Source organism: Passer domesticus, chromosome 16, assembly GCF_036417665.1.
Source record: "Passer domesticus isolate bPasDom1 chromosome 16, bPasDom1.hap1, whole genome shotgun sequence".
Lineage (NCBI taxonomy): Eukaryota > Metazoa > Chordata > Aves > Passeriformes > Passeridae > Passer > Passer domesticus.
Window position 1 is genome coordinate 10,737,668 of NC_087489.1, and position 129,971 is coordinate 10,867,638.

Consider the following 129,971-nt stretch of genomic DNA (forward strand, 5'->3'; position numbering starts at 1 on the left):
GACCCGAAGTTTTATCAAGTCTGATGGGGTGCAGAGGAGCCCACTGTGCCACAGCTTGCACCACAGCCCAGAGAAACCCAGCTCATTTCTCTACAGCTGCTCTGTTTTCCACCTGCCTGGGAACAGAACCGGCTTTGATTAGCAATGTTTTAGTCCTTCCCAAATCTCTTTTTGTCGCTTCTAACCCACACTGCTTGCTGCCATTAAGAGTATTAGAAACATAGGCCAGCCTTGCCTCTTAAACCACTGCCTGATGGAGTACCAAATTTAATGGATACCTTTTCAACAGAGCTTTAACATTCACTCCTCCATGTGGCAAAATGCTTCCAGCATGGTTGGTAGCAGCTGCACACGGATTTCACATCTTCATATTCAGACCCTGCTGTCTCTCTCTGCAAACATCTATCGGTCTGAGCAGCAGATGCCAGCTCAGTCCAGGCTGACAGATGTAGGATGACTTCTGGTTTCATTCCCCACTGTGCTCTGAAATTCTCATTTTGAAATGCAACACTGAACTGGCCTTGACACGAGTCAGGTGTTAACTCTGATCAGACAGTTACTTCATTACTAATGGCATTACTCATCCTGCTCTGCATTGTTTTCCTCCCCCAGAGTCGTTAAACTCAGCATTTCCCTGCTCACAAAAGTGCTGCTAGATTGAACAAGGATAAAAATGTGACTTTTTGTGGTGACAAGGTGATTTGTAATTTTAAGGAGCTCGTTCCCAAGTAGCCAAAAGCAGTCATGGCAGTTTGAGACAGGTCCAACTATGGAAAGTCTCCCTGTAGTAAAGGATGCATTTTTTAACACTTTGGGAGTTTGGATTTGCAGGTTACAGCTGGGAATGGAGAGAAAGAGCAAAGGAAGGAGAGGAAAGAAGGAAGGAAAATAAAGAAGTGAAAAGGTACAGGACATGTTTTGAGTGCAGATGGGACAATTCCCCTCCAGAATCTGTGATCCTTCTCAGGGACATGGTGGCTTTGTGCCATTTGCAGCTCTCAGCACTTTTTGCTTTGGGAGTGGAGATGTCAGCTCCTCCCACCTTTCTGAAAGCTGGCTCACAGGTTATTTGCTAACATTTTCAAGGATTATTCTGGTCATCATTGTCTTTGTTTGACATCAAACTCACTCAATTTTGTCCCTTGCAGAATGGTAAGGAAGAGACCTCCTGCCAGCAGCAGAAGCTGTTTTGACACCTGTCTGAGCTGGATGAAGCACAGCCACTGACTGATTTCATCGTGTCCCAGCCAGGTCTGGATGGCCACGCTGGTTTTCAGTCCTAATAGCTCCCCAAGCTTTGACAGACAAGTTGTCGTTGGGTTTGTTTTTAAGAGAAATGTATATCAGAGTGGCATTTCGCTGCAAAGGCATCTCCAGCATGAGAAATGTTCCTCTGGCATTTTCTGTGTCCTACTCATTGGTGCTACATGTGAAATATTTATACTGAGGGTTTGTGCTGTATCTTGGGGGTCTGGCAAAGCAGGAGCTGAAGGGCTCCTTGAAGATTCTGCCTTCAGCCAATCTGGAATCTCTTTTCTCTGCCACACTGCCCTTCTCTTCACCCATGTGTGCTGGTAACTTGTGAGGGGATCTCAAAAAAGGGAATTTTCCAAACAGAATAAACATGTCCCACGATGAAAGGCAGAAGAAAAGGAAATAAAACAAAGGTTTCATAGTGACAGATACTTGTGTGAATGCCAGAGGACTTTCAACCCTCATCAGTAAAGACATGAACACAAAGAGATTTCTTAATAATCTATTTCTTTAAAGTTTGTTTCAGAGACAAACTGGCTCCATGGGACAGAAGTAAGCAATGGAAAAACTACAACTTGTGCATATCCTGCTAGTCCTAGGTTTATAGAGAGCTATCTGTGGGCAAGATGGTGCAGACAAGAGAAGATTTTTGACTGTGAGGGCTGTCTGGAGGGCAGCTGGAACAGGTTGTCTGGAGGGGTTTTGGAGTCTTCATTCCTGGAGATATTCAAACCCCAACCAGAAAAAGCCCTGGGCAACCTGCTGTATCTGACCCTGCTTCAGCAGAGGAGCTGGCCTAGAAAATCTCAAGGGGTCTCTTCCAGCCTGAGCCACCCTGTGATCTGCCACCCCCAGCTCCTGCTGCTCAGGAACAACCTCAGAACAAGCAGGAATGAGGCTCAGGAGAGCTTGGAGCTGAGCTGCAGCTCAGAGCATCCAGAAAGGCTCCACTGTGCAGATCCACAGGGACGGAGCAGTGCTCAGGAGATGTCCCTGCCCATGGCCTGATGCAGGGTGGTCAGAACACCCTATGTGAACTTATGTAAGCACCTGTGAGCTCATGGGTACCTACCCATGGCATGTGTGCTGTGTCAGCCAGGTCCAGACGTGAGCTGTCAGACCATCTGCTTGCATGTCTGAGTGTGCTCTGCTTCAACGACAGGCTGTGTGATTTTTTTTCCTGAAATATATTAGAAATACACTGTCCTGTCTGCTGAAGCAAGAGAGAAACATCAGGATCAGGAAACCTGTAATCCGAGCTCTATCACCTCTTATTTATGTAACATCCCTAGAAATTTACTCTGGATAAACAATGACTGTGATTTGTCCACATTGTATTGTATCACTTTATAAATTATCTTAGGTACAAAGTGGGGGGTTTGTTTTCTATCCAAATGGTGAAAATTCTGAGTAATGGCTGACAAACAACCAACTGCTCCTAGGGATGGGAGCTGCACAGCACACACCCCATCGTTTGGAATTTGTAAACATTATAATGAACACTAATGCTTGACTGAGTAGCTGGCGAGTACAAAAGACAACGGATCACGAGCAGCCACACGGTGAAAGTGGTTTGGGGGTTCGTTAAACATTATGGGCGTCACAAAAAAAAATAATTAAAAATAAATAAATAAATAAATAAAAATTTTTAAATAACAAAAAAAATTAAATAAAAAAAACCAAAACAAACAAACAAACAAAAAAAACCCAACTCCCATCACATCTGTGGTGATCGGTATGAAATTCTCGTCCTCTCAGCTGGGCTGGGGTGCAATCCCGGCCCGGGGGTGGGGGGTTCGGTCTGATCCCCTCGGGCAGGGCACACACCGAGCTCCCCAAGCCGGGAGCTCCGGCACCGCATCCCCAGCGCTCCACGGGCGCACAGTGACATCCTCTGTCGGGATGCGGCAGCAGCCGAGCCTCAGCCACCCACGGAGAGACAGTCTTGGGGACACTGGTGTCCCCGAGGAGGGACACACGTGCCAGCAGCTGCCGGCTCGCTGTGAGCACGGCTGGGGGATGCGAGCCCGGCTCTGAGCGCGGAGCCAGCGCGCTGCCCCAGCGCCGGGCGCTGTAAGGGACAGGGTGAGGCTGGCTCCTGCTGAGGGCATCCTTTAGTGGGTACCACAACGGCCACACCCTGCGGGAGGGCTGAGAAGTGTTCTCGCTTCTCACTGCCGCCTGCAAGCGATTTTCAGCGATTGCAGAGCTCTCGCAGCAGGAGCAGCCGCCGCCGGCAGGACAGCGGCTGTGGCGGCGTGTTTGAGGAGGAATTCGGGGAGGCTGTAGTAGTTCCTGAGGTGAAAATAGCTTTTGGAGCAATCAGAAGGTGGCAAACCCCCTGGGCCTTAACTACAGGCTCGTTTCTGGGTTTGCACAGTTTTCTTGCTTTGTTATGTTCTCTCAGTTTCTCGAATTCCCCAGACAGAAGGGTGCCTGCTCAGGGTCTCCAGCCTGTACCCTCCTCTGTTTTGCTCTGCACATCCCTGTGCTCTTCTCCAGAGGTGCGATAGCAGAACTGATCCTGCCCCTGTGACAATGCCTGTGGGGACGTTTCCTCTCCTGCCGCCTGGAGCAGGCACCGTGCACAGGGTTTGTACAGGGGTAACTGCAGAATCACCAGCTGAAACAAGTCCTCAGACAGAAGTTATTCTCTTTAGCTGTGAAGGGTGAACAAGTGGTGGAAGAAGGAAGAGTTAGTCACCTTCTTGGAGCTGGGGATGGGGCCCCAAGGACTCCCGGGTTTGCAGACCAAGAATTGCCTGCACCCCAGCAGCTTTACCTCTTCCCCTGCTGCCCATGATGAGCAGAGGTAGGCTCATCACCCTCTGTGTTCCACCTGCCCAGGGAGCCCTCCTGGCTGATTAAAAGGCAGATGAAGTTCTGACCTCAGTTCTGTTCATTAAGGCACAGACACCACGGCAGGAGCAATAAACTCAGGATGGACACTGGAGAGATGCAGGAATGTTGCTGTGCAGCATGCAAGGATGCTCTGGGAGAATACAAGAATGTTTCTGAGTTGAGAGGGGAAAGAGGAATGTAGAGACGTTCTAGGGAGTGGCAAGGATTCTTCGAGGTAATGCAGTGATGCTCCAGGGTTGAGAAGGGAAGGGAAATGGGAGAAGATGCTCTGGATGGGATCAGGGATGCTCCGGGGTAAGGCAAGGATGCTACCAGGTTGAGAGGGGAATGTGTGGATCCTCAGGGACGCCCTGGAGGAATGAAGGGATGCTCTGAGCAGTACAAAGATGCTCCCGGGTAATAAGTACATGGCAATGCTCAGGGCTGCTCTCATGGGATGCAGACACGCTCGGGCGGATTTAGGGATGCTCTGGGAGTCTCGGGGCTGCTCGGGGGGTACGCGAGGGTGCGGGGGGCCGGAGCGGGGGGCGGGACGGGCGGGGCGGGGCGGGGCAGCGGCCCCGCGGCGGCGGCGCGGCGGGAGCGGCGGGCATGGAGAGCGGCGGGGCGCTGAACGGCTCCGCCGCCGCCGCCGGGCGCTTCGCGGCCGCGGGCACGGCGGCGCTGGGCGCGCTGATGGCCCTGCTCATCGCCGTCACCGTGGCGGGCAACGCGCTGGTGATGCTGGCCTTCGTGGCGGACTCCAGCCTGCGCACCCAGAGCAACTTCTTCCTCCTCAACCTGGCCATCTCGGATTTCCTCGTAGGTAAAGTGCTGCCGGCACGGCACCGGCACGGCACGGCACGGCACGGCACGGCACGGCACGGCACGGCACGGCACGGCACGGCAGCAGCTCGGCGGCGGGGCGGGCAGCGCGCCCGGGGCTCCGCCGGCCCGGCTGCTCCCCGTCCTGCCCCGACACCCTCCCGCAATCCCCGGTCCCCTCCCGTTCCCCCCGGCCCGACCCAGCCGGTCCCCCCCGGGGCAGAGCCCGGCTCTCCCCCGGAACGGACCCTCCGCTTGCAGGTGCCTTCTGCATCCCCCTCTACGTGCCCTATGTGCTGACGGGGAGATGGATCTTCGGGAGAAGCCTCTGCAAACTCTGGCTGGTGGTTGATTACTTGCTGTGCACCTCTTCGGTCTTCAACATCGTGCTGATTAGCTACGACAGGTTCCTGTCGGTGACAAGAGCGGTGAGTCCTGTCATGGCAGCTGAGAGGGACATAACTCTCCTCCTGCTTTATTCTCCAGGTTGTCTGCAATTCTTAAAAAGTTCTTTCAATCCTCCAGAAATTATGAATCTTTCAGCCTGGAAGGCAATAATCATCCACAAATGCATAATTCAGCTGTGGTTTCAGATTAGTATTCCTGGCATAATTAAATCACTTAAGGCTCAGTCCCCGTTGTGCAGGTGTTCCCTTCCCAGGTGACAGGATGGTGGTGTACAAGCAAGCCAGCCAGGGTAGCAGACTTTAAACTAGCAACAGCTTATTATCCCCAGGACAAACAAGTGGATTGCAGTCAGACTCTCAGCTTCATGGCAGTAGATTGCACTGCCAGCTTTGGCAGGGAATGTGGAGAGATCTCTGAGAGTGTGGGAGATCAAAATGCTCAGCCTTTTGCAGGAGGTAACGAGCAGCTCACAGGCAGATCTGACCCACTGCTCATTTCCTGACTACAAATACAGCACGGGTTTAGCCCAGGAGTTTGTCAAGTCCCTCTCCCTGGGACTTAGAGGGAGTAGCTGAGGACAGCTCAGGTAAGTGGTGGGTGCAGACAGCTGCCAGGCTCCAGCCAAATCAGTACATTTCCACTTAGCAGACACCATATTTTGGAGCTGTAAAATGAGTGTTCTAAATCTTCCCTGTAAGAGTGTGATTTATCTAGCAGTTGCTCCTGTTGCCTATGGCATATCAATTTGTTGGACTGCTGGGGTATTGCCTAGCAACTTTACCAGGAATGCTAATAGTCCATTTGTGAGGAGCCTCAGCCAGCTGGGGTGTGGGACTGTGTGTAAGAAAAGGCTTTCCTCTTGCAGGTCGCCTACAGAGCCCAGCAAGGCAACACCAGGCAAGCAGTGCTGAAGATGGTGATGGTGTGGGTGTTGGCATTCCTGCTCTACGGACCTGCCATTATCAGCTGGGAGTACATATCAGGCCAGAGCATCATCCCCAGTGGGGAATGCTATGCCGAGTTCTTCTACAACTGGTATTTCCTCATGACAGCCTCCACGCTGGAGTTTTTCACCCCTTTCATCAGCGTGATGTTTTTCAACCTGAGCATTTACCTGAACATCCAGAAGCGCACCAAAATGCGCCTGGACGTTTTCCACGAAGTGCACAACCAGTCCTTCACTGAAGAGGTGGAAAGGAGCCCAGAAGCAAAGCTTTCTCTGAAATGCTGTAAGTGGGAGCAGAAGGAGTCAGCTGAAACCCTCGACCTCTCTAAGATCAAAGCTCAAGCAGCAGCCTCCACTTCCAGCCTGGATGCCAAAGACCTGCTGGAAACGGAGACCTCCAGGAAACCCAAGTGTTGCAACAAAAAGAGCTGCAAAAACTCAGCCTCCGCTCTGTCCTCAGACAAACGGGTGAAGATCGTGTCCCAGAGCACGACCCAACGCTTCAGGCTCTCCAGGGACAAGAAAGTGGCCAAGTCACTGGCAATCATTGTGGGCATTTTTGGGATTTGCTGGGCACCGTACACTCTCCTGATGATCATCCGCGCTGGCTGCCACGGCCAGTGCATCTCTGAGTTCTGGTATGAGACTTCTTTTTGGCTGCTGTGGATCAACTCAGCTGTCAACCCTGTCCTATACCCTCTCTGCCACTCCAGCTTCAGAAGGGCTTTTATTAAACTCCTTTGCCCCAAGAAGCTGAAGATTCAGCCTCACTATGCCCTTCAGAACTACTGAAGGTGAAGCCAGCCCAGTGTGAGGATGAGAAAAGCCTTGGTTTACTTCTGCTGTACTGGTGTGGGACTGGAGCTTGTTTCCTTGGAAGAACGCAGGAGCAGTGGTGTGGAGGAGGTGAGGAAGGCAGAAGAGAGCCCACTATTAACTTATTTTAGTTCATCAACATCAAAATCCCACCGCAGAGAAGGATAAAGGTGTTTATTGACATAACCACGGGTAGTGAAATCTGTGCCCGCCACTTGCAGGTGCCACAAAAGAGCTCTGCTGCCACCTAGTCAGCCTGAGCAGCACCAGCATTTTGCTCCAATAAACTGAAAACTGGAAAGAAAAAGCTAATAAAAATAAATATCTGGCTTAAACTACTCTGCTAAACTACAGCTTAGCTGTTGGCAGACCTGATCTTCCTCATAAATGGGAGAGTTTTTCCTCACACCTATTACACTTAGATGATGACACAGAAAGAAAAGAACAAATCTCAGAAGGAAAACATCTAATTTATCATTTTTGTTACAGAAGCTGCAGCCATAATCTGGTCCCTGTTTCATGGGGTGCAATAGATGTCCCTTCCACACCCCAGGAAGGGACAGATCTCTGCCCTAAGGAGTTTACAGCCAGGCTCTGAGGCACTGAGCATCGTGCTGTTGGCATTGCTTGATCCCTCCCTGCTTCAAAACTGCTCTGATTTCCTCTGCCAGTGCTCCCGTGGGAGTGCTTCCCTCCTGGCCAGAGCCATGCAGCAGGAACCAGCCCTGGAAGGGCCCTGGAAAAGGATTCTGTGCCCATGTGAAAGGTGCCAGCACAGCTCTCCACAGACTCCATCCTGACAACCCAAAGACATCTTCAAACATCTTCTGCAGGATCTTAAAGATACTCTTCTGGCACTGTGTTAGGGAATGACAAGCTCAGATAGAAGCAAATCTTGTGGTTTTTTTTTTTTTATGTTCCTTTTTAAAATGTTCCTTTCAGACCTCTTCAATTTTTCAAGAACTCTTGCATTCTTTCTTTTAAAATACCTCACTTCATTGGAGACCTGGCTTGGGTTGATTCAATCAACACAAGCATCAATTCTTTTACTGTCTAATTAAACATTTTTTTTTTAGAGCTGTCAACTAATTACACAGATAGAGCACAAGATTCAAGAGACCAGGGCTCTAGCTTTGGTCTTACCATAAAATCCTGGTCATTTTACTCTGCCTCCCATCTCGTGCTTCATCACAGTTGCCCATTTGTTCTGCAACCTCTTTGGGCACAGAGGCAGTATGACCAAAAAGCAGATGAATTCCACTGCTGGCACTGCTCAGTGATGTAGTAACACAAATCAGTAATTAGTTGCCATGGCAAATGCTCGTATTTAACAGTATTGCACAGGGAAACTCAAGATCCTAAGTCTGAAAACTACATTTACAAATAGAAACCCAAATGTTGTAAAGCAGTACCCCAAAAGCTTATGATGTTGTGATTGCCAATTACATTTTGCTGCTGCAAGCAAACTGCTTTTGGCTGCTGCTAAAAGTGAAAAGAAAATGCCATCCGACTGTATCTCAGTGATATTTGTCAAGTAGATCAGTATTGTCACCTGAAGTCAGGTTTTAAATGATGTCTTGTCTGGTGTATGTGATATTTCAGACTTGTGACAAGTTCTGTCAGTCTGTTATATATGGGTTAAAACTCACCCCTTGAAGTACATGTGCTGTGCATTGACAGGATAAATGTTGAGCCTGCTCATACCTTTCCCTGTGTCTGCTCCCTTCTGAAAACTTCAATAAAGTATTTTTACAAGAAGCTTGCTGAATATTTTATGGTGAAAAAGGTGTTGCCAGAAATGATAAAATCCAACTGGAAGCAAAACATCCATGGGTTTACCTGAGGGAGCAGATATACATGTCACAGAAAAATCAGCTCCTGAAACAGCTGAGTTTCTCTTACCTCTGGTGAGCAGGTTCCTGACAGCCCCCTGAGGGTGTGGTGAGTGCACATCACCCAATTCTCTCCAGCTTCTGGTCTTCTCCAGAGCATGTTACATGCAGCTGGGATCTGGAGAGGTTACATCAGCAATAACTCTTCCCATAACTCACAAACCTCACTGGTTTACTTAAAAATGACAAAGCCATAACGTGCCCAAGGCACCAGTTCCAGCTGTAGCTCTCTTCAGTTGTTCAACAGGAGAGCTGGAACTACTAGATCATTCATTCTGATTAAAAAAGGTGCCTGGTGTGACCCCTTCCTTTCCCAGAGGGAAGAAAAGAATACATTTCCTTGTGAGCCTTTTGCACAGTATTTTCATGGTCTCTGACCTCCATGTGAGCAGAATTATCTACACTTGGCTGAAAGTAATTTTATTCATTGTTGGATATTGCAGGGAAGATACTTGTATTCCTTCCTGAAATAAGAGCTCTTGCTTTGCCAGATAAAAAGGAAAAATAACTATTTATGCTTGGACATGGGGTCACACCTGAGCCTGGTTTTCATACTGAAAATGTTGGGAGATGCTCTGAAGTTTCAGAGTAGCTGATGACTAATTCAAATATGCTTAAAAGAGCATTTGAATTCTGCTGATTTTCAGTGTTCAGAATATAAATGTCTATATGCATTTGGAAGAGGCAGCGACTGGGGAGCTTCTAGGCATAATCCAATATGAATTATGAAAATGCAGAACCACTGGATAAGGCAGGGGTCCTTGTCATCCAGCCCAGCAAAACACCTGTGTATCATTTATTTTTAGAGGCTAAAAATTGCCTCTTTCCTATTGTCTAGTCATAAGCTAAGCAGGCAGGACCTGTTTACAACAGCCATGAAGGAAGAGTTGCTGTAATTATGAATATGATTCAAATATTTGGGGAAGCACACGGGCTTCATTTTCACAGCACATCTCCGTAGAGAATAGAAACCTGGCTAATTCCAGAGAGAAGCATGCAATTTATGCAGGGAGTGTTGGTAAACAGCATTCACACAGCTACAAGTCATGCCAGGGAGCTTTTTTGGATAAGTGACTTCCCACGGGAGCAGAGTGGAGGTGATGCCAGTTCCCCTCTCTTGGTACAAATCTCCACTCCATTAGCTCGAGGATATAAAGGCTGCCCTAACGAGGTCTGTGGTCTTTTCCTACAGCAGCATCTGCATATCAATAAACTATCAAAAAAACATTTTTTATTTTAGCACAGCTACTTTCTTTCTGTCTCTCTAAATGCTTCCTCCCTAATCACCAGTAATGAGAGATCTCTTTACACAGGCAGAGGAACTTTGCTCCACAGCCTCTCCTCCAGCCCCTCCTCAATTACCATCCCTTATTTTTTCTCTCCAACCTGCAGTTACAGAAATTGCTCCATTGTTCCACAGACATCACTGAAGCTTCATTAGCTCAAGTAGGAGGCTGGAGAAGAAGAGAGAATGCTAGGAGCTTTTGTTGAAAAACACCTGTCTGTGATAATTAATGAGATTTTCTGGGAGGGAAGGGCTTTGGAAGTAGCAAGATGTGATTATATTTTGATTTGAAAGAATGCTAATGGTTTGTAAATGACCATTCATTTTTACAGCAGAACTAGGATGGAAAGACCAGGGGTTAACATCCTTGCCAGAAAGAACTTTGACAAGATGATTTCTGTGAGGGAGGATTGATTTTTCACAACCCCATCTGCGGAGCAGTGACACCAGCACAACTTTGCAGTACAGACCTGGTCCTAAAAGAGACCTCCTGCACTCTGCAGAGCTGGTTCTGCAAATAGATGAGGCACAGTAAGGAGTGTTGTTATCTTTCCTTCTGAAGTGAGAATTGCAGACAAGAATAAAAACTCTGCGAGCTGCCCTGGATGAGTGCCACAAAAGAGAAAAGCTCTCTCAATTTCTGACACCACAAAGCCAGCCTTTCGTGGAGGATTGCACAGATGTTCCTGTGGACAGTAGGGAACTCACAGCACTTCTCAGTTCCCTTAACCTTTAAGTCTCCTCCTTTCCTCCTTAAAACAATTTTCTGTCAATATAGTTGCACTTGCAGGTTTAAGGAATTATGGGGGTTTAGAACAGCAATTAGGAATTCTGCAGGGTGAAAGGTCTTATCTATAATCCAGCACCACCATTCACTGAGATTTAAAACTATTGTTGGTATTTACTTCAACAAACCCACCACTACCTGAAGGAGGAACACTTGTGAGCACCTCAAAGGCAAAAAACCCAGCTCTGTCCCTGCACCTCCTGTTGCAAGCTCAGGAATGTCAATGACTGTTCCATCAGCACCATTTTTATTGCTAAAGGTGCACAAGCATTACTTATTTACAAGCCTTACACTTTTACTCCATCATTTTCAATGTGCTTGCACAGTGTGGGTGCAAAAGGGAGCTAATACTTCATCCAAGTACCAAACATCACAGGTAGAGCTATGTGTGCATTTCTGTGGGGGAAGAACAAGACTATTTTTCCATTTTAAAAATGCTATTACCTGATTTTTTTTTTAATGATTTAGAGGCACTAAGTGAAACATAAACTTTGGTTGGGTTGTAAAGGCTTCATGGCAAAACTGGAGTTTTCTCTATGCAAAATTTGAGTTTTCTCTATGCAGACTGGACCCACAGCTTAAACAACTGTTCATTCGTCTTGGTTTGGAAAGACAAGTGCCTGCTAAGGAAGGCAGAAGCCTCCCCTGAAATGGAAAAATGTAAACCCCTTCCCTCCAACTGCTATAAATTTGAAATTAAGGGGCTCTCAGGACAAAAATATGGGAGCAGGAATAGCACTTGTTTATTAGGGAAGAAAATTAAGGGATAAAATCAACAATGCAGTAAACTAAAACAACACTGACCAAGTCAGAACACAGCCTGACACCCTGTTGGTCAGGGTGCTGGTAGCAGTCCCATTGGAATTGTGGCTCAGCCCTTCTGGAGTGTCAGGGGTGGTTCTGCTGGAGCAGGGATCCTCTAGAAAGGTGGAGTCTTCCTCTGAAGATCCAGTGCAAGAGGCAGCAGCTGTTCCTCTGGGAAATCCAGTGGAGAAGCCGTGCTGGTGTTCCAGAATCTCAGATTCTATCCAGGTAGGAATGCTTGGCTCCTCCCTCTGGGCTCACATCTCCCAATGGGATGCTGCAGCTCTTATCAGCCATGCAGGGACATTCCACAGCCTGTTATCAGCAGGTGTACCCCCAGAGGGAGGAGGGGGTATGAAAGAGATCAGGAAAACTGCCCACTGAACAGGAGACAGCTGCCATACAGATGGCAAAGAGAACACAATCTGCTTGGCAATCCAGGACATCTTCTGAACACAGAAATGTGTCTGTGGTGTGACATTGAGTTTGGAATTATTTTTAACACAATATCCTAGGATTTAGCAGCACAATTAACACTGAAGGAAAACTGATTGCAAAGTACTTAATAATCTCATTCAAGATCTCTCTGAGCATCCACAAACAACAAGCTCTTTACTACAAGGGCAACAACAGTTCTGGCAATTTTTTTTAGCTGTTAACTCACATCTCACACACAACTTTAGCCTTTAGAAGCTGTTTATTGAAGAACAAACAATAATGGGGGTTGCATATAAACCCTTGTACACAAGGCTGCAAGTACACCCTGCAGTGTCCATGAATTGAAAACAGTTTGACAAAGCAATCACCCACCATTATGAAAATAATTTATACTTTATATTCTAAGAAGCACAACCACCATGGTTAAAACATCATTTAATGTCTCTGATACAGCTTGTATTCAAAATGTACAGGGATAAAATAATACGTGTAATACTTTTACAAAGCCTATGGTCAGTGCTAAGCTGTTATCCAAGAGCTTTCATGAAAGGAACAAGGCCTTTTGTTGCTGTTGTTAAAATTTTTAGCCAAAATGAAGGTTGCAAAAATTTTATGGAACTGTATAGGCAGAGGAATGCTGACACACAGCTAATTCCAGAGTAAGGAAAAGACTGAAGTCAAATATGACTGTCATTGGAAGAATACAGCACCAGGGCAATATAAAACCTCAGCAGAGGACCAAAATGCCAACACATCCTTCCTGAAGCTCTCACTGGGAAGAGCTTGTGCAGACAGAAGCCTGAAGAACAGTTCATCTCTGTTTCAGAGAGATAAGATCTGAAATACCTTAGATATTCCACCTCACAAGTCTCATATGCTCCTGTCCTCTACTACAAAGTGACAATATCAAAAATGAGATCATCCCTGAGAACACAGGGATTATACTGATTTCCCTTGAAAAAAAAACAGAAATCCAACTTTCATTCACTCACCTCTTGAGAGATGCTCCAGCAGTACTGAGCAAAAGCTGGGGAAATCAGGAATTTAAGGTCATTACCATTGACTCATCTTAATAACCATGCTTCCACCTCAACAAGTACTTCACTGAGAACCAGCACTATGCACCACTTCAGAAAAGTGCCTTCCAGTCACCATTTGTAAATAGGAAATATTTGTAATCAATATTAATCACTCCTAACTGTGGCATAACAAGTTATCAAATCAGAATTGCCTTCTTCACAACAAAAGAACACAGAACATAAATTTTAGTCAGCCTAATGCCACTTTTACAACAGACTCAGAAGAGGTATCTGTGTGCTGACAGAATCTACCAAATTACCTTTGAAAAACCAGGTCTATTAACTGAAAGACCAGAATGGACATAGCATTTTCTGAGAAAATCTGAACAAGTTCCTTCTTTATTCAAGCACATTTGTGGCCCTCTGCAATTATTTTCTCGATTAGTGTATGAGCACTTAGGCTTTTCTGGCATGAAAGAGGGAATATAGCTATTTTTCAGCTTGAGTATTAACTAAAAGCAAATCTTCTACTGTGCACCCATTCATCAAGTGCCCTGGTTAGCTAAATGTGATATCAGTTTTATTTCAGGCTAAATAGATTACGAAAATAACTTCTGTAGCACTAATTTAATTTAGTCTTAACATACAATTCTAGAACTGTTCTGTTGATCAGCTTCATAAGCCAGTTCAAGCCATTGAATAACAATTACAAAAATCACTATCTTTAGAACATTTAATTAGTGATAATTATATCAATTAGTAGCACCAGTTAGTAAATTGTACATGTTTCACATAGCAATTGTTGTTATCCATCTACAGATTAAGTTTTATCTACTGTGAAAGAATTTCTGAATGCTTTAAAAGGGAGTTGTGTGAGTGAGCTCTCCTAAAGCTCCTAAACACTGCCATGGACTGCAGTTCCATGAAGAGGGTAAAGTGGATACTGGAGGATTATTTCCCAAATTCCAGGTCATCTGTTTTGCCACAGAATTTCTTTGTGACTCTGCAAGTTGCTAGGGTCCAAATCCAGACAGATATTTTAATTAAAAATGCTTAAAATTCAGTGGGATATAGGCATTTCCAAGCCTGGCTAAGTCGGACCTCAGCCTTCCGTGATTCACTTTCTACTGAAAGAAGATTTAAAAAATCACTCAGAAACATAAGATACAGTAATTGAAAAAAAAATTTCAAATCCATGAAATTTTCATCCATCAAAACCATTTTCCTAATGGACATAAATTAGCTAATGAAGCTGGGAAATTTTGGTTGATTTAGAAACAGAGACGTGTTAGCTTGCCAAAATAAAATACATATTTCCAGCCTATAGACACAAGGGGCACAAGCACAGCTGATGTGGCACCCAACCCACAGCATAGTGGGGCAAGCTTCAAACGCACAACCCCTGGCTCTGGAGTTATTTAATGTTATCTGATTTTGGATTTTTTTAGACAGAGCATCTCAGGGTTCCCCCATCCTGCAGGGGCTCCAGCCTGCCTGACCCAGGCTGCATGGCTTCCCTCTCCCTCACTCAGCCGTGGGCTGGCTGGGGAGGTTCAGACCTCTTCACCTGACCAGAACCAAAGAGGACATTGTGATAAATGTGAGTCCTGTCTGGACCAAGTGCTCTAGCTGCCCAAACTGAGCTTTCTGATTTATAAGAGAGGAAAAAAACAGGAAATGAGGAGCCACAAACCAGTATGATTTCATGAATAAGATAATGAAAATAGGGATATTTAATCTGTAATGTCACAGATGTCTTCTTGACAACCAGTGTGTCCTGGATTGCCAAGAAATTGTATTCTCTTTGCCATCTGTATGGCAGCTGTCTCCTGTTCAGTGGGCAGTTTTCCTGATCTCTTCCACACCCCCTCCTCCCTCTGGGGGGACATCTGCTGATAACAGGCTATGGAATGTCACTGCATGGCTGATAAGAACTGCAGCATCCCATTGGGAAATGTGAGCCCAGAGGGAGGAGCCAAGCATTCCTACCTGGATAGAATCTGAGATTCTGGAACACCAGCACGGCTTCTCCACTGGATTTCCCAGAGGAACAGCTGCTGCCTCTTGCACTGGATCTTCAGAGGAAGACTCCACCTTTCTAGAGGATCCCTGCTCCAGCAGAACCACCCGTGACACTGCAGGAGGGCTGAGCCACAATTCCAATGGGACTGCTACCAGCACCCTGACCCACAGGGTGTCAGGCTGTGTTCTGACTCTGTCAGTGTTGTTTTAGTTTACTGCATTGTTTATTTTGTCTTTTAATTTTTTTTTCCTTAGTAAAGAACTGTTATTCCTGCTCCCATATTTTTGTCCTGAGAGCCCCTTAATTTCAAATTTATAGCAGTTTGGAGGGAGGCGGTTTCCATTTTTCCATTTCAGGGGAGGCTCCTGCCTTCCTTAGCAGGCACTTGTCTTTCCAAACCAAGACAGCACTCTAGCTGCCCAAACTCATTTTCCTGATTTATAAGAGAGGAAAACAACAGGAAATGAAGAGCCACAAACTAGTATGATTTCATTAATAAGATAATGAAAATAGGGATACTTCATCTGTAATATCACAGATGTCTTCTTGACAACCAGTGTTTTAGCAATTATATTGCCTCATGCAAATATTTTTTGTCATATGCATTTTCCACTTTTAGGGGAAGATTAATTTATCTGGATTTAGAGGGTGAATAGTAACTTCTGTCAGTAGCTGATTAGTGTGTGTACAAAGGAAGCACTGGGTGGGGATTCACAAGTCTTTGGGAAACAATGATGTTCCAGTCTCAAAGATAATTAAGCACCAAGAAGCCAAATGCCAAGATTCAAATGAGAAATCTTTAAACCATGATGAAGCTTTTCCCTATGCAAAAATTGATCCCAAACCATCAGATGCTTTCTAAAATATTGACTGTTACCAGCCCATTAATTGCCTATTGATTTCTCCAGTTACAAAGACAAAAAGGCTCTATGTAGTATTTGAATAACAAAAGATAATTTGTTCAGCAGTTAATTTTCAGCTTTTCAATCAGTCTTAATAAGTCTGGATCTAAAGTGCATTTCTAAACCTGCACTTTAAAAGGTGGTTGTGTCTGTAAACATTTTCAGCGTATGTAAATAGCACAAGGATGTTTTGTGTCTTGTACTCACTCATCATGACATAAAATAACAGCATCTGAGTTTGCTGCAGTGCTGCTGTCAGGTTAAAAGCCCACCAAACTGAGCCCAGGTCACCACTGCATTATGGCACTCACTCCAATTACATGAATTGAATGTTACCAGAATAAAGTAACCAACCACAGCCTTACTGAAATGGAATATGCAGACACACAAGTGAGTTATTAAACCATAATCATATGGATTTGTAGTATGGTTGGTCTCCAGTTCTCACTCATCACTCAGGAAATGTCTCTAAAATACACAAATACATGTCCTCACCTTGATGGCAGAGCAATATAGCAACCTGCAAAGAAGAGAGCTGAGTAAGGAATGCACAGTTCAAGGAGTCAAGGCTTTATTTTATATATACAAGGGCAGAGAAAAAAAATGCAAACCCTATGGATGACAAATGAGATGCTGTTAAAGCCTCCTTGGACAATTCTATTTCAATCAGAAAAGAGGAGATGAAAAATTACTCTCTGTGGGGAAACGAAGGACAAACATAATCTCAACATTAAAACAAGGTTGATGAAAATCTCCCTGCCTTTGTCCTTCTACCAGCTAGGTTTTATGACTCAGAAAAATGGGCACACACCACATGATAAATTTCAGAACTGCTTAGAGAAAAATCAAGAGTGCAGCCTAAAGGGAGGTTTGTTCTGTTATCAAGAGTTGCAAAATCATCTTTTATCATTATTGGCATACAAATGTAACCTCCCCTTCAAATAATAATACTCCCCTCCAAGCAATAACTGCAGTCTTTCCAGACTTCTACAGTGCAGGCACATTTAATCCCTATTTAAAAACCAGAAATATTTGTTGCTGGGGAATGGCACTAGGACCTGCAGCATGGAGAAGTAGCAGAAAACAGAGCTGCTCTTCACAGGCCAGGCACAATTAACCTTGGGATGAAGTTTAGCAGTGTCAGGGGGTGTTTTAATTCACACCAAAGCCCTTTCCACAGCAGTGCACTGCCAGTGCAGGTGTTGGGCAGTGAGCCCCATTAGCAGGATCCCATGGAAGACAGGACAGAAAGGCAGCTGCATGGTGGATCCGTGTCCAGCAGTTGTACAAACTGTGACCAGACCCCACTCCATGTGCACGAGCATCTCTGGTTCACAGCCACTCCTGCCATTCTTTAATTTGAATTAATGGACAGGTAACAAGTTGTTCAGCATGTTCAAGTCAAGAGTGTTTATTCACTTACTACATATCTACTATGAAGACTCTTAATAAGGACACAGACAGTAATGGAAGATCTTGCCCCAATATTAAAAAAAATAAATTAGGCAATATAAAAAAGTGCTCTAGGAAACAGTAAATAAAGTATATTGCAGAACATCTCATGCTTAAACACACAGATTCAGTGCTTTAGTTAATGTACTGCAATGAATCCTCAGTATCCACATGTTCAAAAGTGCAGTGCTTCTAATGCTTGCTTTTACATTAGCATTTGATTGTCTTTTTCCAGGCAATTGATACCACTTACATTTTCCAAGGACTTATAAAGGGGAAAATAAATAAAATAAAAGAAATTAAACCCCCTACAATTAGCACTGAAATAATGTTGTAATTGTGTACTAAAAGAATGAAAGAGTACTAGAATTGTAAAGTGCTAAACAAAATTATGGCTCAGTCTTCTCCAGGAAATGGAATTGACTGAACTTCAATTCACACTGAATTCCCATGGCTTATTGTCAGAATGAGAAATAAAATCTACCATATCTCTCTCCTCTTGCCAGCTTAAGGAGCAAAGTCACCATCAAAGGGTTCAGCAGAGGAAAGCAAAAGGGAATCATGCGGAAGAAATCCATCAAAACCTAAATCAAAACAAGCCCACCCACCCCTGCCAAAAAAAAAAGTGGAAAGGCATCCTAGAGCACACAACAGTTCCCCAAAACAATTCACCATTAAACTAATGATTTTCCCCCCTCTCTGTTTTTAGAGGCAAAATGCTTTTCTTTTGCAAATACTTTATTTTCAGCAGAACCAGAGGTTCCTCCTCAGTCCTGTGCTCCACTGGAATGGGACCCAAGAGATCTTGGTGCTAACTGTGAAGGAGCACCCTGGATAAATGTGGCCCAAGTGGTTAAAGCCTATGGGAAGTCCAAGCTTCTACAAAGAGCTGTTCCAACAACAAAGCTGGAGCTATTTGGCACTTTTCACTGCCGGATGAGGGAGTACCTGGGGCTGCAAAGCCTCTTTGAAGCCTGTCAGGAACACGGCTGTAGGAGCTTGGTGCTGTCACCTCAGAGCAGGTGGCTGAAACGCTAAGAACAAAGAGCCCCACTGCAGGATCAGTGGCACGGTGTCAGGAAACCTGCAGTGCTTTCCACACAGCAGCAAACAACACTGCTCTCCCTGCAGGAGCTCAGGGCACCTGAGCACTAAAGGAAGGCTGGAGCTACTCACAGCACTGAGGCTTTTGGAGCAGCCAGAGAGAGTGAAAAGCCTTTGTGGGTATTAAATAATCTGCTAAGAAGCTGCACCAGCTTTTGATGTTCAGGCAACCTTCCCCTGGTTTTATTAAAAGTGGTTGAAAAGCATGTAGCAATAGCGGGAAGAACAGCAGTGAAGCCTAAAAATGCTGCACAAATCCAAACAGAAGAGCAGAACTGAATATTAACTTCTATTTAATTCAACTCGGTAAATCCCAGGGATGAAGCAAAACACAGGAGAGACTTTAGGATTTAATATTAGTTTTGATTTTTTCCTGATCCTATTTACACCAGCATCACTGCTTATAATGCACAGATTACTCCCCACACCTGACCACAACTAGAAATACTCAGAATGTGAATTTAGGAGAGGTAACTACCTGGTTGGCCATAATTTATTAATCAGTTCAGGCTTTCAAGTTGACCTGTACATTTTCAGAATTAAAACCCTGCTTTTAAGGATGTTCCATGCAGAAGCATCAGACTACCAGGGATGAAATCAAAAATGTGCAGAGAAAGAAGCAGAGAGAATTATCACCTTTATTGTGTTTTTGTATTACAAAAAGTGGTTAGAGGCTACAGATTAGTGTTTTTCATATCCACTCTGTAATTTCCTCTATTTCTGGCAGTGTTGTGTCTCAGCACCCCACAAGCCTCTACAGGTCCCTTATGAAAAAGTTTAATGATGTGTTTTGATGAATTTTGACTTTCCATTATTAAGATAATAATCTTTTACAGAAAATATGACCAGAGTCTACAGAAGCAGCTCTTCTTTCAGTATGAGAGGGCAAAGACCACTGTTCTAAATTAAGATTCCTGAATTCCTAAAGTTTAAGAACACAGTCCATAAAATGATATAGCTGATAAAAAAAAGGACACACACACACACACAAAGAACTGAATGTTATTTTATTTGATGTATCTAAGCCTAGGATTTCTCAGAACACTGCCTGAGATTCCTAAATGGGAGAACTCAGATGTCAGTCTCAAATGGCTGGTTCCTGGCCAGTTTATTCAGCTACTTAGCTGCTGCCAGCATTTAAATATAGTAAATTATTTATACTAATGAGAAAATAATTTCAGTCATTAATTGCAGTTCTTTCATGCTCCTCCTCCCTAAAATTACTGAGCTGTGCATCCCTCTGAGGAGAAAAATCCACACCAGACCACAATAGGAGAAAAGTCTTAAGACACAACTGAAATTGGCCATCATATAAAAACAGATAAACATGGGACCACCTGGTTTTATTTTAGAACTTTTGATTAGTGAAAATTGAGAAAGTGATTTCAGTACACTTCATAAAATAAGCCATCATCTCCTGCAGATCCTGAATTTCAGTAATTTCTACTAGACAGCATTCTCTTCCTTCCATAGTTTGCCAAACAAGAGCCAGATTTCCATTCAACACCCACCAGGACTTCAAGCTTTGTTGTAAAACTTCAGAGACACCTCAAAGGTGAGCAAACAAAACAATCTTTCCAAAGCAGCAGTCCAGAAGAAATCTCCATGCTGTGCCCTTCCATTTTAACAACAAAAACAACCCACAAGAAGCCCAGATCACAGAGATGCACCCAAATCAAGCTGCTGTTTTAACTTTGCTCTCCTTCCAGCCCAGTTCACAGCAGCTGTGGCTTCTACCACTTGACTGGGCTTCGTCCTCGTGACTGTTCTGTCTTCACATAAGTGTCATACAGTTCTCTCAGATGCAACAGCAGCTCCTCCAGGTTGTCTCCTGTCAGCGCAGACACCGCGATGACCCTCTCAGCCACCTGCTCCCTAAGCAGTGGCAGATTGACCCTGGACTCAGCAAGGTCAACCTTATTCCCAATCACAACACAAGGCCTCTCAGACAAGCCTTTTTCATACGCTTCCAGTTCACATTTCAGGTCTTGCAGCTGGATCCAGGGCTGAGGCACAGAGAGGTCCAGCACGTACAGGAGGAAGCGGCAGCGCTCGATGTGCTTCAGGAAGGCCATCCCCAGCCCACGGTTCTGATGAGCACCTTTGATTAGGCCAGGAATGTCAGCAACTGCAAGAGAAATTTCACAGTGAATCCAGCAGATCCAATAAAAAACCCCAAAAAATCTCCCCAGTCTTTTACTGGCCAGTGTCAGTATTTTTAGAATGAAGTCTCCGTGCTCAATACTAAAGCACAACTCATGCTAAGTTTGCTGCTGTTTTATTTTAAAACACCTAAATTTAGATTACTCCAGTGCAGACAGAATACAGACTGACAGTTTGACACTAAGGGTACGTACAAATGAAGGTGAAATGGGCTTTCAGTAGAGTTTTCTCTGAAGCTCTTTAGAACTAGCAAGAGCACTACAGAACCGAATCTATTTCTGCAGCATTTTAAAGCATTTACAAAGGTGACACGAATTGCTATCAAGGTACACACAACAAATTCTTACCTGCCACTTGTTCATAATCTTGATAGTGGACAATGCCAACGTGGGGGTTTAGGGTTGTGAATGGGTAGGCAGCCACAGCTGGCTTTGCCCGGGAGATGGCTCTCAAAAGGGAGGATTTGCCAGCATTGGGAAAGCCCACCTGGAATACAAGCACACAAATTTCTCAATCTTTAACAAATCTGCAAAATTCTGCTAGACCAGTTATTTTGCAGTTGTTGGACTACATCAAGAACATTTTGCAGCAAAGCATAACTTTCACAGGTTTGCCAGCTGGTGTTAGAATATTTCCATACTCAAATACAAAAATAGCTTAAATTCAGAGTTGACTGAGCATTTTTCATTTCAGAGGCTGATAAACCTGGCTCTAACAAAATCAAATGTTTAATATCTGTAAAAAGAGAAATACAGGGATGAAACAGATGATTTGAACTTTATAATTTAGGGAAAAAAACCCTCAAAACCAAGAAAACAAACCAATTTAAAAGAATTCTCATTACTGTAGTGTTCATCTGCAGAACCAGCAGGCAAAGCTGCTGTGCATCATCAGCAACCACTGACAAATCTTGTTTCTATATGTATAGTATGGATTTTAGCAGAAGTAGGACAACACCAAGTAGCACGAGAGTGACATCACTTTGGACACCCTTCTACCAAGTAACAGCAAGAAAGCATCGAGCTGTGTCTCCAAACAAGCAAGCCAAGGGCTAAGAAAATGTTATCTCACATTATTTCTTCAGTCAGTCAAGTGGAAGCTGAACCAACAGAAACTCACCAATCCTGCATGAGCTGTTGTCCTGAGCTCCAGATGAAGGACCCTCTCCTGACCTGGCTCTCCTGGAGTGAATAATGTCGGAGCGCGGTTTTCGTTGGAGAGGAAGAAGCGATTCCCTTTCCCTCCAGCTCCTCCATAAGCTGCAATGAACTCTTCTCCATGCTGGGTGAGGTCAGCCACAACTTCACCATCCTCCTTCACCAAAGTACCTACAGGGACCTCAAAGGGAAGAGGTGCAAGCATTACACCAAAGCTCAAAGCCTGCAGCAGATCCCCCACCAGCTGATTTCAGACCTGCTGAAAATCACTCCTGCACATTCCCAAGGTGAGTGGCCCAAAAAGAGAGCTGTATTTCCTGAAACTCACTTTCAGAACTCAAACAGCACTGTCAGCTATTTACCCTCCATTACACATGAGATTTGCACACAATAAGGTTCTCCAGCCTGAAAATCAGCCGTGTACCAAGCTACCACACAGCAGGCAACACCCACTGACTTACTTTAACATACATGTGTGCACCGTTAGCTCCGTAACAGTTTTTGCTTCCTCCTCTCTCTCCGTGGAAGCCCTGATAGAAGCGGAACACTGAAGAAAGTGATTTCATTTGCTGGTCAGCTGAAAAGCAAAAGACACACATTTTGAACACATTGCTTCAGTAAAACAGGCACAGAAAAGCCAACTCTTGACTGTTCCTTCCCTTTTTGAATATTGCATGAGTGCACATCCTATTTACTATTTATTGTCCCTATTTTTTATTTACTGTCTTAACAATAGCATATCAGCGAAGACTAACATCAGTCCAAGTCCTGATGAAGTTTAACTGTCTGTACGTAGCTGCTTAGGTTTATTAATGTGGTCATTCCAAACCAAAATTAATTTGCCAGATTAGATTTTACAGCAGGGTGGTGCTAGAGGCAGCTTTATTAATCTTAAGAGGAAAATTCAATCAGATCTTAACATAACACAGTCAGGCACCACTCAACTATCTGCAAAATATCTCAATTTTCAAAATTCTTTCTAAGGCTGTCAGTGTCATTTATGTCCTCCTTACCACAGCTCAGGAAAAAGCTTCAAAAGCGAAGACATCTCATACAGAAATAACCATTTTAACCTTTTTGCTATTTACCATTTCTCACCATCCGTGCAGAGCTGTTTTGGCTGTGGTGGGGTGTTAAGCAAGAAGACAACAACAATAAACAGAAGAGAATCAATGAAGTTTACCTTTAAAAATGACATGACCTCCATCACCTCCATTCCCACCATCAGGACCTCCAAACACTTTCCTGGGCTCGCTGTGGAAGGAATGGCCCCCGTCTCCTCCTTGTCCTCCAACCACGCGCACTTTCCGCTGATCCACGAAATAACGGGTCTGCAACAAGGGTGGGGGGTGCTCCCTTTGAGTACAATTTATCAGACTCATCTTCCAAGAAGTTTTAGTTATTAGGCAGACCTGCTATTTTAAGCCATGATGAATTTCATTTCAAAAAAAAATAAATCAGAACTCTGCTGCCATTCACAGATCAACTAAATGCAGTGTACTGAGTGTAATAATAAAGAGATCTCATCTTTCAAGTGTTTTTAAGAACTTTTTAAAAAGCAAATACCTAAGGTTATGCTATGTTGATGTAACTTTATCTATCTCCAGAAAAGGGGCTGAAATTCCCAAGGGAAAATATCAGGGAAGTACATTCACTGACAGGTGGAATTGTTTACACAGAGGGATGAAAAGAGAAATTGTGACTGTGGTCATGGTAACTTTCAAATTCTGTCAGTTACTGAGGGACTTCATAACGAGACTGGGCTTTAAGGGTCACTTTAAATAAACGGCACAAACAGTATGTGAGGGAGAAAAAGTCTTATTATTGTTATGATACTAAAGATAAGCAACTGAAAAAAAAAACCCACCTCTCAACTGAACTTTTGATAATCAAATTTATACTACTACTAAAAAGCCTCTTGTAGAAAGTATTTGGCACCACCACATGGCAAAACAGTAAACTATGGCTTTTAATGGGAACTGATTTATGGATCATTAGGAAATAAGACTTTCCAGAGATGTGTAAATATAAAAATAAGATGAAGAATAAATTCTAGGACCCTGAAGTTTCTCTGACATAAAGTGATGCTTGCTTGGCAGCTGACTACACCACAAGACTGAAAAAAACAGTGAAAAACAAAGCAATATTTTAGATTTAAAGCTAAATGGTGTTTTTAAAGCTAAAACACCACTTTACAGCTTTACCTTTAAAACCCTTTTTCCTTTCTAGACTTAGGGATGCTTCCCGCCCAAAGAGGCCAAAGGGGAAGTGGAACGCTAACAGGATCCCTGTGAGCGCCGAGAATATCGCGGGGCGGACTCATTTCCTCACTATTCTGGAAGTCAGTTATAGTTTAGCCACTATTTCCTCAGCTGGCGAGAGGCACCCCGAACTCGCCCGGAGCCCAGCACTCACCAGCTGCCGCTCCGAAATGGCTCTCTTCTGCCTCAGCCGCCTGTCCTTGCCGCAGCGGGCGCAGGTCGTGGAGAAAGCCGGCGGGCTGAGCAGCAGCAGGAGCGGCTTCCAGAGGCTGTGTCCGCTCCCCGCGGCCCCGCAGCGCCGCAGCGAGCCGCCCAGCCCGGCCGCACACAGCACCGCCATGGAGGGACAGGCGCCGCCCGGCCCCGCCTCGGCCTCCCGGGCGCAGCCGCTGCGGCGAAGCCGCGCCCCGGCAGCCCCGGCCCGCCTCAGCCCCGCCTCAGCCCCGCCTCAGCCCGGCCCGTGAGGGCTGGGGCAGCCCGCCAGGCTTCCAATCCAGAGTGGCTTGGGTTGGAAGGGATCTTAAAGATCATCTCGTTCCCCCTTCCACCGTCTCAGCTCGCAGCAAGCCCCGTCCAGCCTGGCCTTGAGCGCTTCCAGGGCTGGAGCAGCCACAGCTTCTCTGGGCACCCTGTGCCAGGGCCTCCCGCCCCTCACGGGACCGAGCATCCTCCTAATACCCACCTAACCCTGCCTCTGCCAGCTTGAAGCCATTCCCCCTTGTCTTGTCACTCCAGGCGTTTTCAAATAGCCCCTTTCCGTGTCTCTCACAGCTCCCTTCAGACACGGCAATTAAGGCACTGCAAAGTTCCCCTAACCAGGCTGAACAACCCCGGTTCTCTCAGCCTTTCCCCACGGCAGAGCTGCTCCATCGCTCTGATCAGCCTGGTCCTCTGGCTGATCCTCCAACAGCTCCGTGCCCTGAGGAGCAGAATTCTGCCTCCCTCGCCGGGATCAGCCCAGCAGCCGGCGGATTTCTGGGCCAGCCCTCACCCACCAGCGCCCCAAGGAAAGGGTAACCTGTGCTACCCATCCCATCTGCCACAAGAAAAGTACCACCAAATCCACTTGCAGATAATATTTAAACTAAACGATTTTCAAGCATTCTGTATTACAAAACAGAAAATGATACAATTCATGGAAGAAGTCAAAATGCTGGCATCACTTTGTTTCCACATTAATACATAAAAATGGACGACACATTAAATAAATGTTTTGTTATTAACAATTAGAAATATTAACACCAAAAATCATGTATAAATTAGGAAATAAATGTACAAACTATTTTCAAAGTGCTCTTTCAAATACATTATATACACAACATTCACGAAGTTCTTAATGTAAGACATTTCAGATTGATGTAATGTTGCTGTTTCGGTTTAAGTGTTGTTCATATTCTCTCAAAAGCATTTCAGCACTTTCAAAAACCACATAAAAGGCGTATTCCCAAACTGGCAAAGAGCAATATTGCATTCTTCTGGCTACCTGTAATAGTAATTATTATAAAGAAAACAATCTTACTTCCTTCTCTTCCTTGCCATTTGAGAGTACTTATTTGTATGAAAACACCAGCAGGAAAGATGAAAGGAATGAGGACTGACTGAAAAAAAAAGTCTTCTATTTTAGCAGTAGTTGAAATTATTAACACAGGAAGGACAGTGCTTGGACAACATTTGATAGTAATCTTTCTAGTTGTCCAGTTAAAGATTTTCTTCTAAAGGAAAAAAAAAGTAATGAATTGAGAGATGTGTTTTCCTTGTGGCCTTTGTTTTTCAAAATATAAAGTACTCAAAATCCCATAAATAACATCAGTCAGATAAAGAAAAGGAGAAAATCCTACACAGTGTATTTACTTTTGTAAATTTGCAGTTAATCTCATATCAAAAAATGTTTGTGGGCTACACAGCCACCCCAGCTTTTTGCTTCAGAGAAATTTGGACATAGTATTTTGCTCAACACTTATACAAGCACTTTAAAAGCACTTTTTTTTTTCACCCCCCCCAAGACTTTATAAGAACATATAAAACTGAATAGAAGCCACTTACATACTTGTTCATACTGATTTTTACATACCACTAGTTTTTCTCTCTAAATTCTCCCTCTATAGGTATTCTCTCACTGGTTGACCCCATTAATAGCTCCTCTCTCTATATGCATAATAGTGTCTCACAATTAAAGCTGAATTTAATTGCTTGTCTGCAATTAAAATGCATTTTTTTTTCTTTTACCTCTGAACTATCTTTCTGTCAAGCTACAATAAGAAAATAAAAGTGATGATGAGCTGTGAGAACAACAGACCACCAAATTTGACAATATTTATGGTTATAATGCTTGCTGGGGAATCTGAGCAAGGGCAGCACAAGAATCAGAACAAAGAAGGATGCCAGCCACCTGCTTGCAAAATTTGGCACAAAAATGCATATGCAAGTTATAAAATTTGGAGCAGGATATTCAAGACAGGACTTCTGCCAGATGTATTTTCTCAGCTAAGCACAATGTGAAGCAATATTGATGTCAAGCAGGCTGACACTGCAGGTCTCATGGCTCCCTTCTGTTTTTCTTCCCATGACAGAAATACCTTTGTTTACATGGACATATAGAAGGTGCCTCTATTTATAAACATTTCTATGATTGTAGGTTTGGATCTTCTTCCACAGAAATGTGGACTTATGCAGATTACTGAATTATAGGATTTGGGTAGGTAGGTGTTAGAGAAGTTGCAGTTATTTTTTGTCATATAGCATAGAACTGACATTTTATAAGGAATGTATCCATCCCCTTGTTCTGTAGAAGTAAACTGAAGAGCCATGGATTTTGGAGGCTGGCAGGAAATCTTCAATGCATCCAGTTAAAAAAAAGATCAATAACTTCCCACAGGGAACTTCCCTGGGCTGAGATGTGACTGATGGGCTTTGCATTGGGCCAGACTGCAGAACTACCTGGCTGTTGTCCAGAACGGGGCACAACTGTGATCTAATGATCCTAAAGCTATTCAGAAACATCAAGAATGGGACAAGAGGGGGTAAATGGAAAACCTCTGCGTTGTATCAACATACAGTACTATACACAGCACCAAATATCAAACCATTAAAGCATTGTCTTGTTACCAGTAGTGCACTGCTTCATATCCAGCATGAAATGAACACTGTTCACATACAGACGCTGCTTTGTGCTAAGGGGTAACCAACATATTACAATTAATCAAAACTGCCTGTACATCCAGTTCAAAAGATTGAGATACTATTGAAAGGAATCTGACACAGCACTGTGTTCTTTTATTGCTGGTAATTTCCATATTGTCCCTGTAGGAAAAAAAAAAAAGTAATGGTGAAGGATAATATATTGGAGGCTTACTGCGAGTTAGGCCATTTCTTTTGGTCTGTGATTTTACAAGACCTACTGAAGTATCACCCATATACCTGTACCAAATTATCAGATAGATATATAGACAGAGCTAACAGCCAGATCTGCTCTTTCAGAGCAGAGATTTAGGCAATTTACCTGCTCATAGCCATAAGGCCTCTGTTGCTGAGCGGACGGGCCTGTCTGGGAAGCTCTGTAACTTCCATATTGCTGCCCCTGTCCCTGTTGGTAGCTGGAATACTGTGAAGAGGCTCCTTGTGCAGGACCTGAGAAGACAGTAAAATCCATTACAGGCAGTGAAATCCATTACAGGCTTGACTTGCTGGAGTTTTTAAGAGTTAACACAATCTAAAACATGATGCTAACAAAGTAAGCTCTGTGAGTAAGAACTGTGAGTAAATTCTGCCCAGACCTCCCCTCTAGGTTTACACTAGGAGGTGTTAATACTAATAATGATGTAGTTGCAGCAGTGTAAACTTCAGGTTTTAAACTTAGCTCAGAAAACGTCATAATACTTCTGAGTGAGGCCCCTCTGAAACCTGTATGGGCACATCTCTGTGCAAAATACCTGGCCTATATTTTAGTAACAACCACATGTTTAAATTCCTATCTAATCTGGCTGTGCCACCATAAACAACAGAGGAGTGATTCTCTGGACTGTTGATGTTCTTTTTTCTGTCAGTTCAGAAGGACTAGGTGTGTAGGAGGCCTGGGAACCCAGGCAGTGACCTCCTGATGGTGTTTAACACAAACTCAACATGAAGAAAATGTGTGTTTTCTAACTTCTATCAAAAGAGAGAGGGATTCAGGATGGAATGCAGTGCTATACTTATGTATGTTACTGCCCAGAATCTCTTTACTAGATCTTTGGCTAATTTTGGTACATTGTTAATCCAAGGTTAATCAAGGAAATAGTTTACAGCCTATTTTAGCTTAGGAATGGAGGCATCAGGGTGAAACACTGCAAACAACTTGACCAGCCACTGAGAGTTTTCTTACCATATCCTTGCTGTTGTCCTGGGTAACTCTGTTGATTTGGGTATTGCTGCTGGGAATATGTTTGCTGTTGTGCAGCTCCCTGTTGGTATCCTGCCTGCTGCTGGCTGTACTGAGAATTTCCTGGAGAGGGAAATATTGGAATTGTTTGGTCAGAGATGAGGCAGGTGTTTCACTGTACATGCGGATGATAAGAAAAACAAAGGTATAAAGGAGCCTTGGTCTAGAACTCATACACAAATACTTTTCTTAGAAACAGATGCTTGGATCTTGACAAGCAAGATGTTTATTTCTCCAGTCATTTTTAATTCTTTTGAATAGGAGAGTTACTTATTTATACATATTACTAAACAAACAACCTGTTCTGCAAATTAATTTTTTTTTTTATCCCAGAAGGGCTTCAGAAGAAAAAGTCACAAAGATAAGTCTGCCAGGGTAAACAGCTGCTTTCTCAAGAAGCCCTCTCATTTTATTTTCTTCTAGATAATGATGTTTATTCATATATCCCAGAAAGACCACATATCTAGTTATTACTGGTATTTTTTTTCAAATACCTATGATGGAAATTCCATTTGCTGTATCCTGAAACAACAAAATGAACTGAGGCTCTATAGCTGACATTGCTTCTCCTAAATGCCATGTTATTGCACCATAATTCAGTTAATATTACCAGTTAATTTAGAGTTCAGAAATCTTAATAATATATTGAATTTACTGTTAAGATTTTGCTGTGTTTTCCTACCTCCTTCATAGTAGTGCTGTGTAGAGTCGTCAAACGACCGGTCGTAGCTCTGTTCAGTATAGGATGACTGCTGATAGGCATAATCACCATGTCCTGCAAGGAGTCACAAAGATTTGTCAGATACATTCTTGGGACCGTAGACACAGTGTTGAATTTATATTTATTATACATTATGAAGCTGCTTATGCACCAAGATGAGGCTAAGAGCAAATGCAGACCCCTTAGGGAGAATATCGAACACGTGGCAAGGAAAGTCACACCAATGGATAGAACTCTTATGTTTACTAATCCAAACTGGGCTTTGGGCTCCTTTTGGAGCAGTTTATATAGCAGGGTGCACTGATGTGCATGTTTTGTACCAGGCTCCCATCCCCTGGCATCCTAATTTTCCAGCATTAAATTGGAAATGAAACATAATAGGTTTGCCATGTCCTTGGACGTGGCAGTCGTGGTGCTCTGCACTTTATCAGTATCCTGGTGAGCCCAGCTCAGAGGAATTACCATCTGGATAGTATTGCTGATTCATAGGTTCTGATGAGCCTTGGCCATGACTGTACTGCTCACTGTAATATTCTTCCTGCCCCATGTACTGCTGCGAGGAACCTGCAAGGCACAAGACAAGGCAGACTGAGCCTGTGGACTCCTAAGGGATGTGCTTCCCTTGTCTAATTTTTTTTTTTAAGAAAACAAAGTTTATGTCTGGAAAAGCAAACAATTGCAAGCAGTTTAAGGATGTTTTGCTCACTAGAAAAAGGAAATAAATTTGTATTCTCAGACAAAGATGGTTGAAATTGAAATCACACAACAGTCAGTAACACATCCTAGAATCACTCACTTCTGCAGCAACACCGAAAGTAAGGGCTAAATTTTATCTACTAATCTAAGTTATTAGAAATCACAGGAATGGATTTCATGCTCAAGAGCACAGCCAGAATTAAATATATTTTCATTAATACATTAATTTGTTTCTTAGCAAAATTCAGTTTATTTTAGAATCAGTCTAGCAGCTTTATTACCTCTTAAAACTTTATCCAGAGAGGTCTTAGAGCATGGTAGTTATCCTCTGGTGTTTTCCTTTCCTTGGCCTAATTTTTCATTCTAATTGCTGGCAAACTGTGTCTTCTTTCCAGAAATGTGTTCCTTGCTAACTGTGCCATGTTAGGGCTGATCCAACACCACGGGAAAGAATTGAATAAATTTCCAGTGCCTTGAATGAGCTGTATATCAAATTGTTTATCTTTTCTTTATAGATGTATGATCCCTTTTAGACAGAATTATTTTTCTAAACACCCAAAATAATTAAATAGATGAATCTTGAATATAGATTCAAGTTCATCTCATTGTCATGATACTTGCACCATTCAGGATTTCCTGTGCTCCTGGGTGGGATTTTCTGTTTGTAAATGTGACTTGGAAATTTTGGTGATTTATGTACCTGTCTAATGAGAGTCCTATCAATAATCTGATAGCAATTTTACCTTGCTGTGAAGCTCTGTAAGGGCCCATGGGTCGCTGCCCCATCATGCTGTTGCCTTGGTTGCTCTGGCTCATCATGGCAATGGAGGATTGTCCCTGGTAGTGCTGGCTCCCTCCTTGTGCAGAGTTGTAATGTGACGTTGCTGCTTGCTGGTGCATCATGGAGACTGCAATGGACATGGAAAAGACTGTTTTCCAAAGATGAACATGGGGCAGTTCTCTCCTGGTCTCTTTAGAAGCAAGCCAAACCTTCAGCTCACATGCATCCTGATAATTCTGTGCATTTTCCACAGGGGGAGATGTTTTCCTACTGGATTTATTTACTTTTCTGCACTGGAATCCAGAAGGGATCTTATTATATGGTCAGTTCTTGCCATTTGCTTCAGCAGATATTTAAAATACACCCAGCCCTTAATTATTATTAGCTTACTTAAAAGAATGCAAACCTTATTGCAGTACGGTTAAAGGAAGAAACAAAAAATGAGGTTTGTTCCTGTCTATTTCCTGACTATTTCACTGCTGCATTTCTTTTCTAATATATTCTTTCTTCTGCTTCCATCTTCTCATACACCTGATGGTTATAGAGTTTAAGTAAACTGATATTCTAGGATTTATCTGAGTCCTAAATGTCATGCTGCTGTAAAGAATTCCAAAGCATCAGGCATCCCATTCAACGTGATTCAACTAGCAAACTTTTTTTTTTAATTAAGAGACTGAGTTGTTTGCTAGTCTCTTAATGCCCTGCAAACAACGTGAAGTACCAATAAAATAACAAAATGGGCTGGTAATGTACAAACAGCAAATGGATATAAATATGGATATAAATACCCTGGAAGGTTCTTTGTGCTTGGGTAAAGGTGCTGCTCAGATCCCTCCCATGGCTGTGGGATTTGCTGCCAGGGCTATCACACAATGCTGCTGCCAGGGCTATCAGACACTGCTGCTGCACCTCCACCTGACCCTCTTTTCCCAGCTCAGCCCTAACCATGGCGAGTCAGCCTGAGTTAAAGCAAGTCTGAAACTGTTCTGAATTACACTGGCACCTGACAGCTGGAAGTTCAGAGATGTCTGAAAGCTGTCTGTTCCTCAGGCACATTTATAGCTGTCTACAGGAAATATTTACAGAACGAAGACCTGTGTGACAAGCCCTCTGAGGTCAGTGGAAAGTCAAGGTGGCCCAGGAGGAGGAGGAGGGAAGGAGTTACCTGGGTTGGACTGCATGTTGATGTTTGTTCGAGAGACGTAGTTGCCTATGGAGCCCTGGCCCTGCATTGGCACGTTCTGAGACGCAGGCACTGTGTGGCTGTAACCAGGGCCAGTCCCGTGGCTGCTGACACTCATGCTCAGGGAGGTCGTGGGCATGGTGTTCTGGCCTGACTGCTGCATAGACACGTGGTTGGGACCTACACAAATTAGAGAGAGCAACAGGAAAATCTGAGCTATGATTGGCAAAGCACAGTGAGCATGAGGCCTCGCGGCCCTTATGAAATACCTTATGATAAGGCAAAATACAAAAGCAAAAGTCCTCATTATTAACACTCCCTGTTATGTACAGACAAATTAAAACTGCCTGCTGCACAGTTAGAGCAAACCTCCTCTTCCTGGCAGCCAAATCCAGGATTGCAGATGGGAAGAACAAAACCAGCAGCAATGCCCTACAACCACTTCCTTGCAGGCACCAAAATTTAAACATCCCAGTAATTTCATGTACTTCAGAAAATACATGGACTCTGGGAACATCCCAGCCTGTTGAAATTTGTCTTTTCCTTCCTCTTGTCCTGCAGTTGATTCCTTTTCCCCCTTCACACAGGTGGTGACAATGGGAAGGCACAGCAGTGGCTGACAGACACTTTGCACATTGCTGCATCCAGCATTCCTATACAGTGGATATAAATATATATAACTAGTACTATATAACTAGTATATATAACTATATAGTTCCTCTATAACCAGCTCACCTTCTTAGCTGGGTCTTCTGAAGTACCAGTGCAGCCTCTGCTCAGAGAACAAGCCTATCTCTCCCTTTCCTGAAGTTTGACTAAAAGTCCCTCAGAGGAAGAGAAATTTTCCAAGTCACCATTACAATCCCAGTTGTTACTCCCCTTCCAACATCAGAATGAAATCATCAGACTGCCCCAGATACATCCTGGGTTTGTACCATCCTGTTTATCTGGCAGTGTGCTTCTTTTTCAGAATTCTGTTGCAGTTGGGTAGCTAATGTTGGGGGAAATGGGGTTCTTATTTGTTGTTTTTTGCTGGAAATAGTTTTATGAATGAGTTTTGCAAAGTTGTTTTCACTGTATATTGTTACTATCCAAGTTGTGATGGTGCAAATTGTTGTCTATCTAAATTCAGCCATATTGCTGTCAATCTCAATTAATTTAGGTAGAATGCAGAATCCTTAGAAGGCAGAATTATGCTACAATGTTTAAATAACAATATTTTAATTCAGGGTTATTAAGTGTACCTGCAGCCTCTGAAAAACATCTAACTCATTTATACAAACCTCATTAATTACCCTTAATGGTTTTCATAGTCATCAAAATGAGAACATTTGCTGTAAATAGGGATATTTTCCTCTGATGAAGAGATGCAAGCAGCAGTTTCAACAAGAAATAAAGAGAGGCAGCGCTCCTGAAATCAGTGGAGCTGGGTCAAAATACTGCTACAGAAAATTATCTCTGTGTTTTGCTCTGGTTTTTTTTAAGTTGTAAAGCTGACCCTGGTGCAACACAAGGTCACAGAGTGTGTGAATGGAGATAGAGCTGCCTTGAGTGAGAGATGGAGTGAAGCAAGTGTTTGTAAACCTTGCTTTATTTGCATGGGAAAAATTAGAGATTTTTGGCCCTCTTTAAAATAAGAAAAAAAAAAGGGTTGGCTAATTTGTGATTCTAAGGGAAAATACGTGGGTAAGTCCAGTCCTCAGGACTTCCAGTCTGGTTCTTTCAATCAGCAGCAAATTACTCCAGAGATCTGGAGGAGGCTGGGGAGCAAATCAGAAAACCAACAACAGTAGTACAGAAAATGTCTATTCTTAATAACACAAAACAATGTTTTGACTGAGTTAATATATTACTCATACTCAGAATTCAATCTTTCAAAACAAAAGCCTTGAAAAATTTAGTAAGTTCACTTTACAGGTCCTTTATCCAATCGTGTAAAAGGTACAATAGGCTTGACCACAAAGGGATTTTCAAAAACTCAGAAGTAATTTCATGGCTTATGTCTGCTCTTGAGTCCCCCTGCCAAGGTCTGTGATTTTACAATCAGATATTTCTATTTATAGAAACTGGTTTTTGCTCTCTGTTACTCTGGGAGACACCCACAGAAACAACTGACTGAATAACTATGATCTACAAAATAAACAGATTATTCATAATATAAAATGCACATATTCAAAATTGTTTTTCAATTAGTTTAGTTGCATGAACAAAACCAAACAGATTATATTATTAATATGAAATGCCTGTGCAAATTCTTTGACTGTGCACTACAACCTCTGCAAGCTTCTGTAGAGGACAAAGACTGGTGTAACACCAAATGATTTGTGAGGAGAAATGAGTCCTGGAAGGTCTTTGCAATCTGAAGGCTTGGTTGTGTGGTTAGTCATGCAAGCAATTCCATTTTACCCTGGCCAGCCCTGCCACTTCCGTGACAAAAATACTGCAACATATAATTTTTCTTACTAAAAACTTGGATGCATCTTCACTCCGTGATTTTCATCACGCATTTTTAAAAAAAAATCTTTAATTTCCTCTGCAGAAACACAAAGCACTCTGCAGAAGCCAACACCATTCCTGCCTGTAGCCATTTTGTGGTGATTTCAGCATGTGCCTGAAAGGTGAGTTAGGAGAGGTCTTTTCCAGCTCTCTAAGTATATTCTGCATTAATGATTGAGTTGCCAGGCAACAGCAAAGCAGCACAAAGGGGACGGGAGCTCACCATTGCTGATCTGGCTCTGCATGAGGGAGGAGGGAGGAAGGCCGGTGCCGATGGCATCGCTGAGGTTGCTCTGCGAGTGGAGGGATTGGTTGGATGCGCTCTGACTCATCCCTCCCGGGCCCAAGTTTATGTTTTGCGTTGGTGGCTGCGAAACAACAAGGAGGAGAAGCAAATTTTTTTGGTTAGGTTTTGGATTGGAAAAATAGCAGCCCCCCAAATTAGCCTGGCTATGACTAAAAACTGCCTCGGTGAGATGCGTGTTTGCTCTGCTTTTTGGGTAAATCTTTCTCGGTTTGACTCCTCTGTGTGAATGACATTGAGCATGACGGAGCAGCTGACAGGCAGCAGCACAGTGAAGGGCTTGAAATGATTGTGTTTGTCACAGAGCGTGGCTTCTGTGCTCGTTCCTCTGCACTCACATGGATGCCAAACACAACCACTGCGGGGAATGCATTAGCAAAGACAACGCAGGAGTGTGGTGACAGATTGACCTTTGCCAAGCTATGCTGCTGTTTGTGTTATGTGTGGTGCTTCCCAAATCAATCCACTGAGCAAGAATAACAACATGTGTGGAGACAAACCAATGCCTCGGTGTTGAATTAGACTTTTTACATAAAACAGCAGCCTTTTCTTCCCCTGAGTAAAGAATAAACTAAGAACAGGTAAGAATATTGAATCTGGACCACTGCATCATAACCCTTGAGTTATGGGACAGAGATTAACACAAATGTCCCAAAGAACATAATTTAAATGCTGTAAAATTAACTTTTGGGTTGTTTGGTGGTCTACTTGCCCACTTCAAAACTTTCAGCTGGAAAAATACTAAAAAATGGTTCATTTATAGTGATCAGTGACAGGATCAAAGAACATTTCCCTCTGGCATAGCTAATGTATCTATGGGAAATAACTATGATATTAGCTATACTAATAACTAATTATTAGTTACAGTAATTGTACTGGTACTTACAGCAGGAAGCAAGGACTGCATATTCTGGTTAGAGTCTGCTATTGTTGCCAAATAAACCAGGTTTCTGTGCAAGATTTGTTGGTATCTACAGAACAAGGAGTAAAGCTCATTTGGAAAGGTTAACAATACACAAAATTCCAAGTCTTTCTCTTTTTCCCCCGCTATTTACAAATGGTTAATTAAATTACCTTAACCCATTTTTAATCTGTCCTAATAAATAGCAGTGGCAATGACCTGTGTCTGTGCTGTCACGTTTCCCATCAAGGATCAGTGTGCTCAACACCTCTTTTACAAAATTATAAACTTCAAAAGGATAAACTTGGGGGAAGGGAGAGGTAAAATACAGCCTCCTTTGAAAGCACTTTGAACTGTGCAGCTGGGACCTCCATCTTTGAGGACTGACACCCAGTCAGCTGCTCCAACAATCAGACACTTTTCCCTCCTCTGTCTAACAAGAGCCCTGACAGGAATGAAATCCCAGAACTCCAAAGCCAAACCTGTGTTCCCTGCCAGCAAGCTGAGAATAACATGATTTTTTTCAAGAGTGCTCTAACTGGAGTGTTTACTCAAGTAAGCACCACCAGAACCATTTATGCTTCTTCACAGTTCTCCATGAACTGGAAAAGCTCCTAGAAAGGAACAGGAGTGTTTCCAAGAGCAAACCAACAGCTGTGCCACTGAGCAAAGGGAAGAGTCAGACTTCAGGAAACATTTCTAACAAACTCCCAAGTCTGTAATACTCACTGAGTACACTCTGCAGTTTTCCCCTTGCTCTGATAATCCATAATACATTGTATTAGGTGGTGATTTTCATCTAGCATCTGCATAAAAGAAATAGGACCAGAATATGTTACTGTGAGAATTGTATAAAAGTCCTGTATTTTTGTGATCCTCCACCCTCCTTGGCACTGGAAGTTGTTTCTGCAGTTTTGCTGCTTTGGCTGTTGTAAATCACCTACATGTGACTTTACTGAGCCACAAGGTTGATTCACTTATAAACAGTTATCTTTAAAGTAGTTACTTGAAATACCCATAGAGAAGAATTCATGCACTTAGCTTGTTCCTTAAATGGCAGATAAATTCTGATGCTGAAGAAGGAAAACACTTTCACTATGAGTTATCTCTGCCTCATCCCAAAGTATCACCCAACCCTTTCCAAAACTCAGGTGTTACTAACATGCCTACTTTTAAATAGGAAACAAACTTTCAAACAATTAAACCCGCTCCTTTTCCTGCACAGGACCAGAGCTTGCTGACAGCTGAACCTGATGAAGTATAAAATTTGCATCACTGCAGCTACTGAAACCATGATTAAGAGAATTATATCCCAAGATGTCCTTATTTTTATTTAATGAGCTCATAATATGATTAAAAGCTTAAAATGTCCTTTGATTTGTTCTGAAATTTCAGATACGTTAGTTTGTCGGTTTCCCTCAGATTTCTTGTGAATGCAGCACACTTTCTCCAGGTGAATGAATAAAAAAAAGTAATAATGCCAGCATGCAGAAATTCAGATTTGCCTCTGGCATAATAGAGCTTGTAGGTACCCTGCTATCAAGTGCTTGCAAGATTGGGCTTTTGAACCACTGTGTCATCAGGGCAGGAGAGCTCTTGAGGAAAGAACCATTTCTGGTTCAGAACTGAATTTCACTGCCCTGGAAATGCTATTTGATGAACTATTTTAGAGGAGCATCACCACTTTTGGTACTCTATTGCCAAAAGATCCAACTTCCTCTGTGTGAAATCTATTTTAGGAATATTTGATACTGGGATAAGAACAGCTTAGAAAGGCTATGAAAATTGAGTTAATAAATGAAAATAAGCTGCTTATATGAATGCAAATAAGAACAATATTTTTCATTGAAATTTGTATAAGTTAATGAGGATTTTTGGATTTTTTTTTCTCCTGCTCTCTCTGCTCCATTTCCATCCTTGACTATAAATCCCATCCAGTTCCTGTGCCTGCAAGTCTCTTCCTCAGCACTGCTGTCAAAGAGAAGATCACTGCCACCAGCCCAACACTGATGAACAGTCCCAAAGCACCCTGTCAGCAGATGCACCTGAGATGGGAAATGGTTCCACTCACTGTTTCTCAAGAAAGAACATTTTGAAGCTTCCATGAAGTTTATGAATATGCAAAAAGGAAAGGGCTTGAAAATCCAACAGAAGACAATTATCTGCCCTTTGTCTGTGGGTGCGGGTTTAATTACAAACAACTCAATTATGAAATCATTCCAACTGATTTGGAGGTAAGAGGAAAAGTTACATTTCACTGAGTCCGAAATGTTTCAGTATTTAAAAGGAACTGGCTCACAACACCACGTGCTGCACACAAAATGGGATGTTTCCAAACATCCTGAGATGCAAGTCATCCCTCTCGCCCCTGTGGGGGCAGTTTGCTGTGCCCTCACCCCTGCTCTGCTGCCACCGAGGGGGTTTTTGTCCCCTGGCAGTCATAAAGTGGCAGCAGCTGGCAGTGGCACTGCCCTGGTCACTGCAGCCAAGGGAGCACACGGAGCTCACACCTGAGCCGCGACAGCAAACTGCACCTGGCAAGCAGCAGTGGCAGTAAAACCCAGACAAGCACGAAATTTATTGGCATTTCCAGCCTCGCTGCTCTGAGCGTCACCTTCTGCAGGAGAAGGGTGCCGGCTCTGCCTGTGCTGCCAGTCCTGGGAAATGGGAAACAATAACTTCCCAACTCAGCACCTCTGGTGTGGCCTCCACCAGACCCATGGGGGGATCTCCTCTCCAGAGAAAATCTTTCAAAAGCTTTGTTTGTCATTAAACATCAATAAACACATCACAACAATAATAATAATAATAGTAGTTTATGAAAAATACCAGTGGCTGGTGCTCCCTCTATCTTCTGAGAGATTAAAATTCTGCATCCAGATACAAAAGAAAACCCTTGCAAATTCAGTATTTTATTTCAATTAATTTTTTTTACGTTGGATTCTTTGGGGGCCAGAACCTGACATACCATCATAAATTAATTGCATATTTGCAAAATTTTATTGCCGTTTCCCAATGTATGCTTGGCAGGTTTCCCCTTGGCGAGCAGCAGGGATACCGTGCCATCCCGATTTTATTCCCTACGTCCTTCTCTCGCTCTCTTTGCAGCGATCTGAACACCTTTGCTTTGTTCCACCTCCTCCTCCTCCTCCTCCTTCCCCCACCTCTCTCTCTCCAGCTGTCCATCTCTGCAGCCCTCGCAAATTCACGAGTTTTCCTGATCGCCCTAGAAATCAGCCTCCAGCTGCAGGAGCATGGACAGCATAAATGTCTAAAATTGTCTGTATAAAAGCATGCTCTTTTACCTTCTGGATAGTTTGCTGGGTGACCTCCCCTTTGCCTCTTGGGCGAGCAGAAGCAAAGGCAACCGACATGGTGGGGGATTTTTATGTGTCTATAATATATCGGTTCCAGGCTCTAATAATATTGTTATTATCTGGCTGCTATTGCCGTGCGAGGATTCTCCGCAGTGCACGGCCAGGGGGGCGCCCGCAGATGGTACGATCTGCGCCCCGCGAACACCCGCGGGCGCCGCGCCCCGCGCCGCCGGGCACCGCCCCCGCCGCGCCCCCCCGAGCCCCCGGGGCCGGCGGGGCGGGGGCGGCGGCGCCGGTTCGCGGAGGGAACGGGAGCGGCGGCGCCGCCGCCTCCCCGCCGCCCGCACATGGTGCGGTCCCGGCCGCCCGGCTCCCGCGGCCTCGGCCGCGCCGCCCGCTGCGCCAACTGCGTACGCCGGCTGCGTACGCCGAGTGCGCCAGCGCGGGGCCGCTGCGCCAAGTGCGCTGCGTGCGGCCGGGGGACAGGGAGCGGCCAGGGGACACGGGACAGGGGACACGGGACATGGGACAGGGGACACGGGACACGGGGACAGGGATGGAGCACCTCTGCTGCCAGGAAAGGCTGGGAGGGAGAACCGGGGCTGTCCACCCTGGCGTCGGGGTGACCCCATTGTGGCTCTCCATACCCCAAGGGGACGCACAGCAAGGATGGAGCAAGGCTGTTATGAGAGAGTGGAGTGACAGGGCAAGGGGAATGGGCTCAAATTGAAAAAAGAGGAGGTTTAGGTTAGATATTAGGAGAATTATTAGGAGAATCTTCCCTGCGAGGGCGGCGAGGCGCCGGCACAGGGTGCTCAGGGCAGCTGCGGTTGCCCCATGCCTACAAAGGCGGCGTGCGGGGCTGGAGCAGGCGGATGGCGGAGCTGTCCCTGCCGCTTTTGGGGTCCCTTCCCCCGAACCCTCCGCACTCCCCGCGCGCGGCGCTGCGCAGCGTGCGCCCGGTGCGTACGCCAAGTGCGCAGCGCCGGAGCGCAGCGCCCCGCCCCCGGCCCGCCCGGATGACGGTGCGGGTTCTGCCGGAGCCATGAGCTACGACCGCGCCATCACCGTCTTCTCCCCGGACGGGCACCTCTTCCAGGTGGAGTACGCGCAGGAGGCGGTCAAGAAGGGCTCCACCGCGGTGAGTCGGCGGCCGCGGGGCTGGCGGGGCGGCGGGGCGGAGCGGGGCCCGCGGCGGGGCCTGCGCGGCGCTGTGCGCCCGGCCTGGCGGGCCCGGGAGGCCGCGGGAGCCGCTGAGGGGCCATCCCTGAGGGGCCATCCCTGAGGGGCGATCCCTGAGGGGCGATCCCTGCCGGGTGATCCCTGAGGGGCGATCCCTGAGGGGCCATCCCTGAGGGGCCATCCCTGAGGGGCGATCCCTGAGGGGCGATCCCTGCCGGGGGATCCCTGAGGGGCGATCCCTGAGGGGCGATCCGTGCGGGGGATCCCTCCGGGGCCATCCCCGAGGGGCGATCCCCGAGGGGCGATCCCTGAGGGGCCATCCCTGAGGGGCCATCCCTGCGGGGCTCCGGCCTTCTGTAGGGGGGATCCTCTCCTCGCTCGGTCCCTGCTGCAGATTGTGGGATTTTGTGTTTGTGGGATTTTATGTTTGTGGGATTTTGTGTTTGTTTGTGGGATTTTGTGTTTGTGCACGGATTCCCAGCGCGTTGGGAAACTCGTCGGTGAAAGCCTTTAAAAGCAAGTTGCTTCTCCCGGCTTCCAGGTGTCCCAAGCTTTTGCTCGATTAAAGTTTTATTTCATTTAGGGGAGGAGGAAAAATGTGTTCATTTGCAAATGTCTTTGTATCAGTGATTGTAATAAGTTCTAGCAATAGTAAGTTTTCATTTTTAAAAGTTATAACTGTATTAATAGTTGTAGTATGTTTTAATTACCCAAAAGAGAATTTACCATCTTTGGGATGGGAGTGAATATAACAAGATTTATTTCCAAATAGATTCCTCGTTTTTTTCAGAAATTAAAAATACTGTAAAAGTGGAGGCAGCATGCAGTATAACCACCCATTGTGTCTCTTGTTGAGTTGAACGTTTTTGGAAGCATTTGGAACATGCTGATTCCCATCCCTCTGTGGGAATGAAGGGGAAAGGTCAAGGGTTTTTTCCTCAGTGATGTTGGAAAAAGTGTATTCAAGGTATGAATTAGGACATTAAGGCAGCTACAGACAGAACGTTTTGGCAGCTGTAGGTGTTACTTGGCCTGATCTTCAGTGCCTTGGCTCTGAGTTGAGCAGTGCCACTGGACTCTGGGGTTTTCCATGGCTGTGGAAACCCTGATGGTGCTTTGGAGAAAGGACAGTGTGTAAAGGAGCTGGAGCCTGTCTCTGAGGAGCCACAGGTTGGTGTAAACTGATGATGAAACTGCACCCTGAAATGCATTGCCATTTTTGTTACATCAGTCCTGCCTCTGGGTTCAGTGGGAAATAAAATCCTGACTTCAAGCTGAGGAGATGGTTACAGTGTGGGGGTTTGTGCTTGGTTACTGCTCCCCTGAGTAAAGTCTGCAGCTGTCAGGATTTCTGGACCTGGGTTAACTTTTTTACTTCTTCTTTTCATGCGCGGAAGGTTGGAGTAAGAGGGAAGGATATTGTTGTCCTTGGTGTGGAGAAGAAGTCCGTGGCAAAGCTGCAGGATGAGAGAACTGTCAGGAAGATCTGTGCCCTGGATGACAATGTCTGCATGGCTTTTGCAGGTACCTGGTGCCCTCAGGGCTTTTGGCAGCTGCTGGGGCACCTTGGGTGTGTTTATGGACTCTGAGAACCCAAAATGCAGGGTGTACCTGGCTGAGAGCTGTGGGAAGCATGGTATTTCCATGGTAGCTTATTCTTTTTTTTTAATATAGAGAAATACAGTGTCAGTGTCAATAATATTTTTAAGATCTGATTTAACTGACTAAAACAACAGGGTTTTGTTCAGTGTGCAGGAATGAGAGGCTCAGTTCTTTCTCCTGCCTTGCTTCCTTAGCCAGGGTCAGGGATATGTGCAGGGGTGTTCACAAACTTGAGGAAAAATTGTCTAATAAAAACAAAGCTGTAAGTGAAAAATGGCAGCATTAGCTAAAAAGATAATAATAATAAAATAATAATTAAATGTCTTTAAAATCTTTTTTTTTAAAGGGTCACACTTGGGTCAACTAACATCATGCTGCCGTAGTCTCATTAACTGAGGTTTGCTGGGCAGATAAAACTGGACTGCATGAGGGATAATGTGTGTGAGAATAAGCCTGGCAGATTAGCTGGGGTATGGAATGCTGTCAGTAGTATTCCCATTTCCTGGCTCAGAACTGTGTGTGTCACTTAACTCACAAACATGGAAGCTGTAAACTAAATCCTTCAGTTATTTTTGTGCATCAGCCACTTTCTGCTGCCTTACAGATGCTCTTGCCCAGCAAACCTGAGAGTTTGAGCTCTGCTTGGATTTTCCCTGACCCTGTGGGCCTTTTAGGGCCAGGTTGTGAGGTTTTTCCATGACTCTGAGGCCCCTGTGTCGTTTCAGGGCTGACAGCTGATGCCAGGATAGTCATAAACAGAGCCCGGGTGGAGTGCCAGAGCCACAGGCTCACCGTGGAGGATCCTGTCACCGTGGAGTACATCACCCGCTACATTGCCAGCCTGAAGCAGGTACCTGGGGCTGCACACAGCTGCTGAGGATGTCCTGACCTGACACACGTGTTCTGTGTGCTCTTGTGCTAGCCTGGGTTATGCATTGTGTGCAGTTAGGTGTGTGCCACGTGGGACTAGAGTGTCACACGTGTAGCATGAACCACACATGTGTAGCATGGAATAACTGACATTTCCTCAAGCTGTGCAAGTGTCTGTGCTCTGGCCTCACTTTTACCCCTACCTGGTAAAAAACACATTGTGGGTTTTTATTGGGAATGGAAAACAATGATTGAGTTTGTGAATGATAGATTTGAGTTTTTTCCCCCAAGATAAAGCAGCCAGTGCTTGCAAGGCCTGCACAGTTCCATGTGTCATCTCATCAGGAACCCCCTGCCCATCTCACTCCCAGAACAGTGGGCCTGGGTTACTGTCTTTTCTTCATGGCTCCTGGTAGTTTTTCCTCCTGCAAAGCCATTGCAGGGATGGGTAAGAGGGGAGCAAATTGGTGCAGTATTTAATGTTTTGTGTTTGATAGTCATGAATTTAGAATGAATTGCAGCATCAAAATATGCCCAGCTGCGTTCTGTGAGAAAATTACTCATTTGCCAGTGTATTAAACTGATTTTCAGCCACCAGCGAGAATTAGAGAAAATTTAATTTACTTATGCACTGATGTGCTGGAGCAGTGGTGATGATAATAATGGATTCTTCTAATAATCACTGGTCTGTCAGAGCAAGGCTCCACTTCAAGTTTCAGTTTGTTCCTTTATCCAATCTCACATTTGTGTCTGTCTTGCTGGCACTTTCACCATTTCTCCCACACTGTTGCAAACACCCCTGGCCCAGCTCCTGCTGCCCTGGTGCTGTGGGTGTCAGCCCCAACGCCCCTGGTGTGGGACATGGCAGTGACTTTGCTAGCAGTGTCCCAGGAGGGCTGTGACATGGCTGCAGTGTCACCTGCTCACAGCAGGAGCTGCCACGATTTCCTGTGCAATCAGTGCAAATCATTGGTGAAAACTGTGCTTAGGTGTGCTCATGGTGTTTTTTGGCACACTGGTGCCACGCTGGGGCTTGCAGAGCTGGCTCTGGCTGCCTCAGCACCCCTCAGCAGGAGGGGAGGTGCTTCTGGAAGCTGTAACCAGGTGTAGGAACAGGGCTGGACAGGAACCACGTCTCACCTGCCTGCCTTAGGGGCTCCATGAGATACAGGGTCCTGACTAATGGAGACAGCCAGCTAAAAGCGTGTCAGGTGGCTCTCGTGGTTGTAGCTGCTGCAGAGTGTGCTCAGCAGTGCCTCAGTGTCCTTTGTGCTCAGAGGTACACGCAGAGCAACGGCCGCAGGCCCTTCGGCATCTCCGCCCTCATCGTGGGCTTCGACTTCGACGGGACCCCCCGGCTGTACCAGACCGACCCCTCTGGCACCTACCATGCTTGGAAGGTGAGTGCGTGCAGTCCCTGCTGGAAATGGAGTTTTTGTGAGTTAATGTTTTCTTTAAAGTGGGATTGGGGTAGAGGAGATCTCGCTGGCCACATGGTGCTGTCTCACAGCTGCAAAAATCCTTAACGATCAAATGTGCTGAGAGTGGCCATCTGCAGTTCAGCTTTCCTTGGGAAGTCTTGTCCTGCTTTCAAAAAAAAAAACCCCAAACCAACCCACCTGTGCCAGATAACTGTCTTTGTGTGTGACAGATTATGCAATTGTACAACTTTGTGTTTCTTTCTTACTCTGCAAATGAAATCTTTTCTAAACTCCCATTCATTTTCTTTTCCCCCTTAATGTTTCCAGGCTAATGCCATTGGCAGAGGAGCCAAATCTGTGCGTGAGTTCCTGGAGAAAAACTACACTGATGAGGCCATTGAAACGGATGATCTGACTATTAAACTTGTCATCAAGGCTCTTCTCGAGGTGAGGCTGTTTCACATCTCTTCTGTGGCTTTTCACTGTCCAGATTAATTTCTTAGGGGTGAATATGGGAAAATACTTGTGGATGTCCAAGGAAGTACTGCAAAGGATCTGTGAGAGCTGTTTACTGTAGGCTGTGGGTGTTGGATTGAATTCAAGGTCCAGAATAATTGGGGTCACAATTTCCATAGTTTACACAGAGCTTACCAGCAGCTCTGGGGACAATACAGACTTCAGTTCTGGGTGTTAACACAAATGCACCAGAGATGAGCCAAAGCACATGCTGAGTATTTTATTTTTTGATTGAAGTTTGAGATACGGAAAACAGCACAAGTCAGGTGGTGGGGCTGAGGTGTTCTCCATCTGCCCAGGGCACTGGCGCCACTGTGAAGACCCTTTTGAGAGTTAGTGCTGCTGGTGTTGAGAGCTAAAGAGTGAAATACACCCCATCCATATCTATTCTCCTAAGGAGGCCTGAGAGGGGTTTGTTGGGGTGAATTCCTGGCCAGGCTCCTAAAGCTTCCCTCTGCCCCTCGCAGGTGGTGCAGTCTGGTGGGAAGAACATCGAGCTGGCGGTCATGAGACGGGAGCAGCCGCTGAAGGTGAGGCTGCTGTTTGCTTCTCTCCCCTTGAGCCCGTCTCTGATACTGTCCTTGTTGATCTGCCTGAAGTTAATCTCACATTTTGCACTGACAAATACTTCAGTTTATTCTTAGTAGCCAAGGAATGTTGTTGTGTCTGCAGCAGGTACCTGCTTTCAGATAAACAGCAGCTCTTCCCATGGCAGAGCTAGAATCACTTCCATGAATGTCTCCTAAGTTTATGGGTATCCTGAGGGTCACCTATGTTTCTGTTTTAGATCCTGAACCCTGAAGAAATTGAGAAGTATGTGGCTGAAATTGAAAAGGAAAAGGAAGAAAATGAAAAGAAAAAACAGAAGAAAACATCATGATGAATGAAATGCACCCGCTTAGCTGCTTCTTTTTAATTGATGGGTTATTCTGTATAGACATGTAGGCATTCCAGCTACTCATACTGTGCTCTCTTGAGATCTACAATAAACCTACTGATTTTTTTTTAAAGCTGTTATTTAAAAAAAACCTGTCTGTTCCTTGGATTTTAATTACCCAGGATGATCTGGTTGGCTACAGAACAGCAGCAGTGACCCATTAAAGGACAGAGACTTCGCTTGCATTTTTTTCCCTGGACACTTCACTTTGTTTAATGGTTCTTTTCTGCACTCTCTCAGCATGTCTTTTTTTTTTTTTTTTACCTTAAACAGTTGTTTTAGGAGGTTGTGTTATGGTCTCAACATAACTAATATGGAGTTGGGGTTTTTATTCCCTACCAGGCATCTGTCAGGGTGAAAAGGCTGGCTCTGCCTTGCAGCAGCCTGTGACAGAGGTGTGTGTTGTACTGCTGCAGGACAGCACAGATGGGGGCTGTGTTTTGGGGGTCAGCAGGGGACGGTGCTGCTGCAGGCAGTGCTCAGGGCAGAGCTGCATGGCCTGGTGCTGCCAGGTCTGGTTCAGAGTACAGCATTGCTGCTGTGGTTCACAGGGGGGATTTGTGCAGCAGGAGCTAAACAATAACTAGCAAATGTTACATACAACAGAGTTGTAGCTCCTCCACTTTCTCCTCTGGTATTTGCCCTCTCTGCCTCGTACCCCAGGAGTTGGTTTGAGCTCATCCTCATTTCAGAGCAGCCTCAGGCCCCTCCCCACCTGAGCTTACTCTCTCAAGTCTCAGTACTTGAGGCAATAGGAACAGGTACTCCTTTATTTTAAGTTTGGCCATTTGTATCCACCAAGGGGGTAGAGCCAAACTGCCCTTCAGTCTGCTCCTGCACACCCAGAGAGGGTGTGACAGGGTCAGGGCCGGACTGGGGTGGCAGCAGCCACAGCAAGGACTGAATGTGGCCCAGAAGCCTGCAAGGGACAGCCCTGGTACTCCAGCCCCTGCTCAGGACACTGAGGACTCCAGGGATGCTCCAGGCAGCAGAGCTCAGCCCTGGGCTCGCACAGCCAGGAGCTGTTTACAGGAAATGCTGCCCAGCAAAGTGTGGGCAGAGGAGCCCACAGGAGTCAAGGACAGGGAGCACACATCAGAGCACATGAGCCAGAGGAAGCGTGGTCCTGAACACCAGGTTAATGTATCAAACCTGGGGCTGGAGTGCTGAAGTCCAAAAAAGCTGCATTTGGTTGTCTGCTGAAGTCACAGCTGTTCCCACACACTGGGAATGTTCCATGGGGAAGCTGACAGGCCTGCAGCTGAGCCCACAGTGCTCCTGGGGAAGAAGGGCTCACAGGTACCAGCCCTGGGGCTGAGCCACAGCCACCAGCCCCCTCTGCTCCAGGAGCCAGGCCAGCACTTGGCTCAGAGGCTGGGACACAAACTTGAGCAGTGTCAAGGATGTGCTCTGCCTGGATCTGAAGCTTTACTGTGGAAACAAGGGAAGTGATCCCACTCAACTGAAAAGGCACAGCTATGTGTGAATAGTGGTGATTACACAGGAGCAGTGAGGATTTCTCCTCCCATCCTCTGCCAGGGCAGTGCAATTCCATCTCCACACTTAGAGCCACACTGGCTGCTTTGCCAGCAGCAAAGGCAGAGTTAGAGCAGCTCTGAGTGAGGCATTTCAGCTCACCCCAGACCAGAGGTGTGAGCCAGGGCCTGCAGCAGCAGCAGCTCCTGGGGAGCCCCAGGGCCTCCCTCTGCAAGGCTGGAGTAACATAACCCTCATCAGGCTGAGTCCCAACATGGGAGCCAGGGCAACAGTACAATGGGCAGTGCCTGGATTTGGGTGTTGCAGCCTTTTTCCAATACTGTGTAACACTGCCAGGTTTTCTGCAGCTTGGATGGCAGCCCTGTAAGGTGCCAGAGGAGGTGTAGGGAGCGATGTTATGGAGCTATGTACAGAACAGAGGTGGAGGGAAACATTAAACATTTACATGTTTATTATAATTACAATTTACATTACTCCAAAGAGCAGCCCCACTGCTATGTTCTAATTCTCAGCAATAAAGTCCTACAAAAATAAATCCAAGCTTTTACAGTAACCTAGGTCAATGCATAACTAAAAAAACTTGAGCTATGTAAGGGGTTCAGTCATCAAGGTGCTTTTTCAACAAAATTCCCTACCAACCAAAAATGGGACACATGCCTATAGCAATTTAACCCACTTATTTCATGCAAACAAAGGTAACCCCTCCCTCCCAGCCCTCTCCCCACATACAGATTTTTAAAAACAAAAGAAAAACAACTAAACTATTTACAGTATGGGGGTATAGAGGAAAGAAATTAAACATGCCCATCTGTTAAGCTTCATTATATGGTCTCCCATCCCTAGTTGAATGAAAACATTCCAAAGAGTTCCACCACAGTCTACAGAGTACAGAGAACTGTTTGCATTTGGTGCTGCCTCCAGCGAGGTACAAACCGAGGCACACAAGTCAGAGCCTCAGGTCTCCTTCCCAGACAGTCACTACTGCCAAAACCTCTGCACGTGAGTGGGGACAGTCCCTGCTCCCATCCCACATGGTGTCCCCACGCTCCAGCCAGGAGCTCCAAGCCCCAGGCACTCCCAGCACCCTGCAGCTCAAGGCAGAGCCACGCTCCTGTGGTACCTCCAGCCCAGTAGCAGCCCACAAACAGCTGTACAGTCAGAAACACTACTACATGATCAACACTCCAGTATTCCCAAGTGACAATATACACAACTCCTCAGCACCAGGAATCCATTTCTCCAGATACCAAGTGCTACTTCACACCTGCTGCCAAGATCCGTGAGACCAGCAGCACCAAAGGATCCATTTGGTTACTCAGAACAAACAAATTGTAGCTGGTTTATTTCAAGTGAGCTTTGGTTCCGTGTTAAAACAGCATGATTTCTCTTCTCCAGGGTTCAGAAAAGGAGTCTGACTTTGAGCTTAGACTATAGCAGCCTTGAGAGACCCAGAAAGAAGAACCGTGTAAGTTAGTCTGCACTTGAAAAACACAAAAAAACAGAAAAGACACCCTGAAGAAGGTACCCCTGAACACATTCCCTCTTCCAAAAAATATTCCAGCAGACAGTGGCTGGTCCAAAGTAAGTCCAAAATATAAGCAGTAGTACATGAAATTCTGTCGCTTGAGCTGAGACAGTAAACAATATGAACCATTTTCCCACGTTAGTGCAGCAGTTGGTTGTTTTCTTTCTATATACAGTTTCATCCTCTCAGGAGAGATGTTCGAACCTATTCAGAAAAAAAGGTAGAATTAAATTTGATATTATGGGGTTCTTCTCCCAAGAAGAAGAAGAATAGCAAAGCTCACACCCCTGTATCAGCTGAAATGCTTAGTTAGAAACCAAAAGCTGCTTGCTTGAGCTGAGCCTTTTCTCAGACAGGTGAAACCAAAAAATCAACACGTTAAACCACCCCTATCTCCTTCTACCCTTTAGAAATATCAATCAGATCCAATAAGGAACAATTCTTGATATATCCATGACACTGGAGGACGAAACAGGCTGCACAGACACTTCAGGCAAGGAGCAAGAGACAAACCTGGCTCAGGGAGAGTATTTACTCTTGCTAGAGCACTTGCCTCTGAAGTTACACTCTGCCAGTACCAGCTCTGTGAGTGGTTTGGTTTCTCCTTGCTGCTCCACTCCCCCTTCCACCTCGGAATCCACCTCGAAAGCTGCGGCCACGAAGGAACCGTCCGGACACTCCAAAGGTCTCTGTGTTGAGCTTCCTCTCCTCAGCCCACGTGGTGCGCCTGGAACTGAGCAAGGCCGAGTTCAGCTTCAACACAAACACCGCAGAACCTCCAGCTCACTTAGAGTGGAAGCCTCTCACCCCTGATTTTGTTGAGCTGCACTGCAACAAGCAGTAGCTGCAGTGTACCTGCTCTAACCCAACTCCTCTGCAGCCACACCACAGAGCAAGGGAACCCCTCACGCTGACACTAAAGGGATGTCTCGTTTCTCCAGGCACTTGAGAGCATCAGTGGTGGCAGTGAAAGCTGAAGCTTTCCCCTTCATATTGCCAACATTTAACCTAAAGCATTTCCACAGCCAGAGCTGACCTCTCTGGCCCACCTCCAGGCTTAGCTCACTCCTGTCTGCCAGCTGCACCTTCAGTACAGCATGACCCTGATGCCTCCTCTCCCACAAGCCAGATAAGGGATTTGTTTAGAATCAGTGGGTTCAAAGGCAGTACTGGGAAACAGAAACTCCTCTATCATAGATTAGGCAAGTGTATCATATCAGCTGAAATGCTTTTTGTTTGATGCCACTGCATGAAACTTGGTTCACATCACTTGTGAGCCACCAAATGCATGGCAATATTCCCTGTCCAAAGGGTATTCTAAAATTTTTAAATAATCAAACCATGTCACATAGATTATGTCTGAAATTTTATGCCTAAAATTCCTTTTAGAAAATACTCACCTAGATTTCAGTTCTGAAGAAATGTTGTCAAAGAAAGACTTGGATTTATCATAATAGCAGTTGGGCCCCAGCAGGTCCTCCTCTGTGTTACCATCATTGTTTTGGGTTGCCACTCCAGGGTCCCCTTTTTCTTCCCCCGTCTCTGCTTTGTCATCTGAAGATAATGAAATGTATTACACCTCCTTGAGGCACACACTGCAGAGCCATCTGTTCTCTTGCTCCCTCAAACAAGATTTGAGAGGTAATCATACAGTTTTTCAGAACCAGTTTGTCTATGCAGTGTTTACTACTAGCTCAGCAATTCATATTTAATGAAGGCACAAACCTTTAAAGTTCAGTTTCTTCTTGAATTCTTTATCAAGCTCCTCTCTGTTGAATTGTGCATTTGCACTTTCAAAGTCAAAGTCACCTTCAAACTTTATTGTATTTTCCTTCACAGTAGTTGGTCTGTTTTGTCCTCTAGAACGGTTTCTGGTTCTCCTGTTTCCTGAAAGCAGGAGAGTTTAAACACTTGGTAACACACAGGGAGGTTACATGACTTGCTCAAGACCAGAGGAAACCAGGGATAGAACTCAGGAGTTTCTGGCTTCCAGTCCTGTGGTTAGGCCACACCTCTTTGAAAGCAACTTCTGATTTTGGCTGTAGAAGACACATTACAGCAACACTTTAACTTTCTGAGCAGCATTCCTGGATGTCAGTCTTACCACTAAGAGGGCACCCAACTTCCCTTCCAGTGTGCAGGGAGGAAGTCAGGACAAGCACTACAGCAAGAAAAGCTGAGGGAGGTGGGGAAAAATATCTGTCTGCTCTTCACCTGCAAACATAGCACTGTAATTAGCCTAAAACTCATCTTGATGGCAAAGAGGAGGTCTCAGAAAATCCAGCCAAAGACTCATCTACCCACAAAGGGAGCTTGTACTCTGTCTAGTTTCTGGTTTCCAAATGAGATGCTATCAACTTCTTTTTGGAAAAGCTATAACCCAATCTACACACTAATCTGAAGACCTGAGAGTCTGGAGTGCTGTTTCCTGCCCTTTCTCATTTTATTGGGGCAGAAACCTCTTTGAATTTCACTTTCTTCTGGCCCATGCTTGCACTGCCACTTTGAAATTAGAATTCTGCTCTATGGAGGTGAGTGTTCCATAGCTCCTCTCTGTTATAAAAGCTCTGGAAAGTCTCAAACAGGCCGCCTCTCCCAGTAAATATACTTGAGGTTTCAGAGAAATCCAGTAGCTGCTGCCAAGTCACAGCATTGATTTTTATGACATACCTTCAGCTTTTCTAGAAAAGGCGCTAGAACTCTGTCCCTGGAATGTTCTGAACTTCTGCGACTCCAGAAGCTGTTTTGTTAGGGAAACATCTCTGGATGCCCAAAGCTTTCTGCCAGTCTTCTGTCAGTTAATCCTTCACTGAAGTTACCACCACTTGCCTTCACAGGCTGTTGAGACTGTTTAGCGCCAGCTTAACCTACCCGATCTTCTCCTTTGAGGTCTTCTGTTTTCATCATTCACCTGTCCTTGGGTTTGCACAGGTGCTGCCTGAACTGTATCTACTGAACAAGAAGGATAAACTTTAAAGGAGCACGAGAACAATCCGCAGCCAGCTCAGGGCAGCAGTGCACCTTGGAAGGCTGCTCCAGCCCAGCACTCGGGGCTGAAGGGGGGTGTACGTACCGCTCGCTTTGCTGTTGGCCTGCGGGACCTGCCGGGCGCTGCGCGGAATCCCCGGGGTCACCTTCACTGGGGGCAGCTTTTGGGAATTCATGCTGTCAACTGGGCCAGTCTGGACAGCCTGCTCTACCATGGGGCTTTTGCGGACTGGGTGAACAGAAGGAAAGCCAGCACCTGGAAAAAATCCCAATGACTAAGCGCCTCTCAGAAAGTGAGCCAACACCATTCAAACCCTGCCCACTTCTAGGGAGAAACCTTTTGGTCAAGAATGACTCAAAGCCTTGAGTGTGCATCTTTACAGGCTAAGTTTAAGTGGCACTAGGTAAGGCACCACTGCCATACGAGTCATGGCTCTCACATCCAGAGCCTCAGTTTCAGGAAATATACCCATATATTTCTTAAATCAAGTTAGACAAACATTAAACAACCAAGCCAAGTCAGTCACTCAGACAGTTTATACCATAATCTAATTTCTACATTATGCAGGATTTTACTTTACATGGTAACTTTAAATCTGAAACAAAAGTTCATCATTTTGAAACTGTTCAAGAAAGTTACCCCACTCTGTCAAAAAGGTTTTGCAGCAAAAGCTTAAGCACCTCAGCTATATCCCCTTTTGTAAGCCGCTTTTAGAAGTCCTTCAACTTCACTGCTTATTGTTAGAGCTTTCAGACAAAGAAAACCTGAAACCAGACCAGGATCTCAAAGTTACCCTTTTAAATTCCTTCTTGGTCAAGGCCAAAGTGTTACCAAGACTTCTGTTGCTCTTCCATCCAGGCTTATTTATTCACACTACAAAACATGTAAATACTTTTCATGGTTTGGTATACCTTACACCAATTATATTAAAAAGTGACAGTCTTCAGTACTCAGAAGAAACACTGCATTCTAGCTTTAATTAGAAGGTTTGGAGTACTACAGGTTCATGTAGTTATGCATAAGAACTGCTTGGAAGCAAACTTTAACTGAATATATTAAAAGAGCAAGAAAAGTGAAAAGCTGAAGAGTTCACACAAACCAAGCCACTGACACTTCTGGGTCACCCAAGTCCAACATGAGATATACCCAGTAGGTTACATCATGCAGGTTCCCAGCTAATGTACACCTGGAAAACTTGCAAGGAAGACAGACATATCCTAAGGATTATTGAGTAGGACAAAGCTGATGTGCAAGTTTAACATGAGAAAGTTTCAAAGTTTAGCCAGAATATTGGGAAACTATGTACAGATAGATGGCCAAAAGCAGAGAGTAAGTAAAAAGCTTCATGCCAACACAAGCATACATGCTTAAGCTAAAACCAGATGAAACTAATTATGTTTAAATGCAGGCTGCACCTGGTCACCCTGCTCTGAGGTAGGTCAGTCAAGTATCTCATCTTAACCTTCTTTAAAGGTTTTACACATAGAAGCAAGCACCCAGAACCATGTTATCTCTGCTACTCAGGAATTGCTTACTGTTAGTCATGCTTTACTAACTGGGAGTCTGGACAAGGTGCAATGCCCCATCATGCATGAAATCTACCCTGATGTTTCCTCGATTACAGAAAATACAACTGAACTTTTGATCAGCCTAAGTCTCCAAACACAAGGCCACCCACAATTTAAGCAGTGTGCTTCTTTTTCCAGGAAATGCTGACCAATTCCTCACCCAAACCCTGCAGTGACACACGTTCCTGGACAGGATGCAACACATGAGCATCTCTAAACTTCGTCCTTCTCCTGATACTTACACAAGAGGATCCACTGTCTTGGACTTTTCCTTTCTCCTGTCTCTCTAATTGATACTTGTAGGACAGGAGGAATCACACTTCATGTAATGAAAGGCAAAAAAAAGCTGAGAACAATCTAGTTCTACTGGCATTACCCATATGAGCACTATCATTCTAGGAGGGGTTAACAAGAACAGAGTGTTTGCAAGTGCCATGCAGTTCTTCCAAATATTTGGAGTCCTCAAACTGCTGTTACCCTTGGAAGAGAGCTGATGGGGCTCTGAAGACATGTCAGGCTCTGAAACAGGTTGTGGAGACGGAGAAGAACTAGGGCTGGAAGCAGCTGCTGATGCTGGAGGGCTTACCAATTTCTCTAAAGAGATAGAGGGAAGAAGAGAGAGCAGAGATACATGGATAAGATACAAGGTAGTGAAACATCTGAAGGACTTGGAAAGAGATACAAGATTCTCTAGAACAGCATTAGAGCAGCTTATTTACAGTCTTCTCTGGAAATGCAAGTTCTTTTTACATGTGATGTGAGGTGTGTTAGGTTAAAACTGAACTGGCCTCAACTGTCAGGTATTCCCATTAATTTCAGAAAGAAACTTCAGCTATTTAGTTTGTTTCTTTCATGTGTGTGTGCACATGCAGTAAAACCATTGCACAAAGTTGTGAGCTGCTTATTCACTGCTCCTTGCAGCCTGACACTTGGCAAGGAGCTTGGTGTTAGTTACTGTTATTTGCCTTCACAGCAGCTGCATACAAGACCATCCCTTTATTCTAGCAAGTAAAGTTTGTACTTACCTAAACCTAAGGAAGCTGCATACTGCTGGCTAAGCAAAGAGCTGGCAGCAAGCTGGCTGTAAGGTGGCATACCTCTGAACGGGCTGTAAGGCACATGTGGCTGAAAGGATGATGTAGAGGCAGAGCCCAGTGAAGACTGTAACAAGACAAAGTACATTTCCATTTACAGTGTCCAAGAGGCAACTTGCTTTGGCAGTGATTCTTTACTTCACATACGGCATTACTAAAGCTTAAGTAAATTCTGAGAAGGGTTAGTTTACCTCTTTATGATTTTCCTGCATTCTCAGCTAGCTCTGGCTTTTGTTGACTGAAGTCTTAATGCTGCTGCTACTTTAAACATTACAACAAAATTCAGGATACTTTAAATAATCTGAAGATTCCTGGAGACACTGATTGCCTTCATTTCTATAAGTTTTTACCAAAATGCAGTCCTTCAACACCAGTGTTTTATCTCAGCTTTTTATCAACACTTCAGGCTAACTTACTTGGACAATGGCAGGATCTTGTGGCAGAGTATGCTGAGCTTTTGGAGGTTCACAGACAGTGATGTCTTTGATGTCACTTCCTCGAAAAATAATGTACTCATAGATTTCTTCTCTGGGAGGAGCCGGTCTGTCTGTGGGCCGGTCCTCGGTCCCGAAGGATCGCACTGGGGCATGGAAACGGTGACATTAGTGCAGCACTGCCACTGCAGCACTGTGCGCGCTCAGATCCGTGCAATTAACAAGCACTCCTTCAACACTTGCCATTTGTAACAACAACAACAGCTACTTCCAGAACCCTCAATCTCCTTCTCACACACATCTGCTCCCTCAAATGCCAACTTTTTCAGCAGCCTGTGTAAACAGTTTTGTTTACATCAAGCTGTGAAGGTAAAGACCATAGACCAGCTGGAGTGAAGAATCCTACTGCAAACCCAAGGACTTCCCCACAGTGCTGTACTCTCCTTCCCTCCCCAGCAGCTGTCCCAGTCAGGCATTCAGCTCCAGGCAACTGCACCACACCCCGGGGAGGCCCCTGAAGCAGCAGGGGGAAATTGTAGAAGGCTTTAGAGCTCAAATCTGCACCCCTGGTTTCATACATTTATTATGCAGACAGAGGTGATTTTATCAATGATAAAAACTTCCTATTAAAACTCCCTCTCTACTCCAATGTCACTGTTTTTATGATTAATGTGACTACAAAGCAAGCCATCAGTGATAAATCTAACTGCTTAGGAGGCTTTACTGAGTGCCAGCTACCAGAATACTTGAACAGACACTAACCAGCAATGTCACACACCAGAGTGGAAAAAAAATACTTCAGCTGACTGTGGCAACTACTAGGTAGAAGCATAAATTAATTTGAGCCATTAAGGAAGAAGAGGTCAGACTGGATTATTGGCACATCACAGTTACATCAGGCACTGACAGGTAAAAGCCTGAAATTTCAGCCACAAGTTACAGAAACTCCCAAGTTCACTGGTGTGGCTGCTTTCTGTCTGTGAGAGGCACTCCCAGTACCAGCACATATGGGCTTGATGCACGTTTTCTGCCAGTGGAAGAACTCTGTATTGAGCTCCCTCAGCTGCTCCTGACAGGTCATCACAGAAGCACTGAAACACCTCCACCAGGACATGCCACTCTTCCTGCCACACAGATGGGGGCACCACAGCCTGCCAGGAAAAAGAGCACCAAAAGTGGATGCACTGAGCACCCTGGCACACCATGCTGCTTCTACTCACAAGGAGTGCTGGCAGCTGTAGCCAGGGACACTCAAGAGTCCTGTTCCAGGGTGTATGCAGGTGGCTCACCTCACACCAGGCAGCACTTAGTGCCACAAGTGGCCTTCAGGTGAGCCCTCAAGGAGCAGGTGAATGCCAGAATGTCCCTATCACATTGCTCAGCACCTCATTTGCACCTAGCAGGAAGGGATCTTCACCGGTACAAGGACAAGCTGTCAGTCACTTCCTTTCAATGGCCATCTTCCATGAGTTCCCAGGGTAAATAACCTCTCCAAGTTATTTTAGATCTCCAGCTGCTGCTTGATCATATTACAGCTGTAACCCAGTCAACCAGAAGCAGATTATAAACTGAAAGCAATGCTTGTAGCCTTTTGGACATGAACTGTACCACTGATCTCTCTGTTCAAAATTAGATTATTACAGCTCATGGCAAGATGTACTAAAGGTATCCAGGGCTCCTGCAGGCTCCCCCAGCTAACTTGGGAAGCACCATGACCAGCCCATCAACTTCCCCATGGACAAACACACGAGCTGCAAAGCCCAAAGCTGCCCAGGCAGCCTCTCAGCTGGCTGCTCCCAAGGTTTCTGACAAGAAAAGTGGAAAACCAAGTCCTTGGGGTAGACAAAACAGGGCTGTAGGAGTTGAGCTTGCCTGTCCCTGCACCTCAGGTGTTTAATTGTTCCTGGCACTGCACAAAATGCAGTTTAAAGTTGCTGTGGAGGTGGGAAGGGCTGTCTCCCATGAAGTTACTGACTATTGCTTACAGATGAACAGGAAATCAATCCCACAACACTGCAGCTCCTGGTTTACAACACAGCTCCTACTCCTGTAGGGCTGTCGAGCCTAAGCTCTGAAGGGGCAGGAAGCACAGCAAGACTGACTGGAAAGCAGAGCTTATGTGGATATTTTTTATTCAAAAACTCCAATTTCTTCAGACTTTTACTTAAGGGGGAGTAAGTTCCTGACAGGACACCAGTAGGCTTAAGCTTTCTTTGTTTGCAATTTAAGTTTAGCCTCTAACAAACAGACAACTTTCTTGTGGTGATTAATTAAGCCCATGGAATCTCCAGCATTTAAGATTCTGTGCACATATTGAGGTTTAACAAATATAAATCAATTGAAATCAGCCTGGCTTCAAGTGAGAGGCTGAACCAGATTTCCTGAGGTCTCTTTCAATTTAAATTTTTTTAATGAATGATAGAACAAAAGAGAATGACACTTGCATTGCACATGGAAGTGTTTAAACGGTGGCATCCAGGGTTTAACAACAATTTACCTGGACAACTTCAACAGCATGTCAGTAACTCATGGCCCTTCTAATGCCTCAGAGATCAAGTGTTTTAAACCACTGACACCACACTGGGGGTTGATACTGCCCTGACTAACTTCAACATTGTTGCTACATTTGTAATTCCCACACTAATTTTGCTTTGCTATAAAGTCTCTAAATTTGAAGACCCTCTCTGAGCTACAATGAAAATCAGGGTTTGTGATGTAAAGTTTAGAGAACAGCTCTTTAGGTGGGGAAAAATATGTATTCCCCACCTACTGCAACAACCACTTCTCAGGCACCCCAGTTTATCAAAACTGAACACTGAGAAACCAATAAATACAAGAACGGCCAGAAATTTTATCCAGAGCATATACTTACTCCCATCATAAAGCACTTTAACCACACATGCCTCTGAAACACACCAGCTCTAAAGCAGCAAGTGCAATGTGTAAGCAGGGCTATGTAAGGAACCATTTTTACTTGCTGCTGGGTCAAGGCAAAGACCTTCCTGCACCTACAGGAGAGGAACTGCATCCTTCCAGCAACCTCTCAAGTACTTTGAGCCAAGCACTAACACAAGCAGCTCCATTTATGTGTTTTAAATAAACAGCTACATTCCTAGAGGAAAAGAGAATTTGAGAAAACTCGCATTTTTAACTTCAGAAGACACTCTAATGGGTGTCAAATAATGCCCAGCATCATATAAACATCATTATGCTGGGTAAACAGTGGGGCACAGGCTGCCTGGAGGGTAGTTGTGAACCTGGCAAGTCAGTGCCTCCTGCCAGCAAGGAGCCTTTCTAAACAAAAGGTGTTTGTTTTGTGGACAGCCCCGACGGCTGGCTGCAGGCAATGAAGAACGTGTGAACTTCCCAGAACCAGGAAGGACAAAACTCAGGGAAAGAAAACGCCGATGCACATTAGGTGAAGTAGCCAAGATGGACTCGAAAAGCAGTACAGGAGTAAGTTCATGTTTGAGGGACTAAACAAGACAGGACAGGTTTTACTGAGATGAAATACAGGAGTTCCCAGCACAGGTGACAAGCGAACCCAAATGACACTGTTTCAAAGATAATGATCAGTATTTCTACAGGGAAACAAAACCTAAAGCCTCGCTGAGGAGGCAGCAAGGTCGGCGAGCCAGACCCACGTGCAGGTGGCCCACAGCCCTCAGGGCAGCAGCTCCCACCCCCTCACCTGAGCAGAGCCCAGTTATCGACCACGGAAGGAACAAAGACACAACAACAGCAACTGTTTTCCTCAGCGCCGGCCTGGGGCCCTCCTCGAGCCCAGCACCGACACGCAGCCGGGCACAGCCAGCGAGGGGAACCGAAGCACGCACAGCCATGCCGAGCGTCACCTCCCCGCGCCTGACAATGGCCAGGGAGCCAGCGCTCCCGGGGAGAGCCGGGGGCTGCTCAGCATCCCGGGCCCTGCCCGCCCCTGCCAGTGCTGACTCACGGAGAGCGGCAGCGCTCCGGACCGGGGCTGCAGCCCCGCGGGGCGGGCGGGCCCCGGGCGCGCTCATTGTTCGCGGCACGGCGGCCCCCGCCGCGTCCCCTCAGCCAGCGCCGGCCTAGGCCCGCCCGCGCCCCCCGCAGGGCCCCGCCTCACCCTTGGCCAGCGCCACGGTGGAGTTCTCGGTGTCGATGGTGTAGAGGATGCCCTCATAGCGGATCTGCGCCTTGGAGATCAGGCTGATCTTGCTGCCGATGTAGGGGGTCCCCGAGCTCATGGCGGCGGCGCAGCCGGGGGCGGGCAGGGGGGTCCCGGAGCCGCGCGGAGCCGCCGCGCCGCCCACGCGCACTGCGGAGCCGGGACCCCGCCGCGCGCGCCTTATATAGGGCGGAGGGAGACGGGCCGGGGGGAGGCGGAGGGAGGGGGGGGCGTGATTCGCTACCGCGCATGCGCCGCGCGCTATTGACCAGACGGGGGAGACGGGGTCAGACGGGGAGGGGAGAAGGGAACACCCGGGCCCCGCGTCACGTGACCAGCGCGGGCGAGGGTGCCACGTGCGCCGCGGGGCGGGGCCGGAGCGCGCGCACTCGGCTTCCCGCGCTGCCGCGGCTGAGGGGGCGCGCGGGGCGGGGGCTCTGAGGGAGCCCTGTGGCACCGGGGCCGTGGCGCTGCCCCTCGTGTGGCGCTGCCCCTCGCCTCGGTGTCACTGCGCCCCTCGCCGCTGTGGCACGGCTGCTGTCGCGTCAGCGCGCGGAGAAGGAGATGGTCGCCCTCCCGTCACGGCACAGCCATGGCTGCCTCTGCCCAAGCCCCTTCTCGCTCCGGTGCCGCGGTTGGCGCTGGGTGCCCGCCGGGCCCTGCTCTGTGCTGGTCGCCCCGCGCCTTTGTTCTGCTGGCCCGGCCCGGCCCGGCCCGGCCCGGCTCGGGTCGGGTCACGCCGTGCCAGGCTGCAGCTGGAGGATGGGGCCGCTCCGTGCGGCGTCTCCCGGGAGCTCCGCGGCCATCTGCGGGTCAGCGAGAGACAGCCGGCAGCATCTGGCAGGCGCGGCCGCGGGGCTGCAATCGCCCAGCAGCGACAGGGTGCGCGGGCAGCAGGCTGGGCAGGCATTTCGGGCAGCGGGTCAGAGCGCGCAGATCTCGCCAGTCTGTGTGACTGGAATAAGACCCAAAGGCAGCAGCCGGGGACAATGCAGCGGGAGCCATTGTGTGAGTGCAGGGAGCTCCGCTGGAGCTGCAGGCGCGGGGTTCCCTGCCTTCCTTCCACCAGCGGTACAGCAGCCCCCAGGTTCACCCCGCGTCCCTGCACACCATGGCTCGCAGAGCTGTTCTCCCTGTGCCCCAGGCTGTCTGCCCTGTGACCTTACGTGTTTTATGGTGCTACTCTTCATGCTGGTTTTACAGCCTGAAGAGCAGATCTCCCCTGCCTGAACAGGGCAGATGCTTCCTTTCCACTCGTACGTGTGTGCTGTCTTCTCCTTGTTAAATTGTTCCAGCATAGAGTTCCTAAAAAATATAAAGTAAGAAAACCCAAAACTTATTAATTGGAAAAGCAGTAATTTTGAATGAGAAACTCAGCCCTTAAAGTCAACCTTTTTAGATTTTTAGCTCAGCCCTAAGTATAACTTACAGAGGGAAAGCAGAGATTCCTTTTTTATAGCAGTAAACAGTGCCCTTTAGTGGGCAAATTGATGGTTAGAAACTTCCCTAATGAAAAAACACCTCTAGTTCCTCTGTATGAGGAGTGTCTAGTTTTGAGTGTAGAAAAGATCAAATGGAGAAATAATAGGGAAAGAAGTAATAGAAAAAATGTGGCTGCTCAGTTTGGGGCAGCCACAAAAATATTTATAATGAAAAAATTATGTCAATAGTGTAGCCAAAGGTACAGAAACAGAACTCCCTCTTTTGGTTAACATCTTCCAACTCCACAGTATGTTTAAACTGATGTTTCTTATTTCAACGCTTAAAATTTTCTTTAGAAATAGTAAATGGGGCTCCAGGTTTTGCAGATCAATTGATTTTTTTCTTTATGCAAACCAAAATGTCACTGGTTCGTAAGCATCTGTAAGTTCCAGTACTTTGTTACTTATTCAACACAAGGTATTATGATTGTTTTATTACTTCACTTTTTTTTGCCTTTTTTTTTCCCTTTTTAATACCAATGAAGAAAGAGACAGTCACACGTACCAATACAGTGATGTGGATCCTTCAGGAAGGCTAATTAAAGCAGCGTGGAAAAAGAAAACTACACCAAGTTGGCATGACCTATACACTGGTAAGGACAGATATGCAAACATACAGAATTTTAGTTATAATCACCATGGCCCATAAATCAGCCTGCTTCTGGAAGATACTCTTATTGTAATGAATTTCCTCAATATCTTGTGTTTGACAACAGTCAGAGATAACAAGCCATCAGCAAGAAGAAATATGACACCTGACATTTTAAGTGGCCTGTTAGTATTATTTATTCTGCTAAAAAATACAGTTCCTCATCCACTAAGTGTTGAAAGGAGGAAGCAAAGAGCATCTCTCACTGTAAATTCATGACAAGTGTGCTATCCCAGGCATCCCTCATATGAAGAGGGAACATTTGGCTTCATATGAAGATGCTGACTGCAGTTCATCATGGCATGAAGGATTCACAAACAGCCATTTGGATTGCAGGTACCTGTGGTCTTTGGAGTGTGGAGGTGGGGTACAGTCACAGCATGAACTGCAAAGCTGATTTATTTACAGGAAAACCTGTGTTGCCAGAGCTCAGGAGACTCCATTGGCAGCTGGGAGGCAACTAGAGGCATTTGAGAGGGTAAGCACCCATGTATCTATGCACATTCCACAGCAGGTAAAAGAGAAACCTGTGACTTTCTGCAGTGATGAGAACTTGTGGGGTGTGTGATGGTGAGAGAGAGCTTGTGTGGTGGATGGTGGCCACATCCATGGAATCGTGAGCTGAATGACTCAGGTGAGTTCTGGCAGAGTTCAGGACAGAGCAGCAGTTGGCAGAACACCTTAACAAGCTCCAGCTGCTGCAGGAAGGGAGCCAGGCCCTGCCTGCTGAAGCATCACCTCTTGCACCTGGGGACAATGGGATGCCTTTGCACTTGGTGGTAAAACTTAAAAAAAAAAAAAAAGGAGGAAAGAAAATAAATAAACGTGGAAAATGGAGGAACTGAAAATGGAACAGAGATCTGAATTTGGGTGTGGCAAACAATACAAATGGTACAAAGGAAGAGAGAAATCTCTCTGAAATTACTGCTCTTTCTGAAATTACTGCTCTAATCATCTCTTCCTAGAGGAAGAGATGTTAGAGCAGTAATTTCAAAATAAGATTATGGTAGCTGCAGGGTGGGAGGGGAAGGTCACCAAGTACAGGACACTGTTCTGTAGAGGTGTGGAGAGCAGAAAAGAGATCAGGAATGAAGGAGGGACTGGAGAAACAGAAAAGATGAAAAGGAAAAAAATGATCCACTCTTGTAAAGGTTTTTATTCTACACAAAGAAAAGCTGATGAAGTAGAATAAAGAATAAAGCATGTAAATTCAACTGAAGGAAACGAAAATGATGGGTAGAGTGAGGGGTGGAGAATGGAATAAGGAGAACAAAAATTGGAAATATTAATAAGTAGAAAAAAATAAAAGAATTGGTAATCTATATTTAAATAATGTGGGCTTTATGAATTAGTTTCTCAATTTCCCACAGTCTAATAAAAAGAGATACAATTATGTATGAAGAAAATAATGTTTGATTACATTATTTTGCATTACATCTCAGGGTCTCTTGAAAAAAAATCCACCAAAACAATAAGTGTTGTTTTCTTTTTTATTTCAGAAATAAATGCAGGGACTGTAACACCTGTTCTGCTGTTCTGTTCTCTTTCCCCTTTTTTTCTCAGTTTTGAGTCTGTGCCTCAGGGATTTTAATTTTGACATCTTTCATCCCACCCCCCTATATCAAATTTCAAGTCAGTTTAACTTCTGGTTTTAAATGAAATATTTTATAAATGTCATAGTTTTAGGCTTGTGGGGGTTTGGCTCTTTAATTAGTACCTTGACTGTGTATTCAGTGGCATTGGCATAAATCTGCATTTTTCCATTGCACTTCTCAGCAATCCAAGAGCATTGCACAGTCAAGACAAAATATATTTTACCAGTGAGGAGGAGATGGCAGAGAGATTAAACTTGTTATCCAGACCCACAGAGTGAGCAGAAAGCAAAACCACACTTTGGGCACTGTTTATTTGAATGCTCCAACTGTATGAAATACAAACAAGAGGAAAAACGCTCACGTGAGTTTGGCTGAAAACAAACTTATTTTGTGCAGATACTCAGTGTTTATAATGTATGGTGTCAGTGTCTGAGACAAGGAATTACCTATAAAGATGGAAAAAGCAGCATTTTATATTATTTTATTTATTTGTATTATTTACTAGAATTAACAGGCTCTTAATCAGCACTTTAACCAGCTTTATTGTAAATACACTCATGTTAGAATGATACATTTTTATTTTCTTGTTCCATTCATGCATTCAATGCCACTTTTCATACTGTAACCAGTTATTTTTTTCCCTGAAAAATCAACCACTTTCTAAAAGGTTAATGCAGTTCCTTGCTATAGTGCAAAATGATAATTTCTTTTTGTACTTGTGAAAATCCAGCAGTAAAATTCCAAAAACTTGCTGGAGGATTTTTCTGTTTCTGTAGCACTTCCATGCAGAAGATTCAAATGACCAGTCTGACTTCTGAACTCTTCATTTTTTAAAGATATATCAATATATCCACTTAAATGGGTGGGATAAGGCAACAGTGCTGTTCTGACCTGCCCAGTCTTTGCTGATTATTTGCCATGAATCTACTTAAAAGTTGTGTTTGATTGTCTTAATCTATCATGGAGTCACTTTTGATGCAACAGAGTAAGGAGGGAACATAAATTTACTTGTTTTTATAAAACTAAATCTTGGATATGTGTAATATCTTTTATTAGAATGAACACAAACTGCTATTCCAGACTATTTCCACACACACACCACTCCACCAGTGTCTACTTTATAGAAATGAGACTAAAACCCACACTCAGTACGAGACACAAGACTGAGAACTCAGCCCAAAATCCTGCCTGCTCTTCCAGATCACTTTGTCATTGAAGTTTTGGGGAATGAAGCAGTTAAGGAAGTGCAAGTACCTTTTATATCGAGGCTTTCTGGATCTTGAATGGCAAGATGGAGTTATCCTGGCTAAGTAGGTAGTGATTTATTCACAGATGTGGAAACTGGATTTAATTTTAAGAGATTCTTTCATGAAGACAGTTAAGTGGATAGTGTATGTGATACAAAAAAGGTTGACAAAGCTGAAGTTTGCAGTCTGGTGACAAAAGTTGAAGGATAAAGACTTTTAAGTCAGACACATTCTAAAAAAGGCATTTATGCATCTATCTCCCATTGAAAAGAGTAAGAGGATTCAGACCTAAGTTTAGAAATAATTAGGGCATAAAGACATATAGTTGTCTGTCTAGGAGAGTGGGGAGAAATGAACAGTGCCTAAGATACTAAGCTCCATTGGGAGAAATTTCTGAGTGGGTTTTTTGCTGCATAGTCTGCTTTTCTTTGGAATATGTTGCACTGAAGTGAATGGCAAACCTTTGTGTATCCTCACAGGTGCACTGATGTGAGGGCGTGGGATAAAAGTGGGATTTCATAAAGTTCTTCCAGGCATAAAGTGAGCAAAATGTGGATTAAAGACACACTACAATGAAAGAAAAAAAAAAGAAGTAATACATGGAGAAAGGAAGCAAAAAATTTACTTACAGGGATGAAATGCTGCAGAGGATTAGTCTGCAGGGGAAGATTTGGTAGAGGTTTACATCTATGCATTAATTGGGAGAATAGAATCTGTGTATTGAGCTTCATGGCCAACTTTCTGAGAGGTTCAAGAGCTGCAGTGATAACCAATGATCTGAATCCACTTCTGGGCTGAAGAGAGCCCAAGCTACAGCCAGACTGTCACAACTGACCTACTTGGTACACTTGACAGTGTCTCAGAGGAAAGACCAAGGAGCAGATGGGAAACCAGCCTGATACATCACTCTGGGACCAGTCTTTTCTGAACAAAAGCAAATGTTTTTGAGAGTACAAAACGTCCTGCAGACCCCTGGATGTTGCAGACCAGAAAACATCACCATTCTCTGGACAGCAATCTACCTTCACCAGCTGGGTTTGGCTAAAATTCCAGAAATCTTGACAGCAATGTTTCTTTAAGGGCTCCTCCTTCCCTCTCTGGACTTTTCTCTCTCCAAATTATTGAGCACATTCCAGCTATCAGTTCTGAGCACTATTTCCTTGGCACTGAGGCTTCAGTGGGGTTGAACCAAGACCCAGCTGCACAGCTCTTGCTGTGCAAATCAAACCACAGGGCAATACTGTACATCACTGGGCTGAGAACGGAGAGGAGAGAGTTCTTTATGAGATGTTTTAGTTCAGAGACCTCATCTGCATTCATTCTTCTTCAGCCAAAGAATCTCCCCCTCCTTACCTGTTTTACAAATGGGTTGTAGATTCAGCTTCTTTCTGTTCAGTGAGGTAAGGGATCATTTTACCAGCCTTGGCAGTGTGCTGTTCTTTCCCTGCACAACATCTGCTGCAGTTTTCATGGCTTGAATTGTTCCTGGACTTGTTTTAAAAGTCATGTTTCAGAAATGTCTTTGAGGAGATGAATTATTAGTCATTGTTTTATCTTCTAGGGTGTTCTTCATTTATCTTGGTTATTTTCCTTTTAAAAACAAGACTGAAGAGGCTTGGGAGTTTAAAGTTTATAGGTTTTAATTCAGGTTTAGGCTAAAGATACCAAGAATGGTACAGTAATTCATAGCAATAGGATTTTAGTGCAGTTTCAGGAAATAATTTATTTTTGTACGACAATAAACTGGGATTTAATCTCCTTCTAACTCACACTTCTCCTTACCATTGTAGTATTTGTGTACACACTTTTCACAAACACATGACAATTCTGATATTTACTGTTCCAAAGCCTTTGCATTATTTGTTCCTCATACCTCATTTCTCCATCACTTCATGTATGACAAGGTGTTTGATTATTTAGTGCACTATTAAACCACATTTTTAATGTTAACTAACTAAAAAAGAGATTTGGGTTTTCAATTTTTTCACTTAATTCTGATTAATATGTTTTAATTTTTTTTCCAGAACGCCTCACGTCTTCATCTTAGACTCAGTATTTTACTCAGCATTATCCTCAGCATTTACTCTGCCTATGACATCACCTGTGCCAAACTTCCAAAGGCTGTTTGGGACATACAGCAGCTAGTAGGACATTTTGAAAACAAAAGGTTTGTGCAAGTTTAACTTGGAGCATGAACTGGTCTGAAGAATAGTGACAGCAATTTTGTTATTCTTGTGTGGTACTGGAGGAGTACTGCAAGGTGCCCCATACAAACAAAGGCAGGTAACAGTAAGGAATAACTTAACTTGGCCCTGCATCCAGGTGTGTCATTTCCTTTGGGCTGGAAGTTTTGCCCATCTTGTCTTATAAGAGATAAAATCTTTGTCTGACTTGCTTCAAAACATGCACTAGTTTCTTCAGGCAACTATGGGAACATGTCCCATATTTAACTGAGGTATTTGATTTGTTTGCAGTTTCCAAAATGGGCAAAAGCTTGTTGAAGGAATAAGGGCAATTCCAGAACTCTCTCTGACACTCAGAATATATTTTAGGTAGTGTAAGAAAGTAACCTAGAGTCTGGAATCATATCCCTAACTATTTAGATTGCTGGAGAATCCAAAAAAAAAAAACCAAAACAACCTTGTCTAATAGCCTTTCTAGCTGTGTTTTCATTAAGTCTGAGACAACTCAATAAGGAAGCTGTGGCTTGATTTATTTTAATCAGTTATTACAGAGGAGTCATTAAAAAAGAAAACAAAACAAAAACTCGGCAAAATCTTCCTTACATACTTTTTGCTTTCCAAATCCACAAAAAGTTTAGATAAAATCTCATTTCATTACAACCAAAACAAACCTCCTGCACTGGACTGCTTTCATTTTTTTTTTTCCCTGTAAATGATGATGTTTTTATACCTCTTCTGTCTACACTGGTTTTCCAGTCAGTGTCTTTTGTGTTTGTTTTCTTTATAATCTCACTAAGGTTGCCCAGGAATTCTATTGTCTCCTAAGGCTTGGTAAGAGCATTGAAGACTGTGAGCTAGAAATGGAGTAAGGAAAATGATTTAGCCATTTTTGTCATCTGAAAATGACTTTCAGAACTGCTTGCACACATGATTATCCTTCCAGTTCAAATGTAAAAGAACCTGGATTTTGCCCTATGTATTGAACATATGCTGAAAGTTTTACCAACTTTACAGCCCATTAGTTTAATTTGATATTATTGTTGAGCTAAAAAGTGTGCATTCAGGCACACACAAAATCTTCTTTTGAAATAACTCCTCTGTCTTAAAAGAGAAGAACCATGGGACTACTGAATGATTTAGATAAAGTAAGTTACAGTCCCTAGGCATTGTGATATGAAATTCCATAGGACAAATGTTTTAATCTACAGCAACTGCTGTTTCACAACTGATGTGGCACTGGCTGTACCTGTTTGTGGCTCAAAAGGATGAAGATTCATCTTTGGTTCTTTCTCTTATTTTTATTTATGTATTTTTGAAGGCCATTGAGTGGAGGGAAGCATATAAAAAAGGAGGATAACACTGATTACCATAAGTGGTCAATTGTTAAATGTGTCCAGCTCAAGAGAGGTCAGGAATCCATTACTGGAATATCCATGGTGTCATGTACCATTAGGTTGTCTGAGGATATATTGTTGATAAAACATCCCTATCAGGATCATACTTTGCTCACAAAGACTCACAGAAAAATTGAAGCAAAACCTGCCAAAGTCACCTCTCTCTCAAAAGAAATATTTCAAACATATTCTAACAAATCCTGACTGTAAATTGTGCAAATTGGATTTCCAGTAATGAGACCCATCAGTAGGCACATTTTCTTGACATATTCTGTCTTGGAAATAGTGATTCAATTTTCCAAAAGTCCTTTAATTTGCTTAGAGAGGAAAGCATTTTCATTTTGACCAGTCACTTCTAATAATTTGCTAAATTCAAAATATGTGAAATTACTGAAGCTGGTTGTAGTGACCAGAAGGACCTCTAATCTTCTAATAGTATTTTTCTTTTTCCCATGAATCATGTAGGCTTGCACAAGAAATTCTTCAGAACAGATAAAACACAAATCTTAGTTGACATCTCTGCTGCTTGTCTCTTCCACACAATTCTGGACATTTGCTAGTAATCCCCTTCAGAAGATTTGCTTTAGAAATCTGTTAGCTGCTGGGGTGTGTGCTCAGAAACTTTCATTTTCTCCTATGAGTAAAGATTCTTAAGAATTCCCTTACAGATGAGTCTGGGTATTGATACTTCCTATCTTGGCAGTAACAACCATGACCAGCCAGATGAAGAGCAGCTGGGAAGGAAAAAGTTTTCCACAGCTCTTTCATGCTGTAAAGCCTTGAAGGGTTCCAAACAATAATCCTTTATCCCACGGTATATTCTCCGGGCGTTTTCTTTCGGATGTGGAGTTGCGTGGACTTTGGAATGCCTCAGGAGAGCCACACATAAATAACTCCTGTGGGAATTGCATGTTCTAGAGGCACAGTCTTCTGTCCTAGAAACACTTAGGAGATTGCCAAGGCAGTTGTGTGCTCTGCTAACATTTTGGTTTGAAAGCCAAGCTCATAAGTAGTGTCCTTGTAGCAGACATTTTCTATGTCTTTCCTAATTAATAACTAGGTATTGTTAAATATCTTGGTTTTAAAAAGAGGATATCCCTTAAGCTGTCACATAATATATTTATTCAATCAAATATATTTTATGAAAAGAAGAGTTTGGAGTTTTTTCTGGTCTATTTCTGGAGTTCCAGAAATTGTTATGCAGATGCAAACACTTATTTAAGTGGATGCTTTTGCCATTTCTCTTCCCTGGCAGCATCATGTGAGGCTTCTGTCCAGAACATTGAATTGCAGCACAGGGCTGGAGCTTCTGTGGCTGGCAGAAACAGTCCAGTAGCCATAAGGACAGACACTGTCCTTCAGTGGAAATATGGGTGTAGGTAGGTATGATTGTCATAAAAGAAAAAGGGACTGTACTGTTGCTCTCCAAATCTACTGTTCATCTCTTTTTATTTTACAGTACAAGGGTTAAGACATTTTCCTGCAGCATACCATACTTAATTATGAATATTAATCCCTATTAGGAGCATTAGACTTCAGGGATTCACCTAAGGACAACTGAAGTACATGGGATGAGTTGAAGACCAAGACTTTAACAATATTTTGAGATTTCAGGGAGAAGACAGTCAAGAGCACAGACTACAAGGGGCACTGAAGATGCTTTATTGTGCATGTGTGGAGTAAAACTGCATTTGCTCCTAAACTCGAAGAAAAATATTGAAATCAGGAATATTTTTCCTAGAGATTGTTGAACATTTGTATTCTGGATGCAGATGAAATCTTGCTGCTTTTGCTGATCACTTGCTAGTGGAGACTGACACCCTTTTGCAGAAGAATCAGCACACAGCCTTTCAAGGGAACCAATGGGGAACTTCTGCAGAGAACTGCATCATCTTCAACCAGGACTTCATTCCTTTGCTCCTAACACTCTCTACTTACCAAATTATCCATTGAACTCCTGTGGTGTTCCAAAAGGGGAAAAAAAAAAAAGGAAATGGGGTACAAGGCAGAAAGGTAGGAAGGGATACCGGCTACAAGGTTAGTGCAGCTTTATGAATGAACCCAAAATGTTGTGTTTGCTGAGCACTTTCCAGTGGAAACTGACACAAGTGTGACTTTTGTCATCTTGTTTGACTGAACTTTTGAAATCAATTTGTTACTGGTTAAATCCCAGCTTTCAGTGTTTCAGATTACCCTGGGTGAGGAGCAGAGAGAGGGGCAGTAAAGAAGAGCAAGAAATCACCCATCAAAACAATAAGTTTATCTATTTATTGATGGGCCTTTTGTCTTCTGATGGGTGAGTTAAGACTAAAACCATCCATAGGCTTCTCTGTTCTGTCCCTTGTCATCCCAACCCATACCTCTGTCAGATGTTTCTGTAACGAGTTCTAGACTAACTTCATTTTTATAAAACAAACAGAAGGAGAATGGCATTACCTTAACCTGAGATAGTATCTGTGGCATATGTACATTGTAGATCTAGGAGGGGAAATAAGTATTTTAAATAATAATATATAATAATATAAAGAAAGGAGGTTAAAGGAACTGACAGTTCTCCATTTTTCCTGGATAGCTCCTGCTAGCTTCTGCTCTTTGACACACAGAGAACCCTGTGCCTGTAATGTTCAAGATCTTTTGATGTAACTGATGGGTGCAGTCCACAGCATTCACTGCATATTGAGTCTGACTATTTCTACACCACACTAATAATTACCTGTACTCCATTACTAGAATTCTTGTGCAAGTTGCTCTTTTTTATAATTTAAAATGGAGTAGTACAGCACAGAGGAGCTGGAATCCCTGTGCTGAAGAATTCAGTCTAGAAACTTACTTCCAATGTCAAACAAGAGACAGAGTGTATGAAAAGATAAATTATTCAGTAATGGATCCTACACACTTATAATGCACAAGTTGTAATGAATCTCAGTTGCTCTTGTAATTTTGTAAAGTTGTTTACCTAATATGGTAGATGTGCCATATGGTACACTAAAGAGAGTGTTAGAATGAGGACGGGAAGATTTCGAGGTTTTTATTTCTAGTTTTGCAGGCATCTGTAAACTACATTCAAGCTGTCCCAGAATGTGAGCAGAGCAGGAATGCAGGCTGCTCTGCCCCTTCATGCTGACTGCTGCTGCCACCTGATAACATCCTCCATCTCTTCCTCCCGTGTTCCTCGGGCACTGTGGCCCAGCATGGGGCTGTGCCCTGGCTAGATGCCATCAAAGAAAGTCTTTCAGCCACTCTGCACGTTTAGGCTGGCTTAGCTTAAGTCAAGCTTGTTCACCCTTAATAAACCATTTGAGCAGCTGATTAACTCTTCTGCTGGGTAGGGAATGTGACCAGGCTTCCATTCCAGAGAGTTCTTTGGTATGTTGCTTATAGAATTTCACCATAGCTAAAACTAGCAATGTGCTTGACTGAGGCAGCAGCAAAGAGGTTGGGACTGCCCTGCTCAAAGCAGCATTTTTGTCTTGTAAGAAAAGGGTAACATGACTTACAGTGATGTCTGTAAAATCACATCCACTTTGCGGCACTGTAATTTGTCAAAAACTGATAAAATGGGAGTTAAAATTCATACAGATGAAAAGGGCAGTTTCTTGTTCACCCTTGAGTTTCAAGTGATGCCTGAGAAAAGCATTTAAGTACAAGAATAAAATATTAATATAAAACTCAGAGGATGTAGGCAGTCTCTCAGGGTGATGCCACGGGGGTAAGCGAGCAGAGCCCTGGGAAAGGCTTAACATTGTAATTTTTTAGTTATCAGCCAAAGTCTAGTGCAGGTGAGAAGAGAACATAGAAACTAGAAGAGTAATATCACTCAGTATGAGCTGAATTTCTAGGATTTTTTATTTAAAGGTACTTGTTCTATTCTTTGGGGCCTGTATGTTAAGAGCAAATACGTATGAGACTTTTTTTAGGTGCCTTTTTGACAAACAGCTTCTCCCTGGTAGGCATGTTTGCATACTTGGGGACAGTGAGAACTGGACAGTGCTTCAGCACTGTTCCCATTGCTCATGGGGTTCACTGTCAAGCAGACCAATTTAATTCATTTTAGAATACTACACGTTAAGTGATCACCACAAATATTTGATGGGGGAAGTGTTGGCACCCACATGTGGGCAGCCCTATGTACAGAAAGCTTGGACATATTTAAAGTGAGCCCCTTTTCACAGATAACTCATGGCTCTTGTTCTTCCAGGCCTCCACCAGCCTGCAGGCAGCAGCTTTCAGGCCAGTCAATTCCCCAGAATCATCAACCAGCAGGTGCTGAGCCCATCCCAGTACAGCAGAGTTCCAGCCTCTGCTGCTGCCCATTCCCAAAACATAAGAGCAAAGCTTATTTTAAAATCCTGATATAAGAGGTGCTATTTTGAGCTTGCTACCCCTTAAAACTTGAAAGTTAAGTTAAATCAGGCATTGGAATTTGTTGCCCACAGAGGTGGTGGAGTCACCACCCCTGGAGGTGTTTAAGAGGCATCTGCCTCTGGTGCTGGGGGATGTGATTTAGTGGTTTAAGGGTTACAGTGGTAGTGCAGTTGGACTTGATCTTAAAGGTCTCTTCCAACCTTGACGATTCTATTATTCTGTTCTGTGAAAGATAAATCATACCATCTGATAATATTGTTCCAATTGCATCTGCTAATACTGCTCCAGTAATTCAGTTTTCTGGGGAAACAGCGCCTGGCAGAAGAGCGCATTTATTGAAAGGCGGGTTTTATTTTTACGTTATTTACTTCCTTTATGATGGTTGCACAACAAGGTCAAAGTGCAGCCGCCTGCTGTAAGCGATCATGTCCACCTGCAGCCAGCGCCGGGCCGGGCCCGGGGCTGCGCTCCCGCCGAGCGCCGCTGCGGAGCGCGGCTCTCCCCCAAGGGTTAAGCGGCGCCGGGGGTGTAACGCGGGCTGACACACGGGCGGGGATCGCCCCGCCGTGCCGGCTCGCAGCTGCGACTGGACCGTTCAAAACTGCCGTCTCCCTCTCTTTTCCCCCCCGCCTCCCCTCTGCTCTCGCCTTCCTTTTCCCCTGCCGGCGCTGGGCTCGCAGCCGGGCGCGCTTTCCCGGAGCCGGCCGCGGCCGTGCTGAGTCAGACCGCGCCCCGCGCCCGCCCCCGCGGCCCGGCCGCACCGAGGGGCTGCAGCCCGCGGCTCGCCCCGCCGGCGGCGGCGGGAGGCAGGGAGGGAGGCAGGGAGGCGCGGGGGCTCCTCCTCGCCCGCTGCCCCCGCCCGGGGCTGGGCGTGTGCCCCGCCCGCCCCGCCGGTGGATCAGTTACACGCAGCTGGCACAGGTGCGGGGCGCCCTTCAGACTCGCGCCGGCGGGGGAGACCCGGACGCAGAGAGCAGCAGGGAAAAACATGCAGCCATTTTGGGCCGAGGCAGACAAAGAGCCGGCGGCGGTCGCGGCCGCCCCCGCCGCCCCGCGCGGCTCCCGAGCCCCCCGCTCCCGCGGCGCGGCCGCAGCGCAGGCTCGCAGCCCCCGCCCGCCCGCGGCCGCCGGGGGGCCGCCGCCGCCGCCCGACTCCCAACTAAGCGTTCGCAGCCATTTGCACGGCCTTTTATAGCGCGGGCGCCGGCCAATCAGCGGCGGGCGGAATCCCTGCCCGGCCGGTGATGTGCGGGCCGGGCGCTCGCGCGTGCGCTGTTGGGCGGGGGGGCCGAGTGTGAGCGGGGCGGGGGGAGGAGGGAGCCGTGAGAGGGGAGGGGGGGGAGGAGGGAGCCGCTCACAGGAACCCTCCGAAAAAAAGATGGCGGCGGGCTCGGATCTGCTGGATGAGGTTTTCCTGAACACGGAGGTGGATGAGAAGGTGGTGAGCGACCTGGTGGGCTCCCTGGAGTCCCAGCTGGCGGCCTCCGGCCACCACCACCAGCACCACAAGGCGCAGGAGCCCCTGAGGGCCGCTGGGGGGCTGCTGGGGAACCATGTTGTGAGCAGCAGCAGTAGCAGCAGCAGCCCTAGCCCCAGCCCTGGAGGAGTAGTAGTAGGAGGCAATGCTAATGCCCAAACAGAGAGCAGCAGCGGCAGCAAGATGGGACTGAGTGCCCCAGAGATCACAAAAGCAGGTAACGTGGGCAGGGGTGGGGGGCTCTGAGGGAGAGGGGCCCTCCCCTCCCCCCACTCCCCAGCTCCCGCTGCCTCCTTCCCTCACTGCTTTCCCCCCTTTTCCCTCTCTCCTCCTTCTCGTTGTGGCAGGAGCGGGAGTGCAAAGGGTGGTATCGATCATACGGGGGAGAGCCTCCCCTCATCATGCCCCCTCGGTGTGTATCCGCGCCTCTGCTCCCTCCCCTTTATTTTCCCTCCTCGCCCGTGCTTACTCGAGGGTGTTGGATCATGTGTGGGGGCAGCCGCCCCGCAGAAGGAGCCGGCAGTGCCCGTCCGTGACTCTGCTGGTCCCCTCTTGCTTTTCCTGCCCTTGTTGCTGGAGTGTAAAAGGGCTCTGTTAATCTCGGGGACTGAAGGAGGCAGAGCCCACCCCCTTGGTCATGGCTGTGCCTCCCATGCCGCCTGTGATTGCTCCCCTTCCCTTTCCAGGGGTGGAGGTTATGGGGGGGATTCCCTCTTGATAATGCCGCCTTAGCTGTCTGTGTAAATGCTCCTTCCCCTCCCCCTTCGCTGTTGCTGAAGTGGAAGGGGGTGTTATTAATCATGACACCTATTTCCTGTAGAGGAGGAAGCGAGGGGGGATTTCAAGGGGAGGAAGTCCCTCAAAATGCTTCCCCCCCATATCTGCCTGCCTTGATATTCCCCCCGCACCCCCTCCCTTGTTCCAGGGGCTTGGAGGGGGCATGGGGACCTCTCATTCCTCCTCTGCCCTCAAGGGGGGGTAGTCACAACGCCGGGTCCCGGCAAGGGGGGGAATTCAGGCCACAACACCCCACCTTGCACAGCGCCTTCTCCCAGCCGCCCACCCCCGGAGCTGCCTGGGAATATTCCCCCCTTGGTCTTGTGAGGCTTCTAGGGGGGCAGTGTGAAGGCTGGGACTGAGGGCTCGCTACGTGGGAATGGAGGGAAGCTGTTTTTCAGGGGGATTGAAAGAAATGTCTCCCCAGAATCTCTCTGCAATTCCTCCCCTCCCCCCTTTTTATTTTTGATTTTGTCTTGCTGAAGTGTAAGAAGATACTACAGACCGTCTGTTATGATTGATGAAGCTCTTCTAGGAGGATCTCCTTGACCCTTATAATGTGCATCTCAGTGTCTGCCTGTCACTATTCTTTTCCCATTTCTGTCTCCTTAGGGCCAGGACCTGGACTGTGTGTGATTGTACTTGTGCTAACACCAGGCCTTATCAAGGGGCATGAGGATTATTCAGGACAAGAAGCTACATCATCTTGTCCCTTCTGAAAACCAGCTTTGCTTTTTATTTATTTATTTTTAACTATCTCGTGGGAAGTGGGAACTTCAGATCCGTCGGAACAAATTCTGTCATAAGGAAGAGGGGTCTTCTAGAAACCTGCTCCAGGCCTTGCAGTACTTCTTATCTTGCCAGGCCAATGTTTTTCTTTCCTTTCACTTTTCATATTTTGCTGTTGTTGAGCCTCCTGATCTGACTGACTTACTTTGCAGATGCCAGGATTAGAGAGTAACGTGTGCTGGGTATAGGGAATATGTCTTAATTATGTGTCTTCCTTGGCCATTTTCCCCCCCTTGCAGTTGCAGTCCTGTTTCTAAACGGGATGTCAGGCTCCAGAATGGGGAGGAGGTCTTAGATGATCTTCTTACTTCCCTTGGTTCATAATAAATCTGTTTTCCCTGCTTTGTACTGTAGTGTCAAAAGCAGGGGTGTTACAATTAATACTGAATCTGCCAGTCTTTGGTGGGATATTGGAGGCTTTAAGATAACGTATTCTAAGCCATGTTCAGTTTGTACTCTGTCCTGTTTTCCTGGCTCCAGGCAGGCAGCTTGGGAGATGGAGAAGACCTGGTGATAAGGGAGAACATTCTGTCTTTGCTGGGCTTCTCTTCTTGCTCATTCGCTCTGTTTAACCTCGCTGTTGTTTTGCAGGGGCAGGAGGAGTGCAGGGGGGTGTTATTAATCATAACACCAGGTCCCAGACTTCAGCTCTGGATGGAGCCACCACAACGAGCACCAGCACCACCACTGCAGCAGCAGGAGGATCAGAAGTCACTGCTGCTCCAGGGACCCTCAGTCAGGGCAAATCGGTGGTTATCAGCACCATGGCAACTGCCTTGTCCACCAGGAATGGCAAGATTGGGACCACGACGGTGCAGACTTTGAATGGGAGTAACGTGGTGATGAACTCTCACCACACAGGAAGTGCTGCTTTCTCTGGGACTCCTGTGACTGCCAACCCCGCTCCTGCACCTGCTGTTGCCCCTCTCGTTAACAATGGACCCGGATCCGTGGGGAAAGGAAACGCTGTTAATGCTGTTTTGCCCTCAGCTTCTAACACTGTCATCCAGACTTCTTTCCTTAACACTGCTGTGTCCTCCGCGTCCTCCTCGTCGCCCACGGTGATCTCCTCGCAGCCAGCGGCCAGCGTTGGCACCGGGGCGCCCACGGTGACGCTGGTGAGGCCCCCCATCCACACAGCAGGACCCACGGTGGCTGCAGCTGCTGCAGCCACTCAGAACGGGAGCAATACTGTGATCAATTCAACCATCAGTGTGGGGAGTTTTCCCGCTGTTGCCACAGCCACTGTGGGATCTGGAGTTTCCCTCCAGACGTCACTTGTGAACAGCCAGTCTGGTTCCAGTGTGCCAGCAGCTCCTGCCACACAGGTCATCAAATCTGAGTCTCCTAAAACTATAGTCCAGGCAGTGTCCCAGCAGCAGACGCTGGCTACTGCTGGCCAGCCCAGTACTACAGGGGGTAACATGATTATTGGGCAAACTATGCAAGCTGGGCTCTCCAATGTTGCTCCCAATCCTGGTGGGATACCTCCTGCAGCTCCTGGCACACCCACAGGAATGGCTAAAGGCACTGCCAATACAGTGGCACAAAGTCTGCCAAGGACTCCAACACCAACCACGAGTGGAATCAGAGCAACTTTGACTCCTACAGTTTTAGCACCTCGTTTGCCTCAGCCACCTCAGAATCCGACTAACATTCAGAATTTTCAGTTACCACCAGGTAAGTCAGAGGATTGAGGGGTTTTATTTTGGAAGTGTGTATCTTGCAGGGAGGAAGGAATCCAAGTAAGAATCCGTGCCATTTCATTGTGAATTGTGGAAAAGGCATGACATGTAACAATGAGAATGGTCTGGTGTTGAGTAGTAGTAGCATAGTGGCATTCCACTACTTAGTGTCTGATTTTTGGTGACCAGAAAGTCTTTTCAGCAGTAATTGAAAATAATTCTGCCTGGTATCTTTGTTCCAATGTGAGTGTAGATGAAGCTGCAAACTGCCAAAATGTGACAATGGAACATTATCTAATGAAATGTTGTTATTTCATTAGCACAACAGACATTTTGAATTTTCAGGTGGTTTTGTCAGTAGTTTGTAACCTTTATGTACTGCTTGGTTCCCTCCTGTCCCTGCGTGCCCCCAGTACCACAGAGCTCTTATAAACAGAGAAGCAGCAGATACAACACAAGAAAACTACCTACTTTGGCTTTACATACCTTCAAACTCTGACTTAAAAACTCACAGATTTGAAGCTTATGATCATCTTTTTAGTCACTGGCATCCTGATACAAAAGGCAGACTTCCTATGTCCTTACCTCACCCTGTTGTGTCTAGGGCTGCAGCTTTTGTAGTAGCTAGTCTCATGCTTAGTGCTGAGCATCTCTGGACAAGGAATCTAGTCCTGAGCTCAGTGGATGTGTGAAAAGCAGGGTGAGAGAAGCATTTATTTGCTCAGAATTGTTCTGTCCCTCCTTAAATATCCCACATTTAGAGATTGAATGTTATATATTTGCTATTATTTTGAGTCAGGCTTGTTGCTTGTATCCACTTTGATTTTTAACTGCAAATACTTGTGTGAACCTACACATTGCTTCCTGTCCTCATAATAATACATACAAGGGTGTTGTATGTATTCTTAGTGCTCAGTGTTTTCAGGGCAGTGTGCAAAGAACAGCTAATTGAATTTTGCTACTAACAGGGAATGAAACTGGTGGTGATTTTAGTGGGTGGTCTTAGTAAAATACATCTCTTGGAACTCCTGACCAGCCTCAGAGCTATGCACCTGTCACATAAAGTAGATCAGGAATTACGTGCTGTGTTACTAAACACTGTGTTTTTGTTAATGTGCTATCTGTGGTGTGTGATGCCATGTAGTTTGATGAAGTCTGTCAAACATTCTGTGTATCCAAGTACTAACTGGTATAAATATTCCTCTTTTTTTTGTCTGTAAAAGATTATTCCATATATGAGTAATTTGAATGACGTGTTGCTAATTTAAAAAATAGCAGTAAAATTCAGATCTTGGAACTGTGGTGCTTGATTTGGAACCTGTAAATTGATAGGTTGGAAAAGCCTTATTTTATTTATTGCCATATTGTATCAAAGGATTGATCCAGTTTAGTCTAGTGCCATTTATATCTACATTTTTTGTTAATACTACATTATAAACCTGATTATGAGGGAAAATACTCATGTGGAGTCCAGTGGGACCCTTTTTCAGGTAGCTGATGTTTTCTGACTGCCAGAGCATCCTGAAACGTTACTCTTAGAAGCAGCATTGCCAATCCTTAAGTAAAATTGGACTGTAAATTGTTCCTTTGGAGTTCTTGATAAAACAATACAGGTTCTAAGCTCTTGGATTTTTATGAAGCACTTTTTTTCTCTGTCCTACACTTAAAGAAATATTTATGACTTAAAAAGAATAAGCATGACTTAAAATAAGCAAGTATATATGACTGGATACATAAAGATTGGAAACTGAATTCTTCTATGATAACACAGGCTTAATATTGAAAAATATTTTTTTTGTGGAACTGATTATTTTTCTTTTACATTGCTTTAGTTTGTTTTTTATATTGCAAAAGTAACAAGCTTTAAAAATACTTTGCCTAAACCATCTCTTTCAAAACACTTAAGAATTGGTGGATGCTGGGCTCTTGCAGGCATCTCTCAGGCACAAGGGCCAAGCACCTCTGCACATCTGGCCACGTGAAGCTGCTGTGACCAGCAGAGTGCAGGTACACTATAGTGAAAGGAGAAAAGGTGGCTGTGCTTCTGAGATTGTATTTTCAATGACAGCATCATAGGCCAGGTTTTTGGAGGCAGTTTGGTACTGTGAAGCTGCAGTGCCTGTGTGCTGTGCACCTACTGCTTGCATTGAATTTACATTCAGAAGTTTGTTTCTATAAGTTAATAGTGTGTGCTACTAAGAGTTTCTATGACAGTGCTTGAAGCAGTTTGAAATCATACACTGCACACACAGCTTTTTACACCAAGAGTTACAAACACTTAGAAAATTCTGATGGAAGGTTTGACCATGACAGCACACTTTTTACTGTTATTTTCTTATCCAGAATTACTGTTTCTAGCTCTCCAAAATACAGTTACAGTGTCACATGTATGGAAAGCAGAATGTAAAATGTCAGCAGGAGTTATAAGCTGGGAGTTGAAAATTAGAAACCTTACAAGATTTTAAATGTTTTCTTTGAAAGACCATGTGGAAAATAAACTCCATCAATGGTCTTTAAAATATATTGCTATTAGAATAATGCTTTGTATCACATCAAGGTAATTATGCAGCAGACCTTGACTGATTGACAAATCTTGACAAATTGGAGATGTTTGAAGAGCCAGTGGGCCATAATTATTGTGACCTTACTGGATTTTGGTGTATTTCTTCTCCAAGGAACTGAGCTATTGTATCTGTGTATTAATGATGGTTTTCCACTACTGGCATCTTTGAGGAAGGGGACTGTTGTCCTTAGTCTTTTCTTCAGGAGCCTGTGTTTGGGACTTTGTGCTCCAGTTGGACAGATTTGTGTAATGATGGTCCCAAAATAACCTTATTCACACCCTCTTTGAGAAGAGATGGAAATACTGTGAAATAATTTTGTAAGGGGGTAGGAACAAAAGTTTACACAATACTGCCTTAAGGATGCAACACTGCTGAAACTGACTGGAAATAAATTGAATGAAGCTTGTTGCTGAGTATTTCAGTAGTGAGAAATGTGTTATGTACAATAATACAGTAAGAGGTAGAAAATCAGTGACTTTGTTAAAGTGGTGAGTCAGTGTTCCGTGGTTAGAGGTGCTCAGAGAAGTATAACTGGGATCATGCACTAAAATTTATCTTTTGCATTGTAAGAGTGTGTAAAGTGTTTAGAGGTCATTGCTGACACAGGGTAGAATCACCTTGTGAACTGGCAAAACTTGGGTACTTTAAAATAATTTGAAAACCCCATCTTGTCCAGCAGTGCTGTAGTACAAACCCAGCATGTGTGAGTTTATGCTTACCTAGCAGTACTGTCAGCTTGGGGTTCCAAGATTTGATTTCTCTTCTTGCAAATTTATGTTGCTACTATCTTCTGCTGTATCTTTGTGTATAAACATCTCATAATAAGTTTTTAAGGTGTCTGCTTAGAGAAAGGAGCACATTGGTGAGTGCTGAGGGTATGCAGCACCACTATGAGAATAGCATAGAGCAGGTAGTTCTGGATGGTTTTCTCCACTGGCTTAGGTGAAATTGAAATCTAGAAACTTTCACTTCCCTCTGTCCCTCTCTTTTCTTTTACCTTCTGAATGACTGTTAGTAGTTACGAAAATTTGGTGGCTTGATCATAAAGACTGCTATTTTCCTGATTAAATATGATTTGATGAATGTAGTCCTGTTTGAAGATAGCAGATAGGATGGCATGTCATCATGGGGTTTTTTTTTTACTTCTACATCATGACCAGTTTTCCCACTAGCAGTGGTGCAGTTCTGCAGCTGTTGTAAAGGAGAATTGTTTTGCCTTGTATCTAAAAATAAAACTTCTTTATTACTTTCCCAAAACTCAGTTGGATCTGCCAGTAGCTGATGATAGGGGATGAGACTACAGATTTCTTCCTTGCTTTCTTTATCAAAGCCATCTCATGTGCCTTTTCTGTGGTGAGGACAGGATGGGCCTTTCATAGACTGAGACACTGCTGTTAAAGGCACCCCTTTAGCACTGGGATGTTCCTGAGTTCTGAACTCTAGCAGTGGTTAAAACTTATCATTGATGCTTTCCAGAAGCAAAGGATACCTGAAAGAGCATCAGTGCTCTACATCTGCACATCCTGGAAGATGTCCTACATGAATATGCACACTCAGGGGTTTCTTCATGCTTTAGAGGCTCAAAACTTCATTTGGTGTTAAATTGGAGCTTTTTTGTAGAATCGGATTGGTTTTTAGCTTGTGTTCACTATCCAGGAAGGATTCTAACTCAGGCCGTGGTTGTGGTGGCTTTAGGATGGGAAAACTGCCTGAACACATTATTTAAAGCATGGGTTTGGGTCCTTTTGACTTGAGCAGTTGTACTTTTGGGAGGTGGAGTAACTGAAAAATAACTTCTGCAGGAGTAATTGTTTCCTTCAGTTGGGAGTTGGGGTAGTAGGTGATTGGGCAAAGGAGAGTGTATAAAAATGGAGAAGGGTGGCAACTGAGAAAAATCAAAGCAAGCAATTTATGTTACTTTTTCATACTGAGTGCCTCATTCTTTGGGTTTTTGTACTTGAAACATGTACCCCAGAAGTCCCTGAAGGAACTAGGATGTAGATAGATGAGGAAATCCTCAGAATCCCATAATATGAGGAACACAGGAAGGAGCAGGGGAAATACTATGAAGTAGTGGAATGTGGTTGTTTCTATTTCTCACTGACTAGTAAGCGAGTTCAAACATATCCTCATTATAGTTTCCCTGTATGTTGCATGTGCTGCCAATATTATGCCTGTTAACTGTGTTGGCATGGCTCGATTTTGTTAAAAATAATGTCTGCAGTGCACCGTGACAATGGGGGTTTCTTAGAGTTTTACAGCATGTTTCACTTTCAAAGCATTTTACAAAATGCTTTAATCCTTGCAACCTGCCTGTGTGGTTGGTAAATAAAGTAGTATAAACTCTGCTTTAGAGCTGGAGGAAAGAGCAAGTTAGAGAAGTTCTGACTTGCCCAAGGCCATGCAGGAATCGATATTTTGCCAGGATTGGAGCTTGGGAGTCCTGTACTTGGCGTGTAAAGCAGTATCTGTCTTTCTGGAAGATGACCATGGATCTCTTCTGCAGAACTCTTCTGGGTGCAGGGTGGATTTTATGTTCAAATCATGTATCAGCAAAAGGAACATTCTGCTTTATTTGGAATCTGCTACATCAGATCTGCCATATGTCACCAGACTGAAAGTTGTGTTTGTTCACATTGCACCTTCCATAGCTGAGGACTCTGCAAGCTTGGCTTTGTACCCCAAAGAGCCTGAGCCTCAGAGAGCTGTGCAATGGGGTTTTCTGCTTCTGTAAAAAGTGTCCTGATGTTGTGCACATCTGATAAGACTGTGTTGTTAAGTGATGGGATCTAATGGGACTATAATTGTGAATCTGTTAAGCTATGAAAGCTATTAACTCTGATTACATATTGTTCAGTTCTGTTATGAAAAATACTGTTCCCAACAGCCTTTGGAAGTGTATGTATGGATATATCTGCATGATCTTCAAATTGTGATCTTCTGGGGTTTTTGGGTATCACTAAGCTTGTGATAAAGGTTATTGGTCAATAACCAGAAGTGATTTATTTCTTTTGAAGTGTTTTGCACTCTGCAAGAAGTTACATAATTTCCATCTCTGGAAATTGAAGCAGGTCGCTTGTGAAACCTTCTTGGTTTGAGGACCACAAATTTGAATGTTGCCTAGGATTTGCATCCCTTGCTAATAGAGGATGCTGCAGCCTTGTTAGCAAGCTGAGGTGAAAATGCATGAGTTTGGGCCACTGATAAGAGACAAATTATATCACAAACTCTTCAAATGAAGTATTTTGGTGTATGAGAACTCTTACTGTTGTCTGTCTTCCCTGTTTTGGGAAATGATATGTAAATATCATTCTAAAATATTTATGAAGTAGTTCTAGAACACAGCTGAAAACACGGATTTTTAAACTACCTAGGTTCAAGGAAAGAGAAAGTACTGGTGTGTGGAAAGGTTGCTTTGTGTAAAAACTGTGTGATCAATACTGAGTCTGCTCAGAAAGAACTGGACATAGAAGTCTCTTAACACATTAAACATTTTTTGTTACTGTGTTTATTTTTTTTTTGGTCAGAAATATTCAAAATCATAATTTTTACCTTAAAATAGCTACTCTTGTCAAGATTATTGTTTGTGTTGAAACTTTATGAATGCTTGTAACTCCATTAATCTGTCTGAAACTTCTTGAATTTGTTGCCATTGCTTCATGTAAGGAAAAAGGGCTTTTGCTAATTGGCAGACTGTTAGCAAGTTTAGCTTTGTTAGGCACATTATCTCCTGTGAAAGAAGATTTGGAAAGGTAGTGGCATGAAGATTAGAATTTTGAAAATCCAGTTTCTCAGAACTGAAGAGAAACACGTGTATCTATCACAAAGGTGGAGAGGAGGTTTTAGTCCTGGTCAATGGAGCTATTTCAGGTGTGTTATGAACCCCAAAGCTCCGTGTGAAGGAAGGCCAGACTCTAGGGAGAGAGTGTTGCTCACAGGTGACAAAGGGCTTTTTCTTTGCACAGCCACAGGTCTATTCCTGTGTGCAAATAATTGTATCAGCCCTCCTGTATCTGCTTCCTTGTAGGAGAAGCAAAATTGCTGATACAGCCTGGTCTGTGTACAGGTTGTAATTAAACAGGTGTAAAGATTATGTGATCATACATATTTCAAATTAAATGAGGGTTTTTTTTTCCATAGACACATAAATAGAGCTTTTTGGTTGTTTTAAACCTTCTAGGACAGTTTTACCTCAGCTTACTCTGGAAATTTTTAAACAGTTCTAATCTGTGGGAGTTTCTTCCTGGAAATGCTGGTTGTCTTCTGGAGGTGCAGGTGTCTCAACTGAGAGCCAGCTTTTTAGCACAAGCCATCTTCTCTTGGAGTAATTCTCTTCGGGTGTCTTTAGCATAATATTTAATGTAAATAGTTGTCCTTGAGGTCTTATTTATGCCTTGAAGGGTTTTTAAAAATATAGAATATTTTTTGTGAGAACAAAATGTTGATTATTGTCACTGGATAATGGTATAGATCTATCAGTAATCAGGAAAGAGGTGATAATTATAAGGAATTGATATACCTGCAGTGAGATCTGTTCAGCATCTCAGCAGAACTGTCTTAAGGTGTTGTACAATGTATATGATCTTTGGGTCTGTGGCTGTTGTCAGACTCAAAATAACATTTTAAAACTATGAGTTTCTGTGCTTAGATTATCAGTAATCAAAAAGTTGCACTTTGAACGTCAAAGGCTGATGCTCAGCAAAATGTGTAAATGTGTTATAAAATAGGTTAAATAGGGATGGTGCTTTTACTTTGTATTTGCACAGAATTTAGTGCAAGGTCCAGTTTGGATTCCAAGCTCTTTCTGTGGGATTTGGAAAAGGATATTGATGAAAATTAAGTAACTTTTTGCCATGGTAGATCTCTGTTTATAAATTTGACTTGTAACTTATGAATGCTATGTATCTTAATTTTGATGCTTTTTTCCCTTAAAATGCCTTACTAAAATGTATTTTACAGTAACACATACCCTAGACAATGAATAACATAAAAATCACAGCAGTGTGTAATATTATTTTACATGACTGACATGAACTGTCCTAAGATTTGTATTGAATTGAGTAAGCCTCTCCTGTAAAAATGGTCTAACTTATGATTATAACTTGATTAAAATATGCTTGTGAGAGTAGCTGAACTGTTAAAAGCTATCACAGTGCTTTTGTGCAGAATAAAGCACGTGCTGGATAGACTGTGCTGTCAACCAGTGCAGTTGAAAAATGTGTGCTCCAGACATCAGAGTATAAACAAAAGCCAGGCAATGAGGTGTGGTGCTGTGCTCGAGTCCTCCTGAGAGGGTTTGGGGTGCAGCAAGGCTGTACTGAGTTGTCTGCACACCTTCCTTCAGTTTATTAATCAAACATTTCTGTAAGGGAGGGCTCATTTTAGAGCCTCTCTCCCAAACAATAACATCAGGTGCTTTGGGCCTGAGTCGTGGTGTGGCGAGTGGGACCAGTTGTGCTCACATGAGTCACAAGTGCCAGCTCCGGGGAGCAGCACTGAGGAATTGCAGCACCTGTGGCAGAAGAGGGGATGGAGGGGACCAGAAGAGTGTTTGTGGAGGGATCAGTGTGGGAGAAGAGATCTGGGCTCGGGAGGCTGACAGTGACTGAACTGTGTGGAAGTTAAAAGACAAGCATGAGGAATCAGTAGTTTTTAACAGACATTATGTGCAGTCATGTTTGCAGTAGTATTAAGGGTGGATTGGAAGAATATACAAGTGTTCATGCATTGAGATTCAACCTCTTAGTTCCTTTCTTTCTTCCTTTTTTTGCCAGTGTATCATTTGATTTTTCTTTCCTTCCCTGTCCTCCATGGGGGAGGGGGAGAAAAGGCACTAATTATTTATAAGTGTTAGTCATACCCAGTCATTAAGCTTAGTCATTACTCAGGACTGTGCATTTGATGGTTAGTAAAAATCAAAACGAAACCTGATTTTGTTGAAAAGCGTTCTGAATTCAGGCTTACAGGTGTGAAAATAATTCTCCTTCTGTGTTCAGACTAACTGCAAAAGCAGAGCTACTTAATAAATGTTGCTATCAGCCAAATGGCATGTAATGTCATGTCCCAGTTGATGGCTTGTATTGAACTTGCAGGCGTAGTGTTTGGCATCTTCTCAAAGCATATTCTGTATGGGCAGTGAGAGAGGCATGAATTCACAGAGGAGGATGTGGAGGGAATGTTTGTGCTGAGGCTGCCCTGGGGAGCTGTCAGTCAGTGGAATTGTCCAGCTCTGGGTCTCCACAGCTTCAGCTGAAAAGGTGGCATCAGCTAAAATTACAGAGAGTGTATACCTTGAGCTGGGCGTTCACAGTGGGGACAAATTAAAGAAATGTGTTCTTTGTGGCTTCTCATGGACTTAGTTGTTTTAGGCTCTTGCATTCCGAAGGAAGAAAGCATTGATTTAAAGCATTACTCCTCATTAAGTATTTCTGTGCAGACTCTGGTAATAAATGCAAACTAACTCGGCCATTCCCATTTCTTTAGGTGCTTGAACAGCACTAATGTTGACACACCTTGGTAGAGGCAAACTGTCACAAATAAAGACAGGTTGAGTTTTAAAACCTCCTATTTAAAATAACAGACATAAAGAATTAGTGACACTTTATTTTGTGTCTTCCTTTCTCAAACACAAATCTGATTTTGGTATAATTGCTTTGTTGTTTGATCTAAGTATATTGAAATTAATGGCAGAGCTGCATCTGAATTGCTTGGAGATCAATAATTAAAGCAATTGGTTTAGCTCTTGATAGTGTTTTTCTTAGCTGTTTCGACATCAGACAGATTTGTGTGATGATTGGGTTGCAATTTGACAGAGCACTCTGCTGTTCTAGCTTTGTATCCTTGACTAGAAAGGATTGTTAACACACTTTCAAGGAATTTAGCTTTCCAGAGAAGTGAAAATAGTTGCAAATCACATTGTTGTTGAAGCATTTGTCAATTGTTGCTATATAAAATGATGTATTTTCCAGAACAGTTCTTACACACCTCTTCAAATGAGCAGGTAAGATTTTTTACGTATGGGATCACTCTTAAATGCAGTGTCTTTTTGGCATTCCAACATGACCTTATTCCTTTAACTGTATTCTTAAAAGGTTTGTGAATCAATCCTTTGCAAATGATTAGTTTCTTTACCTTTTAGACAGTACAGTTTTAGACAGTTCAGTTGTGTTGTTTGAAACAGAACTCTTGCATAGTAAGAGTAAGCAAAAGCTTTTAAAATTAAATTGAGTTTTTTGTCTATTGACTCTTCTGTAAGGAAAAACAAGCAGTTTTTCATAATGTGAACTTCTGTACTTGGTCTGCACAAAATGCACTTTCTGTGCACTGCTGTGAGGATTCTTGAGGATATTTGCAAATGTGTCTTTCACCTGTGTTGACAACAATAATGAATCAGCTGTTGAAGAATTAATATTTTTGAGACCATAATGGCTGGTTGGAATCCGTGTTGGATAGAGTAGTGGTAGCCAGCAGTGGAGTGCTGCTGTTGAATGTTGTATCTTAACTTTTAGTCACTGTGTTTGGGTAGAATTCTCCTTTACTCCAGAGTGACATGAGTTGAAAAGGAAATGGAATTTGCTTTTGTAGTTCATGTCTAAAACTCTGTGCCATGCCAGTCTTCAGTGCCTGCCAGGAGAAACTCCAAGTATTTTGTATTAGAGGTGCTCTGAACAACACCTGGCAGTCATGCCGTGTTTTTTTTCATGGTGAGTTGTAGCACACCTTCAGTGCAGCAGGAGCTGACCATTTTCCAGGTCCCTTTCACTGGGCACAGGGTGTCCTGTGTGCTCAGCACAGCTTTGTGCAGAACCTCAGCCTTGCAGCTCTGGGCTGCCCATTGCTCTGGAGCAAGGCACCAGGGAACTGGCACAGGTTTGTCCTGTGTGCTGGACAGCTCTGTCACTGCCTGGCAGTTTATGGAGCTGCAGACCTGCAGCTCAGCAGGGAACATATCTGCCACTGCCTTGTGTTTGTGCAGCCTGACCTCCTCGTGCCAGTGCAGGGCAGCTGCAGTCTCACATGGTCATGGGGTCATTTTGAGCTGTTGGGTTCCCTGATACCTCCTGATCCCTGCACTAGGGAGACTTCTCCTTAGGCACTGTGCTTATCCTTCTGGAGCTAAGGTGTCTTTATAGAAATCACAAAACAACCAAGTTTGTTGATGGAACTGGAAAGCTCAGATTGCTGATGAGGTTGAAGGCTTGGGCAAGGAAGTTCAAGCAGAATTTTTTCTGGACTTGTGCAGTACAGATCTCCTGAGGTTCTAAGCACCTAAACATAAGTATATCTAATATATACTTAACAGTGGTCACATTTCTCCTGAAGTACAAAGTAGAGTGTCTTCAGTAACATCTAATCTGCGATTCTGTTATCATTTACAGTTCTGTTCTACTTGGCTTGGTTTGTAATCCCTGTTTCTCATGAGTTGGTGTATAGATGTCCTTCATGAGCTGCTACTCATCTGGTTTGCTACAGAGGCTGCTCTTTAATATGTGTAAATCATTCTAAATCTGCTAGAAACTGTCTAGTGTTAGGGAAGATTTCCTTAATGACCCAGATTTTCATGGAGCTGCAGTGGACTAGTAGACTTCAATAGGTTCTTTCCTGTAGAGTGGGAGTTTTTCCGGGTGGATCAGTTACTGGAAGAGGAGGAATGGTGGATTGTTGGACAGCACTGATGTTAGTACCAGGTTATCATTCCCTTTTCTGCAGTAAGGAACCCTGTCACATATACCACTTATCCTGAAAGCTCTTCCTGTAGCTTGTATTGGCAGCTGTCTTTTTCTCCAGCTCCCACTCAGGTATTCCAGCATTTTTGTATTGGAAAAAATTTAAAAATGTTGTCCTTTTTATAAGAGTTTTATCATTCTGGGGTCCTTGTGTAACCTGATCCAATCAGTTACAGAGCATGGGCTCAGCCCCTTGGCTTTAGATGGTTTTTGTGGTGTGATAACTTGCATAACCTTACACACACATTCACTTTCTCTTTTGCTGCAACAGAATCTCTTCTGACAATACCAAAAGGATTCTTTCCTAAAGCTTTCTCCTGCTAATATGGCACAGCCCACTTAGGATTACTGTCAGATTTTTCTGCCATGTCAAATGTTTGCAGCATCTTGCCACAAATGTGTGTGTGCTCAAGAGCTTAAGGCCCAAAGGGCTTTGACGTGGAGATAACCTCTTAGTGAACTTCTCTGGCAAATCTAGTTAGGATTTGAAGGTTTGTCAGATGTCAGTGCACTGTATGATCAATAACCTCCTTTTCTAGAGAAGTTTGTAGGGACTTTGGCTTTCTACACCAGAAGCATCAGTCCTCTGGTTATTCTTTGGGCATTCTTTCTGAACATCAGTATGTGTGTCTATTGATTCTTTGCTGCCTAACAGTTCTCCCTGACCCCAATTGGTTTTTCTTGGGAAGTTTATAGTTACCTTTTTACTTTAAGAAGAGATTTTCCTCAGGAGACTAGGAAAGGATATTCTCCATCCCCTTTCAAGATCATGCATCCATTAATTCTTCTGTTACGTCTCAGAAAAAACCATCTTCTTAAAAGTCTAGATTCTTAGGTTCTGACTTGATCTGGATTAACCATGAGCTACATTGTGGGTAACAAACAATATCTGTGAGCTTGAACCTTCTGTTCTTCTGTTGAGTGTGTGCATCAGAAAGAGAGATGATGTCACTTGGGACCAGATAGTGACAGATGATGTCACTTGAATCAGGGTCATGTGTAGGGTTTGTATTTCACAGGCAGGAGTTTTGTCCTTGTACAGTGTCAAGCCCTGTGACAAGCACAAGCACACCTTGCTGTGTCCTCCGTAAGGTGCTTGCTAACTGGAGAGGGAGTCCCTCAGTGTGTCCCCCATGGTATGGGTGGAGTCCCTGAGACGTGGAGGGGTGACACTGGGATATGGAATGTTACCCTGAGAGGTGACACTGGGATATGGACTATTATCCTGAGGGGTGACACTGGGATATGGAGCATTATCCTGAGGGGTGACACTGGGATATGGAGCATTATCCTGAGGGGTGACACTGGGGTATGGAATGTTACCCTGACAGGTAACATTGAGATACGGAGTATTATCCTGAGGGGTGACACTGGGATATGGAGTGTTACCATGAGGGGTGACACTGGGATATGGAACTATCCTGAGAGGTGACACTGAGATGTGGAGCATTATCCTGAGGGGTAACACTGGGATATGGAGCATTATCCTGGAGGTGACACTGGGATAATGAATGTTATCCTAAGGGGTGACACTGGGATATGGAGCCATCCTGAGAGGTGGCACTGGGATATGCAATGTAACCCTGAAGGGTGACACTGGGATAGGGAGTGTTATCCTGAGAGGTGGCACTGGGATATGCAATGTAACCCTGAAGGGTGACACTGGGATAGGGAGTGTTATCCTGAGGGGTGACACTGGAATATGCAGTGTAACCCTGAAGGGTGACACTGGGACACGCTGCTGTTGGAGTGGCCTCCTGCTGGGTGTGGCTGTCAGAGGTGACACTGCTGCACTGTGCACTTCCTCAGAACACTGATCTGAAGATGCTGCTGTGTCTGCAGATGGTTTTATCTCCCTCACTGGAAAGTCCAGCTCCTATAAATATTACTAATCAAGATTTACCAGTAAGAACTGGTAACAAATCTGGAAACTGTTTTAGTTTGGTTGGTTTTCTGGATGTAGGGGTTCTCTAGTAAGAAAGTTGTGTGTGTGTGGCATTACACAGATAATCAGAATGGTCTGCAAAGGCTACAAAATATTTTATTGGTCTTCCTTATAATTCCGTTAATTTTTTCTTTAGTCTTTGTTAAACCAATCCATGTTTCAAAGAAAGAGGGAAGTATTAGGAAAAGAAGTCTGGTTTGTGTTTTTCTGATATGTCCAATGGCCAGCACTTTTCACTTTTTATTCCAGTGCATGATTTTACACATTTTATTAATTGAAAAAACACTAACAAAGAAAAAAATCCCCAAAGCACAACACTTTATAAATGGAAATGTCATTAGCAAATGGAATTACAAATAAGCAAGAGGCAAAGATGACCCTGCAGAATCATGCAGCTACATCACATAATGATGGCATTTTCCATCCTGAGCAATCATGTAAACAGGATTGATCTGGGGAGGTCTTCACAGCAAGAACATGTGAGGTGACCATCGTGCTGGTCAGGAACACAAATCTTTCTGGCATCAGAAACAGCCAACCAAGTTCGTTAATCCTTCATTTGGAGCCATGATGAATTGTTTAATTCAAACTCAGATATGAACCTCTTTCAGGATTCTCTTAAGCATCTAACTTCTAACAAAAATGGTAATTAATTTTAATTTTAATTAGTTTTTTAATGAGAGACTTGGAAAGAATTCTTGAATGTTTGCATTTTTAATAGTGAATATGATTTTAGAGTGCATGTGATCAGACTTTCTAGGAAAAAGAAGGCAGAAAGATATTTAAAATGGCCAAGTTTTATTGTCACCTTTTTCTAACTGAACGTTTCCAATGATGTTTATTAGCTATTTGATCTCAAGCAGTAATTAATCCATTAATCCAGGAACAAAAACTTAGTTGATAAAACAGAAAGATATTTTCCATCTTTAAATATGTTGCTGAATTTAATAGAAACGGTGAGATAAGTTATACAATTCTAGCTGTCCTCTAGTACCTGGTAGTCCAGACCTGGTTCATTCAGCATTTGTCGCCTTATGCATTGGAGTTTGAGGTTATGATACTTACCTGTGTTTAAATATTTAAAATGTAAGTTTTGGAAAGAAATTTATTTTTCTGCACGTGTGGCTGTCAGGTCTTCCTGTTCTCCACTGTCATGAATTAACTGAGATTCATGTATGGATGGGGAGAGGGGGTGTTACAGTCCCACAGTGATTTTGTTTAAAAGTAGGAGATAAACGGGACTTTTGATTTTAATTCATAATCGAGTTATCTCCAGTGACCCTTCTGAACTTCGCTGAAAATCCACTTAATGCCAGCTTGGGTATAGTTTTGGGTTAGTGGGTTCTTTTTTTAGCTAATTGGGTTGGAAAAGAGTTTATAGCTGGACTGTGGGGACAGAAGCTCAGAGAGCAGCTCCATCTCCCTTTCTAAAGAATTCCCATCAAGCTGGAAGGGTGGTTTGTGTTCAGTCAAAACTTCCTTGCCTGCACACTGTAGTACAGGAGAATTTCTGCACAGAAATTTCAAGTCCATGACATTCTGAATTCTTACACCTTTTCCAAAGTCACCCAGCCACCAACAAGCTAACATTCCAAGCAGGTGAAGTGTCTCATGTCATCATACTGTGTGATTAAAGTTTGTGCAGGATTAGTCAGATGGTAGTAACTCTCTTTATGTTTGTATGTAGCCTTGTGTGCACAGGAATTTATCAGTGGTAGAGGCTGACTTAATGACATGTTAGAATAGAAAAATTAAAAATAACTGTGTATCAAATTTGAGTGGGAATGAAAGAACTATTTAAATACTGACAGATATAAATGTGGCTTTGTATGAGTTACTTTTTTATTATGACTTCAATACTTGAAAGAAGTACTTCAGACTTCCTGGAGTTAGAAATCTAACAGGGTAGTGCTTAGAGTCAGGGTTTGAATTACAAATGATTGTTTTGTCTGTCTGCTGCCAAAAATTGAACTTTCTTGATATGTTTTCTGAAGCTCACATTAGTATGCTTTTCAACTGTCTGTTTGAGCAGTTGTGCTATGTTAATGTGTAGGCATGTTCTAATTTTGCATGTAGCTCAGGGAGAATATTTCATTGTTCAGATGTTGTGCTTGCACTTCAGGAGTATTGAACCTTCACTTTGTCATTGTTTCCCATCTTTTCTCTCTCCTCATTCATATTTTGAGGAGCAAAGCAGTAAGTTGACCATAGTGGTGTGTTGGTGTGTGGTGCAGACACCTTGCTGAGCGCAGTGGGTGTGTTGAGCTGGAGACAGGAACAGGTATCACAGAGCTCTGGGCCACTGCCTGATGCTGGATGTAAAGGTCTCATCTGCAGGGGAGCTGCTTGCCTTGCTGCTTTCAAATAACTTCAGTCACTTTTGCACTGAGAAAGAAGTTCAAAACACACCCCCTCCATCCAAAGCTGGGCTTAGTATTTCTCATGTTGCTTTGTAAAGAAAAAATATGTAACTCTTTGAAGAATTTGGATGGCACATTAACTTTAGGATACCTTCGGGAACTCCCAAACTGGTGAATTTTAGGAAAAAGGATTTCTTGTGGGGTGTCAGTGTAGTTCTGTGGCATTTAAGGACTTCTGAAAGCTTGGGCATAGGTAGTTGCATGGGGCCTTTTCAGTTGCTAGAAACTAAATAAGTACTCAAAAAGCCCTAATATTTGATGTTGACTTGAAAATAGCTCCTCTAATCAGATTTTCACTGTACTGATGATTTAGTTTATAATAATATTGAAGATTTCCACTGGTCAGCTTCAGCTGATAATTATGAGGAATGACAAAAATGGGCAATGTGAGTTAAAGTTAATTTCCCAAGATTTTATGTTTGCACATAGAAGGGGATGCCAGGTTCTTTTGGTGCAGGAATGAGGTTGGTGTAGTAGCAGGTCATTCTGTAGTCTTTAAAATGTTCAGTTTCTCTGTCCTTTGTCAGTAGCCCCCTCCCCACAGTGTTAGGCTGATGGTGGGAATGTAGTGATGGTTCCAAGAGCAGCCCCCAGCATCAAGCTGTGTGTTCAGTTTTAAGGTCTCTAAGTTCTCCTGAGATGTGGTGGAGATGATGCTGGTGTGTGCCTTTGCTGTTTTAAAGGAAATACTTCTCCCTACATAAGTTACAGGAGAAGAGACCTTACTGTTTGGAATGGCTTGGAAAATAGTTTTTTGGACCTGACAGCTAAACAAAGGGTATTTACTTCTACAGTCTGCAAGATAATAAATAAGTTTCTCCCCCTCCTCCTTTCCTACAGAAAAACACTTTGAGGATATTTGTTTCTAGATATAACACTTGTCCATAGCACTTTGTGGGTCCCACCTTAACACTTTTAAATAAGTTGTGATGGAAAGTCACATTTTGGATGTAAACTAGTTTAACATCTCTGTGTGACTCTGCTTCGTTAAAAGAGAGTTAATGTAGAGCGTGTAAGGAAAAAATAGGGGCAACTAAAGCTTTTCTTTTGAACTCATTTTTGTAGAAATCAGTATATGAATTTTTGCAGTTTACTTGTAAAAATGTCCAAGAAAACTGTTTAAGGCGTTGTCTGTAAACATTTCAGCACTTCACCAGAATAGAACAGCAAATAAAAGCGTGATTCTTTTGAAGTAGTCATGCTCTGAGATGCAATAGACCACATCTCCAGATATTGTTGGGGAGCGTGTATGGGCTTTTGATTCACTGAACAGCCCTTAAGAAAAACTTTCTGATTTCACTAGTGCCTCTTGATTTTCATGGCGAAGGTTCTTCCTGTAGCTGCTCAGAAAAGCCAACTAATTTTGAGTGCCCAGTTTGTTTCCTTTGGTGGCTTTTTCAGAGCTGATGAGATCCTGAGGCTCTCGGGGACTGAGTGAGGCAAACTGAATGAAGGAGCTCTTGGCAAAGAGTTCATGTTGTCCAGATCCTGTTTGTGCCTTCAAGGAAGAGAGAATCACATCTGAAAATCTGCCTGTTAGAATCTGGTTCCCTACAGCTACCCAGTGGGGTTAAGTGTATTGATCTGAGTGGCTGAGCAGGGAATGACTTCCTCATTTCCCTCTCTGTTTTATTTTTCATTTGGGGTGTAACACGGCACAGTGCAGTCTGTTGCTGATGCACATGAGAGAGATTATGATTTTATAGCCACTTTCATTACTAAATTGGTTATGGGAAATTAATTTAGAACTTAGACAATTGTGTTGCTGTTGATGGCGAAGCCTAGGTTTGATTATTTTTCTTCCCCTCTTAAAGCCAAACTAACAGGAATCTTGCCTAATGGCAGCATTTTCTTCTATTTGTAGTGTCTCATAAAACACATTTCTTGGTGAAGAGCAGGTAGGATTTTTACACGAACGTTTTAACTTCTAGTCACATGGAATATTTGTGGTTGGGGCAGATACAACTCACTGTGTTCTGATGCACACCATAATGAGCATTTAGATAGAGTATTACTGAAATTAAGTTATTCTAGACAAAGTACCTTACCTCTCTGCTAGCTGCCTAGTCCTTCAGCAGTACATTAATTCCATATGTACCCAACTGGAATTAAAAAATACAAACAGAAGAATAAGTTCTTTGATATTTGCAAAGGATGTGTTCCGTGACCACTCTCTGTTTTGCAGGCATGGTCCTGGTGCGCAGTGAGAACGGGCAGCTGCTGATGATCCCCCAGCAAGCCCTGGCACAGATGCAGGCACAGGCACACGCCCAGTCTCAGCCTCAGAACACTCTGACTCCTCGTCCTGCTACACCTACCAGTGCACCCCCAGTGCAGATATCCACAGTGCAGGTCAGTCCAGAAGCTGTGCTGCTAAAACTGTTTTGTTCCCTGTGCAGACCACATGAGACAGTGAGGTGTGATACTAGTGAAGAAACCAGAGATCTAACTGGGATGTAAAGATCTTTTATAGATTCATAGAATCTCAGAATTGTTTGTGTTGGAAAGCTGTTGGAAGGGGCCTTAGAGCTCATCCAGTTCCTGACATGGGCAGGGACACCTTCCACTAGACCAGGTTCCTTCAAGCCCCATCCCAACCTGGCCTGGAACACTTCCAGGCCTGAGGAGTCCACACCTCTCTGGGCAACCTGTGCTGAGGCCTCATCACCCTCAGAGCCAAGAATTTCTTCCAAATAACTAATCTAAATCTACTTTCCACAAGGCATAGGCATTGCATTTTGTTCCTCATTCTGTTACAGCTTGGCTGTTACTCATCAAAAATATTTTTACATATCTGAATCTCATTAAGTTGAAAACTTTGATATAAAGAAGACCATATATGGTTAATGTGTACAACTCTTCTCCCCAGAATAAATACAAGACTAAAAGAAAAAAATTGATATGGATATACGTGCACCAAGATTTTGACAGTTGCATTAAGTTCAAGACTGAAAATCCTTCTCAGAGTTTTGTAGTGCTTCAGATGCATTCTTTGCTATTTGTAATAATGCAGAATGAGAACACTAGATAAAGCAGTTGGTATTTAACTGTAGTCACTGATGTGTTCATGATTTTTTTTCTGTTCTTCCCCAGGCTCCAGGAACACCCATTATTGCACGACAGGTGACACCAACTACTATCATCAAGCAAGTGTCTCAGGCTCAAACTACAGTGCAACCCACGACCACGCTGCAGCGCCCCCCGGTTGTGCAGGTGAGCGTGTGGGGAAGTGGTGTGTGCACGGGACTGCCAGGCACACAGGAAATGCAATTGCTCAGTGCAGGGAAGCCTTTCTAAATTACCCTTTCTAAAACATCTGCAGGTCTCTGTATAATTTGGATGTACAGGTATAATTTTTATATGTATATTGGTATTATTTCATATTACACCTATACATATCTGCATTGAAAGGTATTGTGTTTGTAGTTTGTACAATCACAGAGCTGACTAAAATGAAATACCTTTATGCTTTCTGCTTAAAGGAAGTGACAAGAATTCCCCTTGGGATTTGGGCTCTGGTGTTATTCCTGTGGTGGATCTGCAGTCCTCTGAATTCTGCAGCAAAATTCACAATTGCAAAGATGACTGCACTGGCAGCCTTCTCTTTCTGAAGCCTTCTTCCTTTTAGTCTGTGTCCTTCTGGAGACTGATAACTCACAGAGAGACTGATGTCAGTCTGGGCTGGCATCTATTCATTTTGGGCTTGCTTGGACATTATTTTTGAGATGTCAAGAGTTTAAAAAACAGTGCAAGAGTGTGAAACTCTCCACATGGCTTCCAGGCAGCAGTGATACAATATGATTGCTGTCGCCTAATCTGTCTCATTGTGCTTTCTTCATCCTTTGAGTAGACAGGATTAGAGAGTTTTAATTTAAAACATGCAGGTTTTGCTATGCATCCAGTTAACCTTTTTCCCCTCAGAGAGCCTTTCCCTATGCCAGTGGTCTTTCTAGATCTAAGAATTAATTTACCTAACTGAGTCTCCTTAATTTGCACTGCTGTTATACAAGACAAAAAAAAAAAAAACCAAAAAAACCCCATCATTCCATCTGCATATTTTGTGCTGTAATGAGCACACCATGGACTTCATTTATCCTGATTTCAGAAAAAAAAGAGACAAATTAAATCCTTCTCTCCTTTAGTTTCTCCCAAAATACTAATAAAGTTAGCTTTAGCAGCAGGGGAGCCTGTTTTTTTGTGCATCTTTGTATAAAGAGTAAATTTACAAATGATTTGTGAGCATTCTGAATGTCAGTTGTAGCTTGGTAGGAATTTGTCTCTCAGGCTGGGTTGTTGTTAATAATTAGACTGTTGGAAGCCCATGAATGAGCTGTGTATGTGAGAGGATCTTGTTTGTAATTGTGATTCTTTGGAGTTGATATTTCTACTTCAAATTACCAATTTGTCTACAAAAGTAAAAAATAATATATTTTTCCTGTTTATCACAAATGCCTCAATAAGACCAAAGCTTTTGTGTCATTTGTGCCTTTTTAGGAATTCCTCCCTTTGGAAGTGGCATTTAATGAAGCAGGTAGAAAGATAAATTGAATTCACAGGAATTCAGCACTTGTTTTAGCTGAGCTTTGAAACCCCACTGGCTGAGATTGTGTTTTATTCAGTGCCCAAAAATCGCGCAATTTTTAATCAACTTTCGGAATTCCGGTTTCGAATGTTTTTAGTGCCATCTGGTGGCCGTTTCCTTCCACTGCACCAGACCGTGAGCAACTTATTTATAGGAGCTGTGAGAGGTGTTCTGCTGCCCTGTGGCTCATCTTCTGTTTGATGGCTCAGGAAAACAGGCTTTTGGTAGGTTCCACGGAAAAATAATCTTGTGTTTTTGTTCTCTGCAGCCTCAGATTGTTCTGGGTGGTACTGCACAAACAACCACGTTGGGGACAGCAACAGCTGTACAAACTGGAACTCCTCAGAGAACAGTGCAAGGGACAACGGCCACCTCCACTGCTGCCACAGTAAGATTCTGAGAAATGTAACATCTCTTTTTGTCCACTCACGTGTGCATGACGTGCATATATACACATACATGTAATCACAGATGGGAGTGGAGCTTAGTAAAGATGCAGGAATCCTGTGAGCTGTTGACCTTGAAAAGGTAAACTTTAATAGAACCATATAATTTACAAGGTGTGGGTACAGGTCACTTGAATTTTGATAGGTGTCAAAGTGGTTTTGTTTCTGTAACAGTATTAAAGCACTCATTTAAAAAATGTATTAGATATATTTTATAGAACAGTGAATTGTTCAGCACTGTGGAGGAGAATCAGTATAAGAAAGGCTAAGCAGTTGTCACTGATTGATTCAAGCTGCATGTTTCCAGGATTGCAAAACAGGGAGAATCCATGTACTATGCACTGTGAAACAACAGCTTTACTATTTTTTGTCCTGACAAAACACATATTTTCCCATATACAATGTGCCATTCTTAAAACACTTGGTGCTTCTTAATTTCATGAAGAATCACAATTTCTTAAATTTTGGTAACAAAAAGGTACAATACATATGAGTATATGAAGAAAAATAATAATCTCAGTCTGTTTATGTTTTAATATGAGGGATATGCATGTATAAATATTACTTTATACTGATGAATTAAAGGACTTTATTTCATGGCGTATATGGTCAGATCATGGATTAAGAGGAGTTTGTCTTCCTTTCCCTGATTGTTTTCCTTTTGTCCTTCCTTCTAAGGAAACTATGGAAAATGTGAAGAAGTGCAAAAACTTTCTGTCCACATTAATAAAACTGGCATCATCTGGAAAACAGTCCACAGAGACTGCGGCTAACGTGAAGGAATTAGTACAGAATCTGCTGGTAAGAAAAGTTCATCAGAAGTTGTAAAATACAGCATCTGGGCAAATTCAGACTCAGAATTGTTTTTTTTGTGGGTTTTTTTTTTTGTTTTTTGTTAGTGGATAGAGTTTATAAAATTGGAGCTACTCAAATTAACTTTGCCTCTTCTGAATTAAAATAGATTAATAAATTTTCCATTACGTTTATTACTGCTTATATTCATGCATGAGAACATGAGTTCTGTTGGAGTGTGAGTAATGCAAGTAGTGGCTGTTTAAATTCTACATTTTGATAAAACAATGAATAAAAAGATGTATTATGTACTTGAGGGAAAACACTACAGCTGGTGCAATAGTTGACTGTAAGAAATGACAAAAAAAAAGGTAATAAATGTTGCCTGTTACTAATATAAAAGCTTGATCTATTTAATATTTATAAAGTGAATACTAGTATTGCTTAGTCTACATATTAGCAACCTTTAAGTTATGGTTATGTGTATTCCATCATGCACTAACCAGAGGTCTTTAGGTCTTATTACTTGAAATTTGTAGTAAAGTTGGTCGCTACCGTAAAGCTATTGGTAACCAAAAATAGTAAGGGATGATAAAACCACTTAATTTCAGTATGTTCCCAAGTCTTAATTTTTTTTTTGGTGTTGGATATCTGTAAAAAATTAATTTCTACAAGTTTGTTCATTTGCATTTTCTGTTTTGAAGGATGGAAAAATTGAACCAGAAGACTTTACCAGTAGGCTCTACAGAGAACTTAATTCTTCACCTCAACCTTACCTTGTGCCTTTCCTGAAGGTAACTTCTCTTCACTACTTTCCTTTATCTCTGTGCTTATATGTCAGCAGCAATGAACACAAGCACATCCTTTGCCATTATAGGTGGAATTCCAAAATCATGTTAAAGGGAGTTTTAAATGGTGCCTGGTTAGGCTTTTGCTCCCTTAAAAAATTACTTTTTGTGTCTTAGTTCCTAGAGTTTGTTGCTGTGATTCGTTGGCACAGGCAGTAATGTAACTTCTACCATGGTGACACATAGTAGCTCTTTTGAGAAATCTGAAAAGTTTTATTTCTGTGACTTAAACCACAAACCTATGAATTGATTTATTGCTCTCTTTTTAGTCTTAGAAAGCAAAGGGATTCAGTGATATAGAAAATTGTACCTTCTGGGAAAGTTCTGGCTGTACTGTAAACTGGTTTGGATAAGCAGGAAATTTGTCATCTCCCAATGATAAATCACATTTGACATAAATTTTATAGTAGTTCAGCAAATCTCGAAATAGTATTTATTGCAAAACATTTACCATCAGTGAAAATACAACAGCACTGAATAGTAAGAATGTAGCTCCTTGACTAATGTATGATTATGGGATATAGTTGTAGGTGTATGTTAACATTTCTGGGTTTTTAAATGCTTGTTCAACCTTGAGCTGTTCCTGAGGACAAAAATTGTTGCCATAAGAAAATGACTAATTTAAGAAGCCACCAAAACACCGTGGTTTCTGTTGAGCTGTTCTGAAATCTTCCCTGGTGTTCCAGTGTGACTTTCAAACCGTAGGACGACAGTCAAGGAAGGCAGCATGGGCTTGGGTTGTTAAATACATACCAGGGGTTCCAGGTAGGCTGCATAGCCTACATGCCCATGATATCCAAAAGGCATTGTCCCTCTGTCCTGCTTTTTGAATAGGAGCAGGTTGGGATTTCTGTGTGCTCACCTTTCCTCAGGTGCACACAGACCAATCCAATGAACTGAAACAAAACACGCTGCTTCTTTACAGTTAATATTGTGTGAGCCAGGATTAAACAACTCAACCAAACTCTTCCCTTTCCCCTTTTCAGAGGAGTTTACCTGCCTTGAGACAGTTAACACCAGACTCTGCAGCTTTCATTCAGCAGAGCCAGCAGCAGCAGCCGACGACGCAGGCGACGATAGCCACGATCCCGTCGGCGGCGGCCGTGCTGCTGAGCTCCTCGGTGCAGCGCACGGCGGGCAAGGCCACTGCCACTGTCACCAGTACCCTCCAGCAACCCGTCATCAGCCTCACTCAGCCCACACAAGTTGGTGTCAGTAAACAAGGGCAGTCCACACCACTGGTATGTGAGCTGGAGTGCAGCGTTTGTTATTGCACAGGGGTTTTTTTTGATAGTACTTCTTAAGTTGGTGGTTTGGCTCAATCAAAGATCTGATAAAAAAAGTATAATTTAAATAGGGCTTGTTCTTGCCACCTGATTCTCAGATTTTTTACACTTCCTTTTTTTTCCTTGTTATTTACAGGTTATCCAGCAGTCTCAAAAAGCAGGGGCATTGATAAGGCCTCCACAAGTAACATTGACACAGACACCCATGGTGGCATTGCGGCAACCACACAGTCGCATTATGCTCACCACGCCTCAAATCCAGCTGAATCAGCTTCAGACAGGTAAGAGGTCAAGATATTTGTGATGTGCCATATTTGAAAGCATTACCTGAAGTGTGGTTTAGGGATTGCTTGCCCAGAGAAGTTGTTGATCCCCAATTCCTGCAAGTGTTCAAGGCCAGGCTGGATGGGGCTTGGAGCAACCTGGTCCAGTGAAAGGTGTCAGAGGGTTTGGAATGAGATGATCTTCAAGGTCCTTTCCTGCCCAAACCATTCTGTGGTTCTGTGAATGTCAGTTCATAAGTGCCCTTTTTGTACTACTGCTAAAATCTTCCACTGTGTAGTGCCATAGTGGCTGGGGGTACAGATCTGTCAGGACAGCATTGACAGAGAAATGTTGTTTGGCTGCTGGAATTGTGTGGGAAGGGTCCTGTTTTTACCTGGGTGAAATGCTGACAGAAGCTATTGAGGTCAACTCTGTACCAGACCTATTGCCATAACTACTCCTGGCTTGCATGTGTGAACTGTTATTGATGGAATACAAACCCTGTCTGTTTTCTTGCAGTACCTGTGGTAAAACCAGCAGTATTACCTGGAAACAAAGCTATTGCCACTGTTTCGACACAAGTAGCTGCTGCTCAGAAGAATAAACTGAAAGAACCTGGGGGAGGCTCTTTTAGGTGAGGAACTGTATGTTTGTGCTTGGTCAGCTGAACTCAGACCTTCCTGGTGTGCTGAATCCATCTGGGGAAACCCAAAATAACCTAGAGGTGGATTTTCTGGGGGCAGGTTTGCTTCTTCATTAAAGACTTCAACAAACAGCACTGGACATACTCGTGCCAGACTGGTTTTAGCATTTAGCTGGCACTAAACCTCATAAACAATTCCTGCCCAGACAAGCAAGTGGAATTCATTCCTTCACTTCTCCCAGCTCTGCTGGAGTTACTTGGTGAGGTACAGCCTGTCTTAGTGGTGAGGGCAGATTATTATTGTTTTGTAGTAGTGATTTGTCAGGTCTCTTGTTTCTCAAGGTGGTGAAACATTACATAAGAAAGGATCTTGGAAAATACAGGAAGTACAAAATTAGTGCTCTTTGAAGTCAAAGCAGTAATTTCTCATTTACAAACAAATGAGTTGTATTTTATTATATCACGAAAGCAAATAAAATGTAAAAACTAATTATTCAGGTTTATGGTGGAATTCATTATGTGCAGCTGTGGTATCATAGCAATGTGTGCAGATAAGCACTAAATGTTATGATTCTAATAAATTTTTCTTCCTTTAAGGGATGATGATGACATTAATGATGTTGCATCAATGGCTGGAGTCAACCTGTCAGAAGAAAGTGCTCGGATATTGGCAACAAACTCTGAGCTCGTGGGCACATTAACAAGGTCTTGTAAAGATGAAACCTTCCTTTTCCCAGCACCTTTACAAAGAAGGATATTAGAAATAGGTATGTTCTTTTATCTTGAACATTAATAAAAACAAATTTCACTACTCTTAGGTTTAATCAAAGGCATTTTCCAAATAAATTGGTTTGAATAATTAAAAGTTGCTGGAGTAATTACCTTCTGGTATTTTCTGGTATATTCAGATGCTTGTGGGAAATCATTTGTCTTATGAAAGTAGAATAGTGTCAAAGAATAGCAAACATAGATTTGCCTTCTAAAGTGGTGGCAATTCAACATCAAAACTACTCAATCTGGCTGAAAGTCTGACTGTATAAACTAATAAGGTGTATCAAGCATGACACAAACAATGAAATAAGTCCAGAAGCACTTTTATCAGCTTTACTTAGTAATTTAGAATTGATGGTGGAACAAAAAGCAATCTTGAATTCTTTGTTACACTGTAGTACACAGCATTTATTAATAGATTGTCAATTTTGTTAAACTAATATGAATTTTAATATGTGTGTAATTTCCTATTTAATCCTTGTCTGAGAAAAATGTGCAAATCATATTTGGAAAAAGGGATTTAAATTTCTATGGCTGACATTTTACTCATATTTAGTTGTATTGTAAAATGATTTTTTGCAACCCACTTGTGTTCTGATTGTAGGTAAAAAACATGGAATAACAGAAATCCATCCTGATGTAGTTAGCTACGTATCACATGCTACACAACAAAGACTACAAAACCTCGTGGAAAAACTATCAGAGACTGCTCAACAAAGGAATATTTCCTACAAGGTAACTGTATTTAATTGCTCAATTCAAATGGCAAAATTGCACAAATTCAGCATGCTGTGGTGTTGGCTGTAATGCAGGAGTTCAGGTGTTCTTTTTTCTGTGAAATCAGGTTGTTTATTCTCTTTGACTGATTCACCTTCCATTAGGATATTAATACACATGGGTGACTGGAGCTTTTCAGCTTGCATATACAAAATGGTTTTAAAACAAATGCAGAGTAGCTGTGCCCTCCCCTTTATTTATTATGTCAAATGTTTAGTGTGTGAGTGATTGTAGAGTCAGACAGATAAAAGCACTGCTTTGAATTCCCAGGAGACTGCTATCTGACAGATGTGTGTTCCTAATAGATGCAAATGCCTGAGCAGTGTTTAAAGAACCACACAGCTCTGTGAAATATGTTTGAGAGGTTAAAGCTGTGATGATATTAGTTTAGAAGTCAAAATCTGATGATTCATGGAATAGAACAAAATGCTTTTAAGAGTTCTAGCTGGTTTGACTGGTGTAAATATACTCCTGCTATTTGTCTGAAAAGGACAAAGTGAACATTGGAGCTTTGAATTTGTATGTTCTTCCCCAGTACAGTACAAGTTAACAGCTTTGTTTTTAAGGGAGTAATGAGAAATGTATTTGCTGTATTTCCAGGATGATGAAAGATATGAACAAGCAAGTGACGTCCGGGCACAGCTCAAGTTCTTTGAACAACTTGATCAAATAGAAAAGCAGCGTAAAGATGAACAAGAAAGGGAAATTTTAATGCGCGCAGCAAAGGCAAGTGCTTGGCTTACACACGTGTTTGCAAAGTGTCAGTTTTGACATCAAAACTGCAGAGTTTCTTTTCATTCTAAAACACTTGCAATGAAGGGGAAGACTCATCTTCGAAGATGGAACTTGATGAATGTGTTCTCAACTGGAGCTCAGTTTTGCTTTTCATTGTAAAGCATGGAAAGCAGCTTCTTTGCCACTCTCATTGCACATTCCCAAATTAAAAGGAGTATTGAAATTTAATTTTTGCATTTTGCATTGGCAAAGAAAGGTGGATTTTATAGCTTGGTGGTACTCATAAATGCAATAGAGAGAGACTAGAAATAGAATTCGGAAAGATAGTTACAAATTGGAGAAATACAATAAATAGGAAGCAGTTAATGTAAACATGAATGTGAATATTAAACTGTAGTTTTACTCAGTGAATATAGAATGAATATGGTTAGATAAGAGTACCCTAGAAATAATTCACAAATCAACCTATGTTTTCTGTTAGTTTTATGATTCAGCATGAGTTGACAGTATCAAAATCCAATTTTGTTGTTGGCCTAAAGAATGTAAGGGATTAACAACACTCAGGATTTGATAGGACGAGAGGAAATGGCCTCCTTGCGTCAGGGGAGGTTTAGATTGAATATTGAGAGCAATTTCATCACTGAAAGGGTTGTCAAGCCCTGCAACAGGCTGCCCAGGGCAGTGGTTGAGTCACCATCCTTGGAAGCATTGTGTAGATGTGACACTTGGGGGCATGGTTTAGTGGTGGGCTTGGCAGTGCTGGAGAAACAGCTGGACTCGATGTTCTTAAAGGTCTTTTCTAATCTAAATTATTTCATTATTCTAAGAGTATGACACACACAGGGAATGCAGGTGCCCAGTGAAATGGGCAATTGCTGATGTAAATGGTCTTGGGTCACTCAGGTGCACTTTGTTCAGCCTGCAGCCTGACCTGTGTGTGTAGGTGTAGCAGAAAGATCAGCTCTGAGTAAGTGCTTGGTTACCCAGCAAGGGGAGGAATTGTACTTTCCAAAAAGTACAGGTCTGATTCCTTTGTTCATATGCAAAGTGTGTAATTCAGTTCACAGATCTGTGTAATTTGTGTCTTGTAATGGTTGCAGTTAAGACATAATTGCTTGGCTACTCCTTGGCTATCTTTAACAAAGCAGAAAAATGGGATGCCTTTATCAAAAATAGAAACGTTAAGAAAGGGCAAACTTTTAATTTCTGAAAGTTGTTTACCACTGTTGCCCTCTGTGGGAGTGATAGATATTCCCCACTTCCTGCTGAATTTTAAGAAAAGCTTTCATATATAATCTTTAACTGCTTTTGTAACTGAGTTCATTTTTCTTTCTTTTCCTCCAACCACCTCCTGCTCATCCTTTATCAACACAGTCTCGATCTCGACAAGAAGATCCAGAACAGCTTAGGTTGAAACAGAAGGCCAAGGAGGTGAGTGCTGAGCTTAACATAAACTTTTATTCTGGAAGTTGAAAAGGAAATCATGACCCATCCTTGTTCTGGCACACACAGATGCAGCAGCAAGAGCTAGCACAAATGAGACAGAGGGATGCCAACCTGACTGCGTTAGCTGCCATCGGTCCCAGGAAGAAAAGGAAAGTAGATTCACCAGGATCTGGATCAGGGACAGAGGTACAGTATAATTGTCACCTTTGGTTTTGCTGCCTCAGCCTCTGTGCAAACCATTCTGTTCAGAGCTTTTTTCCAAGTTTGTGGAAGCTCCCTGAGCAGCAGAAGTGTTTTGTGTCAGGTTTGCTCACTCAAAGGCAGGATCAACTTTTAGCAGCTGTAGTGGCATAGGGAATAGAATCTGAGTGGTCATTCCCTGACTGATGGAACTGGAGGGGTCTTAGAAAAACCATCTCTGATCTAACAAGTCTCAGCTTTTTGGACCTCCATAGTTTTGGAAGGAGATTTTTGGGGTCATAACCAATCTAACTTGAAGTGCAGAGTAATGCTGAGGTAGTGGGGTGGTAGAATTCAGTCACTCCTAAATTTGACAGCAGGAGTTGCAAGTTACAGGAGCTTGCCTAATTTTTCTCTTCAGCAGTTGATTGGCCTTAGTTTTAATGTCTCCACAGCAGATCAGTTTGACCAGTTCCATCTGATCAGGATGTTCTTGCACATCCTCTGTACATTCTATTGTTGAATCTGCCTTTTAAAAAATTCTCTGCAGACTAGGTATTGGAATGCTCAGTGTCTGATTCATTTAATTTACATTCTGGTACATGATTATCTGCTGTATTTCTGAACAAGTTAATAAACAAGAAATGGTATAAAATTGCTTTCTGCATGAGACATTCAGTATGGGATTTCTCTAATGTTTAAAAAGAACAAAATATTCTTGAAAATTGTCATTTGTTGGACCAAAAGCTCTCTTCATAATTTGAGGATTTTCCCCTGTGGGGTTTTGTGTCTGATAGCAAGTGACAGAACAGTAATAGTTTAATAGTCCTGTTTATTACTCCTTGAGCATTCTGAATTTCCAGTGCTAAAGCATTTATACTGTAGAAAAACCTCAAAAGAGTTCACCTGGTTTTATACTGAATTGCTGGAAGCAATAATTTACATGTGTTTCATATAAAATGGTAGAGAAAAATCTGAATACTAGTAAATGTTATTTTTGTTTATAAAAAATCAAGCCTCTTGAGCTTCTTTTAAAGTAATTTTAAGTTTTGAAATTTACTAAAATGTCTGCTACTGAGAATAAGACGTGCTTTATATAAGCTGACAAATGACTCTATTAAAGGTTTATAGATGTAGTTTAAAATTATGAAAATTACAGAATGGGGCACTTTGCAAAGATAGATGTGTACACAGATGAAGTTGTCTCAGAGGAATATGCTGAAGTACCTCATGCAGAGTTAATGTTGGTATTGCTTACTCCTGCATGCTCAGCTGTGCCACCTTAATGGTCTGTTAATGTCACTTAGGTTATGGGATGTATTTTGCATCTCCTGTGAACACTTGTTTGTATTTCATCTAAATCTGACTAATTTTGTTATCTTGGATTAATCACTGGTTAACCAATTAACTACAGGTTCCCTGGAAATCCAATCTTTTTGTCTGCTTAATTAAGAAGCAGCTGCCTTTGATCTGATAGTCACAGCTGTGCTTTTGCTGCTGTGTCACTTGACATTTTTAAATTGGGCTCCACTTGTCACCATTTGTATGCAGTTTGTGGTTAAGGCATATTACAAGAAGTGTGGAAAATAAGGTTTGTTGTTACTTAGACACAGTTTTGTAAATGGAAGCTTTTGATGTCTACAAATGCTGACTCTTAATTACATGTAAAATCACTTCTAAGTAGTAATTGCACTGTTTTGTTTCCAAATTCAACAAAACAGGTTGCTGTCAGTTTGAGTTTTATATCCATGTGATTTTACTGAAAGTTACCAAAAAGCTTTTAACTTATTCCATACATAATTCTGTGTCTTTAAAGACTCTTGAAATTTTACCTTTGCATTTCAAGTATTGTGGTCTACATAATAAAGCTCAGGCTTGAGCCTTTACTAAAGAATATTTAAAAACCAAGAATAAAACCCCTTCCAGCCATTCTTTCTGTTCTCTAGCAATCATATGTATGTAAGAAAATTTAGTTAGCATCCAATACTTTCCTGCATCTTTTAATTTCCACTGAAGTTGGTGAAAATTAGATGGCCAAATTGTGCAAGTGCCTTAAAATTTCTCTTGAAAATCCAGACTACGAGCAGCCGTAACAACAGGATTTTAGTGATTTGGTGTTTGCTGGGTCACCAGAACGCTTGAGAATCAAAAATCTGACTTTTCTGTTATCACTGTGGTGAAGCAAGTTCACCTGCACTGAACAGAGTTCTGGTAACCCAGAATGAACATTTCCAGTGCAGGTTTAGGTTGGTTTGATCATCAGTAATGTTCATTGATTAAATACATTACTTTCATTCCTGTTAATGGCAGCCTCAGCAGCTTATTCACATGGCTCATGCACCACTCTAAATTTGAGCTTTTTTCAAGTCTGGGGTGATTTTATTAAGAAAAATTTTTGAAAATTCTCCAAACACAGTGGCAGATCAGTCTGTATTTGCTACTGGGGTGCGTTTGGTGTCGTGAAGCATAAAAGTTTCATTAAAAAAATAAAAGATAACATTATTGTAGTAAATTAAATTTGAGGGAAAAATGAATGCGTAGCCGAGCCTCAGGAATGGAGCCCGTTGCCAGAAGAATTCGTTCTAGAGGTGAATCCCATCAGCGCAGATTGCCGGCTGGGAGCGGCGGGCGCAGCCTGGATTCTGCTCCGCGCGCTCCATCTGCCGGGCGCTGCGCGGAGCTGCGGCTGCCCCGGCCCGCTGCTTCCCCCTGCTCGCTTGTTCCTTCCCTTCTGCTTTTTGCTTCATTCTTCTTCAGGGATTGATGTGTCACATGCTGTCTGTTTGTCCTGCTACTCCGGGAAACACCCCTCTGGTACTGGGAGAGTGATGCTGAGAGATGAGAGCATTCAGAGGTTGTTAGAGAATATGTGACTGTGTCTAGGAAAGCTTCTCCTAAATTTAGTCCTGAGCTTGGTTACAGCTGTTGTCATCAGAAGGAGAGCACCCTGCTGTGGAGATCATGGATTCAAGGCCTCACAGTCCTGGGAACAGGACTGCTCCCCAGGTCATCCACAGCTCCAGGGCTGCCCTTGGCATCTGTGTGCTGGAGCTGTGAAGAATCCTGCCCTTTCTGTTTGGTTTGGTTGTTGGGATTGCCTGTCTTTAGCACCTTCCGAAAAACGCAGGCAGTTCTTTGGGGCTTTTTTGTCTGTATTGAATGACGCTGAAAACTTGTTCAACTGTTAATAAATCAGAATTACAGAGGAAATCTCTAATCTGGTAGCATACAGCTGACTGACTATGTAGAGTTTTTAGGTCACACGTTTTCTCTGAAAAGTTTTGGAGTGCTTTCAGGCATGGACTGATTGACCTGTTCTTGTGCTTTCCAGGGATCTGGTTCGAGTGCAGCAGTCCCAGGCAGCTCTGGAGTTGGAACAACCAGACAGTTTACGCGACAAAGGATAACGCGGGTGAACCTCAGGGACCTCATATTTTGTTTAGAAAATGAGCGAGAGACAAGCCATTCACTATTGCTATACAAAGCATTCCTTAAGTAAAATGGAAAAGATCAAGGTATTTTTGACGGAGAGACGCCTGAGGACATTTTTTAATATATTTGCAAATTACGCCTTTTTGTAACAAGCGAATGGGATATTGTTTAAAAAACAACCACCTCTTTACATGGAACAGTTTTATATTCCTGTTTATAAATAAACTCTTCAGTATAAGAGAAATACATTTCTGTAACAGTGAGGATACTTACAAGGCCTGTGGATACTATAAAAGGACAATTAAATTTTAACTCATCTCTTGATTGAGTGGCCTTCTTGCCAAACAAGCCATATATAAAGACTGATGGAATCGTTTAGCAAATAACTAGCTACCCTTTGTCAGCCCTGTAGCAGTTTCAACATTAATTGTTCATTTTAGTTCAGTTTTATTCAACTAAATCCATTACATAGGCATATGTCTACAGCAGATGACCTCATTTCATTTAGCTTTTTTTTTTTTTAAACAGTCAGTTAGCAAAGCAAACTGATTTTTTAAGAATATTTATCTTTCCCCCAAATGCTCAAAATCTAGAGGGATATACAGTTAATTTTAAACATAACCTCAATTTTAATCACATTATTGCTTATTAGAGGCCCTGAAATCCCGTAAAGGAGGGTTACTTCTGAATGTTCTAGCAGCATCTGTAAAAATGCATTTTATTTGCTATAGTTTGTAAAGCTGTAAAGTTAAAAAAAGGAAAAAAAGGAAAAAAAGAGAAACCTTTTCAGCATAAATATATTTTACTTGCACTGTGTTTTTTAGCTAAAGTGAAAGCTTAGATTAAATAAAATCAAAAGTTGAGAGGAATCATCGAAAGACTTTCTCAGTGTGAATCAAGTGTTGAAAAATGGTTGGTGTATTTTGTCAGTAATTGTACATAATTTTTGGCACATAACATAAAAATGGCTATGTAAACTATAATTATTTTGCTAAAAGACTGTATGCAAGCTGTGGGCCTACTTTAAAGATGTCCAGAGCAAAGTCCCTTCTTTGTACCTATTTTTTTATTACAAATATACTAATTGGTTCTTTATATTTTCAGAGGTTATTGTATTAAATTGTCTATTGATAGTACTTTTATGACTGTAAATACTTTGGCTTTCTTTGTGTGAACTCTCATGGTAGAATTTAACTCTCTTGCGTGTAAACTGAATGCTGATCAGTATTTTTATCAACAGCTGACAACTGTTACACCCCTTTTATTTTGTCTCTTAGGAAATCCTGTCTTTCCATTTTTTTTCATGTAAATTTTGCACAGTTACTTGTTCATATGTAAATATTTTACTTTCAAAAATGAAGTTTTTAATTGCTATTGTTTTATATAGGATTGAAAGAAAATTAACTCCTTTATTAAAAACAAATTTATCTGTATTTGCTAATGTATTTTTCTCTCTAAATCTTTTCTCCACTTGGATTTATTTTTCTTGGTGCAGTAAAAGATGAGTCTACTTGAGGGGATACTGTTTGCTAAAGATGCACTTTGGGATGTTTTCATACTGTTTTGTTTTATCAGTATTTTGGAGGATGTGATTTCATGAATCTTGGCATTTGATTGTTGTCTCAGGGGTCTTGAAGTGGCACCAGTGGGCAGTGGGTTTGGTTTGGTTGGTTTTTAAGCAGGGAAAGATGTCTGAAGCATCTGAAATATTGTGTTTGCCTAGTGAAGGTTTAATAAAACAGCCTCTCCTTGAGGGCAGCCTGCTCCCTCAGACACAGCTGAAGTGGTTTGCAGAAGAAGCTAGGACATAAAACACAATTTGGAGCACAATTATGAAAGAAAATAATCAGGGACACTTCTAATTATCAATGTGAAAATCTGAGAAGCATCTATGATGTTCTGTACTGAATATTTAGCTTTTGTGTTGTATTTTCTTAAATTCCTCCTCTCATGAACCAATTAACCTAATAATTTTGAGGGCCTAATCCTGCTGATAGATTAATTTGGTGGTTATTCCTTGCATACAGACAGATCTGTCCACAGGCTGCTGCCCAAGCTATGAGCAGGCCCTGCAGCAGGCCCGTGGGAGATGAGTGTGTGAAGAAGAGGATCAGCTCCTGAAGGGATGTGCTCACCTGGCACTGTGTGACACTGACCCCGAGACTCTCATTGTCTGTAAACTCCAAACAGCCTTTAACCTGTGTCATGGTATTAAGTGGAATGAAACACCTTTGACTTCTGCCCAAAACACTGTCAGAGCATCCCGTGAGTTGTAGCAGGAGCTGGCTGTAATTGTTAATCACCACTGGCCAGGCACTGACTGGGCAGTGTCTGCAGAGCTGTGGCAGGTAAGTGGGGAAGAAACTGAAAAATTAAAGTTATTACCTGGTGTGCTGTTCTTTGCTCTCCCTGCTTGGTAGCTTAGAAATATTCTAGAGAGGCCAAGGGAGGAGGGAGAGATCTCCTGTAAGAGGAGAGCTCTTGGTTCTGTTTTAAATAACATTGGTTTTAAGTGCACAGGCAGCCCTTCACTCCATATAATTTTTTCTCAGCTAAAAGGTAAATGTTCCTATTTTTAGTCAGAAGAGCTGGTAGCATCCATTTCCCTCCAGCAGTTCAAATTAATGGAGTTTTGGACTGGGGAATTGGCACATTATTGTCAGTACACTGGCACTGAGGAGTTCTCATGGCACAGCAGTTGAAGACTTGTTCATTTGTTGTTGGTTTGGGTGGTTTTATGATAAAACCAGTAACTGTTCTTGAAGCTGCTCAGAAATTTGACATTTTGGAGTCACAGCTGAGGAGGGATGGCATTTACAGGGCAATACCTGTGAACAGCAGCTCTCCTCTTGTGTGTGAGTGACCTGTACAGACAGAAATTGTGATTCTTTCCTGGCCCCAAAGCTTGTGCAGCTCCACCAGAGACTGGGGAAGAGAATTCACTGCCACTTTCCTTGGGTTTTTGTACCAAGGCTGATGCACCTTTGATGTAAGCACCCCCAAAACTGCAGCTTGCCACAGCTGGGATGTTCTTGTGTGAGTCAGTGAGGGTTTATTGCACCTTTATTTTAGCACACTCTTTCAGCTCAGTGTTAGGGACAGCTTCCTTCTCTCTTGAAAGTCTGTGACTTGTGGTGGGCTCTCTACCCTGTGTTACATTAGCCTTGATGTCTTTGTATTTTTTTAAACACCTTTGATTGGGTAGTGCATATCTCTCATGTTGCTGAACTGTTGATATTCTTTTCCCTACAGAAAAATTGATCAAAACAAGTAGGGTAGAATAAGGCACTCTGAATTCAGCCTGTTCTTATTTCACAGGTTTATACTTAAATAGATATGTTTTCAGGAAACCTTTTTTAATATATAGTGAGAGATGCATGCATGATAAATAACACAAATTTCACAGTAATTAAGATTTTATTGGAGGTTCCCTGTGATCCAAGAAGTTTCTCCACATTTCTAAGATTGTCTAAATTAAGAATAAATGAATAAAAGAACTCCGGTGACAATTTTAACCATTTTCTTAGGTTTACAGCTGTTTGTCCACCTGCAGAGAAGAGTGTTGACCATTGGGGTAAGTGAGGGAGGGTGGCAGCTGGGCTGGGGTGGTGACACTTTCAGGAGTGACATTCCCTGCAGTGTGGGAGTGTGGATCCACCTGCTCAGGTGAGTGTGCAGAGCCCTGTGCTTGGGACCTTTGAGGGTCCCTTCAAAGATTTCCAGTGCTTGTGCCAGGAGTTTTGCACAGCAGGGCTTCAGGCAAGGACCTGATGTCTTAAAATGTGATCTAAAGTGCCAGGAGGAAAAGGTTTAGGTAGTATGGGTTGATCCCAGTCTTTAGATTTTTGGGAATGTCTTGCGAGCAGTCCCCATGGCAAGGATTGCCCCTCAGTATTTGGGGAGGTTTTATAGCAGGTGACATTTCCCTGTCTATGGAAGTTGCCAGGCTGATGAATTTGGGAGATGTTTCTTGGAGGGATGAATAGGGAGGGCAGCACCTTCAGGGCTGCTCTGCCACGGCTGACCTGACTTTTATTTGCCCACCACAAGAGCTTCCCCCAGTTAGGATATCCCTCAGGATGACAACTAGAGGTATTAAAACTACATTTTAATAGCCCAGATCTGTCCCTCCCCTGCAAATCTGCTGTGGCCAAACCCTGCACTCTCCTCTCTTCCATTGGAGTCCTGGGAATGGTTGTGCCAGAGCCCAGCGGGAGCAAGGCAGAGCTCCTTCATTTTGTGTTGTTATTAGATGCCACAGAGCTGTGAGAGAAAGGGAATACATTCTTTAAAACTTGCTTTTGGGAATTGAGTCTTGTTTCCTGTGTCAGCTGAGGGAAACTTGCCCAGTGCTGCTGCAGAGGTGGGAAGGTGAGGGGAGCTCTGGGCACATTGTGGGGAAGCCTCGTAGCCACTGCCTGATCTTACTTTGTTCTGCCCCTTCAGAAATAACTTTACTGTGAAACAGTTTATCTTCCCTTTGTTTTCCTGCTCAGCTTATTTACTGTTATTCTCTGGAAGCAGCTGGGTTGCACCCTGTCTGGTTTCCTCCTGGGAGTTTCCCTGTTCTGAAGTCAACAGAGGACTTGTACAAACAGCACGCGCAGCGTTTGGGCTGTGATATGGTACCATGCTGCTGTGAAAGTGCTGCATAAATGCATAACAAATCTGGCTTTTACTGCTCTGTAAAAGTACTGCATGGTTTAACTTGAGCACTTATGTACTTTTTCAATCCAATAACAAAATCAAGTTGCCAAAAAAAAAAAAAGAAAAAAAAGTTGAGTGCTTTCTAGTTTGCTGTGATACATTTGGTGCTCTAATTTCGAGTGAACACGTTGGAGAGTTGCCCAATTATGGCAGATTGGAATATGAAGAACAATATATCTAATTTCCCAGGAGAGCAACGTGCTGATGTTTAGGCGCAGCCTCTCTCAGTGAAAATGAAAATCCTCATGTCATGTTGAGTGTGTCACTGTTCAGCTCCTTTGCTCCACTTTGAGAGGGGCAAGAGTTAAAATCTGGGTAGGTTATAGGTAAGGCCCTTCACCTTCAGGTGGAATTTGTGGGATTGATCATTTATATTTGAGTAATAAGAGTTAAGTTCCTTAAAAAAAAATCATGTTCTCACTTTCCACACTGATGCACAGCAGTGGTGTGTGATTTGAAGTTGTGGGCTTCCTTTCTATAGTGTTTTTTGGTTTTTGTCCTTTTAATTCTATTTGTGTGATGTGAATTCCTGCTTTTCCTACTTAACCCTACTCAAGTGGTGGGAATATATTTTGTATTTGCTTATTCTGGATGCAGATATTTCAAGATCTCCATTTAGAGCACAGCTCTAAACCAGCTGTGCTGAGTGTGCCAGTGGAGATGGGCGCCATTCCCATCCAGCCCTCTCCTCCCCACACCCAGGGGAGGCCTGTCCCTCCTGTCCCTGCAGCTTGATCCCAGAAAAACTCCCCAAAACTCAGTTCCCTGATGGAAAAATGCCCAGGAGCTCATGTGGGCAGGGTGAGGGCAGGAGCTGACAGCTGGGAAGGAAGGAATGAGAGACCTGGACAGCCAAGGTGAGAGGCAGGGCAGGGGGGGTGAGATGGAAGCTCTGAGCACTTTCATCCTATGGGAATGTGCCTGGTGCTGGCCATAAATTTAAAACATAAATACCCTAAAAATGGCTAAATCTGATTCCTACACAACACAAAGCAGGTCTGTGTGAGCATCCCCATCTCCTTGGCAACAGAGGCAGTCAGGGAGCAGGGAAGGTGGAGTGTGGTCAGCAGTGGCCGTGGAGAAGATGAGAGCTCAACCCCCCCAGTGCCAACATCACATTCTTGAGATGGGAAGTGCCCTCTTGGAGGGTTTGTAGGCTTGGATGGATTCTTCTCTGAGTTTGTGAAGTTGCTTGGTGAGCATGGAGAGGTCAGGAGATTTGGGATCCCCCAGGCTCCTCCTGGTTGGGCTGCCCCTGCTCCCAGCCCACCTAACTTATAGACAGATATATATATATGAAATATGTGTGTCTGTATATGTCTTTGTGTATAAATACATGCATACACTGAGAGATATTTATAAAAGTCAGCTTTATATATATGAAAGATGCACATTTTTGAAACATGCAGGTGAGGCTGACTCTGTGACAGCTCTTCTGTCTCCCTGATCCTGACAAAAGCTGATTTTTCAGAACTGGGGAGTGTAAGTGTCACTAAAAGCTGTTTAAAGGTGTAAAATGGAATAATTGTCCAGCAAGGAGCCTCTTGGATGTTTCATCCTGCACATGGAAACTGCAGGGGGATGCTCCTTCTGAGGATGGGGATGCTAAGAAAAGTTTTCAAGGAAAACTCCTGGGGTTTTTTCCCTTATATCCAGCGAGCACTCTGGTTGTAGATTATTTTGTGTCTGGATTTGGAAAGGGAGTGGTGTGACGAAGTGTGAGAAGTTGAGGGAAAAAAAAAGAAATGAAAGTGCTGGCAAAGTAGCTCAACACTCAGCAGGAGTTCAGTGGCAGAGAGCCGGGGCAGTGTGGAGCCGGGAGGGGGCGAGGAAAGAGGCCAGTGCTGGGCTCTCCCTGCCCTGGGGAGAGAGGGAAAAGGCAATAATGACTCCTGGGAAAAATAACACAAAGAGGTGGGAATCGTGGAGGCAGCTGGTCCTTGTTTTCCCGTGTCAGAGGGGATTAACACCGACTGCATCCCTTCCGTGCCTCCGCTGCATTCCCGCTGAGGGAGGGCACGGAAGCCCTCGGCTGGGAAACGCTCTGTAATTGCTGTTATTTCATTAGGAAGGAGCCGTATCCGTTTTCTCCCTGTGCAGGGAAAGGCTGAGGGCCGGTACGGCTGGCTCGCCTCGTCAGGCGGCAGAGGGTGCTCTGAGCCCGGCTACGCCAGCCCGAGCTCGGGATCCATCCCGGCTCGGGATCCATCCCCGCTCGGGATCCATCCCGGCTCGGGATCCATCCCCGCTCGGGATCCATCCCGGCTCGGGATCCATCCCGGCTCGGGATCCATCCCCGCTCGGGATCCATCCCCGCTCGGGATCCATCCCGGCTCGGGATCCATCCCCGCTCGGGATCCATCCCCGCTCGGGATCCATCCCCGCTCGGGATCCATCCCCGCTCCGGATCCATCCCGGCTCCGGATCCAGCTCCATCCCCGCTCCGGCTCTGCATCCATTCCGGCTCCATCCCCTCTCCTGCTCCATCCCCACTCGGAAACACAGCCCCTTCCCAAACCACGGCCCGCGGTGGGGGCAATGCTTTTTCTGCTTAATGCGAAGTATTAATTATTAATTTGCTCACTGTTAAATAATATAAGGTGGGGAGGGGATAAAAGGGGATGTAGCTTGGATGATGCTATACCATCCCCCCCCCCCACCCTTCCGCCGAACTCCAATTAAAAAAAAATAAAAATAAAGAAAAGGAATGTGTGCTTCAGTAGGGTTTGATCAGAATGGCTGCCCCAGAGTATTTAAGTATTTAAGTCTTTTTGGGAGGCACAGTCACTGAGTGGAGCAAATGTCTGTGAGCTACAAGAGCAAAGGCAGGTACAAGCTGAGGGAAAAAATGCAGAAGAAAATAAAACTGTCGATTAGAAACATTTACAAACAGGACAGAGATGTTCAAAGGAAACTCCTGGTGATGGCGAGATGTAAGAAAATCGGTGACAAGAAGCACAGTACACACAGAATCAACATTTTAACCACAGCCTCTTAATTTCCTCCTTTCAAGCGCTGCAATTTCTGCAAGTTGCAAATGGATGAGGGTCCACGTGAGTTGTGGTTAGAAAGGGTGGAGGCAAATGGAGCCAGGAACTGTAGATGCTGGAGGTAAAAAATCCCAACTATGCCAGGAATGTGCTTTGGGACTGCGGGGCTGCAGAGCAGGGTCTGTCCGGGTTCTTCTCCTTCACTGCTGCTCCTGCTCTTACCCTAACTCTGACTGCTGAGTGGAGGAGCAGGCTGGTGTGGGCTTCCAGCTGCCTGGATCCAGCCAGGATCCCTGTGGCACCTGGCCCTAAATCCCAGTTAATCCGTGCTGAGCTGTGCATCGCAGGGATTTCCCTCCCCTCATCCATCACTGAGGGATGCAGTGATGGGGAGAGATGGGTGCAGGGCCGGGCTGTGGGGACAGCAGGGGGGTGACCCTGCTTGCATTCCATCCATCCATCCATCCATCCATCCATCCATCCATCCATCCATCCATCCATCCATCCATCATCCATCCATCCACCCATCCACCCATCCATCCTGCTGGCAGCACTCAGAGGATTGAGTCTGCTCCTTTTCCCATCTCCCTGAGTGCCTAAGTCACTGTGAACCTCCAAGATGCTCCCAAAGCCACCCTCCAATGTCACCCTGTGGCTCAGGGGCTGGCTTGGTCCTGGCTGGCAGTGCTGTCATGTCCCAGCCCTGGCAGCTGCGTGGATTCCAGGTCAATCCACCCCACGGGCAGCGCCGTGCCAGGGAATCGCTGTTTTCTAGGTCGTTAAATCCTTCGCTCTTTAATTCTTTGCCTCCTGAACACCCCCAAGGTATGTTATAATCACCCCAAAATGCAGCCGCTAATTGTTTGGTGTCCCCATGGGCAGGAAGAGCAGAGTCACATTAAATCACAATAATCAAGAGCTTCTGCAGCAAATGAACTCGAACCTGCTTGGCAGGAGGAAATCGCAGCGCTGCCTCGCGCTCCGCGCAGGGCCGTGTTCACTCCTAATCTTATTTGTAATCTAATCAATATGTTTACTGAAGGGGAGAATATCATCAAGTATTACTTTAAGACACTTAGGGGATGTGACACCGCTCCCAGCTCCGATGTAAACAGGTTTGTGGGCTGTTTGCTGGGGGGAGGAAGGCGCTGTGCTCTAGCGGGGCTGGCAGAGGGGTGGTGTGGGCAGCAGGGGCACCCCAGCAGCTCAGGGAGTCAGGGTGGGCTGTGCCCGAGCCCCTCCTCGGCTCCCCATCCCACCAAGTCCGTGTCAGTGCCCAGGCCCTTTCCCAGGCTTGTGGGCAGGCAGTTCCCCCCAGTCTTGTGTGAACCCTGCCCTGCACCAAGCCCAGGCCTCCCATGAGACTTTTTTTTGGGTGTGAGTCTTCAGGAAAGTCTGGAGGATGAGGCTGATGGCAAACCATGCCCTGCACCAAACCCAATTGTCCTATCCCATGAGATGTTTTTTTGGATGTGAGTCTTCAGGAAAGTGTGGAGATTTTATTAAAAACTTACCACATAACATCCAAAACAAACAATTAGGCTCTAATGCACCCAGTGGAGGAGTTCCCCCTTACCCCAGGCAGTTAAAAGGTGCCTTTTACCCTGAAACATGAGGGTTATACATATAAAAGTGTATATAATGTTTCCCTTATAAAATTTTTATCCTGTCTAATGTATCCCAAAGCTCTTTAAAAACTGCAAGCAGAAACTCTGGAAGTTTGGCTGCAGCTCTGGGGAGAGGGAAGGCTGTTCAGGTGAAGGCAGACTGACAGTGAGAGGGGACACTGTGTCCCAAGAGGGCAGAAACATCATCCAAGGCAGGCAGGATGGCACCAGCCCCCTGGGTCTTGGACAGATGTGCCAGGATCCTGAAGCACCTTTAGGGGTGCAGAGCCCATGGCATCCCACAGACATGCCCCCAGCTCACTGATAAAAAATCACATTACGTGTAGGTTAAACTGACAGGGAAGCTGGTGGGAAACTAAAAACAAGAGAAAAAATAAATGCTGCCTGTTCAATTACTTAAATTACTACTGATTTGAAAGCTGTGCCTGCAGAAAACATCCACCTTCCTCTTTATATTTTAAAGAGTTGTGGTTAGAGTAAGGCTTAGGGTTAGGCTTGAACCTAGAAGAACCTAGAGCTCCAGCAGCACTGGTGCTGGAAAAATGAGTAAATGTGGCACTTGAGAATGTGGTTTAGTGGGCAAGGTGGAGTTTGGCTGGACCTGATGATCTTGGAGGTACTTTCCAAGTTGAATGATTCTGTGATCCTATGAATGCATCTGCTGCTGCTCTGTGTGGAGCTGGCACAGGGCTCCTGAGGTGTTGGGTTTTTTTGGGTTTTTTTTGTGGGATTTTTGTTATGTTTTTCTTGGAAGTGGCATGTTGTTTTTTGTTTTGGTTTTTTTTTTTTTTTTTAATAACATAAAGAGTGATTTCAAATAGAGCCCACTCATCACAGATGACAGGGTAGCTACAAAATCCAGTGTTTCAGGAGAGAAATGCCAACACAACAGCCCAAAGGCACTTGGAAAAGCCAATGGATAAAGGGTGGGAGGCTGTGCTGGGGCTGGTGCCTGGCACCATCCAGGGCTGGGAAGCTGCTTCCCCCTGCCAGGAATGGGGGCAGCAGGGTGGGGATGGCATTTCTGGCACAGCAAAGTGAGTCCAGGTGCCTTTGGCTGTGTGGGATGTGGATGGAGCAGAGGAGAAGCACGAGGGGAGGGTGGTTTTCCACCAAAGCCTTGCAGGGATGCTCCAGGGCTGATGGCCCAGCCAGGGCACCCCCTGCCAGCTGCCATCTCTCCACAAAAATAGAGTAAATGCTTTGGCAGCTCATCCCCCTGCACATTTGGCTGCTGCTGCTGCCTGAGCCATCGGGTGCAAGCCTGGGGGTGCTGGTCCTTTAATTTAAGGGATACTGGAGAGGAAAATGCAGGAGAGACATGCTGTTTCAGGGCTGTTTTTCCAGTGGATCTGCCAGAGGCAGGTGGCTGGTTCCCCCATGCTGGCTCAGCCGTGCTCCACTCCCTGCAGGCTGAGCCTGCCCCTGGAATGGGGCCCCACAACCCCGAGGAATCCCTGAGGATGCTCGGCATCCCCCGGCAGGCAGGCAGAGCTCGCAGGGTGTGTTCCTGCTGCCTACAAGCAGGGAGCACTGTCCCCACGCTGGATTCCCTGCAAACCTTTGCCTGGTGGGTGCAGACACTTCCCCAGCAGAAAGGAGCCCTGTCCCATCCTCAGCTCTGCTGCTCCCACTCCCACGGGCTGGAGGGATCCCCCAGCTCCCACCAGCCCTCCTGTGCAGGGACAGGGCTTTGCTTTCATTCTGTTATTATCAGATAGACCGAGTCACACTGAGATAAATCCTGCAGATATTGCAGCCTATTTGTGCCTGAAAAAAAAAAGATGTATGTGGATGTTAACACTGCCAGTTGTCACCATGCTATGAGGGATGTTGTGGAAATAGAAATGGGGGAAATATAATAGATACTTCAGATTTGCAGCCTTAATAACTTTACAGCACATCTAATTATTATATATCTATCACATCAATATACTGCAGCACTCGTGGTATTTTTATTTAGCTCCATCTGGTGTATGATAACACAATTCTGGCACCAAACAAGCATGAATTGGAAAGGAATTTAATACATGGTTCTGCAGAGAAGTCCCTTAAAACACATCCCAAACCAAGCACGTGTCATGCAAAACCAACACTGCAGCTTGGACAGAGAAAGCACTTTTGGTGAAAAGGAGGGATGTGAGCAATTAAAGTACACCCAGGCAGATATTCTGCCCAGGTTTCTTGCCTGTGGCCTGCAAATCTGATGCTGCTGCTGTTTGTCCATCTCCCAGCAGTCAGTGTGTACTCCTGGGAAAGAGGTGTGGGATGATTCCAGGTTTTCTTTAGCTTTGAGAGGGGTGAAAATGACAGACACAGGAGCACTGGAGACTGAGAGATGAGAGGAAGGGGGCCAGCAAAACACCCTGTGGGTTGAGAATGGTGGGAATGAGAAACACTGAGCCCTGCTCACTGAGTGCTCCTTTCCAAGACATTCTGACTTCCTCAGCTCTGTGGAAATCACTTAATGGCAAAACCAACCAAATAAATTCCCTGCTTGCTTCCCCCTCTGTTCCCAAGCAAGGGGCAGAGGTGAGGATGTGCCAGACATTGTGGCCCCGTTAACTGCAGGGGGAATAACACTGAGGGACACATCTTAGGAAGGAGGAAAGGGGCTTTGTGAGGGGAAAAATCCATTCCCCAGATGTGTGATGTGAAGGAGATGATGCATATGCTGCCAGCATGCCTTGCTGGGGAAACCAGCTGCAAACCCGTGGGACACACCAGTGCTGAAATCCTCCTTCCTCCTGCTCTGGCAGAGATTCACCTTTGCTCTCCCAGATGAGCCCTAGAAAATGTAATTGCATTGAACAGCTCCAGTAATGAACTCCATTCTGCAGAGAATCAGTTCATAGCCAGGCTGGCCATGGCTGGTATTAAAACCTGGCTCCACCTGGCCCCAGGGTGTGCTGGCACCAGGCACTGACCCTGCAGGCTCTGGGGCTGCGCCCTGCAGGAGCCACGGGAGGCTCCCAGGGGCTGCTGGGGACACGAGGATGGAGGTGATACAGGCAGGTGAGTGATGACCTCCCCACTTTGGCACTGGGAGTGGAATTTTCCAAGGAAATCTCCCTCTGCCTCAGCAGCAGCACATCAGTGACAGCAAAGGCCCCAGCTCTGAGGGTGGGAAGGACAGTCACAGCTTCTGTGCAGAGCTGACCTGTAGCTCCATGCAGCTGGTCCTGCACTGGGGGCAGAGATGAGCCTGACCAACTTGTCCCAGAGTAGATGACAGGGGAGCTGTGCTGTATTTACTGCTGGATTACTTTTAATCACATATTTTCCTCCAAATAAAGAATTGCCAACTTGGTACTTAGAGATCAATGCATTTTATTTATCATCTCCAGGCAGGCACTCTTTCCTATTAACATTTCCCACACTTTACAGCCTAATTAAGGTCACCCGACCAGCAGAACGCTGCTGTGTGTGTTTTAAACTACTGTACCTAATTATTTCTTTTAAAGCTTACATGGAGCAGCCTGTGTCTGACCAGCAGGTCCCTGCTGCAGGCTGGGGCTCAGCACTGGCTCCCTCCTGCTCCTGGGCAGGAGTCAGCACATGGGGGACATTGCACAGGGTCTCTGATGCTTACTTTTTTTTTTTATTTGTTTAAAGAATTTTTTGTTTGTTTTAAGAATTGGGAGCTCAAAAAAAAAAAAAAAGCCCTGGAAACTGCTAGAAATTGACTCAGACTTCCAGCATGAGGAGCACCAGGGCCTCTTGCTGTGCTGTGAGCTCTGAGCAGTGGGAAGGTCCCACCTGAGCCCAGCCCAGACACACCTGAGCTAACTGCATCTCCTGCAGATTTATTGATGTCATCCCCATGCTCTCAGCACTGGTATCATTGAGCTTGGCCCAGTGTCACATCTGATTTCACTGCAAATAGCCCCAAAATTCTTTGAAAGGCACAGCTTCCCCTAAAGAGGTTGTGGGACCTGCACCTACCTCCCTGCTACCTTTAAATCAAACTTCTCTGAATATATTCCTCTGCAGAGCCATATGTGCAGTGCCACTTCCCTTGGAGTGCCACCTAATTCACTGGCCATAGGCTCCCCAAGATATATGGACCTTGCCAAAAATAGGGAATGCTGGACCAACCCTCTTTCCTCCTCAGCAAAAATGTGCTTTCACCTGCTGGGGGAGAGGGCAGGTGGGAGTGGGCTTGAGGTTTGACTACACAGGAGAAAATCCCTTAAATTTTGTTGTGCAGACCCCATCCTGTCAATGCTGGGAGGACAATCCTCCAGGCCTGTCACAGCCAGGATTGCTCATGGCTTTCAGTCTGCATTTCCATGTAACACTCTGCTGGATAGAGAAATTGGAGTGTGTTGAGCAAAAGGCATCAAGAGCATCAATAAATTTTCACTGCCATGGGGGGACAAATGTGCTCCATTCACATCTGAAGAGAATGGGATCTGCCAAAGCTCTGGCAGGTTTTGTCTTCATCAATATGACTCAATGGGATCATCAGTTCCCTGTCCCCATGGTGTGTCCTTCTCCTGGTGTCCCCATCCTGGGAAGGGGCTCTAGAGCTGAGGTCCTCCTGAGTTCTGTTTCACAGCCTCCTTTATCCTGCTCTGGTTTTTGGGTTGGAATGACCTCTAGGGCTGAAGCTCTCCTGGTTTCTGTTCCACAGCCTCCTTCACCCACCTTGGTCTCTGGGTTGGAAGGAGTTTCAGAGTTGAGGCTCTCCTGGCTTCTGTTTTGCAGCCTCCTTTATCCCACCTCAATTTTTGCACCTTTGGCTGGGGCTGCCCATCCATTTGGGGCTGCTCAGGGTCTGAGGAGGTGCCAGACCCCAAAAAGCCCCAGGAGCTGCCTGGCTCCATGCTCAGCCCCGTGCAGCACTGGCAGGGCACTGCCCAGTGCAATTACAGCTCTGGAACGCTCGTCCCTGTGAATCCCTTCCAGGACCAGCTAATATATGCTCTGATATTGGCACTGCTCTCACTAATATTCCTGCCAGCGAGTTCTCTGCTCTGCTTGAATATTCATGGCAAGTGAATGTGAGGAGAGGAGCAGCCTAAATGAGGTGAGTACGTTTAAAAATTCAGCTTCCAAATTCAGTGGCTATTTCTTGCAGTACTCACCCAAGCGTTAGCTCCCATACTATTAATTCCAGTCTGTGTTTCAGACTTCTGAGCAAATTTTCTGTGTTTTTCCCTCACTGGATCTGCAAACTCTTCCCTCCCTTGAGATCAGTAGCTTTGTATAAAAACAGCAACTCTCCTTGATGAACTTTGCAGTCAAAGAAGTTCTTTTCCCTGACTTTTATTTAAATCATTCTGCCTTCACCTCCCCGTGCATGGTTCAGAGACTGTGGTGGCTCTGTGCTGGGATTGAAACGATTCTTGCTTAGGCAAACTCTCATTTGGACTTGTCAAAGGAGTGTGTTTGTAATTAAGTGCTTCTCACACCTTCTTTAACCTCGCTTACAAGGAGCCCAAGCGTTGGAAAAGCCTGCAAGAGGCAGGAGAGGCTCATTTGCACCTTGAAATGCCAATGTTTTGGGAGACCAATGCTGTCTGTACGGAGCAAAACTATAAGCAACTTCCAAGTGCTTTTTTTGACGCAGAGGCTCCTTTGCATGTGGGATTCGTGTCTGGTTATGTGGTGAGTGAGGGGTGAGAAGGCAGCCAAGCAGCCTCTGAAGCGTTCTCACAGTGCCGGGGCTCCAGCGCAGCTCAGCTCGGCTCTCTTGTGCTCCTTCCATCCCAAACTCAATCACACCCCTCCGGATGAGGGGAAAGAAACGCTACAGTTACCAGGCCGAGCGTGGGAAGCTGAGACTGCTCGGAATTCGGGTAATTAGTGTTTGCATTAGGCTGTTTTCAGCCATGGCAGGGAGAATGCTCTGCTCCTTCTCCCAGGAGGTGACACCAAGGCAGCATCTCCGCCTGACCTTGTCCTGCTCTCCAGCTCCACCAGGTCAGAACCATCCCACACCCCCGTCGGTGCAGGGTCCCCCTTGTTATGAGTAGAAAAGTTGTCCATTTTTTTAAAAGTTGCAGAGTTAACTTTTTAACTTAACAATTGCTGCCAAGTTGGAGTTTTAACTATTTGTTGTTAATAACTTCATGTTGTAATCACCTGTTGTTAATAGTTTTTCTTTAATCACCTGTTGTTGATGGTTAGAAATCCCTCTCTCGGGTATCCCCCTGCTGCTTCCTGGAAAATGACACCTGGGACTGGGGAGGAGGTGACATCGGGGCTGGTATTGCAAATGTGCAAACACCTCACCAAATCTAGCAGGAAAAACCCCTAAAACAACGAGCCACCATGGAATGAAGAGATCTAAGTGATGTGTAGATGTGAGGAACAGAATCCAGTGTCTGCTAAGATCCTTTCTACCTCTCACCCTAACCTAAAAGGATGTCGGCTAGAAAGAGAACCTCGAATATCAAACTGCAAAATTGGAATCCGAATGTCAAACTGAAAAATTGGAATCTCCTGGTCTTCTTATGAAGCTGGAAGCCCCAGCTCTGCCTGCACACCAGTGGACACAGCTGCATCATCCTCCTCCTCTGTGCCACTCCTGGGAGCAGTGGTGGTGTGTGTGACCCGTCGGTTCTCCCTACTTGAGCTGACTTTTTATAAAGGCATTAAAAAAGGAGAAAGCTCTCCTGCCCTATTTATTTTACCCCTGACACGGGTGCAATCAGCACTGACTCCATGATGCAGTAGGCTGAAGCATTGCTTTATTCTTCTATACTACATTAATTCTATATTCTTAAGAAAGCCCTAACCCCTTCCAGCCTGTCTGGTACAGCTTTGGCCTCACTGGTCAAACCAACCAAAGCACCACCACCCCTTGGAAAACAAATCTCCATAGCACATTCCACATTTGCCTGGCAACAGGTGCAGCAAGTGGAGATAAGAATTGCTTTAATTCTTTCTCTGAGCTTTCTTTCCACAGCTTTTGGCAGCCCTCCCCAGGGAAGATGCCTGGCTAGTCCTGTGCCTGCCCTCTGTGGCCAGAGAGCTGCTGCCACACATCCCTGTCTCCCTTGAGCTGCAAGGGAGCAATTCCAGGCTTTGCCCCTCTGCTCACAGCACTGCTGGGCTCGGCAGGAGCAGGCACCTTGGTAATCAGCCCTGGGCCACTCGTGAAAAGCTGTGAAATTTCCAATTAGCCTGGAAAAAAAATGTAGATAAGCGTGTAATTCTCAGCCCAAATTAAATCAAGCGTCCAAGCACGCTCTTCCCTCTCTGCTGAGCTCCATCCACCACCACCTCCCCTCTGCATCCCTCAGCACAGCACATTTTTCTTCTTAATTGGTGGCAGACTTTATCCTTGGAGTTTAAACTTTGCCAGTGGTTGGAAGGAAGGGGCTGTCTTCTTTATTTGATTTAAAGAAAGGCTTTGCTGCTGTGAGGATCTAATGCCTAAGATTTTTGGGGGTTTCGTGTCCACTCCCGTGGATGTGGCAGGTTGGCTTTGGTCTGATGCAGCAGAGGAAAGCAGGAAGCTTAGTCTGAGACACAGGGAGGGAACCTGGCTCGTTTGGGAAGCTCTGCTATACATTAGAAACATGTTGACACTGCTGAACATGGAAAACCAAGGGAATACTAATGGCCCATTTATTAAATATCTCAAAGTCCATCTAGGATCCCATAGAGACCTTGAGTAAATGAGAGTTCAGGAGGAAAACTGGTGCTGTTGAATATGAAGCAGTGAATTTATGTGTCCAGTGAGGGACATCCTCCACTGACAGGTGCCACCAGGAGGGGTAGATTCCAGCATTCCTGTGCCACCAACAGCTCCCAGACAAAGCCCAGGAGATGCTGGGCATGACACAAATTGGAAAACCCGATAAAAAATAAAGAAATTATGCATCAGGCCATGGCTTGCCCCTGTGGAGCATGTTTTGGGTGCTTGGAGGTGCCAATCAGTGCCAAGCTGTGTCAGGGCTCTGCAGAGAGTCATGAGTTTCATTATTATCTTTTTAGCCTTCTGTAAGTATCCTTTCTGTATTCTTTAGTATAGTTTAGTATAGTATTCTTTAATACAATACAGTATCATTATTATATATAAAATAATTTATTATTTTAATAAATTAGCCTTCTGAGAACAAGGAGTGAGATTCATCATTCCTTCCTGCCACGGGGCACCCTGCAAATACAATAGTGGAGCTTTGAGCAGGGATGCCTGAGGTGGGACAGTGAGAGGCTGGAGGAAGGGACTGGTGCTCTTATCCAAGCGCCAAAGGGACACAGCCTCACACCCTGATTTTGTTGTGTAACCCCAGGGAAAAGGGAATGATTGTCTGTGATTAGATGGGTTTGGGGGGAGAGCTTTGTTCTGTCAGCAGAGATGGGAGAATGATGGAAAGAGAAATGAGTGCAAAGAAAGGAGAGGGGAGGAGGGAAACACCACCAAGATGGTCCTGACAGATGGGGAGGAGGTGAGGGATGTGCCAGGAGATGTTTCCCAAGGCTGCTCAAACAGGCAGGGGGAGGACAGGAGCTCAGGCTCCTTCTGGGGAAGAGCTTTCTCTTAAACCCAGGCTGTGATTTCCATTGGTAGTGTCAGATCAGCCCCAGACCTTGGCAGGAAGGGCAGCCTGACATCAATTACTGCAGCCCTGTCTCTCCCTGCTCTGGCAGCAGCCGGGCAGTGCACTTTGGAGACAGATGTGTTTGACTCACAGGTGTGAGGCAGTGCACTGAGCTTGGTGCTGCTCTGGCTGTTTCAGTGGGAACCAGGACCCTGAACAAGCTGGATGCAATGGTCCCAGTGGGCAGTGCACTGCCCAAATCCCTGTTTGTGAGGCAGGGATGCACACAGGCACAGGGAGCTCTGGGAGCCTGGCAGCACTCAGGTTGTGGGGACAGAACAGTGGGCCTGGAGCTTTATCAAATCACCCCAAAAAGCAGTGTCAAGTAGCTCCAGGGGTGCAATTCCCCCAGGAACTGAAGGAAAACAAACCCAGTGCAAGGCAATGTCAGCCCTCCCTCCTGACCCTCCTGTCTTTGCTGGGGAGTGCCGTGTCTGGGGTCTCACCTGCACCTTCCTCCAGCACAAAACCTGGGGTTATCCTGCAGCAGCCACCATCCCACCTCCCTCTCAGCCCCCCCACCCATGGCAGATCCCAGAGGATGAAGCAAAACTTGTCTGGATCAGATATTTTTGTAAACACAGCTCTGACACCCCCACGCTTTAATACAGAGCTTCCTGCTCTCTGTTGGAGGTTCTGTAGTGGAGGCTTCTAAAAAAAGGAGAATTTCTGGCATTATTTACAGTTAAAAAGATTGGGTTTGACACATTTATGGCTGAGACAGTAAATATGACTTATGGCAAATCAATTCACTGCATTTGACTGTGACATTGGTGCTGGCAGGGATTTGATTGGGGATTGATGGGGTTGTTTGCCAGAGGGCTGGGGGATGCCATCAGGGTCCAGGCTGGAAAATCGGGGTTCTGGGGCATGCTGAGAGCTCAGACCCTCCTGGCACACCCTGCCCTGCCTTTCCTGCTCTTCCCAAACCCCAGGAATCACCACCTGGGGCTGTGCTGAGGCTGATGCCATCTCTCTGTGCTGAGCTGGCATTTTCACAGCTTCGCCAAATTTTAGGGTTTGTTTTCCACCCCTCCCCCTTCTCCTTGGAGTCCATTTGGATGTCTGAAAACAGAGATGTTGAACACTGAATTTATGCTGCAAGGAGAAGCAGTAGAGATAAGGGATGGGTGGGTGTGTGTGAGGGGGGAGCTCGAAAGGCAGATTTTTTATTTTTTTAAAACTTTTTTGCTGATGGCAAGTGGTAAGCATGTTTAATTTATGTATTCTGAGATGCACCAATGTTCTGTTTTTCTCCTGACTGATGCCTTGGCTGCAATGACAGCTTACTGTGTGCAAGCCTTATTTACCCTCCACAGACACCTCCCTGAGACTGACAGTGAATTATCCTGCACCTTGAACTGCTCCCCAGTTAATGCAATACAAATTTGGCTCCTTTGTTAAAAAGTTTTGGTTTTTTTTTCTTTTTCAAATGTGCAGATTATTTTTTCAATGAAAAGGGGCTGGAGCCTTTTTTGAGATGGTAAAAATAAGGCATCTTACAGAATTTTAGTGAACTCTACCTTCCACCTGCCTTGCTGTTCCCTGCCTTGCTGGGATGGTGCCTGTGTAAGGTGAGAGCTGAAGGATGGGAATTCCTTTCTCCCTCCTCTTGCTGCTGGAGGAGTGATGGGTTTTTGCCCATTTTTTGAGAGCTACACTGCCCATTCCCAGTGCCTGCTCTCCTTTCCCACTATGTGAAAACTCATCTGCCTGCTTGTCTCACTTCTTGGCATGGGCAAAACCAGATCCAAACAAAGATCCCGGTATAAAATCGGGGAGAAATTAGGGGATGCTCACTGCCAGCTGCCAGGTTCTGTGGGAGATGCTCATTCCAGGTGTGCATGAGCACGTCTGTGTGTTCAGGAGAAACTTTTACCACCAGAAAAGTTCCTGCTGAGGCTGCTTTGTTGGTTCCAGGCGGCTCTTCCTGACAGAACAGGGCCCTGCCTCAATCCCAGCTGCGGAACTACTTGGGCAAAATCATCACTAAAGGAGGTTTTTAGCAGTGTGTGGTATGGAAGGCATCCAGGATTGTGGTTTTCCAAGGTAACAGCTGAAGGAAAGGAAAAATAAAAAGAAAAAAGAAAAAAAAAATAAAGTAAGACTGAGCTTTTGTTAAGTAATTAAAGAATTCCGGGTTGCTGGAAAGCCTCAGGGCTCTGCTTCTGTGGCTGATCAGAGCCTTTGTTTGCACAAGGCTGGTAAACAATTTGCAGTTCTTGGCAATAACCTGAATTGTGTCCTACCATTAAAAAAAAAAAAGGAAGAAGAAGTTGAAAATGCTGGGTTTATATCGTTATTTCAGGGCAGGGAGAGGAGGGAGGGACTTTAGGTGGGCTGGCATTCGCTGAGGTCTGTGTGGAGATGCCCTCACTTCTCGAGCTCCATCCACGGGATGCTTTTGGGTAAATAATAAAGTTCAGCAAGAGCAGAGAGCCCAGGGTTGCTCAGCACAGGAGTTCCTTCCCTCAGAAGGGGTTTAGGCACTGATTTAGGCAGGGGGCTCAGTGCATTAATATGCTCCCTCTGTACCCTGGCTGTGCTCACAGCCAGGAGATTTGCATGTGAAATCTCTGCTCCTGGAGCCTCCACACCCACAGCCCTAATTAAGCAATGCCCCACGTTTTTCTGCTCCATAGGATAAGTGAATATATGCAGCTGCAATGCACAGGAGAGGACTTTGCAATGATTTTGCTGTTTGTTTAAGTGAGGAGGAAGTTTGCTCCGTGGGTTCTCCTGACCGCCAGCTACACTGGGTTGGAAAAATAAGAGATAAATAAAAGCAAGAGGCAATTTCCCCTCTGGGGTGAGCCAAGACAACACCTTCACTGGCACGTGGGGAGAGCTCAGGGTGCCATAGCCCTGCTCCCATCTCCTGCTGGCAGGGCCAGGGTTGCCCCACACCCTGTGCTCAGCTTTGGGTCAGGGCACGCCCAGGGCAAGGGGGAATGGAAAATTGGGATAAAACCAAGGAGCACATGTAAAATACCCCCTGTCTTGCCCAATCCTGAGGGTGAGGTGTGCAGGGGAGGATAGGGGAGCACATCCCATGTCCCTGTAGCCTGCTGTCACCACAGGGTCCCCACAGGGGATCCTGCCTCAGGGGTGGGTGGCAGGCAGCAGGACACTCACTGCATCCCCCTCAGTCCTGAAAACACATTGAGCAACCTCCTTGGACCCCTCCCAGGAGGAGATCTATTAGGAGATCTAATTTTTAAACACTGTTGACTCTGCCCAGCCTTGGGTCAAGTGGAGTTTGAGAGCGTGGCAAAGGACACCTTCTCTGTGCCTTTGGGAAGCCACAGGAGATATTTTTTTGTTATCCACAGCCACTGAGACTGGGAAAAAAGCTTCTGGAAGAGGCACCTTTCCTCGTCGTGCTGCGGGAAAGATCATCTGAATTAACATGAGCTCCTTGGCTATTAAACGGAAATTTTAAATGGGAAGAAAATTCTGCAGTGACTGCTAAATTGTGTGTCAGCAGAAAGGGGAAAAAGCAACGTGTGTCATTCCTATTATCATCCTGAAATCCATCTTCCCTCTCCACGCCATGGTAATCCCCGACACGACGCCTGCATCGCTGATGTTTGCAGAGCAGAATTCCTGCT

General features: G+C 44.3%; 6 protein-coding genes and 1 long non-coding RNA gene across 22 annotated transcripts; 4 read left to right on the forward strand and 3 right to left on the reverse strand.

Moving 5' to 3' along the window:
* Positions 1 to 4,678: 4,678 nt before the first annotated feature.
* On the forward strand, positions 4,679 to 8,860 carry HRH3 (histamine receptor H3). Its single transcript, XM_064391670.1, has 3 exons — positions 4,679 to 4,921; positions 5,182 to 5,348; positions 6,194 to 8,860. The coding sequence occupies exons 1-3, from the start codon at positions 4,708 to 4,710 to the stop codon at positions 7,064 to 7,066; spliced, it is 1,254 nt and encodes a 417-aa protein (XP_064247740.1). The 5' UTR covers positions 4,679 to 4,707; the 3' UTR covers positions 7,067 to 8,860.
* Positions 8,861 to 19,788: 10,928 nt separating this feature from the next.
* On the reverse strand, positions 19,789 to 24,764 carry MTG2 (mitochondrial ribosome associated GTPase 2). Its single transcript, XM_064391823.1, has 6 exons — positions 24,532 to 24,764; positions 23,300 to 23,447; positions 22,578 to 22,693; positions 22,079 to 22,297; positions 21,307 to 21,445; positions 19,789 to 20,924 (listed from the first exon to the last, which is right to left on the reverse strand). The coding sequence occupies exons 1-6, from the start codon at positions 24,715 to 24,717 to the stop codon at positions 20,530 to 20,532; spliced, it is 1,203 nt and encodes a 400-aa protein (XP_064247893.1). The 5' UTR covers positions 24,718 to 24,764; the 3' UTR covers positions 19,789 to 20,529.
* A 674-nt stretch (positions 24,765 to 25,438) lies between these two features.
* Positions 25,439 to 39,378, reverse strand: SS18L1 (SS18L1 subunit of BAF chromatin remodeling complex). The gene is made up of 11 exons (XM_064391822.1): positions 39,182 to 39,378; positions 36,606 to 36,682; positions 35,862 to 35,946; positions 34,895 to 35,039; positions 32,158 to 32,355; positions 30,955 to 31,119; positions 29,978 to 30,079; positions 29,477 to 29,569; positions 28,738 to 28,857; positions 27,877 to 28,004; positions 25,439 to 27,677 (listed from the first exon to the last, which is right to left on the reverse strand). Exons 1-11 carry the CDS (start codon positions 39,248 to 39,250, stop codon positions 27,651 to 27,653), a joined length of 1,209 nt encoding a protein of 402 aa, XP_064247892.1. The 5' UTR covers positions 39,251 to 39,378; the 3' UTR covers positions 25,439 to 27,650.
* A 797-nt stretch (positions 39,379 to 40,175) lies between these two features.
* On the forward strand, positions 40,176 to 45,794 carry PSMA7 (proteasome 20S subunit alpha 7). Its single transcript, XM_064391824.1, has 7 exons — positions 40,176 to 40,334; positions 41,773 to 41,899; positions 42,703 to 42,827; positions 44,125 to 44,247; positions 44,596 to 44,715; positions 45,252 to 45,314; positions 45,572 to 45,794. Exons 1-7 carry the CDS (start codon positions 40,239 to 40,241, stop codon positions 45,662 to 45,664), a joined length of 747 nt encoding a protein of 248 aa, XP_064247894.1. The 5' UTR covers positions 40,176 to 40,238; the 3' UTR covers positions 45,665 to 45,794.
* A 1,857-nt stretch (positions 45,795 to 47,651) lies between these two features.
* Positions 47,652 to 59,188, reverse strand: LSM14B (LSM family member 14B). Of its 4 annotated transcripts, none has more exons than XM_064391819.1 (10): positions 58,937 to 59,188; positions 54,811 to 54,974; positions 54,326 to 54,461; positions 53,778 to 53,894; positions 51,817 to 51,987; positions 51,615 to 51,692; positions 50,469 to 50,630; positions 50,144 to 50,297; positions 49,257 to 49,476; positions 47,652 to 48,947 (listed from the first exon to the last, which is right to left on the reverse strand). In XM_064391819.1, exons 1-9 carry the CDS (start codon positions 59,055 to 59,057, stop codon positions 49,305 to 49,307), a joined length of 1,275 nt encoding a protein of 424 aa, XP_064247889.1. In that variant the 5' UTR covers positions 59,058 to 59,188; the 3' UTR covers positions 47,652 to 48,947; positions 49,257 to 49,304. The 4 variants fall into 4 exon arrangements, with proteins under 4 accessions (XP_064247889.1, XP_064247888.1, XP_064247891.1 ...); XM_064391818.1 differs by having other exon boundaries at positions 51,615 to 51,695; positions 58,937 to 59,187; XM_064391821.1 differs by lacking the exon at positions 53,778 to 53,894.
* A 502-nt stretch (positions 59,189 to 59,690) lies between these two features.
* LOC135282086 (uncharacterized) lies at positions 59,691 to 70,067 on the forward strand. 12 transcript variants are annotated; one of them, XR_010348420.1, is made up of 5 exons: positions 60,000 to 61,052; positions 61,345 to 61,444; positions 61,517 to 61,586; positions 62,885 to 63,064; positions 65,975 to 70,067. It is a non-coding gene; the product is annotated as an uncharacterized LOC135282086 (long non-coding RNA). The 12 variants fall into 12 exon arrangements; XR_010348424.1 differs by having other exon boundaries at positions 60,002 to 61,586; positions 65,975 to 66,117; positions 68,783 to 68,906; positions 69,051 to 70,067; XR_010348415.1 differs by adding an exon at positions 59,691 to 59,986 and having other exon boundaries at positions 60,945 to 61,586.
* Positions 70,068 to 73,215: 3,148 nt separating this feature from the next.
* Positions 73,216 to 109,910, forward strand: TAF4 (TATA-box binding protein associated factor 4). 2 transcript variants are annotated; one of them, XM_064391402.1, is made up of 16 exons: positions 73,218 to 73,586; positions 75,527 to 76,615; positions 94,461 to 94,627; positions 95,369 to 95,488; positions 97,126 to 97,245; positions 97,982 to 98,104; positions 98,800 to 98,889; positions 99,930 to 100,184; positions 100,366 to 100,510; positions 101,013 to 101,127; positions 101,734 to 101,903; positions 102,512 to 102,642; positions 103,285 to 103,410; positions 104,794 to 104,850; positions 104,932 to 105,051; positions 108,377 to 109,910. In XM_064391402.1, exons 1-16 carry the CDS (start codon positions 73,271 to 73,273, stop codon positions 108,542 to 108,544), a joined length of 3,312 nt encoding a protein of 1,103 aa, XP_064247472.1. In that variant the 5' UTR covers positions 73,218 to 73,270; the 3' UTR covers positions 108,545 to 109,910. The 2 variants fall into 2 exon arrangements, 1 of the variants encoding a protein (XP_064247472.1); XR_010348368.1 differs by lacking the exons at positions 104,794 to 104,850; positions 104,932 to 105,051; positions 108,377 to 109,910 and having other exon boundaries at positions 73,216 to 73,586; positions 101,734 to 101,906; positions 102,514 to 102,642.
* The last annotated feature ends 20,061 nt before the right edge of the window (positions 109,911 to 129,971 follow it).

Bases quoted from the DNA above. Each gene is read 5' to 3' on its own strand.
- SS18L1 (XM_064391822.1), bottom strand. From the start codon at position 39,250: ATGTCGGTTGCCTTTGCTTCTGCTCGCCCAAGAGGCAAAGGGGAGGTC. The intron at 35,040-35,861 runs GTAAGTACCAGT...GTTGTTTCGCAG, and splicing joins TGCAGTCCTTGCTTCCTGCT to CCACCAACGCAAAACATAAA. The intron at 30,080-30,954 runs GTAAAATTGCTA...TGTGCCTTGCAG, and splicing joins TTACAGAGCTTCACAGCAAG to GTTCCTCGCAGCAGTACATG.
- HRH3 (XM_064391670.1), top strand. From the start codon at position 4,708: ATGGAGAGCGGCGGGGCGCTGAACGGCTCCGCCGCCGCCGCCGGGCGC. The intron at 4,922-5,181 runs GTAAAGTGCTGC...CTCCGCTTGCAG, and splicing joins CATCTCGGATTTCCTCGTAG to GTGCCTTCTGCATCCCCCTC. The intron at 5,349-6,193 runs GTGAGTCCTGTC...TTCCTCTTGCAG, and splicing joins TCCTGTCGGTGACAAGAGCG to GTCGCCTACAGAGCCCAGCA.
- PSMA7 (XM_064391824.1), top strand. From the start codon at position 40,239: ATGAGCTACGACCGCGCCATCACCGTCTTCTCCCCGGACGGGCACCTC. The intron at 40,335-41,772 runs GTGAGTCGGCGG...CATGCGCGGAAG, and splicing joins TCAAGAAGGGCTCCACCGCG to GTTGGAGTAAGAGGGAAGGA. The intron at 42,828-44,124 runs GTACCTGGGGCT...CTTTGTGCTCAG, and splicing joins ACATTGCCAGCCTGAAGCAG to AGGTACACGCAGAGCAACGG.
- MTG2 (XM_064391823.1), bottom strand. From the start codon at position 24,717: ATGGCGGTGCTGTGTGCGGCCGGGCTGGGCGGCTCGCTGCGGCGCTGC. The intron at 21,446-22,078 runs GTGAGTTTCTGT...CTTGTATTCCAG, and splicing joins CAACAGCTCATGCAGGATTG to GTGGGCTTTCCCAATGCTGG. The intron at 20,925-21,306 runs GTAAGAATTTGT...TTTCTCTTGCAG, and splicing joins AGATTATGAACAAGTGGCAG to TTGCTGACATTCCTGGCCTA.
- LSM14B (XM_064391818.1), bottom strand. From the start codon at position 59,057: ATGAGCTCGGGGACCCCCTACATCGGCAGCAAGATCAGCCTGATCTCC. The intron at 53,895-54,325 runs GTAAGTACAAAC...CTATCTCTTTAG, and splicing joins TGCAGCTTCCTTAGGTTTAG to AGAAATTGGTAAGCCCTCCA. The intron at 51,988-53,777 runs GTAACAGCAGTT...GATTTTTTCCAG, and splicing joins CCATCAGCTCTCTTCCAAGG to GTGCTGGCTTTCCTTCTGTT.
- TAF4 (XM_064391402.1), top strand. From the start codon at position 73,271: ATGGCGGCGGGCTCGGATCTGCTGGATGAGGTTTTCCTGAACACGGAG. The intron at 100,185-100,365 runs GTATGTGAGCTG...TGTTATTTACAG, and splicing joins AAGGGCAGTCCACACCACTG to GTTATCCAGCAGTCTCAAAA. The intron at 101,128-101,733 runs GTGAGGAACTGT...TCTTCCTTTAAG, and splicing joins CCTGGGGGAGGCTCTTTTAG to GGATGATGATGACATTAATG.